The following is a 122,870-nucleotide window of genomic DNA, read 5'->3' as shown; positions in this document are numbered from 1 at the left end:
TTACAATCTGGGGATTGTGGTGGTTGGCACCTGATATGGAACTTGAACCCATCTGTGGAAGCAACTGAAAGTCAGCATCATTGTGGTTTATATGAGGCTTGGCATTGTCTTGTTGAATGAATATCTCTTTGATTATATTCTCTGGTATGATCTACACATATATGATCTGTTACTATGTGATTGAATAAATAAGGAAAAAAAGTGTACATTTTGAATTAGACATTCTCTCATCACTTCCTTGTTCACTGATTGAATGGGCTTTGTCTCCGTAGTCCCTCTTGGTCTGTTCTTTGATTTCCTCTTTGCTGGCTCCACAGTTGTGAATGGAAAAATGCCTATTTTTCCATAAAAAATTACTTCTCCATCTTCTGCAAAATGTGGTCTACACACAGCACACATAAACATCACATTTGTGATGAACCGCTTTGACTTACATGATCTATATGGCTCAATCTCATCTGGCAGCAGGTAGTATCTATCCGAAGTCTTAGTCATGTAAAACTATTTTTCGTCTATGTGCACTACATTGTGCATTGTGTGATATTTTAGCATACCATTGACTATGAGTGGTTGAATATGGCTGAGACCCCATCTCATTCTGGCCACTTTGTTTGAGGCAGTAAGTTAGGGCTTTATAGCATTTGTGTGTGGCCTGAGTTGATGTTCTTTCACAAACCTACCAACTGTGCTCTTGCTTACATCAAGTATAGAAGCAATCTTACGGATGTTAGATCTCCCAGGAACTGAAAGATCTCTTACCTTGCCAGTATCAAGCTGGAATTTGTCTTTGTGCTCGTAGCCCTTAACTCTGTCTCTTATGTTGATAGGTACTCCACTCTGAATTTGAAGTTTTGCTTTTGCCCATATTCTATGGATTGTCTTCCTGCATACTCCAAACTCCGTTGCTGCCTTTTGAATAGCTCCATATGGTACTTTTCCTTTTTTTTTGCCTGGCTCGATTGCAGCAGACTTTGAGCTTGCAGATTTTTTGTGTTGCTTGGTATTATACGTGAGTCTCTTCCAGCAGGCTCCTCCATAGCCCAGTGATGAAATTTTTTTGAGGGCACTAGTTCTAAAAATCTCATTTTGTAGTTATAGCTAGTCCTTTTTTAGATAGGTGTAGCTTGAATTTCTGTCCATTGTTGTGTGTATGAAATGGTGTTCCCTCCATTAGTTTGAATTAATTTCCCTCCTAAGTGTAGTAGGTTGTTGGGGAATTCCCTCTCAAAATGTATGGATTAGGGTGGCAGCCCCTAAATTTGGAAATGTTGAGGCCGATTTTAATTTGTGTGCTCATACATTGAGCATTTTTTTCCAGAATTGTCAACCAATGTATTTAATCAATTTTGCCGTCTTTTTCGTAAAAAAAAATTAATTACAGAAATTTGTTTAAGTATACATGTTAATCACACGAATAAAATGGATGTAAAAACTTACACCTCATTTAAAAGACAAGAATAAAATAATAAAATCAATGTGGGACCCGAACTCCACTACACACCTTCAATTAATACAAAGTCAAATCATTTCTTAAAACCCGTGTCCGGTCAAATCAGAAATTTTAGGGGACGGAGGTAGTAGTTAACAATCCAAAATTAAGACCAATTTTTAATCATTAGGAGATCTAAGTGGTTGATATAATGCCAAGTGGATTATATTTTAAATTTAAATAATTATTAAATAAAATTAAAGGGTATTAATGTCAATTCTCTCTTATTAAGATTATCCCAAAACTTTAAATTTACGTAACTCACTGGATTTAAATTATTTTTTTTGGCCAAAAATATATCAATTTAAAGGTAATTTTATAAGGATTCTAACGAGATCTCAATTGCATATGTTCCCAACGACGTTCGGATGATGGAATTTGATGATTTTTATTTCAATTTTCGTATATGCTGATAAGCAGATTTTATCAACATATACATCAAAAAATCTCAATATAATGTATGTAAAATATCAATATAATGCATGTAAAATCTCAACATAATGCATGTAAAATCTCAATAAAACTGTATTGATATTTTCGTATACTTATGTTGAAATATTCATGCCATCGTGTTGATATTTGTAATACACTATTTTGATATAAAAAAACACGAAAATTATGATATGATAATAGAATAACGATCTTACCCTTTTGTTGATATTTTGTCTACTATTTATTGAAATTCGTAAAATTTAATCTCATCCACTCATTTTGAAATCTAATGGTGAAGATTTGGTCTTGATTTTGGATTATGATGCTATAAGCAATAGAAGATGACCCCTATATATATATACAGGGATGTATTCATATCCTTTTTCTAATTATTGTTCTTTTTCCTTCTAAATCCTAGCCCCGCGATTTTGATGATCTTATGGATGAAAATTAAGCAGATTATGATTATTTAAATTATTAAAATAATAGGAAAAGGTTAATTTTGGTATAGGAATAATTTTCAGTTATGGTATCTTCCATGATCTCCTCCATCAATCTTTTTCCAAAATCCGTTGAAACTTTTCTGCACATTCTTCAAAGATTACACGCCAATATTAATGTCTCTCTCCCACAATGATCATCGTTTTTTACATTTTATACGTCTGCACTATTATTTTTCTTGTCCCATAACCATTTGTTGAGAGATATAGCAGTCAGTAGTTGTACACGACAATCTTGATCTCTCTCTCCTACGGTGATCATCGCCTTCTACAGTTTATGGTAAGTTGCTTGATTTTCTCCCTCAAAAGATCTCAGCGGTTTTTCTACTGGAATTAATCGAATCTTTCTTCCCTCTCCAAAACATTAATTCTTTCTTCTTCGTTGAAAACATTCTCTGTTGAAGACATTAGAAAGAAAATTCTTACGATTTTTTCTCGTAAAAAAGCGTTATTCTTGTAGCATTCGTGTTTTGTTTTCATTTTTATTTGTTCCTGTATTGATTATTAAAAAAACGTTGTTCCTGTATTGATTATTCAACAATGGAAATCGTCGTGGATTATCTGATTGTCGTTTTTGCCGGCGAGGAGGCTGGTGAAACGGAGTCCTCGAGTGACGGGAGGAGGTGAGGTAGAGCGAAACGCGACGGTAGAAGAGGTTGCGCTGGTGAGTTTAATGTCTCAACTCGGAGACTTTGAAGTGCTGGTGAACGTGAACTCGGTCGTCGATCCACATAATTTACACATAATGTACATATTGTATAGTATAATGCGTAGTTTAGTTTCTGTAATGCATTATTTGTGATATGTAATGAACATTTATACTGACGTGTTTAATTTAAGTTGTGTCGTGTTTCGAAGTTTGGCGCACGTTTCTTGTTTTCCCTAAGGGTTTAACAAGCCTAGGGGCTAGGGTGTAGTATGTTCTAAGTCTAAAAAATATTGTCCAAATACACGAGCTGCAGCAATTCGTCTGGGGTTGCACATAATGTATATTTTGTATAGTATAATGCGTAGTTTAGATTCTATAATGCATTATTTGTGATAACTTTTATCCTGACCCGTTTAATTTAAGTTGTGCCGTCTGTCGTTGTTTGGCGAACGTTTCTTGTTTTCCCTAAGGGTTTGACAAGCCTAGGGGCTAGGGTGTAGTATGTTCTAAGTCTAAAAAACGTTGTCCAAATACACGAGCTGGAGTAATTCGTCTGGGGTTGCACATGCATAACGCGTAGGTATATTTTAAAACAGATATACATAATGTACATATTGTGTAGTGTAATGTTTAGTTTAGTTTCATTAATGCATTATTTGTGGTATGTAATGAACTTTTATCCGTACCCGTTTAATTTAGGTTGTGCCGTGTTTCGATGTTTTACGCACGTTTCTTGTTTTCCCTAAGGGTTTAACAAGCCTAGGGGCTAGGGTGTAGTATGTTCTAAGTCTAAAAAACGTTGTCCTAATACACGAGCTGCAGTAATTCATCTCGGGTTGCACATGCATAGCGCATAGGTATTTTTTAAAACAGACATACATAATGTACATTTTAGTATAGTATAATGCGTAGTTTAGTTTCTGTAATGCATTATTTGTAATATGGAATGAATATTTATCCTGACCCGTTTAATTTAAGTTGTGCCATGTTTCGAAGTTTGGCGCACGTTTCTTATTTTCCCTAAGGGTTTAACAAGCCTAGGGGCTAGGGTCTAGTATGTACAACAGCAACCACGTGATGCATAAAAAGAGGTAAATAATGCATTCAAATAGCCAAATAATGTACAGAACCACTCAATTAATGAACATACAAATATTTCATTCATTCTTAGACTCATGTACAACAGCAATCTAATGATGCATAAAACATGATAAATAATGCATAGAAATAGCTAAATAATGTACAAATATTGCATTCACTCTTAGACTCATGTACAAGTTCCGTGACGGCTTCTTTCTGCCGTGGAGTTAAACTCTTTATACAATTCAGAAACTCGGTAGGGGTTCGTCGACAATACAGATGGTCGACGTTCCTACCCCTTGGTTTCCTATCCTCCGTCTCTTCCGGAGCTGTACTAGTCTCGGCCTCTAATAATCGCTCTCGGAATTTCTGGGCAATTCCTACTGGCAGTATATCATCGACCGCCTCGTCGATGTCCAATCTTTGCTGCTTTGATGTTGTACAACGTACAGAATAATAACATACAATTAGTTACATAATGTACAAACTGAATAAAATAATGTGGACAGTTATACTGCATTCACTTATACACTCTTGTACAGAAGCATCAAAATAATGCCTGAAAACTGATACATAATGCATTTGAATAATCAAATAATGTTCTGAATAAATCAACAAATGCACCATGAATATTGCAATCACCCATTGTCCCATGTCCAACAACAGTCACATAAAGCATAAACCATGATAAATAATGCACTAAAATAACTAAATAATGTACAGATCCGGTCAAGTAATAAACATACAAATATTTCATTCACTCTTTGACCCATGTAAACCAGCAGTCACATGATGCATAAAACAAGATAAATAATGCATTCAAATAGCCAAATAATGAACAGAATCACTCAAGTAATGAACATATAAAAATATTCCATTCACTCTTAGACTCATGCACTACAGCAGTCAAATGATGCATAAAACATGATAAATAATGCATAGAAATAGCTACATAATGTACAGATTCAGGCTAGTTATGAACATAAAAATATTCCATTCACTCTTTAACTCATGTACAACAGTAGACACTTGATGCATGACACAGGTATATAATGCATAGAAATAGTTAAATAATGCACAACATCAACCTAATAATGCATAACAGTAACCCAGTAATGTACATTTAGAAAATAAACATTCATCCTTCACTCATACTACAATAATGTACCACACCAACCAAATAATGCAACAATACAACAGAAATAATGGACTCAGATTGCAAGAACAATACCTCAATCATCAAACAGTAGTCACTTGATGTTATATACAGATACTTTCAATTAATGAACATAAAACTTGAATTCACTATTTTACCAATGTGCAACAACAGTCACTTGATGTTTCTACCAGTGAACATAATGCATTCATATAGGCAAATAATGCAGAGATTATATCAGGTAATGAACAAACAAATATTTCATGTACTCTTTGACAATATAAAACAGCAGTGACATGATGCATAATACAGGATATGTAATGCATAAAAATAGTGACATAATGTGCAGATTCATTCAAGTAATGAACATAAAACTATTGCATTTACTGTTTTTCCAATGTCCAACGGCAGTTGCTTGAAGGTTGTACCAGTGAGTATAATGCATTCATATAGGCATATAATGCAGAGAAATGTCAGAACAAACAATAAAACCCAGTCAGATACCACAATCCATGCATTTATACCTAAAACAATAAAAACCCGGCTGAATTTCATGAGCCGCGACAATTATCGATGTTCCAATTTATAGTTTTCGTGCCTACAAAATCATTAAAGCGAAGTCACGTACATTGTCCCCGGTTGCGGTTCGGTGTTAGCAACGGTGGAGGGTGGGTGTCATAATTTTGGACGATTGCTATCGATTATTTCGCTGACTACCGAACGGCGAACGGGATCTAGGGTTTAGAGAGTGAAGAGAGTGGAGAGTGATTTTACAGCGTTTAATGAGAGAGAATGAAGAGACGGAAGTTTCAAATCCCAATAATTTCGGCCATTCCAAATTCTGGCGGTTCAATTTTTGCCGGATTACAATTTTACCCTTATAATGCATACACACAGGTTCAATAATGCAACACGGATAGAAATTGGTAGCATCAATCTGGACCGTTGCTGCATAAGATCTAACGCCTAATAATAAGAAGAACAAAGGATGTTAATGTTGAATAGGAGAATAATGCTCCCCTATATATATATATATATATATATATATATATATATATAGTAGTGATATGGGGCAACTATCCCTTAAATGTATAACTAGAGAACAAATCTCAGCCACAAGATTAAAAAATCAAGGGCTAAGATTCAACATAGGATTTCAAAATTAATCCAGATTTTACTTCACTATAAGAAAGAATTAGTTCACTACAACATTGTGGGGGTATAATAAATATTTAACAATTGAGTTAAGGTTAAAATCAATTACTATATCATATTCATTTTCAGAATTCGTCTTAGCTTCTTCTTTTAATCTTCTTTACTCTCTGGAATTTAACCTTAACCCAACGTTGTTTCCTTAACCTCCATTCATCGTTTCCTCCGCCTCCAACTACCGTTCTTCCATCTCCAACCGCTGAAGTGAATATTATCTACCGATTTACTCATTTTCATTGATTAATCTTCTAGCTATTTTTCTCAATAGTGTTTCTTAGCTGTTTATATACGTTTAACTTCATCGTCTCACGATTGTTGCGATTGTGTTTTCTTCTAATCCAGATTGTAAAATTAAAATCTCTTATAAGTTTCTGACTTTTTTTTCTTTGAGCAATAGTTGGAGAATTGGAAAAAAGTATCAATACCTGTTTTTTTCTTATTGAAATATGAGGTTTGAAAATTCATTTAGTGTGATCTTGTGCAACATTTCGAAGAGCTTGACGCGGAGAAAGATCACTATATGCATAATATACTTCACTATATGCTCAATATACTTAACTATACGCGGAGCAATTACATCACTATATGCCCAATATACTACGCTGAAATTTAAAATAATACACTAAAAGAGGCATGCAGGATATACTTCACTTTATGAACAATATACATCACTATATGCTCAATATACTTCACTGAAATAAAAAAAAACAGTACACTATAAGATATGCATAATATACTTCACTATATGCACAATATACATCACTATATGCTCAATATACTTCACTAAAATGGAAAAACAATACACTATAAGGCATGCAAAACATACTTCACTATATACACAACATACATCACTATATGCTCAATATACTTCATTGAAATGAAAAAACAGTACCTACAAGGCATGCGGATATACTTCACTATATGCACAATATACATCACTATATGCTCAATATATTTCACTGAAATGAAAAAATAGTACACTACAAGGCATGCAGAGTATACTTCACTATATGCACAACATACATCACTATATGCACAATATACTTCATTGAAATGAAAAAACAGTACCTACAAGGCATGCGGATATACTTCACTATATGCTCAATATATTTCACTGAAATGAAAAAATAGTACACTACAAGGCATGCAGAGTATACTTCACTATATGCACAATATACAACACTATATGCTCAATATACTTCACAAAAATGAAAAAACAATACACTATAAGACATGCAGAACATACTTTACTATATGCACAACATACATCACTATATGCTCAATATACTTCACTGAAATGAAAAAACAGTACCTACAAGGCATGCAGATATACTTCACTATATGCACAATATACATCACTATATGCTCAATATATTTCACTGAAATGAAAAAACAGTACACTACAAGGCATGCAGAATATACTTCACTATATGCACAATATACATCACTATATGCTCAATATACTTCACAAAAATGGAAAAACAATACACTATAAGACATGCAGAACATACGTCACTATATGCTCGATATACTTCACTGAATAGACAATATACTTCACTGAAATTAAAAAACAGTACACTATATGACACGTATAATATACTTCACTATATGCTCAATATAGTTCATTATATCCTCAATATACTTCACTATAACTCTAATTTGATTCACATGTAAAGGTAAAGTACTTCCACTCTAATCAGTTGATGAAGAAGGCAGAGCAACTTCCACCGTCGAAATTCATAGAGAAATTGAAATTGTAGTAGAAGGTGTATATTGTGTTTATAGTGAATTGTATTCCCTATATAGTGAAGTATATTGTGTGTACAATATTGTATGGGTTTTATAGTGAAGTATACTACCTTTATAGTGTAGTATATTGTGATTACATGTTTAAGCATTCAAAACATATTTGATTATATACTAACATCAACATATGCTTCATATGCATTTTTTACGAGTGAGCCAATTTTGTCTTACACTGTACAATCTTCAATCATCTCATAAATTCATGAGATAGAAAAATCAACTTTTGCGATGAAATATTGAATTAACATATCATGAAATCGACTATTAGCGATGGAAAAATCAGCTTTTGCGATGAAAATTGATATAGCAGATCGTGAAATTAACAATTGACGATGGAGAAATCAGCTCTTGCAATGAAAAGTGATATAGCGGTTCGTGAAATCGACAATTAAGATGAGGAAATCAGATCTTGAGACGAAGATTTTTGCAAGATGAGATTGTTGAACATGAGCGTGAGCGATGGAGATTGTAGCAAATATGCATAAGTCTTGTTGCGGTGATGGACTCCGTCGAGGAAGAAGAGGATTATTCTCTTGTTGTTGCGCAAGACGTTGGTGATGGCGTAGATGGAGATAAAGTTGTATGAGGTGGAAGAGGAGCAGGAGAAGGTGAGGGCGCGAGCATGGAGGTTTATCGGTGGCGAAGCGGAGGAGGTCCTCGCCGAAATGTAAGTGTTTTGATTTTGTGTGAGCAAATCTGGATGAAGCGTGAATCTCCCATAGAATATGGTTTCCAAAAATGCCCTTGTTAATTACTTTTTATTTAAAACATGTAAAAATAGCTAAGCCATATGATTAATTTGGAGTATTAAGATGTGTGGCTGAGATTTGTTCTCTAGTTATACACTTAAAATTAGTTAAACATTGATCACTCCTCAATATATATATGGAAGAGTGATCAAGGTCTAACTAATTTTAAGTGCATAACAAGAGAATAAATCACAACCATACAATATGTCAATCCAAAGGCTAAAAATAAAGGCAACAAATCTTTCATATTTAATTAACAAAAACAGAATAAGGGCATTATTGAAAACCAAATTTTATAGTAGAAGCATTCAATCTCATCCAGAATTGCTCACACAAAATCAAACTCGGCGACACCGTCCTCCGCTCCGCCACCGCTCGCAGCACCGGCAGACCTCCATGCTCGTGCCCTCGCCTCCTCTTCCTCCTCTTCCGCCTCCTGCAACTTCATATCCGTCCCATCCATCACCACCAGCCACTAAGAGGTCTCCGACGTCATCGATGTGGAGCAGCGTCGCAACAATAGTAGAATCGCTCTCTTCCTAGACAAATTCCATCGCGTCAACAAGACGTAGCAAGACTCATGCTGATTTGCTGCAATCTTCATCGTTTATGCTCAGGCTCAGCAATCTCCATTGTTAATTGCAAAATCTTCATTTCAAGAGTTGATTTCTCCTTCTCACTTACGGATTCCGCGATCTACTATATCTGTATATCATCTCAAAAGATGATTTCTCCATCATCAATTGTCGATTTCAAGATCTGCTAATTATTTCATCACAAGAGTTGAATTTACCATCTCATGAATTGAATTATGAGATGATCGAAGATGGTGCACTTTAAGATAAAATTAGTTCACTTTACTTCACTAAAATATCAAACATCATATTTAATTCACTATAAACAGCATTTCACTAAATATTATATGCATCACTAGATGCTCAATATACTTCACAGAAATGAAAAAATACTACACTATAAGACATGCAGAATTTATTCACTATATGCACAACATACATCACTATATACTCAATATACATTATAAGGCATGTATAATATGCATCACTATATGCTAAATATACTTCACTGAAATGAAAAAACTATACACTATAAAAATATTCTTCACTGAAATATCAAATATCATATTTACTTCACTATAAACGACATTTACTTCACTATATACACAATATACATCACTATATGCTCATTATACTTCACTGAAATAAAAATCAGTGCACTAAAGTGATGTACATTGTTCATAAATTGAAGTATATTCTCCATGTCTTATAGTGTACTGTTTTTTCATTTCAGTGAAGTATATTGAGCATATAGTGATGTATAATATACATATATAGAAGTATATTGTGCATATAGTGATGTATATTGTGCATATAGTGAAGTATGTTCTGCATGCCTTATAGTGTACTATTTTTCCATTTTAGTGATGTATATTGAGCATATAGTGATGTATAATGTGGATATAGTGATATATATTGTGCATATAGTGAAGTATGTTCTGCATGCCTTATAGTGTACTGGTTTTCCATTTTAGTGAAGTATATTGAGCATATAGTGAAGTATATTGTGCATATAGTGAAGTATATTCTACATGTCTTATAGTGTACAGTTTTTTTTTATTTCAGTGAAGTATATTGAGCATATAGTGATGTATATTGTTCATAAAGTGAAGTATGTTCTGCATGCCTTATAGTGTACTGTTTTTCCATTTTAGTGAAGTATATTGATCATAGAGTGATATATATTGTGCATATAGTGAAGTATATTCTGCATGTCTTATAGTGTACTGTTTTTTTTATTTCAGTGATGTATATTGTTCATAAAGTGAAATATATTCTGCGTGCCTCTTTTAGTGTACTTTTTTAAAATTTTAGCGAAGTATATTATGCGTATAGTGATTTATATGCTCTGCGTCTAGTGAAGTATATTGAGCATGAAGTGATCTTTCTCCGCGTCAAGCTCTTTGAAACGTTGTCAACAAAAATACACTGCACAAGATCACACCAAATGAATTTTCAAACCTCACATTTCAATAAGAAAAAAACAAGCAGTGTTACTTTTTTCCGATTCTCCAACTATTGCTCAAAGAAACAAAAAATCAGAAACTTATAAGAGATTTAAATTTTACAAACTAGATTAGAAGAAAACGCAATCGCAGCGATCGTGAGGCGGTGAGGATTGGAGGACACAACGCCGGAAATTGACGGAGGAAAGCACGGTGATGAGCCCTAACTATGCGACGACGAGGAATGGAGGAAATGGCGGCTGGAATGGAGGAAACATGACGAAGAATGGAGGTCACGGTGGTGGAACCCTATGTATTCGACAAAGAGAAAATGAGGTTTAGAGAAGAGACAGACGGAAGTGGAATGTTCAAATTAGGGAAAGAGAAGACCCACCTCATTTTAGTTCAGCAAAATGACCAATATACCCCCGAGTGAACTAAATTATTCATATAGTGAATCAAAACCTGAATATAATACTAGAATTCTAAAAGTAATCTTAGCCCTTAATTTTTTGATCTTGTGGCTGAAATTTGTTCTCTAGTTGTATACTTAAGGTACCTGCCCCATATCACTACTATATATATATATATATATATATAGTAGTGATCTAGGGCAAGTGCTCATTAACTACATAACTAGATAACAAATCACAGCCACAAGATCAAGAAAATCAAGGGCTAGTATTAATACATGTAATTTTGGAATTTAAAGGAGAAATTAATTCCATCTATCACAAATTTATTTCACAATAACAAGGCGGGGTATAATGGTCATTGCACTGAAAAAATTAGGTTATGTAAATTTTTACTTCATTTGAAAGTTAACCTCGCCACCACACTGCAAATTCCCACTATTCAACCTTCTTTCTCTCTTCTGCAATTTGAGCGATCCAACCGTCTCCGTCTCCATCGCCGTCGCCTCTGCCACTGTTAATCCAAGATCATCCACAATTCTTGGCTGCCCAGGCGACGAAAATCCCACCTGCAAAAGTGTCAAAGAGGAACAATTTAATTCGAGTAAAACGGAAGATAAGTAAAGAGATGCGATCAAAAACTCACAGCAGAGCCAAAAACATATGAACCTGCGACGCCCACAACGGTGCTTAGTACAAGAATAGCGGTGGCGGAGTCTGAATCGGAATTGTTAGCACCGGCAGCGACCTCCGGGCTTATCTCTGGAAGCAGAGAGGTTGTGGTGCTTACCGAGTCCATTACACGTTGGTAGGGGAAATGAATTGATCAAAAATGAGGGAAATTATAGGTAGTGAATGGTTGTTGAGAAGGATAGTTGAAATATTTGTATATTACTCCCCTTCTTTCCTTTTTTTTCCTGTGTCACTATTCAACATATTATCTCTACTTGTGTACCTTTTAACCATTTTTGAGTTTTCTGTTCAACATGGTTATAGTGATGTGTTCCAGGGTTATAGTAATGTTTCTTTGATTTTTTGTTATAGTGATCTATTTTGTAAACGTCAGTGAAATAAAAACATGGTTATATTGATGTGTTCCAGGGTTAGAGTGATGTCTCTTTGATCTTTTGCTATAGTGATCTATTTTGTTAATATCAGTGAAGTAAAAACATGGTTATAGTGATGTTTCTGTGATATTTTGTTATAGTGATGTATTTTGTTAACATCAGTGAAGTAAAAACATAGTTATAGTGATGTGTTTCAGGGTTAGAGTGATGTTTCTGTGATATTTTACTATAGTGATGTATTTTGTTAACATCAGTAAAGTAAAAACATGGTTATAGTGATGTTCCACTATTTTTTGGGAAACATGTAGATATTCCACTATTTTTTCTCTCCTATTTTCTTTTTATATTTTAAAATATTTCAAAATGTATTTCTCTTGATTGCACAGTAACTACGAATTTTAGAATCAGTGAAAAACACAAATTTGATCAAAGTTTATAATTTTAGAAATGAATATCCATTATTCTATTTAGAGACGAATATCCATACAAATATATAAATAATAAATAACATATTAAAATCACTATAAGGCATGCAGAATGAAAAACAATTCACTATAAGCATACAGAAATATACATCACTGTAATGCACAATATACATCACTATATGCTCAATATAGTCCATGTCAAGGCATGCTCAATACACTTCACTGTAAGCATATTGTAGTTCACTAATTGCTCAATATACTTCCCTAAAATGAAAAACAATTCACTGTAATGCACAATATACATCACTGTAATGTACAATATACATCACTCTTAGCATGTTTTTACTTCACTGTGTTTAAAAATTAGATCACTCTAAGCAAGGATAACACATACATCACTCTAACTATAGAACACATCACTCTAATCATGTTTTTACTTCACTGTTTTTTAAAAAATAGATCACTCGAAGCAAGGATAACACATACATCACTCTAACCACGGAACATATCACTCTAAGCATGTTTTTACTCCACTGATTTTTAAAAAATAGATCACTCGAAGCAAGGATAACACATACATCACTCTAACCATGGAACACATCACTCTTAGCATGTTTTTATTTCACTGTTTTTTTAAAAAATAGATCACTCTAAGCAAGGATAACACATACATCACTCTAACCATGGAACACATCACTCTAAGCATGTTTTTACTTCACTGTTTTTTAAAAAATAGATCACTCGAAGCAAGGATAACACATACATCACTCTAACCACGGAACATATCACTCTAAGCATGTTTTTACTTCACTGATTTTTAAAAAATAGATCACTCGAAGCAAGGATAACACATACATCACTCTAACCATGAAACACTTCACTGTTATCATGTTTTTACTTCACTATTTTTAAAAAAAAATAGACCACTCCAAGCTAGGATAACACATACATCTCGTGCATATTCTAGAAAACCACATTATCAAAGCCATACTCAAAGTAATTTTATATCACTCTCGTGCATATTCTAGAAAACACTAAGCTTTGGTTGGAGTAATTTTGAAATTAGTTTATCCAGATAACGTAATTATCAAGTGTTAGCCGACCAGAAAAGTGGTAAATCTAGGATAGTAGTAAGTGATTTTGACTTTTCACTTCCAAATCCAGCAAGTAATTATATAAAATAAAAAAATTGAAAATAAATTACACACAAATTACGTTATAAATCTAGTATAACGTAATCCCACACACATCACCTTCTCCACAGCACCACTCTCCAATTCCCTTCACTTGTATCATCTAATCTCTCTCTCTCTCTAAATCACACACACTCTCACTACATTGAAAGCTATGGGGGCGATAAACAGCTGGATGTCGATGAGGATGATTCTCATATCAGCTGGAGTTTTATCCGCAGCTATGGTGCTGAAGCTGTCGATTCCGATCGCCGTGGAAAATGTTCCGGCGTTGTGGTCGGTCGTTATATCCTGGATGAAACCTCCGTATCTGTACATAATCATCAACGGAATCATCATCACCATCGTCGCGTCGTCGTGCTTCCACCAGAGCCACACTGAGCCTGCGGCGATTCGATCTGAGCGCTTGATTTCAGTCATAAAGCCTACTTTAGAGAGTTTTGTTCCGCTTCCGGCTCAGGCGAATTTCAAGACCGTCGTCGCGCCAGAACCTCAGGCAGAGGTTTTGGTGCCGGCGGTTGAAGACAGAGTTATCGATTTGAAACCTGTGGTGGTGAACGGTTTGAAGGTTGATTTCCCAAAATAGTGACTGAGATTTATTCTCTAGTTATACACTTAAAATTAGTTATACTTTAATCAGCTCCCTATATATATATATATATATATATATATATATATATATATATATATATATATATATATATATATATATATAGAGTAGTGATCTATGACAAACACCCCTTAACCAAATAACTAGAGAACAAATAATAGCCACAAGATCAAAACAATCAAGGGCTAATATTAATTTTTGAATTTATTGAGATTTTAGCTCTCTCAATCACAAATTTACTCCATAATAACAAGTCAGGGGTATTATTATCATTGCACATCGAATTAAATTCAAAATCTGTTAGGTGCGAAAATTGATTTGAAAACCGCGTCTCGTCATCTTTCACACAGCGTCTTCATCTCTCTTCTCCTCTCTGTTTAGCATCGTAAAATCGCCGATTAAACCGCATTCGCCGTCGCCGACTAAACCGCATTCATGTCGTCAACATCATCTACTTTGTCGAACAAATGGATACAACTCAAAAGGATTTTTCGAAAAGTAAATTTCCTGTTGATTAACAATCATTTCTAGGTTTTATTTTAGGTCTGATTTAGATTTGTATTTTTTGTAGCTTTTGAACGAGCGAAGAAAAATACAACTGGAAGTTCCGGTTCTATTCACTCAGGTTCGAACCGTGAGTCATTCCTTCTATTTATTGTGATTATGAAAACCGTAGTTTCTGTGTTTAGATTTATAGTTGTTTCACTGATGTTAACTGATTATGAAAATCGTATGGCCTTTGTATTATGTTTACTTGGTTAGATTTATAGTTGTTTTGCAAATAAGAGTGAAGTGAAATCATAATAAGAGTGATGTGGTTTGTGAACAAGAGTGAAGTGTTTTCTGAACAAGAGTGATGTGTTTTGTGAAAAAGAGTGAAGTGTTTTCTGAACAAGAGTGATGTGTTTTGTGAACAAGAGTGAAGTGTTTTCTGAACAAGAGTGATGTGTTTTCTGAACAAGAGTAAAGTAAAATCAGAATAAGAGTGATGTGTTTTCTGAACAAGAGTGAAGTAAAATCAGAATAAGAGTGATGTGTTTTGTGAACAAAAGTGAAGTGTTTTCTGAACAAGAGTGATGTGTCTTTGATTTTTTGCTATATTGATTTTTTTTTTCTCATATCCATGAAGCTGTTGCAGCCGAAATAAGGTCTAAGATGCATGAGGATAGAACGCAACAAATTGCTGCACCTACAACTGAAATAAGGACAAAAAATCAACAAGATGTCCTTCGAACAACAACTTCTCCCGAAATAAGGTCCAAAAAGAAACATGATATGCAGAAACCAGAGAGTGAGTAATTTAATTATTTATGTATTGGGCATAGTCATTAATGTATAATTTTGAGCTATATTAAGTGTGTATTCATGAATTTGATCACTTTTCTTGTATGTCTTCCAGCCTCAAAGCGTGGGAGGTCACAATGCATCGACGAACCAGAAATGCCTGGCAGAAAGAAACTGGCTAAAGCAAAGAGTGTTAAATCTATTACATGTAAAATCAGACGACCTAAATTGGTCGTAAAGATAGGGGTGAAAGTTCTGGTTGATGCCATTGAGAAAATGAACTCCAAATAGATAGTTGCTCTGGAAGAGATGGGTTTTGGACAGCTTGTGCATTTGAAGATACGATGTATTCCTGCTGACATGGAATTTTCACTACTTGAAAATTTTAATCATGACAACTGCTCCAGAATAAAACTTGTTGATGATCAACCATTACACATCACTGAGGAGGATGTGTATGCTACGCTGGGACGGCCAAGAGGAGAGTTGATGATTAAAAGAGAAAAGAACCATGAAATGAATGATGTGATGAAGACCATTGCCAAGGCTAAGAAGAACAAAGCAATAACCGCAGCTGATTTGCAAGAGCAGCTTGATAGTGATCTAGAAGGTGGTGAGTGGTTTAAGAAAATATTTCTTATTCTGTTGGACAATGTTCTGATCTCACTAACTGCCAACGGAAAATGTCTTGGCCGTATCTTTGACGATATTGGCAACATTTCAAATGTGAGGCAGTACAATTGGTGCAGCTACGTGTTGGATACGCTAATCACAGCACATGATAGCTGGAAACTCAAGAACAAATCCACCACATTCACTGGACCAATCACTTTCCTCTTTGTGAGTTTTCTATTTTAACCACTCCTTTATAGTGAAGTAAAAACATGCTTAGAGTGAAGTAAAATCATATTTAGAGTGATGTTTTACACGGTTAAGTAGTAAATGCATGGTTAGAGTGACGTGTTTTTTATACATGAGAGAAGTAAAATCAGAATAAGAGTGATGTGTTTTGTGAACAAGAGTGAAGTAAAATGTGAATAAGAGTGAAGTATTTTGTGAACAAGAGTGGAGTAAAATCAGAACAAGAGTGAAGTGTTTTGTGAACATGAGTGAAGTAAAATCAGAACAAGAGTGATGTGTTTTGTGAACAAGAGTGAAGTAAAATGAGAATAAGAGTGAAGTGTTTTGTGAACAAGAGTGAAGTAAAATCATAACAAGAATGATGTGTTTTATGAACAAGAGTGAAGTAAAATCAGAATAAGAGTGAAGTCCTTGTAATGCATTTTATTATTGATCTGTTTTTGCAGGCATGCTATGTAGATAGGGTTGTCTACAGAACAAGACTGATGGTTAGAAGATTCCCAACTGTCCGTAACTGGACAGAATCCATTCTTAAGGAGAGAGGACAGATGGAATTCAATAATAGAGGCACCATTGGAAGAGGAAGCATAGAAAGTATCATTGATCATGTCTCCATTGAATCTTTATATGCCAACAAGGATTCAATAACTATCACCACCTCTGTCCCTTCAACTGATGAAGCTCCTTTACCTGATGAAGTCCCCCCCTTCAACTGATGAAGACCCTCCTTCAAGTGATCAAGTTCCTTCGTCTGATGAAATTAAAAGTTCAATTGGGGAGGCTGTAGATGCTATTAGTAAAATGATGAGGTATATAAAGGATGCTCCAACAAATACCAATGACACCAATTGCTTCAAAGTTGCAGCTATAAATGCACTAAAGATGGTTGGTGTGGAGGTTGATCAAGGGGACCAAGCTGTGTCTAAGTCAATCGAAACATGACACAAGCTATGGAAGAGGATCAAGAAGATGATCCAGAATGGATTCAGCTTATGGAAAAAATGATGGAAGCCCATGATGAAAAATGCAAATTAGTGAATGAAGGCACATCAATTTTGCCTGATATTAACTTGGGAAAGAAACTAGTAAGTTGAAGATTTGGAACAGAAACCATGGATATTTTAAATAATATGATTGTGGTCTGTTGTATTTTAACACTTGACATTTGATTCAGAGTGAACTAAAAACAATTTGTATTATGTTCTGTACTAATGCATAATGTTTATTTACTTTTTTGAGTTTTTATTCTTATGTTATATCACATTTCACTATTTGCAGGAGACAAATGAATTTTATGAAGATGTCGCTAAAGCAACATCACAAAACACACAGATGAAGGTATAAAAAAGTGCTTCGAGTGATGTGTTCCATTGTTAAGTGAGGTTTTTGTGTTGCATGTGTATAGTGATGTGTTTTGTTAACAAGAGTGAAGTGAAATCAGAATAAGAGTGATGTGTTTTGTGAACAAGAGTGAAGTGTTTTCTGAACAAGAGTGATGTGTTTGTTACAAGAGTGAACTGAAATCAGAATAAAAGTGATGTGTTTTGTGAACAAGAGTGAAGTGTTTTCTGAACAAGAGTGATGTATTTTGTGAACAAGAGTGAAGTGAAATCAAAATAAGAGTGATGCGTTTTGTGAACAAGAGTGAAGTAAAATCGAAGTAAGAATGATATGTGTTATGAACAAGAGTGAAGTGTTTTCTGAACAAGAGTGATGTGTTTTGTGAACAAGAGTGGAGCGAAATCTGAATAAGAGTGATGTGTTTTGTAAACAACAGTGAAGTAAAAATCGTGTTAATAGTGGTGTGTTTTCATTTCTTATTATGAAAATAGGAAGACATTGTGGATGCCCAAATTGCATCTGCAATAGAAGCATGCATGGAGATATATGCTGATGATGATTGTGTTCAATCAGAGTTGAATGTATCTGGCAAAAATCCTTCAACCGAAATAGTAGTTTACAATCCAGACATGGTAAGTGTTAAACAATGATATATCGCATTCATTCACCAACACTTTTAACAAACATCAAGTGAACTATATGTCTTATATAGTGAAGTTTTCATATCATTCTTGCCCTGACAGACAACTGCTAGGATTGAACAAATGGAGATACGTTCAAAAGCTGAGAAGAGAATATCAGCTGTATTGAAATCTCCATTCCATGAAAGGGTGGTTCAGGCCAAAACCAAGTTTACCTTGAAGGAGTCACAAATCTTTTTGTGGATTATGACAACATATAAATCAAATGAGTAAGATTTATATTATAGTTCTGATTTAGAAGAAAAATATACAAAAGATGTGCTAACACACACACATATTTGAACAGGGACGCCATAGTGTATGATGATAATGTCATAATGGTAACAAAAAGAGAATTATGTTCACTATTGCCACATACGCTAATAGAAGTGGGTGTGATCAGTGCATGGGCTTCTTATTTAAATAATATGGAAGAATACAGGGCTCTATCTTCATCAAGGCGCCTCTTTTTCACAACATACCCATCCGTAAGAATAATATAAATTTTGAAAAATTAATTGCATGGTATATGTTCATTATAAAGCATGTTTACTTCACTACTAATCATATTCATTTCACTATATGATATTTAAACTTCATAAGTATATATGCACTATATTCTGATTTCACTTCACTCTTGTTCAGAAAACACATCACTCTTGTTCAGAAAACACTTCACTCTTGTTCACAGAACACATCACTCTTACTTTGATTTCGCTTCATTCTTATTCACAAAACACATCACTCTTACTTCGATTTTACTTCACTCTTGTTTCAAAACACTTCACTCTTATTCTTATTTCACTTCACTATTGTACATAATACACAGTTTATTAGTTCTATAAAACAGGTCACAAAGTGAATTATTTCCATCCAGATTTGACTTGTCTCATCTTTCAGCTGTATACAGTTGTTCACCGGCTTGATGGGGTCGACCTCATGACTCTAATTGATAGATTCTGTGACAATTTACAAACTGAGGTTGAACAAATTCCGTATTTCAAATGGGGCGATGTAGATTTGGTAAATACTTAACACAATTGATTCTTTGTTATATTCACTAATTGTTTTTATTCTGAAATTATTATTATTATATATGTAGGTGTTCTTTCTAATATGTGCTGCAGAACATTACTATACCATATGCTTCAGATTTAGTACTAAAAGTATAGTGGTGATTGACAATTCGAAGAATGCTGACGATGAGGATGTATTAATCAAATATGGTAGCATACCTGCAAATGTGGTAAGTATACATGATATATAGTGAAGTATTTTTGTGATTACAGTGAAGTATAGTACTCTTTATAGTGAACTACATCTGATATTTATAATGATATATTGCAGAGATTGTATTTTTGTCATTATTTGATAAAAATGAGGTATCAAAACCAAAGCAAATCAATAAAGGATGTGAGCATAGTAAGGCTCAAACTGCCTTGGAGAACAACATCAAATGTAGAAGATTGTGGAGTTTTTTTTATGTGACATTTGGAATGTTATTATGGTGAGCGTGAACAAGATTGGAAGTATGGATTAACTGCAAGAAGCAAGGGAATACTCCAAAGACTAAGAGCAAAGTATTACAGCGCATTATTATTGTTGGAAAAAAATAATGAGGCATTGAATATCTTGTCACTAGCATCAAAGCATTATGAAGAATATGGGAAATAAAATAAAATAGATGTGGAAAAAATAATTGTAAACTTCAATCGTTCATGAACTATTGTAGAAAACTTCATTTAAATTCAATAGCAAGTACTTATTGTACATTAATATCTTGTTGACTATTTAATTCACTGTTGTGTTGTATCTATTTACTTCACTGAATAAGGAACTAGTGTTTTGTGAACAAGAGTGAAGTAAAATCCGAATAAGAGTGATGTATTTTGTGAACAAGAGTGAAGTGAAATCAGAATAAGAGTGATGTATTTTGTGAACAAGAGTGAAGTGAAATCAGAATAAGAGTGATGCGTTTTGTGAACAAGAGTGAAGTGAAATGAGAATAAGAGTGATGTGTTTTGTGAACGAGAGTGAAGTAAATCGAAGTAAGAGTGATGTGTTTTGTTAACAAGAGTGAAGTAAAATTACAGTAAGAATGATGTTTTGTAAACAAGAGTGAAGTAAAATCATAACAAGAGTGAAGTGTCTTCTGAACAAGAGTGAAGTAAAATCAAAACAAGAGTGATGTATTTTCTGAACAAGAGTGATGTAAAATTAGAATAAGAGTGAAGTGTTTTCTGAACAAGAGTGATGTGTTTTCTGAACAAGAGTGATGTAAAATCAGAATAAGAGTGAAGTGTTTTCTGAACAAGAGTGATGTAAAATCAGAATAAGAGTGAAGTGTTTTGTAAACAAGAGTGAAGTAAAATCAGAATAAGAGTGATGTGTTTTTTGAATAAGAGTGAAGTTATATCAGAATAAGAGTGAAGTAAAATCAGAATAAGAGTGATGTGTTTTGTGAACAAGAGTGATGTAAAATCGAAGTAAGAGTGATTTGTTTTGTGAATGTATATGTTGTGATGAACTTACTGACACTTGAGCTTAACACAAAAACCAAGTTTGCATTGAGATAAAATTCACTCAAAAGTGTAATAAAATGAATCATTAGTGTTCTAAAAATGCTACAAAGTGAACTATTACTATTCAAATCCTCATTGCCTCTGATTTGCCTTCTCATTAACTTTTTTGCAGTTCCTAGAATCATGGTGTCCAATCTCATGACAGTTTCCACACTTTCGGCCTGGTTTCATTGCTAACTTTATTGCTGACTCCCTCTTCGATTTCTTCCTACTTCCACTTCCCTTTGTACTAACAACCTCAGGAGGATGAACTTCAATATTGTTCGAAACATGTGAGCCATAGAAGTTCTCAATCATTGCTCTATTCTGTGTGGAAGACAGAACAACATCTTCTCCAAGAAGCTGCTTCTTACCTTCTTCAATAATTGCAGCGAATGCATTGATTTGATCAATGTTCCCTTCAATGGTTTGTGTTGTTTCAATGAATAATGCATACAAGTTTTTAAATGCAATCTTCTTCTTGTCCACAACAAGGTGTATTTCTTGATCATCACAAAAACCTCCATGTATTGGCTTCACAAACTGTGACTTCAACCATCTTCCTCCACGCAACTTCTCGGGTATCAACTTAACAAAATTATGTTTCAACACATAAAATATCTGGCTGCACAATAGACCAAGTCTTTCAATTTTTTTGCATCCACACAAATAGGTGTCATCACCAATGGAGTAAGTCACTGTCCATGAGTTTGAATCCTTGTCCTTTATGTCATATACTTCAATATCTATATTGGTAGACACTCCTACAGTTGCACAAGACAAAGAGAAACATGCAAATACTATCTCTTCTTGAATTTCATTATAAGCACTACCACTATATATCGTCGATGCATGTTTCTCGATTTCCAATCCTGTTCGCAAAATAGGCACTTTTGTTGAATCATAGTATTCAAGCTTTGCACTATTACTTCTTTGAGTCTCCAGAGCATGATTATAGTTCATATAAAATTGCATAAGGTTAGCCCGAGACTTTGAGTACCTTTTGAAGAAGCTATTCTGTGATTCAGATATAGAAGTTGTCTTTATCAACGAACTCATCGGAAAATCATGGAAAAAGGCTTGAACCAAAAATTTTCTGGATGCAAACATTGATGAAAACCAGACATTATTGGTCAGCCCATATCTTTCCATTATAACATGCCAAGTTTCCTCAAATGCATCAGGTTCTATCAACTCTGACCATACACATGCATTCAGTTCCTTCTTTAATTGTTCACTACCAAGCATGTTCTTTAGCAATTTGTCAGCAACTTTATTCATAACGTGTCACATACACCACCGGTGTCTTGTATTGACAACTTTATTCAACACATCACTCTTATTCTGATTTCACTTCACTCTTATTTGCAAAACAACTATAAATCTAACCATGTAAACATAATACAAAGGCCATATGATTTTCATAATCACTTAACATCAGTGAAACAACTATAAATCTAACTACATAAATTATGTTTTCATAATCACAATACACGAAAATATTGTATATTAAAATTAAGAAATAGTAGGAATTGTTATAGAATTGAAGAAGAGTGAAGTAATTGTTATAGAATTGAACGAATAATGATTACCTTTAGAAGTCTCAGCTTCCTCGCCCGAAGATGATGAATCGGAATCGAAATAATCTTCGTCTGACCTCATAATTGAATCCATTGATTTGAATCACGATGATTGATTTGAATCGTGATGAACGGATTGAATAACGAATTGAATCACGTCGAATTGAATTCAATCGCGATTTGAATGAAGTAATAAGATTTGTAACGAAATTTGGAAAGAAATCGGATCGCAGATTTGGAAGGAAAGAAAAGATCGCAGATTATGGAATAATTTGATCGCAGATTTGCATGTTTTGATCGCAGATTTAAATTCAGAAAGCAATTTCCAAAATTACCCTCAGCATATTTTCTATAATTAAAATAAATAATACTTATTTGTTCCATTAAGATGTTTGGCTGAGATTTGTTCTCTAGTTATACACTTAAGATTAGTTATATCTTGATCACTAACCTCTATATATATATATATATATATATATATATATAGAGAGAGAGTTGTGATCATATGATAACCCTAAATCACGTAATAACCGTATAACCAAATCTGAACCACACATATTTTCTAATCTTGTGGTTGAGATTCAAACTTAGATTTACTTCATAAAAAAAAGCGCGGGGGTAAATATGTCATTTCCCTGATTTAATTTCTGAATTTCGCTAAATATTAGGTTTACTGCATACAATGATAGTTTGTCGGATAGAATGATAATCTGAGTTGATAAAATGATACTTTTGGCTTATATATGTTAGGTTTACTACTTAGAATGATAGTTTTGCCGGATAGAATGATACTCTGAGTTAATAAAATGATACTTTTGACTGATAAAATGATAAAATGATATATGTTAGGTTTATCGCATAGAATGATAGTTTTGTCAGATAGAATAATACTCTGAGTTGATAAATTATAATTTTGACTGATAAAATGATATATGTTAGGTTTATTGCATAGAATGATAGTTTTGTCGGATAGAATGATACTCTGAGTTGATAAAATTATACTTTTGACTGATAAAATGATAAAATGATATATGTTAGGTTTATTGCATAGAATGATAGTTTTGCCGGATAGAATGATACTCTGAGTTGATAAAATGATACTTTTGACTGATAAAATGATAAAATGATATATGTTAGGTTTATTGCATAGAATGATAGCTTTGCCGGAATCTATCATTTTATCGCATAGAATGATATATATTAGGTTTATTGCATAGAATGATACTCTGAGTTGATAAAATGATACTTTTGACTGAGTTGATAAAATGATACTTTTGACTGATAAAATGATACTCCCTCCGTCCCACATAATTTGGGACACTTTGACCGGGCACGGGTTTTAATAAATGTAATGAAAAGTGAGTTGAAAAAGTTAGTGGAATGTGGGTCCTACTTTTATATATTAGTTTTATAATTAAATGTGAGTAGGAATGAGTTAGTGGAATGTGGGGTCCACTACCAAAAATGGTAAAAGTGAAATGGGTCAAATTATGTGGGACGGCTCAAAATGGAAATCTGGGTCAAATTATGTGGGACGGAGGGAGTATATGTTAGGTTTATTGCATAGAATGATAGTTTTTCCGAATAGAATGATACTCTGAGTTGATAAAATGATACTTTTGACTAATAAAATGATATATGTTAGGTTTATTGCATAGAATGATAGTTTTGCCGGATAGAATGATACTTTGAGTTGATAAAATGATACTTTTGACTGATAAAATGATAAAATGATACTTAAATAAGATTTTACGTATTTAAATGAGCAAAATTTGTATATCATGGGAAATAAGATTTTACGTATGACTGAACCTCATACATACGTGTAACTGAACCTCTTACATCTGTATAACATGGGAAATAAGATTTTACGTATTTAAATGAGCGAAATTTGGATACGTAAATTTTATCATGAGCGAAATTCAGAAATTAAATAAGCGAAATGACATATTTACCCTCTGCGCCTTTTTTATGAAGGAAAGTTAAGTTTGAATCTAGACCACATGATTTTAAAAATGTGTGGTCCTGATTTAGTTATATGGTTATTACGGAAATTGGGGTCATCATTATAATGCACCCCTATATATATATATATATATATATATAGGGTCATGATCTATGGCAAGTGCCCCTTAAACCTATAACTAGAGAACAAATCATAGCCACAAGATAAAAAAAATCAAGGGCTAGTATTAATTTTTGAATTTAAGGAGATATTAACTCCCTCAATCACAAATTTACTCCATAATAACAAGGCGAGGGTATTATGGTCATTGCACGTCCAAAATTAGGTAACGTCATTTGCAAATTCAATTCATTTGAAAAAGAAACTGCGTTCTTCTCCTCTTCTCCTCTTCCTTCTTCTGCAAAATTAAACCGCAATTCAACCTCATTCAAAATTGAGTAGTACCTCCGACATGTTTGCTCAACTCAGATACAAAAACCGTTGGATGCTCTGCTTTAGAGATTGGTATATTGTGCATGAAAGGGGGAAAATGAGGTTTTGAGGAGAGAGAGGAAATTGGAATACGCAAAGATTAAGAAGACAGAGTATTGGTGCAGCTCAATCCTCAACGCCCATACCAGATTAATGGTTGGATTTTGTTTTCTTGTGAATTTGTAAATTGATTATCAATTTGGATAATGATTCATCGCGTGTAATCTTGGCAATAGACGAGAAAAAATGTTAATATTACTATTAGATGAGAATGAAATAAAAAAATTATCAAAAATAAAAAGTGAGTAAATTGGTCAATTTTTTATTAACTCCATAATTTAAAAAATTATTAGTATTACAGTACTACTAATAATTATCATTCTCCAGTATCAAAATGATTAGCGTATTTGGATTATTTATGCAATTTTAATCTATAATAATTGGTGTAAGAGTGATGTGTTTTGTAAAGAAGAGTGAAGTAAAGTCATGATAAGAGTGATGTGCTTTGTAAACAAGAGAGAAGTAAAATCGTAATAAGAGTGATGTGTTTTGTAAACAAGAGTGAAGTAAAATCAAAATAAGAGTGATGTGTTTTGTGAACAAGAGTGAAGTAAAATCGGAATAAGAGTGATGTGTTTTGTGAACAAGAGTGAAGTAAAATCCGAATAAGAGTGATGTGATTTGTGAACAAGAGTGAAGTAAAATCCGAATAAGAGTAAAGTGCTTTGTGAACAAGAGTGAAGTAAAATCCGAATAAGAGTGAAGTGTTTTGTGAGTAAGAGTTAAGTAAAATCCGAATAAGAGTGATGTGTTTTGTGAACAAGAGTGAAGTAAAATCAGAATAAGAGTGATGTGTTTTGTGAACAAGAGTGAAGTAAAATCAGAATAAGAGTGATGTGTGTTTGTGAACAAGAGTGAAGTAAAATCCGAACAAGAGTGATGTGTTTTGTGAACAAGAGTGAAGAAAAATCATGCTAAGAGTGATGTGTTTTGTAAACAAGAGTGAAGTAAAATCTTAATAAGGGTGATGTGTTTTGTAAACAAGAGTGAAGTAAAATCATGCTAAGAGTGTTGTATTTTGTAAAGAAGAGTGAAGTAAAATCGTAATAATAGTGATGTGTTTTGTAAACAAGAGTGAAGTAAAATCGCAATAAGAGTGATGTGTTTTGTAAACAAGAGTGAAGTAAAATCATAATAAAAGTGATGTGTTTTGTAAACAAGAGTGAAGTAAAATCATGCTAAGAGTGATGTGTTTTATAAACAAGAGTGAAGTAAAATCATAATAAGAGTGATGTGTTTTGTAAACAAGAGTGAAGTAAATAGCAGTATTGATATGTTGAGCAACAAATAATGAACTCACTGTGACATTTCATCAAACACATACTGTGCTCATATTAATATACATCTATTCTTCTTTATCTTACAATGAATCTAACCAAAAGATTTATAGGAAAAAAAAACAATAACAAAATCCACTTATATTTACAAAGTCTTCTTCTCTAATCGATTCTCATTTCCTCAACTTTAGTGGCAGCAACACACCGCTACCTCGGCGGCTCAGCCAGACTCTCCATGTCGGAGTTCGCCGATCAATTCGAATAGATGCTATTTAGATTAGATGAATAAACGTGGTACCCAACGACGGCAAGCAAGCAAAGAATAGCTGCACCAGATGAAAATCCAACCTAAAAACCATTAAACAAACTCAAAATCAGCTCAATCAATAAATAAAATAGTCATGAAAGAGATCGGCGGTGAAAGCGTCTAGAATTGTCTGATTCGCCGTGAAATACAGAATTTGTTAGAAATCGCGCTTTGAATTTGGGAGAGATCAGCGTTGAATTCCGAAAATGCCCTTGGGCTATTATTTTTTATAAAAATCTGCAAGATTATGTAAGCCATAAGATTAATTTGGAGTATTAAGATGTGTGGCGTTGATTTATTCTCTAGTTATACACTTAAGATTAGTTATATCTTGATCACTACCCTCTATATATATATATATATATATATATATATATATATATATATATATATAGGAAAATGATCAATACAAAACTTGATCTCAATACAAAATCCAGACCAAATCCTGACCATGAGATTTGACAATCCAATGGTCAATAATTAAACAAAACACGGAGGGTTATTGTAAAGCAGTTTTAGGTCATATTATAAACTTTGGATTTGAGTTCATGTTAAGACCATTTCATGACATCCTTACTATAATGACGTAAAAATAAGCTTACAATGACCTAAAAATGACTTTTGTATGCTTGGTTCTGCATTTTTGTATTAAGAATGCTTTTGCATGGATCAAAACCATATATATATATATATATATATATATATATATATATATATATATATATATATATATATATATATATAATTAATGTTAATAGATAGTATGACGTAAATAATTTTATAAAAATTTACTATTAGTAGACATTCTGTAGACATCCTCATCGACATCCCAAATTCATATGATAACATCACTATTTACAAAGTTCAACTATTCAAACTCATTCAGATTCTATATACCCACGTTCGTCTAAATCTCGATTAGTAGTCATTATTATTTATTGGTAGTATTTTTTTATTGTTAACTGAGAAACCGTTTGTAATTTTAGGAACAATAGCTCTAACTTAAACGATAAGTATATCGATAATCGAATCATATTCGGCTTGAGCAACCATAATACATTTACAAATATGGAAAAAGCCCCAACCATAGGGTGTTTACATTAAAAAAAACAAATATTGAAAAAGCTAAATTAATAATAAAAGGACAAGAACGTATTAAACTGAAAAAAGAAGTTCAAAGATTTAGTAAAAACAAAAAGTATAATAACTAGGAGTTTTTCGCCTTTTTGTACTACATCTCCAAGTTTTGAATAAATGTACCAAGTGTTTTTTAATCTCTCAAATAAAAGCAAATCCAAAACTATTTTACGTGTTTAGAAAATATCAAGCAACAGGTTAAACATAGCTATCAAAGTATTACCATAGTTTTATCTAATCTTGTGGGTTTCCATCTCAGGTAGCCATGGTCTGAATTAATAAACTATAGTAATTTACAATGACGATCACAAAAGATTATTCTTCCAACGTGACTCAGCACACAGAACAAATCCCATTAATGAAGAAGATCAAATTGATTTTTTATGAGCATCCATGGTGGGGCGGACGATAGCGCGCCCGATGCATAAGGCGTCCTATCGTCCGTCACTGTGGGTGCGCGGACGACGGACGATGCGTCGTCCGCGCCCTAACACATTCTATTGCTTGGAAGGGTAGTATTCCTAACCATTGGACTACAAGCATTAGTTGAGATATTTTGAAAACTAATTATTAAAAATGCTTAGTGCCTTACTAATTATTTGTTAACTTCGTTAAAGTAGGCCCCTAAATAGTTTTAGATTTACACGAATTTATTCGCAATAAGGTTATATTTAATTAGTATGATAGAGAAAATGAATAAATAAAATTATGATTAAAAAGTAGAATTCGGTGAAACGAGAATTTGCTTCTTCGAGTTATTAAGATGATTAATTTTATAAATGAAATGAATGTTTTTCTCAATTTTTGTAGTTATTTAAATATTCAAATAAAAGAAAATGCTTAGGGCGCCCTTTAGGGCGTGCCTTAGGGCGCCTCACTGCAGGTGGAAAGGTATGAGGATAAAATGCTGATATGGCGTTGCATAGGGCGGGCTTTAGGGCGCCCCATGGTGGATGACCTAAGAAAATGTTCGATCCGAAATAATCAATTTGTCATGTGTCTTGGAACATTTATGTTATAATAATAATCTCTTCTTAAAAGAAAATTGAGGAATACAATTGTCACATTTTTACTCAATACTAGTGAGAATTGTTATTTTTAAGAACATTTATATATCATAATAGAAATTATAGTCACTTGAATTCGAATTAACTGCGCTTTTTTTCGGAACAACGGTCACTTTTTATTTGGAATAATATTAATTGTCACTTTATCTATAAGAACTTTAATATACATATTGGGTATAGGGAGTGTGATCAATTGCTAAGAGCATCCACAATGGAGGCTAGCGGATAGGCTAGCCGATCGCAGGCGCTAGCCGATCCGCTAGCCTCCATTGCGACAATTTAGGCTAGCCGATCGGCGAGCTCTAGCCGATTCGCAGGCGCTAGGCGATCCGCTAGCCGCCATTGCGGGCTCGGAATCGGCTAGCCGATTTTTTTTTATTATGTAATTTTTTTTATAATTTACTTTTTTTAATTTAAATAAAATTATTGCATTTTCCCGTATCTGTGTCGTAAATTTAATTCCGTATTTGCGTGATTGTAATTTTTAATTATGTAATTCCGTAATTCGTGTGTGGAAGAGGAGTTTTTTTTAAATTAATGTAATTTTTTTAATTAATGTACTTTTTTTTAATTTTAATATTATTATTGAATTTTCGCGTATCTGTGTCGTAAATTTAATTCCGTATTTTGTGTGATTGTCAATTATTTTTTTTATATAATTAGGAGTGATGTGATTAGGCTATTGCTGGGCTATTTGCTTGTCTTGATGATGTGGCAGGAGGATTTTTAGTGTTGATGATGTGGCAGGAGGAGTTTGTGGCTGGGTTATGGCTGGGCTATTGCTGGGCGAAAGCCATTGTGAATGCTCTAACTCACCCCTTAATTGCTAACTACAACTAATTTAACATCATAAGATTTGAAAGATCTAATGGTCTATAAATTGCTACATGTAAATTCATTTTTTTTATTTTTTTAATATTAAAAACTCTAAATTTAAGGTTTCTGATCAAAATGTCAACACAATGAATTGAATATGTCAACGCAGTTTCATATTAACATTTTACATGTATTAAGTTGACATATTTTGTTAGTTATATTGATATTATCTGCTTGACAAAAAATACAAAAATTCATAAAAAAATTCAGATTTTGATTTCGAAACATATGCAATTAAGATCTCGTTGGAATCCTTATTAAATTATCTTTAATTTGATATATGTTGTGTGAAAAAAATAATTTAAATTGAGATAGTTATAATCATTTAAAGTTTAAAGATATTTTTCAAAAGTTAGTTATTAGAATATCTAATAATTATTAGTATTTAATTATAGTTAGTAATTAAATATTGAGTATAGCAATATAACACTCCCCTCTTTCCATAGAGTGTAAAATGTAAATTATGATCTTACTAGGTCAAAGAGACGGCTGCCCCTCCAACTTGCTTCGGATTTTTCAAAACATCAATTATACTTAGTTTATTGAATTCGAGAATCATTCCGTTTAAACAATCGTAATTGATAATTTTCAACTCGAGCAATAAATTATTGAGGTCTGATGGAATCGAAAAATCGAGACTTCATTTATTAATTATTACTAGATCATAAATTTATAATTGTGGCCGTGTATATATACTAATATATACGAGAAAGTGAAATGAAGGGAAGAGTTTCAAGAATTAAAAGCAACCTATATATAATAGGAATATCATATTAAAAATACCATACATACATTATTATACATAGAAAGTATATATGAATAATTTATATTAGTGCATTGATATAGCTAAGATTATATGTCATTGCATAAACTAATCAAAAGGTGAGAAAGAAGAAACTTACTAAATGACAAAGACGGGGAAGACTTATGTACAACTGGAATATAAATAAATAAATAAATTGGGCAAACTAATCCTTTTTGGCATGATAAACACTAGAAACTAGTCTTGACTTAAATCCGGAGGGTTAATATAATTATATTTATTTTAATGCAAATAGAAGAATAATGCGGAAGTTATACTTTTCTATAAATAAAAATGTTTCAAATAATGAGTTATTAATACTCCCTCCGTCCCACAAGAATATGCATTCTTTCTTTTTTAGTCATTCCATAAGAATATTTTCTAATTTTGAAAAGTCATTTCTCTCTAACGAGGTGGTCCTCATTTTCCATTAACAATACTTTAATTACTTTTTCTCTATACCTTTCTCTTACTTTACTAATTCTACATTAAAATCCGTGTCAACCCCAAAACGTATATTCTTTGAGGACGGAGGGAGTAACAAAGTTTTGGCTTCACTACAAGATGGGGAGAGCCTCAAATACTTTATCCCAAGGTTATGTTTAGTATCCACTTAGAAAATTGATGTTATTAAGAAAATGAGGGTGGATTATGTTGGGGTTTTGCAGTAGAAGACTAGCAAATCAATTTGATTTTTCAAATAATTGAAGATTGATCGCTACGTCGTACTCTACTGCAGATCTTCTGATTTGTTTCCATAACTATTTATTTGAATTTTATATGGGCAAAACTTATCAAGTTAAGAACGGAAGTGTTGAATAAAAAATTTTACTACTCCCTCCGTCCCAACTAAAATGACACATTTTCCTTTTTAGTTTGTACCAACCAAAATATAATACATTTTTACTTTTGGTTACTTTCTCTTTTTAATTTATACACTTAACCATTTTTTTTCTCTCTTCAGTTAAATATTCAACTTTTTTCCCTCCATTTAATACTTACACTCACTCTTTCTCTCTCCAATTAATCACATTAATCAACGGCTCCTAAAATCTCGTGCCGATAAGAAATGTGTCATTGTAGCTGAGACGAAAGGAGTACTATGGTTTCTTCAAATTATCAAATTGTATTAAAAAAACCAGTCTTAAAGTTTTTTCTACATATGTTGTATTTTTAATCAAGTCAAGCAAACGATTACGTGTGGTGTGCTTCCAACTCTTATACATCAATATAAAAAGTATGAAGAAAATTGAAAAAAGACAATCATAATCAAACTCCTACCAAACCCATATAGTTAACCTACAAAATTCTTCAAGTAATCTAACTAGCTACCAAAAGGGAAGAAAACCCTTGAAAACCTGCCAAAAAAATAGTCAGCAGCAGAAAATGGAAGGGTTGATTCCATTGGTGTACAAGTCCCTGAAGAAGAGCCAGACTCGCCGGAAATACGAATGCCTCTCTTCCGGCGCAGCAGCACAGCCATACAACATCGCCGACTTCTACATGAAGGACGACAGCCTTGATCGAGAATTCATCGGCAGGAGAGGGTCCGTCGCCGGTCCCCATGACACGCAGTCGGGCCACCACCGGCGCTGCAGCTCGGTGGTGATCGAAGGTGGCCGTGGTTTTGCGTCGGATGGCAGTGCTCATCCTCCCCCTAAGAAGCAAATTGTGAGGTTTAGGAGCCACAGGATGCTGTCATGCATAACTGGTGCATGAATTTTATTTTTAAAGCTTTTTTTTTGCATTTTTCTTTTTTTTTTTGTCTTGGGTGTTCTGTTGTGTGCATGTAAATACTAGGAAGCTTGTACTTGGAAATGAGTGAAAAGGGTTCTTGCAAAAGCAAGTTTCAAGAATTTATTTTGTTTGCTTGTTGCTTTCTTCCCCATTCCTTGTTCTCAATACAAGAAGGATGGGGAATTTAAGAAGAAAAGGTCAAAACATAAAACAAATTATTTGAATGCAACAAAAACATGTTTGATTATTCTTAAATGTAGTTACCTCCAATGTAATGAATAAAAACCAAGCTGCCAACTGCAAATCTTAGCAGTTGATCGCGACACAGGGGATGCTTATCATGCCGATTTACAAACAGCAATGTTTGTCTCATTCGACAAAGGCAGGCCATAGGTTGATGCAAACAAGAATCAGATATGAAGTATATATATAACCTCAGAACACGGAACAAAATGGAAGTCTGGTTCAGAGAAACGAGGTTATGGGAAGCTACTGTGTTTCTCTAGCTATAGTCCTAGCTGTCGTTCAAGCATCCATTGTTGCTGATGCTGTGCGTATGAAGAGTGGTCTTCTCTGCAGCCAATGTAAAGCATGTGACACGGATAAGTGTCCTCCTAGCAATGCATATCCTCATATGACTGCTTTTGATGACTCCTTAATCGCTGGCGCATTGCAGTCTGACTATGTCAAGTATGAAGATAGAGGTGTTTACTAGGTGCCTAATGTTAAAGGTGGGGTGTCGACAAACAACAACTCCTATTTTGGCTGGGAATCTACCTCTGGTTCAGCTTCTGGCTATCAAAGGTAATGCCTAGTTTCATAAACCATGGGTTTGCAAATGCACTACATAAACGGATGCTAAGTTTTGTTCCAGTTTTCGTATAAAAGGTACGTAAACAGCATTCATGCACACAGCATAGCATCTATATATTGATTATACAGCCTAATCTAATTTAATTTAAAGTATGGAAGATCAGATTTAGAAACTACATGGATAAATGCTCTGATGAGAGCTATCTTTCAGTAGACAGGCACGGTAGAGTGAAGCTACGAGCATTAAAGAAGCTGAGTAATATATCAGAGGCAGACTGGAAATCAGTCAATCCACCCAAGAAACTGAACCACCGCGCATTCAGATTCTGGGTTTCTCATAGTACAGGAAAATGCCTTACGGTTTTTGAGGAGAAGAAAAAGAAACGTACCTTAGGAGTTGCTGATTGTGAATTTGATGGCTCTAACCCGTTTCAGCTGTTTGCGTTCCGCTTCCATTACCATAAGGCTTTCTGCTGCTGAGGAAAGTACAATGAGTGATTGATTCATGCAGTGGCAATTGCCATTCAAGCACGGAATCCGAGCAATCAGTGGATATCTGTAATGATCTGGTTGCTGAACATGTAATGATGAAATTTTACTACTTTGTTGTTTGTTCAACAAAATAAATTTGAGAGAGGAATGAAGATCAACTCTAACAGCATCACCTTTTCTTGTTTTGTAAAACAGTAGTACATTTCAATTCACTAATTCTAGGTGGGAAACAAGGATTGTGAATACTAACAAAGAAATAACTAAGCAATATGAGCAAGTAAGCTACCTATAGACCTAGTTACAATGGGATGATGCACCCTTAGTAATACCAAGCCTGTATTTACTGTTTAGGCATAGGCTGCATTAAACTCATGCCCGAGATAATCTACGAGCTATGACATATGCAGGTGTTAAAGTGTTCTACTAATGACATTATACACACAGGGACTAGCTGGCATATCAAATCTGCATCCCAACTCATCGGGCTCCCAATTGTCATAACGATAATCTTCACAAACCCCAGTTTGCAGATTTCAAGGCAGTATGATTTCTATTGACTGGCCAGATGGAGCTGGCTACATCCAAAAGTGCAAGAATATTCTACATGACACATTCTACAGATGTTGACTTCTGATTTCAACTGTAGGAATCGCTTCTTCCGTGCTCTTAATCCCGCTTAAGCATGGGGGCTTGGCTGCTCCGAAGTAAAAGAAAGCCATTATCTTTGACAACTCATCAGCTGTTCGAATTGCTGGAAATGAATAATGCAAAAAGTTAAGCTTTTAGCAAGGTAGAGTATCTCAAGTACAGTACAGTATGTAACTGCACCTTTCTCGCGGTATAAAATTTTTCCGGCTTTAGTGAAAATGATCTCTGGGAAAACAGATACTTTCAGAGCAGATACCAAATCAAAATCGGTGTTAGCATCTATTGCAACACACTGTCAACCACAGATGAGCAAGGCATCAACTTCAATATGAAAATATACATGCACAAACACACACACACCCAAAATAATTAAGCCTGCTTACTCTTGGTGATGGCAGCCTGCAATTCCATATGATCTGCACAGCTTTATCTATTTCCTCCCGGATCTTTTCGTTCTCCTTTGGTCTGAATATATATTTAAACACTGTCTATAAGGCTATAAGCACAACAACATTTAAACGGAAAAATGTGCTTTAAAGATAAAGAGCAGACAATTACAATAATCAAATTTAGTTAATCTAACCTCAATATCCATAAGCACATGTAGGTCCTATCTATAAGCACATGTAGGTCCTATCTATGAATGACTCATTTGAAGCACTTAAAAAATGAAAAAGTACAAGGGTTCTTAGGATTCTCATATCAAATGCACCACAAAAATGCATATCAAATGCACCACAAAAATGCATATCAAATGCACCACAAAAATGCTATCAGTTACCTATAAATAACTGTTGGTGAAGAGTTTGGTCCATATAAACAATTGGAACTCAAAAAGTACCTTTTGTAACGGTTGTGAACAAGAACAACTAAAGGGCTGATGTCCTTATAGATAGCCTCTCCCCAATCTGCAGTTGTTATATCTTTGATCGGACGAATATAATCATCATCCTTCCACACTATTTCATTTTCACTGTCATAATTCTCATCGTCTTCCTTTTTGACATTTTTTATGCTGATCTTGTTGAAGAATTGACCCAAGCTGAAACCCCAGCCATCAGCATCCTCGGGCCAATCTGGATCCTCCTCCTCAACGACAAGAGGGTATTCTGCTAGAAGCTTCTGCATCCTTTTCCTTTTCTCTAGCATATCAGTCTCCTCATCTGCATCATCAGGAATCCTACTCATGACTTCTCTTATCTTCTGCCGCCACTCCTTTCTCTCATCTTCATCCATTACAAATGAATCCTTATCTTCATCCTTCACCCCCGATTCTTCTTCGTCGTCGTCTCCATCCCCCTCACCCATCCGTAGCAGTTCCTCCACTTTGGAAACATTTACTCGACTGCCTCGGTTGCTAATATCCTGCTTCGTATTTCTGAACTATATAAGCCACATAAATGCTCAGACAGGATTAAGAAAATAATTGAACTTTAAAAATTAATCATCAGATAAAAAAAAGTACCATCGGCAGTGGCCTAGTGAATTTCTTTACATGCCTCTTATTAGAGGAACCCATAATGCAGCAACGACTGCTTTTCTGTGTGAGAGAAGTCCCAGAATAAGAAGGAAACCTAATCAAACATCTCTCATGAGCAGGCAAATACGGAACTTGCAGACGCCATGTGTGGTGGTGAATTGGCTCTATTGCAGGTAGAGCCATTGAAGAATCTGACTAACACAACTAATCAGACAAGACAAACAAATCTGCAACTGAATCGAGATTTTAAAATTGGTTCATTTCTAGCTATAATATTATTTCACCAGACAATACAATACAGTAATTACACCAGAAAACCCTCTGCAAAAGAATACATAAGCAAATAAGTGGTCCTTCAACATATATGTAGTCAAATACCTAGCTTCAATAGTCCTTCACAATATGAAAAATCAATCTTTACCTGAAAATGGGTGAAATGCAAGATATAAACAACAAAAAATAAGACGGAGATAAATTGCAGAATTATCACAAAGGCGATTATAATAACTATAGGACTGGCATCGAAGAATACTAAATTTAATCCCAATTAAAATTGAAATGGCAAGAATTAGAAACAAAATATAGAAAACAATTGCGAGTACGTACAAGTTGAGAATAATTCAGTGAAGTATGAGTTATATGTTGGGCGTTGCTCGATACCTTCTTCCCAGTTGAGCTTCAGAAATGTGGTGATGAATTTCAGTAAAACCCCTTGCACCGGAAATGGATAATGTGAGGTTTCTTTTTCTTTTTCTTTTTCTTTTTCTTTATTTTCCCCTGCTTAGAGAAATTCAATTTATAACGGTTATTAACTCAAAATAGACTAAATTGAATTTTTAATGTTTGGTTTCTTTTATGCAGGCCCTAGTTTTGGGCTTGGCCCAAGCAACGGAGCAAGTAATGCGCCGCATACCGATAATTTTCCTCTTTAGTTAGCCCAGTTAAAAATGAAATAACAATTGTAACCTTCCTATTGAAACACCTCGTCTTTTTTAACTCTGAAAGTTTTGTTGGATGTTTAGGTAGCGTTAATGACAACTTTTCATTTAACAAAGACCCTTAGATTAGGAGCATATTCACCTTTAGTATGCTATGTAGCATGATTGTTGTGCATGTGCTATTCACAATCTAGTTTATTTTAGGGTGTCCACAATAGTCCGGCCGAAGCCAATCCCAAGCCACAAAAACTTAGCCAGACCAAAAAAAACTTGTCCACTCTAATAATGGACAAGCTCAAGCCACAAATTAATTATTTTTTTCATTTTTGGTATATTTTAATTTAACTAGAATTAAAAAATATCAGACTATAATAATTTTAAAAAAAATTGCATAATTTAATTAAAAAAATTAAAACCAAATCTTCATTGTATTATAGATAGAGGAAAATTATACAACGAAAATTTTATAAAAACACTAAAAAAACACCACCACCGTCGCCTACTCGGTGGCGTCATCAGAATCTGTCGCTTCTTCTTCACCAGCTTCATCGCCGTCGCCGCCGCAGCCCACCACTCCTGCCTCCGCCGCTTCGCTGAACCCCTACTTCGACCTCAGCCTCAGTATGAGCTCGTAGTGCATCCCCTTGGTGACTGGGTTGGTTGACTTCTCGTACAAGGACAAGTTCTCCTGAAGTTGCTTCATCATCTGCACCTCCAGGGTATTGCTCAACGCCACCGCTGCCGGTGTTGGGCGCGATGCAGACACGCCCGCAGCAGAGAGTTGGGAGGCGGATCTAGCTTCTCGGATTGCGGACTGCTGGCCATGTGGATGTGGGCGCCTGGAGAGTGTCGAGGGGGGCTCCTCCGAAACATCGTCGTTGAGGTCGAAGGTACGTGAGCCGCTACTACTGCTGTAGTTGTCGGCGACGCCGAGTCTTGTCCTCTTCGCACCAGGAGCACGCTCTTCCTCGCAGATGGCTCTGAATTTTGGGAAGTCCCGCAGAATGAGGAATTCATCCCAGTAGCTGAACTTGGGCCACCCTTTAGTATTGAAGGGTTGAAACGACAACGCTTTTATGTCGGCTTCGCTACGGCCGCTCTCAACAGAGCGGAGTTGGTTGTCGTATATGCCAGTGAACCTCTAGAGGGCTCTAGTGATCCTGCCGAACTTCTTCCGAATCTGGTCGTGTGAACGCTCGGCGCTGCCTGGCGGTTTGAATCCGTTGTACACCGCCAGGACGCGCTTCCAGAAGCATACGTCGGTCTGATCCGTACCAACTACAGCATCCGTCGTGACCGCGTCCCAGGCCCGGCCCTGGCAATAGCAATGGACTATGTCGTTTTGTAGTACGACCCCCGTCGACCGCCACTGCTACCATCACCGCCGCCACCACCGCCTTGCTGCTCTCCGTCGCGGCCGGCGCCTCGCCCTCTGCCGCTGCTTCGCCTCCCCCCGCCCCCGCCTCCTCTCCCCGTCTCCACACGTCCGGACGTCGGGGTCTCCGGTGTCCCCATCAACTGCCTCCATGTGAATCTATCAGATTCAGACAGAAGAGATTGGGTGGATTGGAATTGGGTGGACTGGAATTTGCTAAGAAGGGGGTGTCAGGACGCGGATAGTTGATCGCGTCCATGTTGAGCCGGTAGTCGCCGAACCCCGATTGGGGACAACCCAAGTTCCTCTGCTGATGAGAGGAAGACTGACCCCGATATTGGGCTGTATGTTGCCACGGCGGCGGCAATTGCGGACTCCACATCTGGGATGGAGGAGGGGTGGGATTCGATCTTCAGGGTTGGGAAGGTGGAAAGTTGTCGTATCCCGATTCTCTATAGCCGGGGGAATCATCATCTCTACCTTGCATTTTGAGACTATAAAAATTGTAGACAATGAAAATTAGGGTGTAAAATGTGTGTGATGTGAAAATGTGTGGAATGAGGTATTTATAAAAATTTTTCGAAAATATAAAGAAAATAAATAATAAATAAATATCGAACATGGGCAGGCCGCGGACGCCCCCCCCCCCCCCCCCCCCGGCGGCTCTCCTTGTCCTCGGTAATAGGGAGCCGCGACCCAGCCACCCCCTGCGCCGCGGCTCCCCTATTGTGGATACTCTTACCGGACGGAGGCAGTAATATACTCTCACCGTTCATCAAAAATACTCTCATGGGTGGATGGCACAAGATATAATGAAAAGATGCTACCATTTTTCGTGGAGAGAGTATCAATCTTTGTAATGTAGGAGTTATATCTTATTTGACGTAGGAACTAAGGATTTTTCAAAATCCAACATAATTCATAGAGTTTGACAAACGCACTACAGAAATAATAAGGTGGAGTTCAGTTAGTAGAATAGTTTCTTCGTCAATTTTAACTACTGGAGAATCAAGACAACAAAGTGGAGTTCAATTGGTACAACGTTTCTTCCTCAACTCTAACTATTAGATTGGAGATTTGAGTCCAATAAAAAAGTTTATAATCCTCATCCACGAAAAAAAATGTAACCATCCACACATATCCATTGATATAGAATCAAATACCTACTATTGCAAACACTGAATTCATATGTTCAAAGATTATAAAATCTGCTACAACAAGACTAAGTTCTCATAACAAACTACATTCTGCAGCTCTTCAACTTTCTAAGTTTTATAGATACAAAGGTACATAATTATTTTCACATGGTACCAAGCACATCCAGATCAATTGGATCGTCAGCGTGTAATGATGGAAGAAGCCATTTGAAGAAGCCAACTCTGGCTTTGCCACTCACTCTCTGAGCCGAGTACTCAACCAAAATGCTCCATAGCTCGCCTACGCTCCATTCGTGGGCAAGAATCCATTGGACTACATGCTCAAGCTTCTGCAACGGCTCTAAACTGAATGTGTAGTACAAGATGAACGGTCTAAGAGCTTGAGACACTGCCAGCCATTGGATGACAGCTTTTATTTCGGGGTCTCCTCCAAATGCACCACAACCCCAATTGCCTGTTGCAACGCCAATTTTTTCTTCGTGATTCGGGCATTGATCTGACTGGCTATTGATGTTCTGTGTTTCCAGATGATGCCGCCTGCTTTGATCGTCTTCTTGAGAAGAAGCTGATAGATCTTCTGTAGTGGAAATGCCATTTTTGGATTCATCAAATAGGTTTTGATGCAGCTGGTGCTTCTGTTGATCGAGAAAGCCACAAAATGCTTTATTTGATTCATCAAAATGCTTTATTCATCAATTGGATCGTCAGCGTGTAATGATGGAAGAAGCCATTTGAAGAAGCCAACTCTGGCTTTGCCACTCACTCTCTGAGCCGAGTACTCAACCAAAATGCTCCATAGCTCGCCTACGCTCCATTCGTGGGCAAGAATCCATTGGACTACGTGCTCAAGCTTCTGCAACGGCTCTAAACTGAATGTGTAGTACAAGATGAACGGTCTAAGAGCTTGAGACACTGCCAGCCATTGGATGACAGCTTTTATTTCGGGGTCTCCTCCAAATGCACCACAACCCCAATTGCCTGTTGCGACGCCAATTTTTTCTTCGTGATTCGGGCATTGATCTGACTGGCTATTGATGTTCTGTGTTTCCAGATGATGCCGCCTGCTTTGATCGTCTTCTTGAGAAGAAGCTGATAGATCTTCTGTAGTGGAAATGCCATTTTTGGATTCATCAAATAGGTTTTGATGCAGCTGGTGCTTCTGTTGATCGAGAAAGCCACAAAATGCTTTATTTGTTTCACGTAGGAGACAGTCAAGTTTGTACTGCCTTTTTCCAGGACTGCAGAGAGCATCAATTGCAATTATCCTCGTCTTGCGCCTTCCCATGGTATCAACGCTGCTATTATCTTCGTGGTGACCAAAAAAAAGGAACGATTTAGCATAGCCGCTGTAATTTGAGAATCTTTGTGCACCAACGATCTCAATAGCTTCATTATCTGCCATTGAAGGTAAGAAAAGCATGCTGACGATCAATTCTGGATTGATCATGAAGCGGATCTCTTCTTGTACACAGCCACGACTTAGAGCACCACCTCCAATATATTTATTTGCAAAATCTACCTCAAGAGCTTCAACTGATTGGTCTTCAATTAAACCAGAACTGAGTACCTACAGTTGATATAAATAAAAAATATCACTGGAAATAGCAGAAATTGAGGTATCAACTATTCCCATAAAAAGAGGCGTTGCAAGCAAATTGTAATGTCTTGGGAGGATTGGATTTAGTTTTATGTGAAGAAAATCTGGTGAATGTTTATATAAAATTGGCTATTTATGTCATAAGAAAGTAGACACCTGCATTTCTATTTCATGATATACTATACTGAGTGTGAATTATCTGATATCAATAAACTAGCATGACTGATAAGGATAAAAGTGTCTGTCTTAACCTTGGTTTTATATTAGGTAGTTGCGGATCATTACCTTGAATTGGCAGAGAGAAACAGTTGACTTGCTCCAGAAATCAGGCTCTGGGTAAGCAATGTGAGATTGGCTGTTCTTCAGAGGGAGAACTTTTCGCTCAAAAGATACATTACCAGAAGGCATATCCAAGCATATCTTCTCAAAATAGTGAACAAGACACTTTATTTTATGCTCCTGGTTCAAATTGTAGCACTCATATAGACACCTAAAGAAACGAAAAAAGATACTGATCAACGTTCCTTCCTCAAGAAAAACCTAATAAACGGCAACATTACTGAAAGGAAAATAATGGAAACTTCAGAACGGAGAAACACAAGATGCTAAGAGTTTCCTTCTAACCATCATAACAATAAAATTATATACTAGCCTCAGAACAGAAAACTCACTGATGTAAAATAGGTAAGCCTATAAATATATTCAAACACTGGGGAAAACTAGGACAGGACCAAGCACAAGATCCATCAATGAGGAAAGGGCATCTAGATAGATGAAGAAGTTCAAAGGCTTCAGCAATTAAGACCATATATTATACAGTACAAGTATATCCAGTGATCCGCCAATCAAAAGTTATTTTTTATTTGGATATCTATAGATCTGTCAATATCCATGTTGTATAACTCAAGATCTTAATGTTTAATGGTCTTCTTTTAGCTGTGCTTTTCCACTGAAGGCTCTATAGAGCTGAGGTGAGGCATGCCATAGGTTTTCTTATTTCTTTGCCACATGTGCAATCATGTAAATACAAATCATAAAAAATACCATACAAGACTATACATATAAAGGACAGGCAAAACCATACACAAATAAAGAATCAAAGTTGATGGGTGGAAGACGTTCTGCGCCTCTATTAGTGGTTGGAAACAAGCAAAAAAGAGCACAGACCAGAAGAGCAGCAATCAATTCCTGAAAGTAAACATAAATTCAGAAATCACAGATTAATACAGCCATACTGCTTAAGTAAACAGAAGTTAAGCTCATTTCACTATTTTAGAAGATGGATTCCTAGTGCAAGAAAGAAAACATGGTTATATATACTGCGACTTTAACACTCCTTCCCTTTCTGGGGGATATGTTGTCTATCTGATTCAATAGATTATAGTCAATTACTTGATTATAACAGTCATTCATATACTCGTAACAGCATACATAAGTATGGGTCAGCAAAATCATTCAGTTCAGTGCAGCCTCAGATAATTAAGTCTGCAGCAGTAGCAGTAAGTTCAAACTAGTAAGAACAATTCTTGTGTCAACAGTTTCATGATAGATATACTTAATCAGGAAATTGGTAAAATATTTGGATTACAAAAGAAATGAAAATTTTCATAATGTGAAACTGAAAAGGTAATGAGATGTTCACTAGCATTTGTACACTCTCTCTCTCACACACACACACAGAGTCAGTCACCTGACTAAGCAGTACAATGCCTGGTTGTTGTGATCCCAACAATCTAAGACCTGTTTCCATTCCACAGAAGCTAGCTGCATTGTGATAGTGGGTCTCCAACAACTCTGGCAACCTCAATAGCAAATCAGCAAGTCGCGGAACCACTTCCTTAAACCACTTCCCAGCCTCATCCTCACTCATCAACTATAGAAACAAAAAAGATTTTATTTTAGAAAAAAGGTAACAATTCTGGAGATGTTTTTAAGCAAATATATAGTAACAGATGCATAAATAGACAAAAATGCTTTGCCACTAGTTCAGTTAAAAGAGTGTCAGATTAATTACACAACATCCCACATCATATAACAAGTACATAGAAGTACAAATTTCTATTTAATCCCGGATACCTAAAAATAAAGAAACCTGAATGAAGCTATACATCAAAAAAGATGTACTGTAGATGTATTACCTCTGAGTATGTCACATTCAGTCACCATTTTCTCCAAATTAACAACTAATAACATAATCATAGTAGTATAAAATTTGCAAGGTCACAGAATGAAAACAAAATGCGCCTACAACACACATCCATCCTTCCAAACTCACACCAGTTAGTTCATCTGAACCAATATACAAATAAAAACAATATAGCTTAAAAGAAAAAAAAATTAGGCAGTAAAATTCTCTGACTTACATCGTCGAAGAAGACAGAAAATCCGAGAGAGGCAGACGGGGAGAGAGTATACTCCCCGAGTGAACTGCGGAGGTCAGAAACAGCAATGGAAAAGAGATGGCCGGAGTTGACATTACTATGACTCGGTCCCTTGGATAGGGATTTGAGAGCTTCCACCACCGTTGGCGGCCAGAAGACAGCGGATGATCGAAGGATTAAAGGCAAAAAACGGCAAAATTGACAGGAATTCATCACGATTCTCCATGGATTGCACTGCAGGTACACTTAAGACTAGTTAAGTTGTGTGAAAATTCGACACTGCTAGTGGTTATTTACTTAATTAGCGATGAGTACATTTTCTATCAATAGCATTTTCATCATCAATTTTGACATTTTAATTATTTGCGTATAACGAATTAGTCAATAATACTACTCTACACGCCAAAGCTCAAATTCGGGGAACAAGCACTTCAAATTCGTAAAGGAAAACTATATCTCGTGCTTAGCTTCGGGAATCAAACTTTACTCTGATTGTATGAGCTTAACAAATTAACAAAACAAGAAACAGTAAATTGATCGACTTACATCGTCGAAGACGTAGTACGCGGAGAATCCGGGACAGGCGAAGGAAATACAATAGAATTGTGTGGCTCAGCAACGGAGACTTGGTCTCCAGTAAAGCGAGTCGAGCTTCCGCTTCCGCCACCGCCAGCGGCCGAATTATTTGAGTTTAACGGCGAAAATGATGGGATTTGAACGGAAATCGGTAGTGTATTTTACAAGGATCGCAATGTATGAATTCAATTTGGAAAACTAACTGATGATCTTCAATTAGATAAAAAAAAAATTAAATCGTGAAGATTAATAATGGGAGACAACAATGTCTATATATTTCCTTTCAGTCCCTCAACTTTGACCATTTATGCATTTCACTCTGTGAAAATAATTACTGAGTTATCATCCCAACATTTAATTAAGTAGGGAAACTTGACATATGTGTTCAACAAGGCAACAAAAAATATTTGAACACCAAAATGACAACGTGGCACGTCAAATCTCACATGCATAATTTATTTCGTGTCGACAGTATACAACGTGAGTTCATTTGACTTTAATTATTGGTATAATTTGGCTCATGTTCATCTATATGTCTTAAAAAATGGTAATTGAGAGATAGAAAATTGGGAGCTTAACCATGTTCTTGTATTTCTTGTGTATTGGCTTGGTGATTTTATTCAATGATATGGCACTCTTTATATAGGTCATTACAAAGTAAGTTACATGGAAGAAGACTTGTGCTGCAAGTATTCTTGGCCTCCAAGATTTTCCTATTCTAACTCTTTTCTAACAATATGTACATCTGCATTGATTGAAATTTAACTTTGCTTGATTGAAGTTGACTTAATTAAACATCATCTAAGCCTAACAAGTTTATTCAACTTAGTAAGTATGGGTTTAATGGCACTTTGTATGAGGTAATTTGATATGTTTTTCCTTGATCCATTCCCCTGGTAACTTATACTAACATCAAGCTTCAATGTCATTTTCCTTATATAAGACCTTCAATAACTGATTGAGTTTTTACATTTTTTAAATCAAGCTTCATTTTGTCTTTTTGCTTATATGCTTTAATCTTTACTATCATTACAGGTCCATCCCTCAACATTTTCTCTCCTGTTGTCTTCCACAATCTAGAAGTGGTCCTACTGATGGCCTCTTTTGTGGTAGTGTTGAAGAAGAAATTGAACTTAGGGGTGTGCATTCGGGTTTCGGTTCAGTTTTTTGTCAAAACCGAATCAAAACCTAAAAACCAAATTTAGTTCAAAATCCAAACCGAACCGAACCCGAAAAACCGAAAAATCGAAACCGAAAAATCGAAAACCGAACTTAAAAAACCGAAACCCGAACAAAACCGAAAAACCCGAAAAAATAAATATAATATTAATATATATGTGTGTGTAATTTATTTTATTTTATATATACTAATAAAATATTTATATATAATATAAAATTAATAATACATATAATATATATAATATAGTAGAATTTATTAAAAGAATATACTATATATTATATATAATATAATATATTAAATTAATAGAATATATATATAATTCGTTTTTTGTATTTTTGCTCACCCCTAATTGAACCCGAACCGAACCGAAAAACCGAAATTTTTGTATTTTCAAAACCGAACCGAACCGAAAAACCGAAATAACCGAACCGAATTTCAAAATTTCGATTTGGTTCGGTTCGGATATTCGGTTTCTGATTTTTTTTGCTCACCCCTAATTGAACCATATTGTTCTTCAAATTCCTTTTAAGATTAAATATTTCTCTATGACTCTAGTCACTCATTGTCCCATGATGAAATTTTGTCTATGGCCTCTTTTGATTCCTCTTTAGTTTTTCAGAGTTGATTGTCTTTTAATTACAAATAGTGTCATATGATTATAAATATCACATAAACAAAATGTAAAAAAAAAACTACTATATTTAACCTTTTAAAATACACATAAAGGTACGTTTGTTCAATTTTATTTATTGTCATCATCCATTATGTAATTAATTAAGTAATAAGAGCATCAATAACTCATATCCCTCTTATGCTTGAGAACTCAAATGTCCAACTAATTTTAGAGATCAAATTAGGCACATTAGATCTAGTTTTTTTGATGAAATTCGTTGATGTGTAAATTATTTCGGTCTTCATTACAAGCTCATTTTACTTCATTGTAGTAAGTTTATTACTTCATTCAAGTACATAGTACCTTGAAACTACAATATGTGTTTTTATTTACTTCCAGTAAATTTTAAAATGATTCAAGATATACTTCATTCGAATTCATTGAACTAAGTTTTTACTTTATTCACTTTAAAAAATACAATATATTCTAGTATGTTTATTACTTCATTTAAAAACATTATTACTTCATTGGACAAGGTTTTTACTTCATTCCAGTAGGACATCAAATGCTTCTACACATACTTCATTCAAATAGTTTATTACATCATTCCATGTGCTTATTACACCATTCAATTAGCCTATCATTCTATTTTGTTGTCAGCGTCGTGGCGGCAGTGATAGACATTGAAGAGATAAAGAACGGTACGCAGCGGCGAAACCGCATGTACGTACTGGAATGAAGTAATAATCATATTGGAATGAAGTAAAAACCTACTGTAATAAGTAATATATATTCTAGAATAAAGTTAAATCCTCCTAATATGTTAGGACTTATTTGCCCTGGGGTGAAGTAAAATAGGTTTGTGATGAAGATGAAAATAATTTATACATTTGCACATCTCATCAATAAAAAAACTAGATCTAAAAACTCTAATTTAGTGTAGTTCTACGATTCAGCAATAAGGAATTGATTTGCATATAATGGGACTCCTCTCCCACATTATCAAATCTCTCAAATTTTGCACAAACAACAATTCCAACAATCACGTACTTTGAATTATACCCAAACTTCATTTTTCAATTTCATATTTTAAATTATCATCCTATTATTTATTTATTAATTCATTCTATGTAAAATTAAAACAAATAACTCATAATAACATTAAATAAATATTGACAATTTTATAATTCTTCTTTCCTAAAGTTACATTAGTTGAATAGCAAATTTACACATTTTAAATTTTTAGATGGATGTAAAAATATATATGAATTATGATTGTTTGTTGAATTTATAGATTAAAAATATTAATATAAGTAATAAAAGATTACTTTTTGAAAAATAAAATAAAATATCGAACTGCACACTAACGGCTGAGGCTAAATTACAAATCAGATTGGCGTGCGGGCTTTTGGAGGATTATTGATTCAAGTTATATGGAAGAGATAACTGAACCAGATGGATCAGTTAGCAAATATCGTTGCCACTTGATCAAGTTGCTCTCGCTCTCGCGCACCACCAATGTAATTTATAAACTCCCAATTTTGCACTACTTTAACAGTAAAGCGGCAAGTTCAGGGTCGATCCCACAGATAAGCTAGTGTATCAAGTGTGTGAGTAATGAACAAGGGGTTGGCTGCTGCCACGCTTTAACTTTGGGTGTTTTTAACTACTGACTTTACCTTAGACAGAAAAGTAACTAACTACTTGCTCAAGGGAATTTTAACTACTGGGTCAAGTGAATTTCAGACTGAAATGAAAATTTACTACTTAGAATAGTAAACACGATGACGAAAACAGAACAACTTCGATTTTATACTCAGTATCCAAACGAGTACAGTGAATATGCGGAGTGTAAAAAGCTCGAAACTTTAACTACAAAGCAACTTGAAATTAGACTAAGCTAACACTTCGGAAAATACGAAAGCAAGTAAAACCGAGAAGATCCTCGGCGGGAAACTTGAGATAACGCCGACAGATATCGAGTATTCTATAGCGCTCACTTCGGTCGCCCTTTAACTAAACGTTTCTCTATCTAAGCTATCTAGAGAACTGAGCTAAACTAAAAACTAAAGACGGAAAGGTAAAAGATCCGATCCTTTTGCGTGGTGGCACATCCTCTATTTATAAGCTCGGCAACGACCTCCAGTTAGATAACGATCTTGGCAGGGAATATTCGCTCACGCTGAGAGCGAGCGACTCATCGATTGCTATGTGCTCTTCTTCTAGAATGATGACGCTTTTCAGTAACAAATTCATGACTCAGCTCCGTCCTTGCGTCTCATATATCAGCATGTGTCCCCTTCTAGAACGTTGTCCTTGATAACAGAATGATGCGCACCATCCAGCTCATTATCCTCACGTGTCCTTCTTCTGGAAGCCAGTGGTCCCCTCCTTGACTACTTGATTACTCTCCTTGATCAACTCCCCCGATTTCTGGCCTTTTTCGCCTATTGCACTCGCTTGATCAGTTTGGCTTATTGCCTTGGTCAAACGGCATTCCTGCACGTTTAACATTTGCTTTGCGCGATAAACTGATCAAATAGCGTACATTTTACCCCAAACCGATGCATGAAATGAACCTTATCACAGACCTAACTCATATCTTTGGAAGTTCAAGGCCTAATCTCAACCCTTCACCCTCCCTGTAACGCACGAGACCTTCCATATACCTCTAGAAGGGTCTGGACTAGGACTGACAAATCGTGCGAGTTATATCATTATCTAGTTAACTTGATAACGACCCAACCGAATAAGGCATAACCCGATCCAATATGTTAATTCTACGCGAGCGCAAACACGGCAAGATTTCATATTGGTTGAGACAACATATATATTAACGACCTGAACTTGGTTTACATGATTAAAATTTGAAAAGCCAATTTACACGAACCTAGAGAATAAAACTATATCTTTAAGAAATAAAGTACTCACTCAGTTTCATAGTAATAGAGTCATTTTGCCATTTTGGTACGTTTCATAGTAATAGAGTCATTTCTCTTTTTAGTAAAAGTCAACACATTTTTCCACACCTACTTTACTCTCTCTTACTTTATTCTCTCTTCATCTCTCTACCTTTTTCGTTTTCTACTTTATTCTCCTTTTACTTAACTCACCTAACACAATTTTCTTAATATCCGTGCCGAAAAGAAACGGCTTCATTACTATGGAACGGAGGGAGTATTAAAGAAAGTGGAGTAATATTTTTGCCAAAAAAAAAGAAAATAGAACAAGTAGTTTGAGACAACTCAAAATAGAAAACAGTGCAAGTAACTTGTGACATATGTAGTAATAATTGAAATAATAATATTAATAGTTTTTAATAAGTTATCCGAAATCAACCCAACCTAATATAAACCCAATCTGAAATTATTGAATTTCTAACGTGTCAACCCAACAAGGACACATGCCTAAAAATGTTCATCTCAAACTTATTGACTTTATACGTGCTTATTTTAAATTTTCGTATCGTGTTAAAAATTATCAGCCACACTATAGAGGACAGCGGAGGGAAAATGTTAGTATGCTTAAACTATTGGGTGCGGAAGGCAAAATTTTTATTTCTCAAATATTTAAAATATTCACCTTTTGAGGGACTGAATTGTGAATAAAAAAATATCTTTTGACATTCCCTAATTTATATGGAGTATTTAACAAATGAATCCAAACGCAGCCTCCAACTTTTTAAAATTGTTGGTATTTGCCACCAGTTTTGCAACTGGCGCGGCGCTCCACTTCTGGTAATTGACGGCATCGCTGCCTCTCTCGGCGTCGCCGCCCCTCCAAAATTTCAAATTTCGCTCGATTTTAATCCTTATAATTGAGTGCGAATATATTCCCAGCCTTTTACTCGGTTGGTTTTAACTGGCAATATTCTCTGCGTTGTTTGAATTGGGTTTTGCAGATAATTGCGAGAGGTCGCTTCGGTGAAGATAAAATATGGAAATAAACGGGAAAGATGATCTGAATTCGCCGCTTTTACAAAATCGAGACGATGTCGTCGTTGCTATCAGCGAGAAGACGAGGACGCTGGTCTTCAAAGTTGTAGGCATAACATGTGCGTCTTGTGTGGCTTCGATTGAAGCTGCGCTTGGAGGAATTGAAGGCGTGCAGAGCGTGATGGTGTCCGTGCTTCAAGGTCGGGCTGTCGTGAAGTATGTGCCGGAAATTATCTCTGTAAGTCAAATCCAATCCTATTGAGCTGCGAAATTAACGCCTGTTGCTATTCTGCGTTATCCTGGTTTCATAAAATTTGGAGAAGAAAGTGATAGGTTATAGACATGGCAAGGGTGGTGCTCTTTTGTTGAAAATGCAAATTTTTTTGGCAGTGATTGTATTTTGCTAAGTACAATTAATGAGGACAAGTTGCTTTGTTTTGGAGGAGCTAAAAAGAGAGGTGAAGCATTATTGCTACAAGCATGCTCTATAACAAGATTGCCATGTCAGCTATTGTAGTCGCCTTATAAATACCAGGAAATGAAGTTACAACTGAACTTTTTTTCATCTTGAAGCAGCATCTTATCTGTTCAATTTGTCGTATTAGTTAGTTGGAATTTTTGTATGGTTTGACTTCTTTGTGAGATTCGTGCAAAGTTTTTCAATTTTGGTACTAATTTCATTAGTTTCCTCCATTTCAGGCAAAAAGGATAAAAGAAGCAGTGGAAGACACAGGTTTTGAAGTTGCAGATTTTCCTGAGCAAGATAATGCAATGTGCAGGGTTAAGATTAAGGGAATGGCATGCACGAGCTGCTCAGAGTCAGTAGAGCGCGCTCTACGAATGGTTAATGGAATTAAAAAAGCAGTTGTTGGCTTAGCTCTTGGTGAAGCTAAAATCCATTTTGACCCAAATATTACTGGCACTAATCATATCATTCAAGCAATTGAAGAAGATGCTGGCTTTGGGGCTGAGCTCATTAGCTCCGGCAATGATTTGAGTAAATTATACTTAAAATTGGGAGGAATTACTTCTTCAGACGATTTTATCATCATTCAGAGGTCACTTGAGTCCCTGGAAGGTGTAAATCATGTTGAAGTGGACCCGGGACAGCAGATTGTGATCATTAGTTATGAGCCAAATGTTGTTGGTCCAAGATCTCTGATACAGTGCATTCAGGAAGCTGGTGATGGATCCAGTACATATCAAGCAACTTTGTACACTCCACCAAGAGACGGAGAAATGCAAAGGCAGCAAGAAATCTTGATGTACCGGAATCAATTCTTATGGAGTTGCCTATTTTCAGTCCCTATATTTGTGTCCTCTATGGTACTCCCTATGCTTCCTCCTTCTGGAGATTGGCTTGAGTACAAGGTTTTTAATATGCTTAACATAGGCATGCTGTTAAGATGGATCCTTTGTACACCTGTGCAGTTTGTCATTGGCAAAAGGTATTTGTGACTGCCTTCTTGTCTCTCAATCAATTTTCTCAAATTCTCTAGTTATCTGGTTGGCACACATTATCTGATTAATAGACTATGTGTTTTTATCACCTTATCAGGTTTTATGCTGGATCATATAATGCTCTCAAACGAAAATCTGCAAATATGGATGTTCTTGTTGCATTGGGTACCAATGCTGCATACTTTTACTCTATATATGTAATGGTAAAAGCATTGTCTTCAGACTCATTTGAGGGCCAGGATTTCTTTGAGACTAGCTCCATGTTGATATCTTTCATTCTCTTGGGGAAATACCTTGAGGTTTTGGCGAAGGGGAAGACTTCAGATGCTTTAGCAAAGTTGACAGAGCTAGCCCCTGAAACGGCTTGCCTTTTAACTCTTGATTCTGCTGGAAATATCATTTCGGAAACTGAAATCGATACAAAACTTATAGAAAAGAATGACATACTAAAGATTGTTCCTGGTGCAAAAATTCCCGTAGATGGACTTGTCATTGATGGTCAATGTCATGTGAATGAAAGCATGATCACAGGCGAGGCTCTCCCAGTTTCTAAAGGACCTGGTGATAAGGTAATATAAATCATGTTCTCAAAATGTCTTGACACTGTCTTACAACATGAACCATTCCATCTACAGGTAATTGGTGGAACAGTTAATGAAAATGGGTATATACGTGTTAAGGCCACTCATGTTGGTTCAGAAACAACACTGTCACAAATCGTAGAGCTGGTTGAAGCTGCTCAACTGGCAAAGGCACCTGTTCAGAAATTGGCTGATCAGATAGCTAAGGTTTTTGTTCCGATTGTAAGTGCTACAATTTATTCCTACAAGTTTTTTTTAATCTTTCAAATATTCTAAAATATAGAGTTTATCATTAAGGACAGAATGTGTTTGGTCTTTATGCATGCTGAATATCTGGCTTAGGAAATGTCATGAATAATCTTAATCTGTTTACATTTCCTAGCTGGCTAGCTCTAGAAATTTCTTAAAACATATCATGATTTAACCAAATGAGAATGGGATGTAAATGGCTTTATGCGATAAAAAACTATGTACACAAATATTCCTTTTGTATATTGTGAGTACATTATGAAATAACATCGTGCCTCTTTTGATTAGGTTGTCTTGGCTGCATTTTTAACATGGCTGGGATGGTTTATTCCTGGAGAAACTGGGTTATACCCTAGAAGCTGGATACCCACTTCTATGGATGCCTTTGAGTTTGCATTAGAGTTTGCTATTTCAGTGTTGGTGATAGCCTGCCCTTGTGCCCTGGGATTAGCAACTCCTACTGCAGTGATGGTTGCCACGGGCAAAGGTGCTTCTCTTGGTGTCCTAATTAAAGGGGGCAATGCCCTTCAAAATGCACACAAGGCAGGTTCTCTTCTATATTTTTGATGTGCTGAAGCTTGTATACCTTGAGACTTGAATTGAATAGAGAAATATTTGCATTCTCATACTATAATTCCATTGAGGCTCCGTTCGGTATCATGGAATTAGGCCAGCAGAATTGGAATTGGAGCCTTCAATTCTAAATCCATTGTTTGGTACTGCAAAATATTTGGATTTCAAATTTAATTATAATTCTAATTCCCCATAATTCCACAATTTGAATACCATATCAAATGTAGACATTGAAATTCCAAATAGTTATCAAATTGGACACACTGCACACACTACATACACACTGTGCACACACACTGTGTGAATTATGGGTGAGTTCAGTTTTTTGGCCGAACCGAACTGAACCAAAAAACCAAAATTTTGTGAATATGAAAACCGAACTCATTATTCAAAAAACCGAATCCGAAAAACTGAAATCCAAGTTATAAATTGTGTGTTGCGTGTGTGAACATTTCATTTTACCGAACAAAGGATAAGAGTCCCAATCATAGTAGGCCACTGATCCACAGCCCATTTCCTATGTACAACACTATTTAGGCTTCAGTTTGCTATCAGTAATAAATAGACGGTACTTGTGTCACTTTCATCATCAAGGATAATGTTCCCCCTTTTAGCAACACTGTATATTGTTTCTGAATTCTCAAGCGTACTTTTATATTGCAGATCAAGACTATTGTCTTCGACAAAACCGGGACGCTGACAGTTGGAAAACCAGCAGTAGTTAGTTTTCAGCTCTTCTCTGTAATTTCTGAGGAAGAATTTTGTGGCATGACTATTGCTGCAGAGGTCAGTTCTTACTTGCTTGTACTAGTACTTTTTTTACTTCCATTTGTATTTGTTATATTAGAAGCGGACCTAATTCTTAAATTAGCCCAAAGATGCTTTGAAAAGAGTTAAGCTCCAGAAAGAATGATTTATGGTGAATGATTATTGACCAATAACTTTAAAATATCTCATCAAAACATCACTTTAATGACTCAGTTAATTTTAACATATGTGATTCCGATTCTTTTCAGATAAACAGTGAGCATCCAATAGCAAAAGCCGTGGTGGAACATGCTAAGTTGTTACGTCAGAAGCATGGAGTCGAGAATGATCAATTAACTGAGGTGAAGGATTTCAAGGTGCACCCGGGAGCTGGTGTGAGTGGGAAAATTGGAGAAAAAGCAATCCTAGTAGGAAACAGGAGGCTTATGCAAATGTTTAACGTACCAATTGGTGTTGAAGTGGATACTTATGTTTCAGAAAATGAGCATCTTGCTCGGACTTGCGTTCTCATTGCTGTTGAAGAAATAATTGCTGGAGGTTTTGCTGTAACTGACCCCGTTAAACCTGAAGCTTCCCTCGTCATATCTTATCTGCGGTCCATGCATATATCGAGTGTGATGGTTACAGGTGATAACTGGGCTACAGCTACCGCAATAGGCAGTCAGGTAGGCATCGACAAGGTGTTTGCAGAGACAGATCCTCTTGGAAAAGCAGACAAGATAAAGGAGTTGCAGGTACTTACTAGCTTTAAACTTTTATCTTATTAAATAGTTGTTGAAAGTACTAAAACTGGTATAATAGCTGCAAGGTGCAAGTGTGGCAATGGTGGGAGATGGGATCAACGACTCACCAGCATTGGTAGCAGCTGATGTTGGTATGGCGATTGGGGCGGGGACTGATGTGGCCATAGAAGCGGCGGACATTGTTCTGATGAAGAGCAACTTGGAGGACGTGGTAACTGCTATAGATCTGTCGAGGAAGACAATGTCTAGAATCCGTCTGAACTACATCTGGGCGCTGGGATACAACATTCTTGGTGTGCCGGTTGCAGCTGGTGTTCTGTACCCTCTAATTGGTATCCGTCTCCCTCCATGGCTTGCTAGTGCATGTATGGCAGCTTCTTCCGTGAGCGTTGTTTGTTCGTCGCTCTTGCTGCAGTACTACAATAAACCTCTACATGCTAAAGTTGGTTGAGAGACTTTACATATCTCGGGGTATTGAGGAAAGATGATACACAACATTCCTGCTACAAAATGTAACTGGATTTGATATATTGGTAAATGTAGCTTTGAAATTGATAGATGTAATTCAAGCATTTGATAAGTAATAATCTGTTCATTTTGAATTCAAACTTAGGTGACATCCTTAACAAACCAAGTTACATTAAATTGCTATTGAATTTGTTAACAAACTAAGCTTGAGCTTCATTACAAAATCAATCAATTTTAAAGTTCGTGGGAAATTCTAAAAGCTCAAGTTCGTGATTTTAAAGTCGATTTGCCCATATATATTATCAACCTAAAGCAATAGCACTGAAATTCCCGCTAAAGCAGTAGCAAGGCATATTAAATGCAGAATTCCTAAGATATACACATAAACTTCACAAAGATACAAGCCTTAATCAAAACAAGCAATTGAACAGCAGATTCTTCAGACATGATATATCATGCCAACTTCGATCAAGCTGATGTGAGGAATGTGCAGCGCCACTGAAGGACCCCTGCAGTTCTTACGCAGAAACGAATACCCAAAATCCACGACTAGTTTCTTCAAAAACGAAGACGACCGCCTCGCCTTCACGTACGAGTGCCCCATTATGTATGCAATGCCAGCCTCCTTTGCCTCGACCAAGTCTTTAAGCTCCTCCCTGACTGCCGGATACATAGCCAGGCTATCAGGCACCTGAAATCGCACGTGCCGCCTCCTGATCTGCGGATTCTCCTCGTCGCAAGCTGACCTTAAGCTCTGCAGGGTTAAAGATTTGCTGCTCTGCATGGTACTTAAAGTATCAAAGTCATCTTCATTGGATACAAGGAGATTCGAGGAAGAACATGCTTCGGAACTTATGACGGCCATCCTCCCGTCATACGACACGGAGTCAGGTGTCGCGAACTGAGGCTCTACAGCTTCCATTTGGATAAACTCTGCTATGCTCTGAATCAGGAGGTTCTCAAAGTTGCCATCATCTCCCTGCAAGTCCTTGTATCCATACCTGACGATGCAACGGTACATCCGGTATGGTCTGGGGCAGATGCGACCGATAAGAAATCGCTCCTCAGGTGCCACGTAAGGCACCGGAACAGATTTGACACAGACAAATACCAGAACATTGTGAAAAGCAGGGAGATTTGTTACAAAGTGTGAGAAGATTGCAGGCACTCCTGTTGCCAGCTCTGAGTACACAAGGCCTATACCGGGCACGCGCACAATACCAAGGCTGGGGCCGAGACCGAGGATCCATTTCAAGGAAACCTTGTTGTGTAAATCAAAGTTGTACTTTTTGCGAGTTCCATAGTGCCAGACGAACATGAGGAACATAAAGAAGAGAGCGAGTAAAAGGGAAACCCACCCGCCCTGAGGAACTTTTGTCAATGCTGCACCCAGGTATGCACCTTCAACGATCCAAAAGGAAATGAGAAACAAAGCAGCAACCATTATACTCCTTTGCCACACGAAGATCATGACAAGTGCCATCAGAAAAGTCGTAATAAACATCACTGACATCACAGCTAGGCCTGGCACACAGAAATTGAAGTATATAAGCAACAGCATTGATCAGAATAATCTAATCAAGTGAGTTACAGCAAACAATTGGTGCTGAAATTAGCAACATTTCATCTATTTACAGAAAAGCTTTCAGCAATATCTTGTATTTCCATTTGCATTTTGTCATAGTTCATGAAAGAGTATAGAGTCGCAGACAAACATATGTTACAATATTCGTTCAATGACAACATGACAAAAAACATAAGTTTGACATTGATTATCATACCATACGCATTCCCGAGAGTGTCTGTGTCTTTGAAGCCAATGGCCACAGCAAGAGTAAGAATCATGAGGATCCAGTTGATTTCTGGTATATAAATCTGCCCCTCAATTTGTTTTGAGGTGTGAACAACCTTCACACGCGGGAAGCAACTGAGTGCATTGCATTGCTTAATAATAGAGAATGTTGCTGAAATAATAGCCTGACTAGCAACAATAGCAGCAAGGGTGGCGATAATAAGTACGGGCCACAAAAAACCATCTGCAGCAAAAAACAGTACTTCAAAAACAATAGCAGCCAAAAAATCAAATAAATTATAATGTAGTTTTGCACAAGCATACCAGGAACTGAATCATAGAAGCTATTTGAAATGGAATCCATGTTCTTTGAAAGAAAAGCAGCTTGACCCATATATTGTACTACCAAGCAAGGGTACACTAGTAAAATGAATGCCATCTGCAGATATAAAATATCCAAATTAAAAGAAATACACCAACAGTTAGCATAATAAGGTTACAAAGATATGTGATTGATAAAACTAAACGGAACAGCATAAGAGGACATTATTGATTGCATATCAAACGAATTATGCATTCCTTTACATCCTTTCTGGCGAGTAGTATCTGAGGATTAAAAATACCATGCCAATAAGACATTGTCAAACTATAGGTGTGGTATTTGTACTAGCCTACACAGCTACACTGACATATGGGCCTCGGCATTTGACAATATCCATTTCAAATGTCTTTCAAATTCTTAGAAATGGATAAGAAATATCAGTCCATTTTCAACTAAGAAAAAGTAGATTTAGTGATTTACCCTTATTGAGGTTGCAGAGAAATGACCAAGATCTGCAAACATAGCTTCAGTACCTGTTACACAAACGACACCAATTACAAATGAATTTACCATCCTTACTAAAAACACAAGCCATAAAAAAACCACTTCAATATAGGAATGACACCAAAATTCAAGAAGGAACAACAGGTAGAATCTATTACCCGTAATAGACAAGAGAACCCCTCCAAGTGAAAACCATCCATCTGTACCAGTTTGAGCAAAGTATTTGAAGATATAATGTGGAGAAAGAGCAATCACGACTTTTGGGTTCCACCATATGATATTATACAGGCCAATGGCGAAAATTGATATTAACCAGATGACAACTACCGGGGCAAACAAGATGCCAACCTTATGTGTGCCACTGTGCTGCAAAGCAAATAGTCCAACCAATATGACGCAACAGATTAACCGCACACCACCTATGGATGACAGATTTTACCATGATCACGAAGAGAATATAACCAAGGAAATAGGATTATATATTATATACATATATATCAGAAAGATTCCAGGCCAACAAATTTACATATCTAGACATACCCGAGGGCAACTTTGTGTGAGCAGCTTGAAGCCCTGATACTGCTGACAGTACTACAAACAGAAACAAGATAATGATAATTATTAATACAAATACAAAGCATAATATGACATATCTAGAGAACATGCGGTTGGAGGGTCATGCAACCTTAAAATAAAGGTATTAGTGTTATGCATGATGGACATACATGGCCAAATATTATACCAGAATAACTACCGACCGTGAACCTTGGTGAGTTTGATGTTCATTTACAATGGAGAACGACCATTTACAACTGCATAGATACTTTAGTAACTAGTAGTACTCATCCAAGATAAAATCTTCATATTGCTCTCACAAAATAGACAAAGTTATTGCTCAAGTGAAAGTTGGCCCCCTTATTCATTATTCACCATCTAAGTAACAAAATGTATGATGCCAAACGGAAAAGGAAAAGGCAGTTCAATAGACACGGTTTCTCCACCATTTGTGTAGTCATTGCTAAATACTAGACTAACGTCAATAATATATATTTGACTCAACATACCTGACATTGCAGGAGTAACTACACCATCACCTATTACCATGCCAGCACCCAATAAGACTACGAGCAACAAAACAGTTCGCAAATTTTTGCGCTTCTCTATAGACCTCTTCAATGCTAAAGATGGAGTACACTGTCCTGATGAACCATATTTGTATGCTGAAAGCTCCTCATCAGCTGCTTGTTGATTAGGAAGAAGACTGAACTTTCCGTGTCGACAAAGCAGGGAGTATAGAGCAAATGTCCCACCTGAGGTGATTGAACATGTTCTCAAGACTGATAATGGAGTAAAAAATTAGATAAAATTCTTAATATTGCCAATTTAGCAGACCTTCACCGTTATCGTCAGCGCTGAGAATAATAATGATATATTTCAGCAATGGAATCAGAGTTAAGGTCCAAAAGATTAATGAAAATGCCCCAAATATTGTATCAGTATCCTGATGATGATGTGACATCCCAGAAAATATACTTCTGTATACATATAGTGGTGAAGTGCTCAGATCTCCGTATACCACCCCAAAGCTCTGATATGCTAGCGCTATAGGGACCGGAATACACTGCAAAACAGAAAACAGAGGCATTGAAAATATTGGTTTATTACTTGTACCTTAAAAGCAGAAATATATTACTTGTTCTGACCCGCTCTAGGAGTATACTAGAAGCACTATTAAATGTAAGACTATGAAATCTTTAAAAACCGATCAAGTGGAAACTACGAATCATTAATGCTTGACTCAGCTGAGATCAGTTATGTTATAATGGAAAAAGGAATTGTCGTTAGATAATAATCCTAATCAATAACTTGTCGAAGAAATTACAAATACACTCAATAGCAAGAGGACAAGTAAGTTAGCTTTTACTAGCACAAAATCACTGCATTTGTGTATAACAGAGTACTAGTATATGAGAGATTACGAGTTGATAGCAGTGACTGTCACGACAAATGTAGAGAACAATAAAATTTGGTTTATTTTTTCTTCCTTTTGAAACAAAGATATTAAGAATCATAGATGCAATCATCACTAACTGAGTTCCCTTTTAACACCTAAATTGACATGTGATTATAATGTAAATAGTAATATGTACCTTCCATGGCAACTCTCTCTTGTTCCTACCCATCCAGGAAGTTTGATCACCCCTGTCTTGTCCACGAAGATGGCTCGGTTCCTGAGCCTCACCCGCTGCCATTCGCGGTGGCAAATCATTGCTGTCTTCCTCAGGTTCAATATCTATTCGGCTCATTTACTCGCCTATCACGATTATTAGAGCACCAAGAGCGAAGCTTAGGTATCTAATCCTCAAAGGAATAAAATATGCATCAAATAACGCTCAATGTCCACAGAAAAAGTTCAATTAGAAGCTATACCTAAGGCTTCTATTAACATCCAGTTCAACTCAGTACCTTTTATAAATCAAAATATTCGAAATCCCCAATATCAACTTAAAAACGATAAAATCCCCAAATATCAATCCAAAACGGAAATGAATGCACATTGACGAGCCTGAAAAACAATTTCCCCCTAGAAAATTGAATCGAACCCGATTCCGTGCGGATAAACTTCAATGAGTGGATCAGTAGAGCATATACAAACACGTATATACGTAAACACACGCGTGCAATCCGTGAATCAAACAAATACAGTATGATAGCAATTAGAAGAAATTGAAAACTCACGAGAAAGAGAGGTGCTCAGATGCGGAAAACGCGAACTTTTTTAATTTCACATGCGGTAGTGAGATCTGCAGAAATGAGAGAAGGGGATGGGATATAAACACACCCAAATTTTGTTATGCAATCACACACATAGCACACACAGTCCAATAAGGATGGCTCACACACAATAATGCAACATAAAAATACTCACTACAGAATTATCCATTTTATTAATACTATACGCCCCATTTAAATATTTATTAAATATTAATACTCCCTCCTTCCACTGTTTAAAGAATCATTTTGCCATTTTAGTTTGTCCACGATTTATAGAATCATTTACTTTATTCTATTTTTAGTATGTGGATCCCATCTCCCACCAACTTTTTACACTCAAAATCTAACATAAAACTAATACTTTAAATGAGTCTCACATTCCATTCACTTTCTCCTTTTACTTTTTTTCACAAAATCAAATAATTTCTTAAAACCCATGTTGAGCGAGTCAAAATGGCTCTTTAAATGGTGGACGGAGGGAGTATTACCCTTCAAATGGATCATTGCGCTATTAACAACACATCAATTACTAGTATAAATTTTTTATGAATAAATAAGTAAAAATATGTAGGTCATGCAAAAAGCTTTGGTTACTTTAGTATGCGACAATTCATTAATACAAATAATAGTAATATCTCCGTTCAAGTTGAGATAAAAGTTTAGAGTATGAAAATAAAAAAATTGTATTGAAAAGTAAGAGAGAAAAATAAAATATGAAAGATAAAGAGAGAGTAAATTAGATGATAGAATAAAGAAATAGTGATAGGATGTTTAGATTTTTTCAAAAAAGAAAATGATCCAAATTATTTGGAACATGTCAAATAGAAATATATGACTCAACTTAGTTAAAACGAAGGGAATGGAGTATACTATACTTTGCCCAAGTTACTTCACTATTTTCATTTTCATTTTGAGTTATTCTAATTATATAAGTATTTTATTTAATAAAAACTTTATTTTCCTTCTACCTTTATTTACTCTCATCTCTCTCGTTTTATTCACTTCACTTAAATTCTAAATATGCAACAAACATGATTTAGTAGTTGGTTCATCTTCTAAGAATCTAGTTTTAGTTTTTATTGACAATATAACGATCAAAATAATTATTTAACAAAATTATAATCCTTTCGTCTCATTAAATACAAAATTATTTAACAAAATCTAGTAGTTGGTTCACTATTTTTGGCACGAGATTTTATGTTGTGTTATATTGTGAGTTAATGAAGAGATAGTAAAGTAAAAGAGAAAAAAAGTAGAGAAAGTCTGTTTCCATTTTTAGAAACGTTTCATTTTTAATAGAACAACTCAAAAAGGAAAACATTTCATTTCTAATGGGACAGAGAGAATATATTTTAGTTGTACGAGTAACGATGATTTTTGCTCTGGGAGTAATTTATATGAAAATAGTCATCATAATGCAATTAATTACTCCATCCGTCCCACAAGAATATGCACTCTTTCCTTTTTAGTCCGTCCCACAAGAATCTGCACTTTTCAATTTTGGAAACTCATTTCACTCTAATGAGGTGTGACTCATTCTCCACTAACAATACTTTAATTACTTTTCCTCTCTATCTCTCTTACTTTTTCAATTTTGCATTAGAATCCATGTCAAATCCAAAGTGTATATTCTTTAAGGACGGAGGAGGTATGATTTATGCATATTTTATTAAAATAGAGAGTGTGTGTGTACTATATAGTACGAGCCTAATTCAACTTGACTTTCTTATCGGTTCAAAATTAATTTGTAGTTTTTTCTTATTTGAAATTTTATATTTGTGTTGATTGAACTTGATAGCATAAGCTTTTATATTTTGTACTACAACTGACTTTTTTAAATTACAAGAGACATTGTTAATGACATGTATCTATTAGACGAGTTGAATAATAAACACTACGTGCTACGTAAGATTTTGGGATAAGATATAGTCTTGAAATATTAAAAACATTTTATGTTTGGTAACGATGCAAGTACATAATTAAAATCAAATAATTGTCTTAAACATCATTAGTTGACCTTAACTAAATTAAAAGGCCAGTGACCCTGTTAGTAATTCTTGTGTTCATCTAATGAGCGCAGCGGAAATTGCAGACAAGAATAACAGATCTAGATTCATAATCATATTGCAAGTTGAGCATGTAACACACAACGGAACTAAATCTTACTTGTTGTGTTGTTCTTCTTCGATTGAATCCTGCAAGTTGAATCCACTACTATCGAGGTCCACGTGCAATCCAATCCGATGCAGGAACTATCCCGGTACAATTGCTCCGTAGAAGAAAGCTAGGAATTCTCTCTACATAGCTTTACGTATTTTCTCTCTAATGTTACGCTATTTCCCATCACCCACAATGGAGAATAAATAACCATATATATAGACAAAGAGTCATTAGGGTTTCATGATTGTTGGGCTTATGGACTAATTATAATTGTAGCCCAACTATAATTATTTAATCCATATTAATCTAATCTAGCCCATATCCTTTCAATCTCCCACTTGGACTAGCATTAGATATAATACGCAGTTTCAACTTTGTACCCTTGAGCGGATCAAAATACACTTATAGTGTGACCCTTTAGGCCCCCATTATCGACGACGATCTAATCGAAGTCTGCACAAAACTCCTAGACTGCGTTGGCAGCGTAGCTCGATATATGACGGACGTTTACGTGAATTCGGTAAACAAGCCTTTACACAAAGTTTATAGTAATATCCTTTCATTCACGAACCACCCGATTGAGCCTAAGATTTGTCATGTGTCATCCAAATAGCTCAATCACTTTATCTCATCTTTATTAAATGACCCATTCGATCATATTCAATTACTTTAATCGAATATATCTTTGCATTGGCCAATGACTTAATGGTCAAGTAATATAGAGAATTTGAGTGTTCTCTCGAAATTCTAATCGAGGAATGAATCTCATTCTTGGCTCAACTACCATTTCCATTTATCTTATGATGTACCCAACACAAGCCCGTGTCTCAATCCTCCTTTGGCAGGCAAAGCGTTGGACAAGATCAAAGCACACCACTCAACAAACAAAATGTGTAATGACCTCAGATCCAAGGACTATTACATACTTCATGTACTAATAAACTGTAGACACTCAACAAAACAGTTTAATAGTAGGGTATACCAATACTCTCCAAAGTATACCATGTGTCCATCACGAGTATCTAATATCTCATAGTTGTGAGAACAACTACATTCTCGAAGAATGTGATGCAAACCCCATGCTAACCTATAACATATCATCAATATCCCATTCTTGATGATCATTGGTTATGGCTATTTTAGAATTATACTATATCATTAATGTCTCACACCATTAACGACAGTCATAATTCAAGGGAACAAATATTTAGAATAAAATCAAACATTTAACACAATTATTCCAATAAGTGCACAAAACCCATAGAAAATGAAATTTTCATATAATGTGATCAAGTAATATTGTCTCAACACAAAATATTTCTAAGACATATAAAACTGTAACTCCTACTGATTCAAAGCCATCTACCAAGATGCTTAACACCTAAGCTCTCAAAGTGCTTGTTGTGTTTTGCTATACATAACGGTTTGGTGAAAGGATCAGCCAAATTATCATCAGTGGGTACTCTTTCTAATTTTATGTCGCCTCTTTCAATTATTTCTCTGATCAGATGATATCTTCTGGGAACATGCTTGTTCCTGTTCGTAGCTCTGGGTTCTTTTGCTTGCGCAACAGCACCAGTGTTGTCACAATACAAAGGTATTGCACTATTGGCACTCGGAATGACACCCAGTTCTTTAACGAACTCTAACAAAGCAACAGCTTCTTTGGCAGCTTCAGATGCAGCAATATACTCGGCTTCGGTGGTGGAATCGGCAGTTGTACCTTGTTTGGAACTATTCCAACTCACTGCTCCACCATTGAGGACAAAAACATATCCAGACTGAGACTTATAGTCGTCATGGTCTGTTTGGAAACTAGAATCAGTGTACCTAGTAACTGATAACTCTGGTTGTCTACCATAGACTAAGAAATATTCTTTAGTCCTTCTAAGGTACTTAAGAATAGTCTTAACAATTTTCCAATGTTCCTCACCGGGATTTTGCTGAAATCTGTCTGTCATGCTAAGCGCATAGGCCACATCTGGCCTAGTAGAGATCATGACATACATAATAGATCCTATAGCCGAAGCATACGGGATCCTTTTCATGTTGTCTCTTTCTTTGTCATTAGAAGGACAATCCTTCTTTGACAATACAATGTCATGTCCCATAGTAAGAAAAGCTTTCTTAGAATTCTCCATTGAGAAGCGCCTTAGCAACTTGTCTATGTAAGTGGATTGTGATAATCCTAACATCCTATTTGGTCTATCTCAATAGATCTTAATTCCAAGGATATAGGAAGCATCACCTAGATCCTTCGTCATAAAAGAACTAGATAACCACTCTTTCACGGATTGCATCATGGAACGATCGCTTCCCATATTCAAGCTGTCATCAACATATATGATGAGGAAGACAACGTTTACATTCTCGCGTTTACTATAAACACATCTCAACCATTAGATGCATTCCACCTCTCAGGTGCACGACGAATCCTTCTAGGCCTATTGAGTTGGTTTTGCTCTGGTTTAAGCTGTTCATTCTGTATGTGAGAAGGTTCAGGAATATCACTATGATCTTCTTGAGGTAGAGGTGATGCAACTATTGTATCATCTTGTCTTTGATGCATCTCATTGTCTTGAGGTGGTCCTTCGAGAGTCTCTCTAAGGTCCTCTCTAAGAGTAATTTCCCCTCCCAATAGATCATCAAAAACTCCCACTGAGTTATTGTCCAATCTAGTGGATAATCCCTCATCCTCATTGTTAACTTGTGGTTCTTGAATTTCTTCAAGATCTACTGTATTTTGACCTTGTTCCTTGCAGACATAATTGTCTTCAAGGAACGTCACATTCCTTGATGTTATCACCTTGTGATTTTCAAGACAGTAGAAATCGTACCCTTTAGTTTCTTTAGGATATCCCACAAAATAACATTTCTCACTTTTAGTTTCCAATTTATCAGTCATCATTTTCTTAACAAAAGCTGGACAACCCCAGGTCCGGATATGGTTAAGACTTGCTTTCTTGCCACACCATAACTCATATGGTGTTTTCTCGACTGATTTAGAAGGAACCCTATTTAGAATGTAAATAGCCGTTAGTAAGGCATGACCCCATAGGAATAAAGGAAGACTAGCTAAACTCATCATGGATCGAACCATATCTAATAATGTTCGGTTTCTCCTTTCAGATACTTCATTCATTTGTGGTGTACCAGGAGGTGTCCAGTCTGACTGAATTCCATGTGATTTCAAGTAATCAAGAAATTCCCGGCTCAAGTATTCCCCTCCTCGATCTGATCGGAGAGTCTTGATACTTTTCCCAAGTTGTTTCTCAACTTCACACTTAAACTCTTTAAATTTCTCAAAGGCCTCAGATTTGTGTTTCATAAGATACACATATCCATACCTTGTCAAATCATCAGTGAAAGTAATGAAGTACGAATAACCACCTTTTGCTTGAGTTGGAAACGGTCCACACACATCTGTGTGGATCAACTCTAGCAAATCTTTGGCACGCACCCCTTTCCCAGAAAATGGTCTACTTGTCATTTTTCTTTTGAGACAGAATTTACAAGCTCCATAGGATTCTAAATCAAATGAAGTGAGATAGTCTAACTTTCTCAATCTTGCTATTCTTTTCTCATTAATATGACCAAGTCTGCAATGTCAAAGATAAGTTGCATTATCCGTATTACTTAGCTTAGGTCTTTTGTTTTGCACATTGAGAATATTTTGTTCGTATTCAAGCGTATATAATCATTTTCAAAAGTGGCATTTCCATAAAACAATCCATTAAAAGAAAACAAGCAGCTGCTGTTTGCAAAATGGAAGGAAAAACCTTCAATGTCTAACATCGGAATGAAAATAATATTCTTTGAAATAACTGAAACAAAATAACAATTAAGTAAATCTAGTCTATGTCCTGAGGGAAGATCTAATCTATAAGTTCCCACGCGTTTGACAGCAACTCTTGCTCCATTTCCAATACGCAAATCAACTTCCCCAGGTCTCACTTTCTTGCAGTCACTTAGCCCCTGCACATTATTACAAATGTGTGAGCCACAAGCTGTATCTAATAGCCAAGATTGTGAATTATTCATAGACATATTTATCTCAATGACAAACATACCTGAGCTCCCACTTTCTGCACCTTGTGCCTTGAATTTTGGGCAGTCTCTCTTCCAGTGTCCCTTCTCATGACAGAAAAGACACTCATCCTTTGATAATTTCGACTTCTTATTGGCCCCTCCACTCTTAGGCTTTAGAACAGCATCCTTAGATGCTTTCTTCTTCTGTTGCTGCTTATTCTTCCATTTCGAAGACTTCGCAGAAGAGCTCACCATGAGCACAGATTTTACCTTAGCAGTGGAAGACTCATAAGTCTTAAGCTTATTGTGCAGTTCTGGCAGCCCAACCTTCGTGTTGTTCATGTTGAAATTCACAATGAAATTCTCAAAACTACTAGGAAGAGACTGCAAAATTAGATTTGTTGAGACATTTGCGGGGAGCACCGTTCCAATCGATGCTAACCTCTCAATCAAACCAATCATTTTCAGCACATGCTCAGAAACCTTGCTTCCATCATGAAGCTTGCAGTTGAAGAGATCGCGAAGTATCTCATACTCCATAGTTTGAGCTTGTGAAGCATACAAACTCTTCAAGTGCTTTAGCATTTCATATGGAAGCATGTGTTCATGTTGTCTTTGCAGTTCCAAACTCATAGATGACAACATGACACACTGAGCATCAGAAGCATTATCAATGTGTTTCTGATGAGCTTCAACGTCAAACGTAGCAAACTCAAGAGATTCCTTATCGGGGATGACACCGATTGGTTTGTCCAGGACATACTCAACCTTGTCATGCCTTAGCACCAAGCGCAAACAACGGAGCCAATCCGTGAAATTTGACCCAGTCAACTTGTTTGTTTCCATCAAACATTTGTAAGCCAAGTTTGACATTTTATCTGAACAGAAATTAAAATGAAAGCAAATCAGAAAAGCATACAAAGATCACATTCGCATCACTAATCAAACAAGGGTTTATTGTATTGATTAGCTCCCACTAATTTTAACATATATTATGTCCCCCAAACATAAAATACGAATTTATATCAAATATAAATTTTAGTGGTCCAAGATCCAAGTCTATATTATTGCAGCCCCTGCTTTGGCTGATCACTACAATAATATCACAAGGTAGGCCTCCAAGCCAATTGCAACAACTATTTTGCAATTCTTGGTTTATTAATCCAATTAATATGCATCCATAAACTATTTAGGTCGCTTTGGCGTCACTAAACAATTTAAGCAAGTCAACCCCATCACACGATGCCAACCATGCATCTATGAATGAGCCTAGGCCATGTAGATTTAGAGTAAACACTTTGGCGTAAAACTCGTGGTCGAAAAGGCTAGGAACATCAAACAATTATAATGGACGATGCGTTTGTTTCAAAACAAGACTTATATTTTGTGGGGAAAAGTGTGATACTAGTTCTGTGAATATAATATCCAATATTAAATTTCAAACAATTACTGGGCGCCGCCTACCCAGACATAGTATAACACGGACTACAAATACTGGGTGCCGCCTACCCAGACATAGTATAACACGGACTACACATACTGGGCGCCGCCTACCCAGACAATAAAACGGTCTCTAACTACTATAGTTAAATTAATGAGCATAAATCAAATAGCATGCTTATCACATAGGATATCAAATAATGCTCAACGAATAAAATCAAATTTTATTCTTTAATTAAATGTGGATTTAATTATTTATATTAATTCTAAATTAATATAAAATTATAAAATACTAATCCAATTAATATTTATTTACGTAATTGGGATATACTATTATTTTAAAATGAAATCTAATTACATTACGTAAATCTAATTAGATTACGTAAATTTTGAAAGGAAATCTTCCTTATTATTTTAAAAGGAAATCTCATTACATTACGTAAATCTAATTTAGATTACGTAAATTTGAAATCCAATTGCATTATTTAAATGGAAATCCAATTACATTACGTAAATCGAAATCCAATTATAAATTTTGATTGAAATCTAATTTCAATTTTCAAACTTGAAATCTAATTTCTCATGTGACTGTACATTCTCAGAATTTAAAATTTATTCCAATTACATTACCACGGTTAATCCACAAATAATTCGTAAACAAAATAATTATGAATCGAGCCCTGTGCTCTGATACCACTGTTAGTAATTCTTGTGTTCATCTAATGAGCGCAGCGGAAATTGCAGACAAGAATAACAGATCTAGATTCATAATCATATTGCAAGTTGAGCATGTAACACACAACGGAACTAAATCTTACTTGTTGTGTTGTTCTTCTTCGATTGAATCCTGCAAGTTGAATCCACTACTATCGAGGTCCACGTGCAATCCAATCCGATGCAGGAACTATCCCGGTACAATTGCTCCGTAGAAGAAAGCTAGGAATTCTCTCTACATAGCTTTACGTATTTTCTCTCTAATGTTACGCTATTTCCCATCACCCACAATGGAGAATAAATAACCATATATATAGACAAAGAGTCATTAGGGTTTCATGATTGTTGGGCTTATGGACTAATTATAATTGTAGCCCAACTATAATTATTTAATCCATATTAATCTAATCTAGCCCATATCCTTTCAGACCCAACTAAAAATTTCCAGTCGTTTAATAAGAGCATATTCCAAAATTCAATATTTCGTCACAGTTTGGATCTAAACTATAGTGCTTATAAACATCATTTTCATCGGTTATTAAAGAACAAAACAATGAATCATCATAAGCAACTTCTCATTCCTAACTCCACAATAATTGAGAGTAAAATAGATGATAAATATGAGAAATTTCTGTGTTATATACGTGTTTGGGTAAACTTCATTCTCATCATGTTAAAATGCTAGTCTTTTACAATAGCCTCGACGGTGATGGAAACTCCCATATAGGGAAGTCGATTGCTCGAAATTTTATTTGGCTTGAGATTATTCGAAATTGAAATAAATAAAAAAAGTTAACTATCTAGCCAAGTTCACTCAACTGAGCAATATATCACGAGTTTAAATTTTTGTCCAATCTTTGAAATTTAACTAACCTCATAATATATACTACTAAGATTGCAAGATACAATGTGTAGTTAGAAGATATGGGAACAGAGGGCAGAAATGATAAAATGTTATACTCTATTTGTCAAAAATCAATAGTTTTATTTTTTTCATATTAGTCTATGTCCATAAAAATTAGTCAACTTCCATATTTGGTAAATTTAACTCTATAATGAGGAATGATCAATCTCCATTAAAAATACTTCAACTATTTTTTCTTTCTATAATGTGAATTTTGGTGCTCAACATTGAGAACCGAAGCTCGAGTGGGTCCGATGAGAGGCTTTAAACCAGCCAATCTGAAGGACCCTGTCGGGTGCAATGACACTTCACCAAACCACCCAATCGAATGGAGCGGGGATGGCACACCCTACACCAGTCAGGTGATGCATGTCGAATGGCCAGAGACCTCTATTCGAGCTAGTAGCTTAGGACCGAAACCTACCCGATCAAGTGACTTGTTGGGATATATCAAAGATCTCCGATTTATGAGGATTTTAAAGATGCCATTTGAAAATTTATAAGTTGATTCATGAAACTAAATTTATTTTAAAATACAATTTGACAGACAATAGATTGAGATAATTAGATTTCTATGCATGTTCCTACGCATCAAAATATACCTTATTGCATATTTTCCTTTTGTTGAAAAGTGCTTATTGAATAGAAATGGGCTACAATTAGATTCATACGATTAAATAGTTATAGTTGAACTACACTCATATTAATTCATGACTACAACAATCATGGAGTCCAAGTTACTTTTCAATTACTTGGTTATTCATCTACTTATTCTTTATTTATATTCTTCAATTGTGAACTACGTGAAAGACTGAGAACAGAGAAAAGTCATGGAAAGAGATTACGTAAACTTTTAGAGAAGATTTCCTAGCTTTCATCTGTAGAGAAGTTGTACTGAGAATAGTTCCTCTGTTAGATTGGAATACACGTGGACTTTGATAGTGGTGGATTCAACCTCCAGATTCGATCAATAGTACAAATAAACTACACAACAAGTGAGATTTATTTTTTTATGTGTTTTACATTCTCAACTTACAACTTGATTATGAATCTAGGTCTTATATTCGTGTATGCTTTTTCGCTGCCCTCATAACTTGAAATCGATCCCCAAGGACTAATTGCCGGATCAGTACCGTGTTGAAAATATGTTTTGGGTTTTAACTAATCAACTATTGAAAGCGAGTAACTAAAGCAAATAAACAAGTATCAATTGTTTAACAAGATAGAAAGGCATAGGATTTCAGATCCAATTACAACGGGAGAGGTGAACTCACTCGATACATAAGTCTACCTATGATCACCTTTAGGGCCTGTTCAAGCACCCTGGAATGCCCATATATGGGCCTAAATCATGGAGTTGTGGTGTGTTCAAGATGCTTGGGTAAAGGTGCTAAGGCCCGGTGCTATTTAACGGGCCGGCACTGTTCCAGGCTGTTATTTTCTGAAATGAATTCATATGAAGGAGATGCTAATTCATTTCCGGACTCGATTTTCGGACCAGGTTATGAGTGTAAATAGACTAATATGCCCCTGAAATGTTTGAAATAATCATCTAGCGTCTACCCCTTCCCCCCCCCCCCCAATTTCTTCCGCAGCAACCCTAGCTCTTCACACCACGTTTCTGCATATATTTTGTGTCTTTGTCTGCCTGCAATTACAACCAATTGCTAATTATTTGTTTACAATATAAGGACCATGTACTTAGATATCACAATACCTGCACAATCTGTTCCCATTGCTCATCACTACAATCAAACTTGTGATCACCGTGATGGTTCCACCCTACCCCAGTTCGGCTAAGTATAGAACGGAGAAGGCCGTAGCTCTTCTTCCATGACCCGATCTTGGAGTTGATGTGCGGATTGCCTTTCAAGTCCGTGGTGGGAAACTCGGCACGGAGGCTGTCTTCAATCTTACTTAGGTACCCTGCTCTGAAACCGTTGTCCGATTTCCAACCTGTAGCAGTGAGCTCAAGCAATGTCGCTGCTAGTATGTCTTCCTCCTTTGGAGTCCACATTCGTCTCGATCTTTCCCCCTTGAGAAACTTGTTCCGCGGCGTCCCAATCACAACTTCAATACACCAAAACACACCACATTCGGTAGGTAGTTCATGTAAACGCAACGTAAAAACTATATGTTGTTAACTGAGGCAGATGGCTTTACATACCATCGCAATCGCAATCGCCCCTGCTGCTAGGGCTACCACCCCATGGACGTTTTCCGGTGTTGGGGATACATACATTCGGTGTACCAGATAAAGGAGACAGACCTTAAGCAGAAGCCCATACGCAATAATCAATTCACACAATAACTTAATCACAATTGCAAGTGGCAATGTCAGTACAGAACTCCAAGAATTATAAAACCTCTGCGTCAATTTACCCAGAAATCGTCAACAATTGAATCGAAAATTAAATACAACACCACGATGTTGGGGGCAACCGCCTGACGGTTAGACTTGCATACCGTAAACAATCGAAATTAATAGCATTGCGCCTCACACGCCTCGCGCAAAACATGGATGTAACTGCACAAATGTAAATACGAAAGCGTGCAAAATTGGAGAGCATAGTACATACCTTGGCCGTGCTGGAGACCGGACTGCATCGTGCTGGTTGTCTTCCTGAGTCTGACAAAGGTAGCTTCCTGTTGGTTCACCAAATGAGCCTTGAAATGGTTGAGGTTACCGCCAAGTTTATTTGGCTGGCGGGCTTCCTCAAATGCCAAGGGTAGAGTAGGAATTATCCATGGTGGGAATTATTAAAGAAAAATTAAAAACAAATTATACTCCCTATTTCCGGAAGCATCCCAAGTTGCTTGAACATAATAAACACCCCTATTACAAATGTGATTGAACAGTAAATAGACCAGATCAGATTTAAATTGGCATATATAATGCCTGCCAACTTGAACATGCCCTTAATATTACTATGGAAAAACTTTAATTAGACTAGGCCCCTTCTCGAGTGGGCCCAATCTGTAGATTAGCTTCAATTACCGAAGTGTCCCCGAATACATCCAAGCTAACTCCATAGTCACAGAGATTTATACACTCTCATTAACCATCTCTTTTCTCGAATGTGAATTGGTACGGGTTGTTGGTCAATTCATCTCACTCAAATGTGTATCTCTCGATTACAACGAATAAGCAAAGAAATTCAAATGTTGGCTAGACACTTGAATTGAAATAGCACAATTGAACCAACCAAATAAAACATAGCAGTAGGCAAACATCCAAACATAGAAACTCATTCTAATCATCACCAAAATCCTACATAATGTTTAGCTACACATAATCCCATCAACAAACAAGGGAAAATCCATGGAAATTGAGGAAAACATGATAAAACTAAACAAAGGTACTCCACGGATGAATTGAATGGTGGAGAGTCTTCCTCTTCAAGAATGTACTCATCGTCCGGCATTAAATATCTTATTTTTCCTTGCCGTCTATCCGTCAATAAATGTCTCATTGCTCTTTTACTACTATTTTGGGTAAGTGGACCTTACATTCCTCTAACTTATTCTAATCATATTTTATTATAAAACTATCGTACTCCCTCCATCCATGAAATATTTTCCAAATTTGACCCGGCACGAGTTTTAAGAATGTGAAGAAAAGGAAGTTGAAAAAGTTTGTGGAATTAAGATCCCACATTTATATATTAGTTTTATACTATAATGTGAGTGTAAAGAGTTAGTGGAAAGTAGAGTCCATTTACCAAAAATAGAAAAAACAAAGTGGACAACTTTTCACGGATGGACCAAAATGACAAAACTGGACAACATTTCACGGGCAAAGGGAGTATAAAACTATGTGATTAACATTCCAATAACTTTTTCTCTCCACTTTCTTTTACAATGTTAAACAATTTATTAACACCCGAGCTGATCAACTATGAGACATTTATTCGTGGATGGAGGGAGCAGATGATTGGGAACCTTAGAGCATCCACATCCGTGCTCTTTGGCAAGAGCACGGATATGGGCACGGACCCACTTTTATTAATTTTTTACTCCCTGCTCTGCCCCAAGAGCACAACACCAACATCCATGCTCTTCCGCAAGGACATGCTCAAGGGTCCCACCGTTCTATTATTCAATTTAAATAAAAACATTTCCACAATATTAAAATGCATTAAAAATACCCGGAATACTATTACAAATTACAAAAAAATAAAAAATTTCATAATTAAGGTCTTAAAATTAAAAATTACATATTTAAATCCTAAAAATTAAAAATTACATAATTAAATTCATAAAATTTTAAAAAAACCACTACTCGTGGCCGAATTTTGCCCAAATGGATGATGAATGTGTGTATTTATAAATGATTTTGGGATTAATTTTTTTAAAAAAATTCAAAAAAATGGTAATAAAACGGCTATAATTTTGGAAATCCGAAAATATATATTTTTTAATTTTTAGTATTATTTTCTATTTAAAAAAAAAGAAAAAAAATGCCAACGGCCAATAGAAACGCGCCACGTCGCCTTGCTCAGCGGCACGGACGTGCTCTATGTATCGAGCAGAGCCGTGCCGTTGGCAAGAGCACAATAGTGGACGCCGTTCTCCGCAGCGAGCACCGCTGCGGATGCTCTTAGCACTTCAATTCCTCCTCCAAAATGTGTGAAACGAGTTTTGGGGTCCGTAAGAATTCATATCTTCGAGCCCTATGCATGGTATTTATACGAAGTATAAGACCATAGAGGATTTGGATCTCAAATTATTATTTCATACTCTATTCGTTCCATAAGAGGAGTATGCATGTTTAGTTGGACACAAAAAAGAAAAAGAATTTTTAAAATTAAAAATATTATATTTTATTTAAAAAAAAGTAAAAAGAAAAAAGTGCGATTGTTAAAGAAGTCAGCAAAAAAATTAGACTTGAATTTCCAAACCCATCCTAAATCCCAAATCCTTCACCGCCTGCCCTCTTCGGCATAAATCTGGGTTGCGTCTTTTAATTTTTTCCGTCACGAGGCCATTATTCTCATTCCAAGTGAGCAACCCCAATATTGGAAGATGTGTTTGTATACTTGTGTGTCTTGATTAGGAGTACCGATATTCGATGTTGAAATTTTGGTTTTTGATCTTATGTTCATGAGTTCTTTTTGCTATTGCTCATGTTTGATTTTTTTACTACATGACAGAATGGGGGAGCTCGTGGTTGAAAAGCATATCAAATATATCATATCAATTGAAAAGGTAGGCCTCATTGTTAGTTTGTAGATTGTATCAATTTATGTTTTTCTCATACAATGAAACTTTATGATTCTAAAAGAACAGAAAGAAGAAACGATAAGTCACTCCCCCTGTTTTTGTTAACAATATTAGGCCTCTGCATTCGTTTTTTTCCTTTTTTTGTCTTTCTTTTGTTATATAGTACTAATTCGGTCCTTGAAAAATAGAAACTTTTAAAACGGCATAGATTTTAATGCACAATCAGTATAGTAATAGAGATAAATTGGTAAAGCAAGAGAGATGAAGAGAAAAATGGAGAAAGTAAGAAAGAGGAAGAGAAAAGTACTAGAAGTAGAGGAAGTGGATTATTGGGTCCAATTCCTAAAAGTTTCTACTTTTAAGGGATGGACTAAAATGGAAATATTTTTTTATTTTTAAAGGACGGAGGTAGTAGTACTAATTATGAAGAAGATTCAGGGTTTCTAGGTCTCTTGATGCTTCAAGTGGAGATGTATTCTTTTAGTAATAATCAGCGCCCTTTTGTAACAGAAACAGGATGATTTCGCGTCTGTGGTGATGGAGCATCTGAGATTGAATGGCGCTTATTGGGGATTGACTACTTTGGATGTTTTAGGAAAGCTTGATGCAGTGGATCAGAATGAGGTTATTCCGTGGATCATGCAATGTCAGCATGAATCCGGTGTGCACGCAGGCTTTAATTTTTACATTAATTATATGCTCTTATATTGATATTAGTCAAAATTGTAGTTGTGTATTTCTTCACTTTGTTCTGGTTGCAGCAAGTCCTTTATAACATTGTTACTTATTCAAGATGTTAAATAATGTTGTTCTGATAAACTCGCGTCATCTTATTTTGCATTCATTCATGCAGGTGGTTTTGGTGGTAATATAGGGCATGATCCTCACCTGCTCTACACATTAAGTGCTATTCAGGTTTTAGCACTATTTGACAAGATAGATGTTCTTGATATTGAGAAGGTTGCCAATTGTATCTTTCAATAATAGATAACAATTATATATTTATTCAGATTAGTATAGTTCTTGAAGTTTGGCTGGGCTCTGTCAGTAAATCTTTAAAACTCGCTAACTCGCTATCATCTATTAGCACCCAGTGTTACATGCATGATCTTTTCCATTGCTTTTCATTTATGTCCTTTGCTTCCTTAGTATAGTTGAACACAAAATAAGAATTGAATGCCAAGTAAGCACTTAACCTACTGGCTAGATATTGCAAGCCTACAGAATGAAGATGGCTCATTTTCTGGTGACATTTGGGGTGAAATAGATACCAGGTAGGATTTCTTATTCATCCAATATTTTTGCAGGTTGGAAAATTGTCACATATTTAGCTTGTTAATTTTCCAGAAAATTATCTATTTTATCGGAGTAACAAGTATTACAATGTTTTCAGGTTTTCTTATATTGCAATATGCTCTCTCGCATTACTACAGCATTTGGGTAAAATAAATGTAGAAAAAGCTGTAGAGTACATTGTTAGTTGCAAGAATTTAGATGGTGGATTTGGATGCACACCTGGAGCAGAATCTCATGCCGGGCAAAGTATGCTTCATGCCTTTAGGTGTTTCACATACTTGCAAAGTTAATAAGTATATGAATACAAAAGCTATTGCATATTGTGGTGCAGTTGTACATCTTTAGTTAGCTTGCTAAGTGATTAAATATTTATATAACTGGATCAAACGAGAACATTAATTCCTGCAGATTTGTAAACCTGGCGACTTGATTCTGTGCATTTTATAAAAGTCATGCCCCCTTTTATTTACAAGTCTAAAGCATGATGGTGGAGAGGTCATACTATCGGACTTGACTCTTGATTAGCTGACCATGCATTTTTTTTCCTGACCTTATTGGGAGAATTTGTGCTTCCATTTGTCCACCTTTATTATAGTTGTAACTTATTCCACATTTTCAGCCTACCAAAGATCATTGGTTTGTGTGACTGGATTTTTGCTGCTTCTAAAAAATAAAAAAAAGTCCAATCCTAGTGAAAAAACTAACAGATGTGGATGATGCCTGTTGTTATTACAGTTTTCTGTTGTGTGGGGGCTCTTGCTATTACTGGCTATTTAGATCATGTTGACAAGGACCTCCTTGGATGGTGGTTATGCGAACGACAAGTAAAATCTGGAGGTTTAAATGGGCGTCCTGAGAAGCTTCCTGATGTGAGCGATTCTTTTCTCGTGTATAACGTATTGTGCAACGAATTCTGAAAAGAATATTGTTCTCATCGAGTGTTCATTCCTAACTCCAGGTGTGCTACTCGTGGTGGGTTCTTAGTAGTTTGATTATGATCGATAGAGTTCACTGGATTGACAAGAAGAAGCTCATAAACTTCATCTTGGACTGCCAGGTTATTCTTTTGCATTGAAAACCGATGCTTATCACGTAAACTAAGAGATATCTGATGCCATCCATATTCTTGAATGATATAGGATAAACAGAATGGTGGAATCTCGGATAGGCCCGACGATGCTGTTGATGTATTCCACACCTATTTCGGTGTTGCTGGTAAGATTGAGCCGATTTATATATAGTTGCTGTAATATCTTATACTACTTGACGACGACCGTTGTTGTTTGGTGAAATCAGGTCTATCACTTCTTGAATATCCTGGACTCAAAGCTATAGATCCAGCTTATGCATTGCCTGTGGATGTTGTAAACAAAATTTTCCTCACCAAATAAGTGTAGCATCACACCCTTGATTAATCTAGTGCTGATATTTTTCTTTTTGCTATAAATTATTAAATGTGATGTAGTACAATTCATGTTTTCTCCAAATTACTGGAAAGGAATACTCAATTCTTACCATTTGATGGATCATTAACTAGTTTGGATTTGTATTTCTATCTAATTAAGACGATGATTATATATATAGTACTCCCTCTGTCCGTCATTAAATGTTCTATCTTTCCTTTTTCGCCTGTCTGCCAATAAATGTCTGATTTCACTTTTACTATATTTAGTAAGAGGACTCTGCATTCTGTTACCTCGTTCTATACTTTCACTCACATTTTATTATAAAACTAATAAATAAAAGTAGCATCACATTCTACTAACTTTTTTTACCCATTTTACTTTATAAAGTCAAATAGTTTTTTAAAATTTGTGCTGGTCAGATATTGGCGTTTAATGGTGGATAGAGGAGTAGTATGTTCTCATCTAGATCAGTTTCATATTTTTTCGTTATAAGCTTTTAACATTTGTTTAAATATTTTTCAAACTTCATTTGATAGTATTGATCTTTATATTTATAAATAAGATTGAAACTTGTAAACGTATATAAAGCATTGAAAATAAATGCTCCATCTTCTGTCTCGAAGAAGATGGCATGGCATCTATTCCATTGAGATTTCTGAAGATGTTAATGTGTAAAAATAGAGACAGAAAATGTAGTTTTATGAAGAGAAAAAAAGTAGAAAGTAATTAAGTGACATAATGAAAAGAGAGTAAAAGATAATTGTACTACCTCCGTCCTACTTAAGATGTCCATCTTTCCGTATTTAGTTTGTCCAACTTAAGATGACGACTTTTTACATTTAGAAATAAATCCCCACTCCTCTTTTCTTATTAAAATATATAAATATCTTTTTCCTTCTACTTACTTCATCTAACAACTCCTCCTAAAATTTTGTGTCATTCAAGAATGTGAAAATCCTAAGTAGGACGAAGGGAATAGTATATTAGTGATGATTTAATATTCTAAAAATAGTAGAGGTGTGATAAATTGGGCTTAAAGGAAAAGAGGAACAAGAAATGTAGTAGAACTATTAGGTTTGGAAAGTTAGATATAAAATTTGAGTGTCAAGTGTAACTTGAAAGGAAAGCTGCTAAGAGCATTTGCAAAGGTCAGTCCGTTGAGGTGTTGTCCTGTCCCGTTGGGATGAGATGATGATTTGTGGAGCTCCCTTCCTATCGGGCCGCTCGATCTAAGGGGATGAGTAGAGGTGTCAAGTGGGCCGGCCCAACCCAATGACAACTAGGCCCAGGCCCATGTCTAGAGTGCCGGGCCGGGCCTGGGTTTTGGTATAAATAATGAGCCCAGGCCCAGTTGGTAAGTGGGCTGGGCTGGGCTGAGCCCAGTTTGCTAAATAATTTGTGATAGAATTATACTACATTTGCATGCATAGTCAATTATAGAACTATTAAAAAAACAATTACGGAACTATGATATGGTATGGAGTAATATAATTATGGAACCAATCAACTAATTATACGCATATAAATTAGTTTTACCTCTATAATCCAACTATTCCCACAAAAGTAGGACTTAGGAGTTATGATATACTAATATTATGGAACTATTTTAAATAGTAATAAATCAATTATAACTACTATCTATTATTATGCAAATCAACTAAGGATTAATATCAACAATTATGTAAATCAAATGTAATTAGAAATCAAATTTGTCATAAGTGTTGATTTAGGTTAAGTAATTGAATTAATTGATTGTTTTTGCATAATATTATTAATAAATCTATGATTATCTTTAAAATATACAAATATAAAATACAAAAATGCAATGGAGTAATAAATTAATATAAAAGATATGAATATGTAGAGATAGGGGAGCATTAGGGTGCCACCATAATTAGAGTGACACCCTACCACTAATTTGATCCGTCTGATCTGGTATATGGACGCTTGAGATCAATTTATTGAAATAGAGTCTGGATTGCTGAATAATGTAGAAGATATTGCCGTCTAGGGGTAATTTGGTCAATTACTTAATTTGAAACCTAAACTGATTTAGGTAATATGTAAACTGCAAATACTACTTAGCAATATTGCAATATTCATATGGTAACACTGCAATCTGGTAAGGTAAAAAACTATTATAAATTACGCAGACACGTAACACTGCAATATTCATAGATTAACACCGCAATCTGTTAAGGTAAAAAACTATTACAAATTATGCAGACACGTAACACTGCAATATTCATATAGTAACACTGTAATCTGGTAAGGTAAAAAACTATTACAAATTATGCAGACACGTAACACTGCAATATTCATAGAGTAACACTGCAATATTCATAGAGTAACACTGCAATCTGGTAAGGTAAAACTATTACGAATTATACAGATACGTAACACTGCAATATTCATAGAGTAAGACTGCAATCTGGTAAGGTAAAAACAAATACGGCTATAAACTTCAAGTACTTCAAAACAACTAAATGCTCTCTTATTCCTTTTGTCTGCCACAATTTCTAGAGGACTATAAACTTCAAGTACTTCAAAACAAACTAAATGCTCTCTTATTCCTTTTGTCTGCCACAATTTCTAGAGTCATTGGGACACATTTCTCCACATTTTTCACACGATGCAATGGTTTGGTCGTCAACTTCACAGACACCAATCGGCTTGCAGAACTTCCTGAACCTGCAATTGAATGCAATTAACCATATGGTGTACTGCAATATGCACCACATAATGCAACAATCTAGTAAAGAGCAGAGTATAGCCACACGAACTTAATAAAACACGAATCAAAACGACTTTGAACAGCAATCAGTAGGTTCATAAACGAATCAAAATGAATTTGAACAACAATCAGTAGGTTCATAAACGAATCAAAACGAATTTGAACAACAATATTCACCGATGCAATTGTAACACAAATATTCAATTGCAAGTTCAGAGAAATGCAATTCGTAAATTATGAAGCAATCTGGAATTAAAAGAACATGCTACACCAAAAATGAATCAAATAAACAAATAATAATCATAAATCAAATTCAGATCAACAAAGCTGGATAAAAACATGAAATTTACATATTATCAAACAATCATGAATTCAACAAACATGCAATAATCGACGAATTTGCAAATTATCTAATAATGACTAATAAAAAGCATGAAGTTTACCGATCCTAGGGCTGATAATCGATTCACCCATATTCGAACGAATTTGTGGTGTGATTGCAGAGAAAATCGCTGATTACAGAGAATTCAGTGATTGAATAGCTCGTTGCAGATTGAAATCGCTGATTGAATTGCAGAAAAATTGCTGAATGCAGATGAATTAAACCGATCGTGTGATTGAATAGCTCGAATTGGGGTTTTTTCTTTTTTTGTTCTAGAATAGAACTTAGATTCCGTGTTTGTACTGAACTTTTTTTTTGTTCCGGGTTTGGGAGAGACGCATGACCCTCATGCGTCTCCTTTTAATGAAACGCATGACGGAGATGCGTCTTTTATAGAGACGCATGAGGGACATGCGTCGTTAAATTTTATTTAATGAAACGCATGACCCTCATGCGTCACAGGCAAAGACGCATAAGCGTCATGCGTCTTTCATTTTTTATTTTATTTTTATTTTATTTTACTATTAAAAATAAAAAATAAAAAAAATAAAATAAATTAAAAAATGAAAGACGCATGACGCTTATGAGTCTTTGCCTGTGACGCATGACACTTATGCGTCTTTCAAAAAAAATAAAGAAAAAAAAATTTAACGACGCATGTCCCTCATGCGTCTCTATAAAAGACGCATCTCCGGCATGCGTTTCATTAAAAGGAGACGCATGAGGGTCATGCGTCTCTCCCAAAGGCGGAATAAAAAAAAGTTCAGTACACTCGAGGAATGTTATCTGTGGTCTAGAACAAAAAAAGAAAAAACCCCTCGAATTGAGATGAATTCAAACAGAATTGAGATGGATATTGCAGAATCGAGAATCAAAAATCAAGAATGGTTGTGTGATTTGCAGAATCTAGCGATGAAATTGGGTGGAGAATTGTATGAAAAGTGACATGAAATTGGGTGGAGAATTGTATGGAAAGTGGCGTGTAATTGGGTGGAGAATTCCATTGCTAAATTAGAAAAAAATTCCTAATTTGCCCTTAAGCATTTTAATTTGAATAAACAATAATAAAATGAGCTGCCATTAGCAACCGTCCGATTTTTAGATCCTAGGGCTGATATTGGTGGTATGGTGTTATATTAAAAGGTGTTGTCATTTTAACACATCCCTGTAGAGATAATATCTATTCTTTCTTACCCTATATACATATACACGTAAGATCATAAGGTATAATACGTATATATACATATTATTACATGGATGTATTAATATGACAACCCTTGCTATAGTGACACCATACCACCAATTTAACAGTATTAGATCTTCAAATCGGGTGGCTCTCAGCCTACCATGTGGCAAGCTATATTAATTATAAAAAAAGGAGGGTATAATTGGTAGTCATTTTTCTTTCTGTTATTCTCCACCATCTTTCACGCCATTTTCCTTTTTCTTCTCCAGCCTAATTTAACGCCAGATTTTATCAAAATCTTCCACCATCTTCACACGATTATGCAATTATCAATCAATTCTACTCAATCTTCACAAAATTGACTGATATCGACGAGAAAGCTTAATATCCTCTTCCGCAAAATCAATTCGATCTTCACAAAACCCACCAATTCAACTAGATCTTCACACAAATTGCACGCTTCATAGTTACGTTAGACTCGATTCGATTCCACGATTCATTTTCAATTCTCCACGATTCGATTATGTTTCAATTCATTCCACAAATTCATTTTCATCTCGACTCGATTTTCACACAAATTGCATGTGCCGTTCTTCAAATTTGTCTCTGAATTCCATATTCACACAATTATGCATCAATTCCAAATTGAGTGTGCTGATAGACATGTGTTCGTGTTCTAATATTCTAGGTCGAGCCACTAAATCCAATGAATCCACTAGATCACTTGGTCTAGGAACTCAAGAGAATATAGAAGGCTCAGTCGTTGGACACACACTTCTCGCGTTCAAAGATCCCTCAACCCGTTATACTATAGACTAGTATAGAGAAGTAGGGGTCGATCCCACGAAGATGGATACGTAGGAGAGCATCTGAGGAACTTTGGATTAGAAAACGGCTGCTGCCACGCAAATTTGGGTTGAGGTTTAACTACCACTAGACCTAGGCACAAAATTAACCTCTAGACCTAGGAAACTGTAAACATCATGCTGACATCGAACAACCTTGTGGTAACAAAATAACTAACTAGCTTACTAGACCGAGCAAACGACTTCCTAATATCTCTAAACAGAAAGCAGGTAAACAGTAGGGACCATATTCCAGAAACAAAAACGTACGAAATTAAAGGTGCAACTAACTAACAAAGTATTTAACTAACAACGACATGTATCTTAGGAGCTGAATCAAACTCGAACATGAAGAAAACAGAGCACATATCTAGATTCAAGCAGAATATAGAAATTCGGGCGTTGGAAACTTGCAAACAACCGAAAATAAAACAGATCTACATATACTAGACGGAATGAAATGAAAACACGAAAGCTAGGCATAAATCTCTATCACTCTGTTTCAGATCCAACGTCGGATGCTCAATCCACTCCGGATCCAAGCAGTCTGAACCCAACAACAACCAAAATCAGCTCCATAGTTCCCGATTTAACAAGATCTACTCCGATCAACACCGGATTCCAATGATTTCACCCAAACTCAGCAACCAATACTAAATTTAAACATCAAACTCAGCAATCACAACAAACTCAGAATAATAAACATCCATAATCGAAATCGACATAAGCAGAGAAATTACGGAAAAACAGAAATTTAATAACCAAAAGCAATTCAACCGCAAACAGGGACGAACTTCGAACGGCGAAGCTCGGTGAGATCCACGACAGGAAACAAAAAATGAAAGCGTTTAAATTGTATCCTCGCCCTCCTTGAGGACGGTGTTACCCAACTACTGTCTAGCAAACTATAACCCAGAACTACCCTACGATTCCCTCATGAATACCCAGGTGTGCAGAAGTGAGTGAGCTATGAGCTACGATCTGTTAATGAGGCCTCATCCGAGAAGGTCCCCCCAGATTGCATGTTTTCTCCTTTATATAGGTGCGGACATAATCTTCTAGAAGCCTTCGTAGAAATCTCCTTTCTACCATTCAGCATCTTGATTTCCTCCGTCTTGTAATTTTTCTTCAAATTGCTCACTTATCCGCTAGTTCCTTGGACCATGCAAATGTCCTTCTCTTTTCCTGGATCTGGCGAAAACCTTCTACATACCTGGCTTAAAACATGTGTTAGACCCCACAAACGTGTGAATTTAACCCCTTAACAATGCACGAAATTAGCCTTATCAAACTGCTCACACTTAATCCATACTTGTCCTCAAGTATGAAAACAAAAAGAAAAGAAAAGAAATAAGGCGAATTTCAATGCATGGTCATCCTTGACTGCCTCTATAGACACAAACAAAACAAAACTCCTAGACCTAGAAACACTAACAGACTCAAAGAGAAAAAACAAACTCTTAATGAAAACACAAAGAAAACACAAAGGCATGAACTAGCTTCAACTTTTAAGCAGCCGTCCCCACAAGCTTAAGGCCTATCCGATTTGTCTACAATCTCCAAATCCTCCCTTTTTCCTTCTTCTACCTTATCAGTCTGTCAGTTCGTCAAGATAGCCTATTGATTTCCCATTTGTTAGATTCATTCGATCACTCATTCCTCACCAGGGATGTTAGGATCGAATCACTCTTAAGTCAATGTTACACCACTGATGCGTCGGGTTATGAGAGTTTCTCCTTCTTATAATTCTCCTTTCTTTTTAACTTCCTGGGTCAGGTTACTGTTGCTTCCTGCCCTTAGGTAATTTTTCTCCTTTTTCTACTACCCCTTTTTATATTTTTCCCTGGACTTTGTCCAGCTTATACCTCCGAATTCTGTTTATTTTATTCCTTCTTTGGACTTCGTCCAGCTTATACCTCCATTTCCTGGACTTCGTCCAGCTTATACCTCCAGAACCCAATTTTTATTTCTCTCCTTACGACTCTTCTCCTTAAGCATCAAGTGGTGACCCCTTTTATACAAGTTAGCTCACAATGTATAGGCTTATAACTCACATTTATGGTGGGGCTTCACAACTAGGTCATCTAAGGCATCCTCTATCGTTCTTACTTCATTCAAACCGAATTCAGCTTATTAAGGAAAAAAGGCCTCAAAGTTGATATGCATCATATCTTCAATTGCTCTCACTAAGGGGATCTTGCCTTATTATGTTCACTAGCTCATGCGACACACATAAAGAAACTAAACCTAAATCTAAAGACACCTAATCACATAAGAACACAACTGTACGACTCCCTCCCCCTCCCACTTCACTCAAGCTTGTCCCCAAGCAATCCCAGTGAAAGGGGGAAACAGAGAAGTACAAACAAAACTCAACAAAACATAAAAAAAACTTCAGGAACAACAATCTTGAAAAAGCAAACAAACTTCTCACACTTAGACCGAGCAGCGGGCTAAGTGGGAGAAGGCACAACAGAAGAACAACAAAAACATGCCAGAAAAAACACAAACTTCTCACACATAGACCAAAAATTGGGCTAAGCGGGAGAAGACGTAATCACAGGCAAATATATACAGAATACGGCATGCTGGGAAAAAGAAAACACTGACACAAACAACAAATATATAAACATAAAACGAAAGAAAGAGAAAAAACTAAAAGTAAAGTTACTTGGTCAAGGGGGCTTCATTTCAGGGTTTGGCTCCCTCGGGAGCCAACCTGCGGTGGAACGTAAGGGCAGGTTACTTTTGCTTTCTTTCTTGTCGGCGAATCCGACTTCTCCTTCACTTCCTCACTCGGTTGCTTGGTCAATGTCTTCTTCACAGTCAGGGTCTTTGAAGCCGACGGGGCTAGCAGAGGTTTAGACGCGGGTGGGGGATGCTGTGGAGATGAACTTCCTGGCCCTGGCTGGGTGGACACTGTTAGGGTTTTGTATACTAGAAATCACCTTTCGAGTGATTGGATATTGTAAAACTCTAATGGTTATTTTCCAATAAATGCAACAGATTATTTTTGTCATAATGTTGTCATGTTTTACATTTAATGGTTGTTTATTGCATATTTAAATGTATGAGCAAACGTAACAAAGTCTAAGTCTTTGTTTTAGTAGACCGGTTGTGGGCGTCGTCCAATTTAAGGTAACACGGTCAGTTCTAAACAAAGAAAAATAAGAATTTCACAACCTAGATAGGCCTAGACTACCTATCGCGAAAGGTTGCAATGTCAGTCCGATTATTTCTAAGCCTTATTGAAATAAGATGACGTTGGTGTGGTATAGCGCTGAATGGATCTAACAGCAAGACGAGTCTTTATGCTATCTACTGAAAGACGAGGTCTTGAGAATTAATTTCTTAATCAATGTACGTTAGCATTGAGCATACGATATTGAGTATCTACTACTTTGACTTACCAAAGGTGCGGGTTTTTCGTAACCCAACGATCCAGGTATATTGGGTAGTGGTGATCATTATCTAGAGGTGCTAGGATTGCTATTATGTTGAATGCGCGATGAGAGTCTCGTTTGATGACATCCACAAGAGGAGCTCGAAACGAGGTTTTATTATTCGGAACCTAGCTAGTTGGAGTTTAATTACTCTATGAATAATAAATAAGAGTTTCGTGCTAAGTCCACTCTTGGAATTCGAAATATGTTAATTAATTAAGTCTATAGCAGACATTAATTAATGGATGTTTCTATCTTAAGCGCGAGAAATAAATCAAATACAATTAAAGGAAACCCGGAATACTTGTAATTTCGGATTTGGAAGGCAGTGCAATATTACTTCTGTAGTGACTGCTCGTAATATTCCAATATAAGCTTATATTAAATTGTGGGTTCAATTTAATTAATAAAAAGCTAATTGGGTGAGGCCTGTTCCAAATTCTTCATTAGATCCCTGACTGGGCCCAATATGTGACTTATATAAATAGGAGAATAAAGGAGACAGAAAACACAACAATTATTTGTATAAAATTTTCGTCCCCCCTCTTAAGAGAGTTTTCAAAAATTGTGCTCCCTCCGTGAGCTGAGTTCTGTCTTCCATTATTCGAGTCCTAGTACGTTGGTGAGATTTGCCCACACAAATATCAGTGTATAGTCCGGGACACCAGTCAGAAGATCCGAGGTCTTGTATTGAAGATCTTCACGTGGATACGGAGCAAGCCATCATCGATTCTTGATTGAATCAATGAGGTAAATTGGCTAATTCCGTAGTAAGCATGTTTTAGGAATTTTATGTGCTAAAGCATGTTTTAATTCAAGTTATGAGCATGATACATGTGATAATTACGCGAATAGATTTTGTCTAAATAATCTGCTAAATAGATCAAATTCATGTGATCCGTTTTAAACGCACGCTTCCGCTGCCAGCCCCTTCAGTTGGTATCAGAGCCAGTCTTTGGCTCTGATTATTTGGATTTTAATTTCGCGAAATTCATGTATGCATGTGTTATTTGATTGCGAAGCATGTTCTTGGTATTTTTGTTTAATTTTATGCATGATGAACTCAAGAACTATCGAATCAAAGAACTTGAATTGCTCGAACGCACCACGTGCGATCGAGGTAGGGATGTCGAGACAGTGGGAGCCGGGAGCCGTGATCACGGGGCGACGCGCAGACGAGTGGGGACTCGTGCGCGCCGCCGGCCGAGACCATGCGCACCAGACGGAACCCGGGTCGAGGCCGATACGGCGGTGACTGGCACGGAGTGGTGGCTCGTCCGAGAGCCACCGAGACACCGACAGACACCAGGCCGAACCCTAGGCGGAAGGCTCGAGCTGGCCGAGAGCGGCCGCGCCACTGCGCGCACCGCTGGCCGAGAGCTCGTGCAACCCGTCGGCTCGGAGGGTCGAGCCGGGCGCCGAGACGCTGGCCGAGAGGCGCACGCCGCCGCACGTGCGCCTGGCCGAGAAGCGTCGGCACCCGTCGAGCCGGGCGACGAGACGCTGGCCGAGAGGAGCCGCGGCACCGCGCAAGCTCCTGGCCGAGCACCGCGTCACCCGACGTGGTCGAGACGGGCGCTCGAGCTGGCTGAGAGCAGCCGCGCCACCGCGCGCACCGCTGGCCGAGAGCTCGCGCCACCCGTCGAGACGGCGGGCCGAGACGGGCGTCGAGCAGCTGGCCGAGAGGCGCGTGCCGCCATGTGCGCGCCTGGCCGAGAAGCTGCGATACCCGACGATGCAGGCGGCCGAGACGCTGGCGCGCCACCTGCGCGCTAGTGTCCGAGACACTGCGTGCGTCGTGATTCGACGACGAATTCGTCGGATCTTCGTCGTTCATCGTTCGTTCGAACCTCGTACGATGAGATAACGATGAAAGATTATTTTAATGATTATTTAATTATTTTATTAAAAGATATCATTAAATATTATTATTTAATGGAAATAAAATCTTTTTGGAAGATATACCTAGATTTTAGGAATATTTTTATTATTATCTATATCTATGGAAATAAATAATATTATTTTATTCCTAGATGATATAGAAGAGAATAATTTAATAGTTTCCTAATATTAATCTAGATTTAAGGAATATTTTATTATTTTCTATATCTATGGAAATAAATAATATTATTTTGATTCCTAGATGATATGGATAAGAATAATTTAATAGTTTCCTAATATTTATATATCTAAGATCCTAAAAAGGATAGATATGTATGAATACATTAAATAATGAAATATCTCTTCCTAATCTTGAACATGGAATTAATTTGAATTTAATTTTTCATGTCTTATTAAGAATTAAATAATTCACTTATTTTAGTAAATCTTATAGTAGACATGAATAAGAATAATATTCTAGAATAATTATTCCCTAAAGGAAGATACCGATTAATAAAAGATTTAATTATCCAGTAGATTAAATACCAACAGAATTTAATTAAGCCTTAAACTGCCTCAAGGCTAAGGATAATTAAAGTAAAACCATAACCCAAAATATCTAAGCTATAATTACGAACTCAACGTTTGTATATGGTTTCCATCAATGGGTCTGCAATTTATGAAGCCTTTTTCTAATATTATCGCCACCTGCTCTGTGGGGACAATAATCCTAAGAAAATAGCAAGTTCATGAGGGCGGACTTCTCAAATATAAATAGTATGAGCTAGAATGTAGTTTCCAATATTAGCGCCACCTGCTCTGTGGGGACAATAATCCTAAGAAACTGCGAGATTCAGAAGTTCACACAGGATTTATGAGATAGCTTGATCTTGTTAGCAGCACACAAGCATTGTTATGAGAGTGTGTTGTAGAAATGAGACTCTGTAATGCTAAATTCGGTGGTCTTGCTTAGGCAACATTAGGCGGCCATGCCACTCTGTGGTCTCTGGACTATTCGTCAGTGTTGTGACCAGTAAAATTGTAAGATTGTAATGCGTATTGACTTCCTCTGGAGGGTACAAAATTTTAATTTTACAGTTGTAAGATTTTGAAAAGTTGTATGGTTAATCTAATCAAACTTCTTACATAAGTTCATGACAATAGTAAAATACTCTGTTTTGCAGTGCAAATCAAATCGTCAATATGTCGTTTAATCCTCTTTCCGCAATTCTCAAAGAAAATAAACTCGAGGGCAAAAATTACATAGAATGGAAACAAAATTTGGACATCGTTCTCACAGTAGATGAGTACATCTTTGTGCTCACCACCCCGCGACCTCCAGTGCCGCCGGCTACCGCTGCGGCAGGAGTCAGAGATGCACACAGCCGGTGGCATAAGGCGAATGAGATGGCTAAGTGCTACATGTTGGCTTCTATGTCTTCAGTACTCAAGCATCAGCATTCAGCCATGGAAACAGCCGCCGAGATTATACAGAATCTCAAAAATCTTTTTGGTACTCAGAATCGAACGGCTAAGTCTCAAGCCTTTCAGAGTATCATGTCGAAGACAATGAAGGAAGGCTCGTCTGTGAGGGACCACGTCCTTGGGATGATGGGCCACCTCAACCAAATTGAGGTCTTGGGAGGGACGATCGATCCCGAGTCCCAGGTGACTATCATCCTTCAAAGTCTTCCCCCTAGCTTCCAACAGTTCAAGCTCAACTTCGAGATGAACAAAAGGAATTACACCTTGGCAGAGCTGTTGACTGAACTTCAGTCGGCAGAGGACCTTATGGTCCAGGCTAAGGCGGCCATGATGATTTCGGCGCCTCGTTCCTCTAGCTTAAAGCCTAGCAAAGGAAAAAGGCAGGCACCGAACTGTCACGACCGCATTTTCTAAGGATAGAAAACACGGTTGATCGCGACTAGGGGAGGGTTAAAGAAGCGGGGAAAGAAATAAGGGGAAAATAAAATCAAGCATTGGTTGCGAGACATGACTAATCAAGTGCTGATACACAGAAGAAAAGATACTCGATCATGAAAACTCGAGTAATTGTTTGTAAAAATTTCAATATATCAGAGTTTTGAACAAAATAGACCTGAGTCTTTTAAGATGCACAACGGAAACAAATGAGCGCGGTTCCATGTATGAAGACATGAACCTCCGAGAGTCAAAATCTGACTGAATTAAATGTCTTGTCTCAATAGCACTTCCTCCACCACTTCGCTGCTCAACCTGCACATTTAGAAATATATGCAGGGCTGAGTACAAAAGTACTCAGTGAACACATTGCCGAAAATTACACATATACATTTGAAAATATTGTCAAACCATCATCACAGTAACACTCGGGGATTTATTGAAAAAGACCCGAGCTTACTAAAAATATTCACATTGGACTGCAACCCCTTTTCCTGTACTTTAGCCATATCTGATCACATTGTGCCGCTGAGATGGTGTTCTCATACGGTCACCTTCCCTGCCCAACACGTCAGAGGTATCCTTGTACCTGGAAGGTGGCCACCTTCCACGGTCACCTTCTCTGCCGTTCACGGCCAGAGGTTCCAAGTAGGGACACCACCCTACCCGGACTAAAAATCGAATCGATTCACATATTTCATCATTTATAATTCCTTGGCCGTAGCCAACAGATAGGCATCATAACAAAACATTTGTGGCAAGACAACATCATTAAAATCACGAACATGTGTTCGTGTTTTCATAAAATTCGATTTGTATTTTAGTATAAGAAAGCTCACCTTGATCGCTTAGTTTTCTTATCTTGAATTCTTACTCCGACCTTACTTCCGGAGATAACCTTTTTGAAAACAAACAACGTACTAATAAGACTCGAGAAATTCACATACTTATAGGAATGCATGCCCCTACTTTATTTCTTTTATCATTTGCTCACCGTTAGAAAATTTTAGAAACTTGCATATTAATTAAATTGGGAAATTTAATTAATAGCACTTCTTTATTAATATTATTATTACTACTACTACGAAATTTCTAAACTTACATTATTTATTACTAGTTCGTTTGCTATTTCGGCTCCGATTAAGCGGCATTCCATTCACTACTACAATTTTACGCAAAACTCTAAAATAAGTCCCAAGCTCAATTATGTTGGCTTAGTTACATCATTAGAAGAAATCATAAAAGAAAAAAAATAATTAATATAATCATTAATTAAATCTTATTCTAAAACTTAGGCTAAAATTTAATATTAGATTTGCTCCCAAAGGATACCATTTTCGAAACTGGGCCGAGTTTCTCTCCCATTTTTAGCCCACAATAACTAAATCTGAAAATTTGGCCTCCCTTCAATTATTTACTGCAGCCCCAGTTGTTAAAGGAATTGGGCTCAAATTTAAATTCTTCCACTCCCTTAGCCCAAGTAACTAATTCATTAGTCCAACAATAAAAAATAAAACCCATATACTCCACCCCACTATCGATTTCTCTCTCTCAAACACTATTCACCCTTCTTCCCCAAATTGCACCAAATAGGGAAAATCGCTCTCTCATATCAGAATTTCCGTCGACAAGCCACCTACCAGCGCCGCCTCCGGCGGTGGTCCCTTCCTCCTCCTCATCTCTCCTTCTCCCTTCTCTCCCTCTCTCTCTTCTCTCTTCTCTCTTCTCTCCCTCTTCACCGCCGGCATGCAGGGGCAGCGGCTTCGCCGGCCTCCTCCCGGCAGTCCTACCGTTTCCGAACAGTGGCAGATCTGCGCACTCTCTCTCTCTGTCGGCTTCCTCCATCTATCTCTCTCTCCACTACACTCCGATTCCCGCCGTCACCGCGAATCCGCCTCCGCCATCCAGCTTCCCCTCTATCACTTCTTTCCTCTCCTATCTCTCGTCTCTCGGTTCTGCCGCCGCCTCTCCTCTGCGCCTCGCCATTCTCCGATAGGTAAGGTAGGCCAATTTTATTTTTATCATTTTTCCCCTTTGTTATACTTTCTAAAGATTAAATCTTGGATTTAAAAGTTTGGTGTTTTTTTAATTGTAGATTCGTCAAGGTTGTGATATTGGCAGTTGCTAGGGTGTCGGGCTGCCCTCATCGTCTCTGGGCTGTCGAGAATCTGTCTCCGGCAGATTCATACCCATGAGATAAGTTTTCCTAACTTGTGCTTACTTTAGTTTGTCTATTATATAGATTTGAAGACTTTGAGTAATTATCTTGCTACTTGGAAGATTTGATGGTGAAACACTACTTAATAAATGTGGTTTCTGATCTTACATGGGCAGATTCTACTTTCAAAATTATATATGCATATGCTTACATATATTGAAATTTGAAAGAAAATAAAGGACTTGGTGTTTACCTTATTGATATGAGAACAAAGTGTTGTTGGATTGTGGAGTCTGATCCTATAATCATCTGCCATACTCCCCCGTCTCTGATTCTTGTTCCCCCATTCGATTTGTTGGTGTGTGTGAAGAGAAGTTTGGGTTCGATAGTGGTGTGGGGGTGAAGAAGATGATTGTGATCTCTACGTAATGTGGAGGTTAAAAAATGATTGGGATATCTATATACATAAACAAATAATATGGAGGAGGGAGGAGGGAGGAGGTCAATGAAACTTATCCTTCAAGAAAAAATTTTGTCCCTCCTGACCTCCAATTAATGCAACATTAAATGTTGTGTGGAAAAATTCGATCCTATGAATCTGCACTATTTTTTTTATTATTATTTAATTATTCATTTAATTTGGTGTAGGTATAATCGGTTCAAGTTCGTGTTTGCCCACGCTAAAGTACCCGATTTTCTTAGAACGCATGATGTATAGATTAAATTTTGTTGGACTTTTGTTGGATGTATCGGACATTAAAATTTTGATTTTGGGATCTCATTTATTTATTATACATATATATTTTTTTATATACTTGGCTGACGTTAGAAACAAAAACGACACTCGATCGTGGCTCGGATTTAAATCACATAAAAGTCACTTATATAAATAATCAAGCTAATAATATAGTTTCTAATAATATCGGCTTAGCGGGTCGTTACATTCTACCCCTCTTAAAAGAAATTTCGTCCCGAAATTTAGGATGTATTTAGACAAAAAGCTCGGGACATTTCTCTTCTAGCTCCCATGTTGCTTCTACCTGTTCATGGTGTTTCCACAAAACCTTCATTGTAGTAATCGACTTATTCCGAAGTTGCTGTACCTTTCGATCTAGTATTCTTACCGGCTTTACTTCGTAACTCAGGCCGGACTCTAGAGCGATTTTTCGTGGCGCATCACTTTTTTTTTCAAACACGTACCTTCGAAGTTGGGAGACGTGGAATACGTTGTGTGCGTTCCCAAAGTTGGGTGGTAATGCCAAGCGATATGCTACTAGGCCCACTTCCTCTAGAATTTCATAAGGTCGCACGCGAGGAAATATATAGTTGATCTAACCGTTTTAACTTTGATAGGGACTGAATTTAGGATTCCAAGAGAAATATTCGAATCCTCCTTACTTTGTATAGGCTCCAAGGTAACCATAAAAATAAAATGATTATAATTATTTCAATTACGTGAGTGTTTGGTTCACCACAAACTCTCACCATTAGCTTGCAACAAAGGTTTTTTATGAAGTGCAAAGACTAGGATCAATTGGGCTCATTATGCTCACTCCCAGAAAAGAAAAGATACAACTTCAAAGGGTTTGAGCTATACCCATAGAGCTTGAGAATTTTGTTGTGGAAAAGAGCTTGTCAGATGAAATAAATTGCGAAAGTGAGGGTACGATGAATAGAATGCAGATGTTAATAATAGGTTGCCAATAATATAATCAAAATGAACAGTGAAGGAGAAAAAGTTTCCAGTATCTCCAGATGATAACAGGAAGACCTGAGATGGTGGGTTACAAATAGATTTGAAAAGAATAGGAAAAACAAACAATTGCAATTTGCTCAACAACACTGTGATAGAAGATAATATCAATGAAATGTTTAGAGTTTATAAGTAGTTCAGGGAAACTGACTAATAAAGAGGGCAACAAGAGGAAACTAGCCAAGGGAGAAGCAATATGCCAGCTTTAAATATGGAGCTGCAGAAAAACTCAAATCAAGAGACAATAGTGATATTTGAATTTAGAAGATGAGAGTCCTCATATAAAAGAAAGTGTTTGTCAATAAGTATGTCTGAAAACACAAAAGGTAAAAAAAAGTAAGGTCTCACTAGATGGCTGCTCAAATATAATGAGACTGAAAATGATTGGTCTCAAGTGGTTTTGAGAAGAGGAATAACAAGATATTTACCCTTTTGGGTCAACAACATCGTGATACTATATCACGTTAATGAATTCACAAAGTTTATAACCAAATCACGGAAATTAACTAGTAAAGAAGACAACCAGAGCAAACTAGTTCGGGAAGAGAGCAAATTACTTTAGACTTGGAGTTGCTGAAGAGCTCAAAGCATGATGGAATAATTGTAGTGGAATTAATAAGAGGGAACTACTCATATAAAATAAAGAGCTTGTCAAGAAGCACTTTTGAAAACAAAAAAAAGTCCACTAATGATCTTTGAGGAATATATCATTGAAAAGACAATTGTAAACATGTTCATTCTGAAGGCTATAAATAAAGCAGCTCCGAGTATAAGAGTTTGCTGGCAAGAATTCAGAGAGTCAAAGTATTGCTTTTATAAAGAATGAGTAAAGAATGATTGTAGTCACCGGAGGTTATCAGAAAACATGAGGGAGCAAGCTCAAAACTGAAAGTGATTCACAACCTTGACATAGAAGAGGGAAAGTAATGACACATTACCTTGCAAAAGGAGTCATTTAAGTTCTTAATTCAACAAAAGGTATTTTGATCAAGAGGGTGCGAGAAAAAAATGGAATTCATGGGAATCCAAGTAAGCGTTGCTGATGAATCTTCTTGGTTAACTACAATGGTGATACTCCCTTGTTTAATTCTTTATAGAGGATGGTAAATGAGTTAGGGGAAACTTTGGTCACAAGCTACTTTCACTTTACCATCACATCAGATGACCATATGTGGGGATTACGACTCTTTGGTACTCTCTATTCGTCATAAAGCTCATCCTCGTAACACGTCGTTTCTGTTTACTTATTATTTGCAAGACTGGATTCTTTGTCTACGTTGCAGTCAATTCTCTTGCTAAATATGTATATATCACTTAGTTGGATCGAAGGTACGACCCTTTGGAGTGATTGGATTGTCAAGAAAGACAATGGCTAACCCAGATTATTCATGTCATTGGGACGTAGAAAATGGCATTCAACCCCTACCATCTTTCTAGAAACATCGTTTTGTTCTATGTTGGATTACTTTTCTGGTGACGAAGTTTCTTTCTTATTCCGTCCTTTTCTTTTCGTCGCTCGGGAAAGCGAGAAATGTTCATACTGTACTTCTAAGTTCGAGTTCATATTGTATTCTAGAAGGAACGCATAACTAAGTATTCAAAGTTTTTGAAAATTTCGATTTCCCCATACTAGCAACATGATTCAATGACTACTCAAAAAGATATATCCTTTCACAAACTCAAAAAGAGACATCATTTCAACAATTGGTACCCGACTCGTATACTTTATACTTTCATATTTCAGTATTTTTTTCCATTTAGGAAAGTTACTTCTTTTATTCATACATTCACAGTCTTTAGCCTAGAAAAGATAACTCTTTCTTTAAGCATGCTACCAAATCAAGAAACATCAACTCTTTCTTTAAACCTAGTGTTTTCATCTGTTCACTCAAATTAAATGTATGAGTTATTTCTCCATTTCAAACTTTCAAACATCTTGACTTTCTTCTGAAAAAGAACAAGTTACCTTTTCCTCATTGAGCGCGATTGGTGGGAGTGCTAAGAGCATTTTCATCGATTAGACAGTCTAGTGGAACAAGGCTAGACCAAAGATTTTCAAAGAAAACTCTCGGGTTCAGAGCGAGAAAGAATGCTCTGATACCACTCTGTCACGACCGCATTTTCTAAGGATAGAAAACACGGTTGATCGCGACTAGGGGAGGGTTAAAGAAGCGGGGAAAGAAATAAGGGGAAAATAAAATCAAGCATTGGTTGCGAGACATGACTAATCAAGTGCTGATACACAGAAGAAAAGATACTCGATCATGAAAACTCGAGTAATTGTTTGTAAAAATTTCAATATATCAGAGTTTTGAACAAAATATACCTGAGTCTTTTAAGATGCACAACGGAAACAAATGAACGCGGTTCCATGTATGAAGACATGAACCTCCGAGAGTCAAAATCTGACTGAATTAAATGTCTTGTCTCAATAGCACTTCCTCCACCACTTCGCTGCTCAACCTGCACATTTAGAAATATATGCAGGGCTGAGTACAAAAGTACTCAGTGAACACATTGCCGAAAATTACACATATACATTTGAAAATATTGTCAAGCCATCATCACAGTAACACTCGGGGATTTATTGAAAAAGACCCGAGCTTACTAAAAATATTCACATTGGACTGCAACCTCTTTTCCTGTACTTTAGCCATATCTGATCACATTGTGCCGCTGAGATGGTGTTCTCATACGGTCACCTTCCCTGCCCAACACGTCAGAGGTATCCTTGTGCCTGGAAGGTGGCCACCTTCCACGGTCACCTTCTCTGCCGTTCACGGCCAGAGGTTCCAAGTAGGGACACCACCCTACCCGGACTAAAAATCGAATCGATTCACATATTTCATCATTTATAATTCCTTGGCCGTAGCCAACAGATAGGCATCATAACAAAACATTTGTGGCAAGACAACATCATTAAAATCACGAACATGTGTTCGTGTTTTCATAAAATACGATTTGTATTTTAGTATAAGAAAGCTCACCTTGATCGCTTAGTTTTCTTATCTTGAATTCTTACTCCGACCTTACTTGCGGAGATAACCTTTTTGAAAACAAACAACGTACTAATAAGACTCGAGAAATTCACATACTTATAGGAATGCATGCCCCTGCTTTATTTCTTTTATCATTTGCTCACCGTTAGAAAATTTTAGAAACTTGCATATTAATTAAATTAGGAAATTTAATTAATAGCACTTCTTTATTAATATTATTATTACTACTACTACGAAATTTCTAAACTTACATTATTTATTACTAGTTCGTTTGCTATTTCGGCTCCGATTAAGCGGTATTCCATTCACTACTACAATTTTATGCAAAACTCTAAAATAAGTCCCAAGCTCAATTATGTTGGCTTAGTTACATCATTAGAAGAAATCATAAAAGAAAAAAAAATAATTAATATAATCATTAATTAAATCTTATTCTAAAACTTAGGCTAAAATTTAATATTAGATTTGCTCCCAAAGGATACCATTTTCGAAACTGGGCCGAGTTTCTCTCCATTTTTTAGCCCACAATAACTAAATCCGAAAATTGGGCCTCCCTTCAATTATTTACTGCAGCCCCAGTTGTTAAAGGAATTGGGCTCAAATTTAAATTTATCCACTCCCTTAGCCCAAGTAACTAATTCATTAGTCCAACAATAAAAAATAAAACCCATATACTCCACCCCACTATCGATTTCTCTCTCTCAAACACTATTCACCCTTAGGGAAAATCTCTCTCTCATATCAGAATTTCCGTCGACAAGCCACCTACCAGCGCCGCCTCCGCCTCTGGTGCGGCCGTCACCCCACCACCACCTCCGGCGGTGGTCCCTTCCTCCTCCTCATGTCTCCTTCTCCCTTCTCTCCCTCTCTCTCTTCTCTCTTCTCTCCTTCTTCACCGCCGGCATGCAGGGGCAGCGGCTTCGCCGGCCTCCTCCCGGCAGTCCTACTGTTTCCGAACAGTGGCAGATCTGCGCACTCTCTCTCTCTGTCGGCTTCCTCCATCTATCTCTCTCTCCACTCCACTCCGATTCCCGCCGTCACCGCGAATCCGCCTCCGCCGTCCAGCTTCCCCTCTATCACTTCTTTCCTCTCCTATCTCTCGTCTCTCGGTTCTGCCGCCGCCTCTCCTCCGCGCCTCGCCATTCTCCGATAGGTAAGGTAGGCCAATTTTATTTTTACCATTTTTCCCCTTTGTTATACTTTCTAAAGATTAAATCTTGGATTTAAAAGTTTGGTGTTTTTTTAATTGTAGATTCGTCAAGGTTGTGATATTGGCAGTTGCTAGGGTGTCGGGCTGCCCTCATCGTCTCTGGGCTGTCGAGAATCTGTCTCCGGCAGATTCATACCCATGAGATAAGTTTTCCTAACTTGTGCTTACTTTAGTTTGTCTATTATATAGATTTGAAGACTTTGAGTAATTATCTTGCTACTTGGAAGATTTGATGGTGAAACACTACTTAATAAATGTGGTTTCTGATCTTACATGGGCAGATTCTACTTTCAAAATTATATATGCATATGCTTACATATATTGAAATTTGAAAGAAAATAAAGGACTTGGTGTTTACCTTATTGATATGAGAACAAAGTGTTGTTGGATTGTGGAGTCTGATCCTATAATCATCTGCCATACTCCCCCGTCTCTGATTCTTGTTCCCCCATTCGATTTGTTGGTGTGTGTGTGAAGAGAAGTTTGGGTTCGATAGTGGTGTGGGGGTGAAGATGATGATTGTGATCTCTACGTAATGTGGAGGTTAAAAAATGATTGGGATATCTATATACATATACAAATAATATGGAGGATGGAGGAGGTCAATGAAACTTATCCTTCAAGAAAAAATTTTGTCCCTCCTGACCTCCAATTAATGCAACATTAAATGTTGTGTGGAAAAATTCGATCCTATGAATCTGCACTATTTTTTTATTATTATTTAATTATTCATTTAATTTGGTGTAGGTATAATCGGTTCAAGTTCGTGGCTGCCCGCGCTAAAGTATCTGATTTTCTTAGAACGCATGATGTAATGATTAAATTTTGTTGGACTTTTGTTGGATGTATCGGACATTAAAATTTTGATTTTGAGATCTCATTTATTTATTATACATATATATATTTTTTATATACTTGGCTGACGTTAGAAACAAAAACGACACTCGATCGTGGCTCGGATTTAAATCACATAAAAGTCACTTATATAAATAATCAAGCTAATAATATAGTTTATAATAATATCGGCTTAGCGGGTCGTTACATTCTACCCCTCTTAAAAGAAATTTCGTCCCGAAATTTAGGATGTATTTAGACAAAAAGCTCGGGACATTTCTCTTCTAGCTCCCATGTTGCTTCTACCTGTTCATGGTGTTTCCACAAAACCTTCATTGTAGTAATCGACTTATTCCGAAGTTGCTGTACCTTTCGATCTAGTATTCTTACCGGCTTTACTTCGTAACTCAGGCCGGACTCTAGAGCGATTTTTCGTGGCGCATCACTTTTTTTTACAAACACGTACCTTCGAAGTTGGGAGACGTGGAATACGTTGTGTGCGTTCCCAAAGTTGGGTGGTAATGCCAAGCGATATGCTACTAGGCCAACTTCCTCTAGAATTTCATAAGGTCGCACGCGAGGAAATATATAGTTGATCTAACCGTTTTAACTTTGATAGGAACTGAATTTGGGATTCCAAGAGAAATATTCGAATCCTCCTTACTTTGTATAGGCTCCAAGGTAACCATAAAAATAAAATGATTATAATTATTTCAATTACGTGAGTGTTTGGTTCACCACAAACTCTCACCATTAGCTTGCAACAAAGGTTTTTTATGAAGTGCAAAGACTAGGCTCAATTGGGCTCATTATGCTCACTCCCAGAAAAGAAAAGATACAACTTCAAAGGGTTTGAGCTATACCCATAGAGCTTGAGAATTTTGTTGTGGAAAAGAGCTTGTCAGATGGAATAAATTGCGAAAGTGAGGGTACGATGAATAAAATGTAGATGTTAATAATAGGTTGCCAATAATATAATCAAAATGAACAGTGAAGTAGAAAAAGTTTCCAGTATCTCCAGATGATAACAGGAAGACCTGAGATGGTGGGTTACAAATAGATTTGAAAAGAATAGGAAAAACAAACAATTGCAATTTGCTCAACAACACTGTGATAGAAGATCATATCAACGAAATGTTTAGAGTTTATAAGTAGTTCAGGGAAACTGACTAATAAAGAGGGCAACAAGAGGAAACTAGCCAAGGGAGAAGCAATATGCCAGCTTTAAATATGTAGCTACAGAAAAACTCAAATCAAGAGACAATAGTGATATTTGAATTTAGAAGATGAGAGTCCTCATATAAAAGAAAGTGTTTGTCAATAAGTATGTCTGAAAACACAAAAGGTAAAAAAAAGTAAGGTCTCACTAGATGGCTGCTCAAATATAATGAGACTGAAAATGATTGGTCTCAAGTGGTTTTGAGAAGAGGAATAACAAGATATTTACCCTTTTGGGTCAACAACATCGTGATACTATATCACGTTAATGAATTCACAAAGTTTATAACCAAATCACGGAAATTAACTAGTAGAGAAGACAACCAGAGCAAACTAGTTCGGGAAGAGAGCAAATTACTTTAGACTTGGAGTTGCTGAAGAGCTCAAAGCATGATGGAATAATTGTAGTGGAATTAATAAGAGGGAACTACTCATATAAAATAAAGAGCTTGTCAAGAAGCACTTTTGAAAACAAAAAAAAAGTCCACTAATGATCTTTGAGGAATATATCATTGAAAAGACAATTGTAAACATGTTCATTCTGAAGGCTATAAATAAAGCAGCTCCGAGTATAAGAGTTTGCTGGCAAGAATTCAGAGAGTCAAAGTATTGCTTTTATAAAGAATGAGTAAAGAAGGATTGTAGTCACCGGAGGTTATCAGAAAACATGAGGGAGCAAGCTCAAAACTGAAAGTGATTCACAACCTTGACTTAGAAGAGGGAAAGTAATGACACATTACCTTGCAAAAGGAGTCATTTAAGTTCTTAATTCAACAAAAGGTATTTTGATCAAGAGGGTGCGAGAAAAAATGGAATTCATGGGAATCCAAGTAAGCGTTGCTGATGAATCTTCTTGGTTAACTACAATGGTGATACTCCCTTGTTAATTCTTTATAGAGGATGGTAAATGAGTTAGGGGAAACTTTGGTCACAAGCTACTTTAACTTTACCATCACGTCAGATGACCATATGTGGGGATTACGACTCTTTGGTACTCTCTATTCGTCATAAAGCTCATCCTCGTAACACGTCGTTTCTGTTTACTTATTATTTGCAAGACTGGATTCTTTGTCTACGTTGCAGTCAATTCTCTTGCTAAATATGTATATATCACTTAGTTGGATCGAAGGTACGACCCTTTGGAGTGATTGGATTGTCAAGAAAGACAATGGCTAACCCAGATTATTCATGTCATTGGGACGTAGAAAATGGCATTCAACCCCTACCATCTTTCTAGAAACATCGTTTTGTTCTATGTTGGATTACTTTTCTGGTGACGAAGTTTCTTTCTTATTCCGTCCTTTTCTTTTCGTCGCTCGGGAAAGCGAGAAATGTTCATACTGTACTTCTAAGTTCGAGTTCATATTGTATTCTAGAAGGAACACATAACTAAGTATTCAAAGTTTTTGAAAATTTCGATTTCCCCATACTAGCAACATGATTCAATGACTACTCAAAAAGATATATCCTTTCACAAACTCAAAAAGAGACATCATTTCAACAATTGGTACCCGACTCGTATACTTTATACTTTCATATTTCAGTATTTTTTTCCATTTAGGAAAGTTACTTCTTTTATTCATACATTCACAGTCTTTAGCCGAGAAAAGATAACTCTTTCTTTAAGCATGCTACCAAATCAAGAAACATCAACTCTTTCTTTAAACCTAGTGTTTTCATCTGTTCACTCAAATTAAATGTATGAGTTATTTCTCCATTTCAAACTTTCAAACATCTTGACTTTCTTCTAAAAAAGAACAAGTTACCTTTTCCTCATTGAGCGCGATTGGTGGGAGTGCTAAGAGCATTTTCATCGATTAGACAGTCTAGTGGAACAAGGCTAGACCAAAGATTTTCAAAGAAAACTCTCGAGTTCAGAGCGAGAAAGAATGCTCTGATACCACTCTGTCACGACCGCATTTTCTAAGGATAGAAAACACGGTTGATCGCGACTAGGGGAGGGTTAAAGAAGCGGGGAAAGAAATAAGGGGAAAATAAAATCAAGCATTGGTTGCGAGACATGACTAATCAAGTGCTGATACACAGAAGAAAAGATACTCGATCATGAAAACTCGAGTAATTGTTTGTAAAAATTTCAATATATCAGAGTTTTGAACAAAATAGACCTGAGTCTTTTAAGATGCACAACGGAAACAAATGAGCGCGGTTCCATGTATGAAGACATGAACCTCCGAGAGTCAAAATCTGACTGAATTAAATGTCTTGTCTCAATAGCACTTCCTCCACCACTTCGCTGCTCAACCTGCACATTTAGAAATATATGCAGGGCTGAGTACAAAAGTACTCAGTGAACACATTGCCGAAAATTACACATATACATTTGAAAATATTGTCAAGCCATCATCACAGTAACACTCGGGGATTTATTGAAAAAGACCCGAGCTTACTAAAAATATTCACATTGGACTGCAACCCCTTTTCCTGTACTTTAGCCATATCTGATCACATTGTGCCGCTGAGATGGTGTTCTCATACGGTCACCTTCCCTGCCCAACACGTCAGAGGTATCCTTGTGCCTGGAAGGTGGCCACCTTCCACGGTCACCTTCTCTGCCGTTCACGGCCAGAGGTTCCAAGTAGGGACACCACCCTACCCGGACTAAAAATCGAATCGATTCACATATTTCATCATTTATAATTCCTTGGCCGTAGCCAACAGATAGGCATCATAACAAAACATTTGTGGCAAGACAACATCATTAAAATCACGAACATGTGTTCGTGTTTTCATAAAATACGATTTGTATTTTAGTATAAGAAAGCTCACCTTGATCGCTTAGTTTTCTTATCTTGAATTCTTACTCCGACCTTACTTGCGGAGATAACCTTTTTGAAAACAAACAACGTACTAATAAGACTCGAGAAATTCACATACTTATAGGAATGCATGCCCCTACTTTATTTCTTTTATCATTTGCTCACCGTTAGAAAATTTTAGAAACTTGCACATTAATTAAATTAGGAAATTTAATTAATAGCACTTCTTTATTAATATTATTATTACTACTACTACGAAATTTCTAAACTTACATTATTTATTACTAGTTCGTTTGCTATTTCGGCTCTGATTAAGCGGCATTCCATTCACTACTACAATTTTACGCAAAACTCTAAAATAAGTCCCAAGCTCAATTATGTTGGCTTAGTTACATCATTAGAAGAAATCATAAAAGAAAAAAAAATAATTAATATAATCATTAATTAAATCTTATTCTAAAACTTAGGCTAAAATTTAATATTAGATTTGCTCCCAAAGGATACCATTTTCGAAACTGGGCCGAGTTTCTCTCCCTTTTTTAGCCCACAATAACTAAATCCGAAAATTGGGCCTCCCTTCAATTATTTACTGCAGCCCCAGTTGTTAATGGAATTGGGCTCAAATTTAAATTCTTCCACTCCCTTAGCCCAAGTAACTAATTCATTAGTCCAACAATAAAAAATAAAACCCATATACTCCACCCCACTATCGATTTCTCTCTCTCAAACACTATTCACCCTTAGGGAAAATCTCTCTCTCATATCAGAATTTCCGTCGACAAGCCACCTACCAGCGCCGCCTCCGCCTCTGGTGCGGCCGTCACCCCACCACCACCTCCGGCGGTGGTCCCTTCCTCCTCCTCATGTCTCCTTCTCCCTTCTCTCCCTCTCTCTCTTCTCTCTTCTCTCCCTCTTCACCGCCGGCATGCAGGGGCAGCGGCTTCGCCGGCCTCCTCCCGTTTCCGAACAGTGGCAGATCTGCGCACTCTCTCTCTCTGTCGGCTTCCTCCATCTATCTCTCTCTCCACTCCACTCCGATTCCCGCCGTCACCGCGAATCCGCCTCCGCCGTCCAGCTTCCCCTCTATCACTTCTTTCCTCTCCTATCTCTCGTCTCTCGGTTCTGCCGCCGCCTCTCCTCCGCGCCTCGCCATTCTCCGATAGGTAAGGTAGGCCAATTTTATTTTTATCATTTTTCCCCTTTGTTATACTTTCTAAAGATTAAATCTTGGATTTAAAAGTTTGGTGTTTTTTTAATTGTAGATTCGTCAAGGTTGTGATATTGGCAGTTGCTAGGGTGTCGGGTTGCCCTCATCGTCTCTGGGCTGTCGAGAATCTGTCTCCGGCAGATTCATACCCATGAGATAAGTTTTCCTAACTTGTGCTTACTTTAGTATGTCTATTATATAGATTTGAAGACTTTGAGTAATTATCTTGCTACTTGGAAGATTTGATGGTGAAACACTACTTAATAAATGTGGTTTCTGATCTTACATGGGCAGATTCTACTTTCAAAATTATATATGCATATGCTTACATATATTGAAATTTGAAAGAAAATAAAGGACTTGGTGTTTACCTTATTGATATGAGAACAAAGTGTTGTTGGATTGTGGAGTCTGATCCTATAATCATCTGCCATACTCCCCCGTCTCTGATTCTTGTTCCCCTATTCGATTTGTTGGTGTGTGTGTGAAGAGAAGTTTGGGTTCGATAGTGGTGTGGGGGTGAAGAAGATGATTGTGATCTCTACGTAATGTGGAGGTGAAAAAATGATTGGGATATCTATATACATATACAAATAATATGGAGGAGGGAGGAGGTCAATGAAACTTATCCTTCAAGAAAAAATTTTGTCCCTCCTGACCTCCAATTAATGCAACATTAAATGTTGTGTGGAAAAATTCGATCCTATGAATCTGCACTATTTTTTTTATTATTTAATTATTCATTTAATTTGGTGTAGGTATAATCGGTTCAAGTTCGTGGCTGCCCGCGCTAAAGTACCCGATTTTCTTAGAACGCATGATGTATAGATTAAATTTTGTTGGACTTTTGTTGGATGTATCGGACATTAAAATTTTAATTTTGGGATCTCATTTATTTATTATACATATATATATTTTTTATATACTTGGCTGACGTTAGAAACAAAAACGACACTCGATCGTGGCTCGGATTTAAATCACATAAAAGTCACTTATATAAATAATCAAGCTAATAATATAGTTTATAATAATATCGGCTTAGCGGGTCGTTACACGAACTCAGGACCGACCAAGATAGCTAAGGGAAAGAAGAAGAAGAGGGCTAACAAGAAGCCCACGGGGAAGTGTTTCAAGTGTGGAGAGAAGGGGCATTGGAAGCCAGACTGTCCTAAACGGGGCAAGGCTACAGGTATGCACCAAGCTCTAGTTGTCGAGTCTTGTTTGACTTCGACATCAATTTGCACATGAGTTATTGACACAGGAGCCACTGATCATATTTGTTTTGATCCTGACTTATTGCAGGTGACAAGACGGCTACATGATCGTGAGATCGAAGTCCAGCTGGGCGACGCTACCAAAGTGGCGGCCGTTGCAGTGGGAGACATTTATTTGCGTATTAGTAGTGATAGATTTTTGATTTTGAAGAATGTTTTGTTGATACCTTCTTTTAGAAGAAATTTAATTTCAGTTTCTAAATTGGTTTATGATGGATCTTCGATTTCTTTTAATGACAACTGCGTTATTAAGAAAGATGGTTCTTATATCTGTCGTGGTATCATGGAAAACAATCTGGACACAATCACTTCTACACAGTTTAATAATCACAAATCAGAACTCAATACAACATCGAAAATTTCAAAGAAACGAAAAGAACCTTCAAATTCAATGAACGAAACGTACTTGTGGCACCTTAGACTTGGTCATGCCAATGAAAGGAGGATCCATTCTCTTGTTCAACAAGATCTTATCAAAGGTCTAGAGGAGGAACCTTTTCATAAGTGTGAGTCATGCTTAGAAGGCAAGATGACCAAGAGGCCTTTTAAGGCTAAGGGCAATAGGTCCAAGGAAGTACTTGAGCTCGTTCATTCCGATGTATGTGGACCAATGTCAACTGAGGCAAGAGGTGGTTTTCGATACTTCATCACATTTATTGATGACTTCTCGAAAGTTGGATATGTCTACTTGATGCGTCACAAGTCAGAGTCTTTTGACAAGTTTAAAGACTTTAAGACTCTTGTGGAGAAGTATCATGGGAAGAATATCAAATGCCTACGATCTGATCGTGGAGGCGAATACCTCAGTGCTGAATTTTTAGACTACTTATCGGAAGTGGGAATTCAATCCCAACTGACTGCGCCGGGCACGCCCCAGCAGAACGGCGTGGCTGAAAGAAGGAACATGACCTTATTAAACATGGTTCGATCGATGATGAGTTATGCACGTCTGCCTATTTCATTTTGGGGACATGCCTTGCTTTCCGCAAGTCACATTTTAGACAATTTACCATCAAAATCCGTACCTAAAACTCCATATGAGTTGTGGACTGGGCGTAAGCCCAATCTTGCACATCTCAAGGTTTGGGGTTGCCCGGCTCATGTATTGGAAAAGGATCCAACTAAGCTAGGATCTAGGACGGAGGTATGTTTGTTTATAGGATACCCCAAAGGAACGAAAAGTTATGAATTCTTTAGTCTCCGAGATAAGAAAGTCATTGTGAGCACTCACGCGACATTCTTAGAGGAAGACTATGTAATGAATCATAAACCCAGCAGTGAAGTGGCTCTTGATGAGCTAACTTCAGTCACAAGTTCCATTAACCAAGAACAAGTACCAAGTGTACAAACAATTCCCGAAACTTCAACTTCTACTCAAAATATTGTAGTGCCGCGCCGCAGTGGGAGGGTCTCACATGAGCCCGAGAGATACTGATAAGTCGTATTCTGGGCCTTGGTTACGGGTCAGTATGATGTGCTTAATTGATTATATTTGCAAAACAGTTGTTTAAAGTGTGCAGGTTAAGCATTCTAGCCAGTAGGGAAGTTTCGGAATGTTCAGGTGAAGAAGGCGCCAGCATGATCTCATACTGATCAGTATTCGTGCTAAAACGGCTTGAGATGGAGAAGACGGATAGCTGGGACGGATTACCCACAATTAAGGGCAAAGAAGTCAAATTGCAACGAGGATTTACCCTAAAATCAAGGGTAGCCTCCCTATAAAAGGAAGCCAAATTGGAGAGGGGATACAACATTCACTCATTCAACACACCATCTTTAGGTAGAAAGTTTTCTCGGTAGTTTCAATCTTTCAGCCGTGTCCCGCTTCTTGCCTCGCCGTAGCCATGATCACTTGACGTTCAGATGTTCCCAGAATTCCAGTCATCGTCCATTCCAGCCAGCAAGATCGTAGTTTAGAGTCTCATCGTCCCGAGTGGCAAAACACTTTTACATTGCTTTTGTAGTTTTAAATTTCTCGCTTTCCTTACGTTGGATCTTGTTTACCTTTGGATATTTTCTGCTTTTGAAATACTTTGTTGAAGATCCGAACGTGTTTATGCTATGAAGTTGATTTCAGTTTTGTTTATTGTGGTGTTTCTTTATTCCCTTGCCTAGTTAGCTTAGATCTAAAGTTTCTTGGTGTTTAAAGTGCTGATTCTCTCAATTCCGTTCACGTAACAAATTTCTTTAGGATAGATAAACAAGTGCTGTTTGATCGGAAAGTAGGTCGTTGCATGCAAAGCTTAGTTTTAATTTCTGAATCGTTCTTTCATGTTGACCAGTATGCAGAAGTCCAGTTTCAGTGTTTGATTTCGGATTTGATTTCTTAGTTTTGGATCTGTGTTTGTAAGTTGTTAATCTGAGTTTTTCCGTGTTGAATCTGGAATTGTTATCTGAATTTTGGAAGTGTTTGTTGAAGAAGATGATGTCTATTCCAATTGGAGGGGACCACTTACTTTTCAAGATGCTTTTGCTTTTGTCCTTCACTTTTAGTTAAGCCCTGTCAGCCCAGTCACAAAACTTCCACTACACTCTGAATATTCTGTTTAGCCCGAAATAGAAACCCGTACCTTCCAAATATTTTCTGTTACAAAATTGTCCCCCCATTCCACGTACACAGTTACATTCCAAATGTTTTCCTTACCGTCTGACCAGTAGAACACCTCCTTTAAGTTCCAGCCTAGGTAGAAACTCAACCCAGCGTGGTAGCTAACCAAATCTTCCGATTGTCACCGCGGTAGTTTAAGAACGCACCATCTCTGTGGGATTCGACCCTTACCACCACTATACTGATCAGTAGAAGTGGGTTGAGGAATCTTTGAAACCAAGGTCTAGGTTAGTTAGGATTTCTATCCTGATCAGTAGGATATATCCTTGCTTGAACGACACTTACGCACCTTGGGTCCTTTCAGATACATTGGTTTGGGAGAATCTATGGATCACTCCACGGACAGCAATGTATTAGATCCCTGGAACTTTGCGGAGGCGCAGGCAGATATCGATCATTGCGAATGGGTAAAAGCAATGGATTCGGAACTACAATCTATGATAGACAAAGACGTCTACGATTTGTCCGTCCTACCCGAAGGTTGTACTTCCATTGGGAGCAAGTGGATATATAAACGTAAACGTGGACCCGATGGACGAGTTAAAGTCTTCAAAGCAAGACTAGTGGCCAAGGGGTATACCCAAAAGGAAGGCATCGATTATGATGAGACCTTCTCCCCAGTGGCCATGCTCAAATCGATCCGGATACTGTTGTCTATTGCAGCTTATATGGATTGGGATGTATGGCAGATGGACGTTAAGACTGCATTTCTAAACGGCAGTCTTGAGGAGACCATCTATATGGAACAACCCGAAGGATATGCCATAAAGGGCAAAGAACACATGGTTTGGAAGCTTAAGAAGGCCATTTATGGCCTCAAGCAAGCATCCAGATCGTGGAACCAATGAAAGCTGCGTGTTCGGATTAAGTGAAAGCTGCGTGTTTGGATTCGATCAAACTGTTTGCAAGTTTGGATTCGAAAAGTGCCCAAGTGAAAGCTGCGTGTATAAGAAAGTTGATAAGGGGAATGTGGTGTTCTTAGTTTTATATGTAGATGACATTCTTCTAATTGGAAACAATAAAAAGATGTTGTCATCAGTTCGAACATGGTTATCAAACCAGTTCGAGATGAAGGATATGGGAGACGCGGGACACATCCTCGGGATCAAGGTTCTTCGGAATCGAGAGAAGAAGATGTTGTGCTTATCTCAAGAATCTTACATCGAAACAGTACTTAGTCGTTTTAGCATGCAGGACGCCAAGAAAGGTTTCTTACCTTTTAGACATGGTATCCATTTATCTCAAGAGATGTGCCCTAAAACGCCGTTTGAGATACAAGCAATGAGAAGGATTCCATATGCTTCGGCAGTTGGAAGTCTCATGTATGCTATGCTTTGTACTAGACCAGATATTTGCTTTGCTGTTGGCATGGTGGCAAGATATCAGTCGAATCCGGGCCAAGGACATTGGACTGCCGTAAAGAACATACTCAAGTACCTTAAATGGACTAAGGATTATGCTCTAGTTTACAATGCAGCCGAGCTCTGTCCTTTGGGATATACTGACTCAGACTTTCAAGCTGATCAGGACTCGAGAAAATCTACTTCAGGATATGTGTTCACCTTAGGGGGTGGAGCCGTAATTTGGAAGAGTGTGAAGCAGAAATGCATCGCGGACTCGACCATGGAAGCCGAGTATGTGGCCGCTTCAGAGGCTGCAAAAGAGGCTGTATGGTTCAAGAACTTCCTTATGGATTTAGGTGTGGTTTCGAATCTGCCCAAGAGCATCACCATTTATTGTGACAATTCTGGTGCTGTGGCAAACTCGAAAGAACTAAGAGCTCACAAAGCGAGCAAACACATAGAACGGAAGTATTATATCATTAGAGATATAGTGCAGAGAGGAGACATAAAAGTGGTCAAGATTGCATCAGAGAACAACCTGGCAGATCCTTTTACAAAGGCTTTGGCGGTAAAACCGTTCGAGTGCCACGTTGAAGGGATGGGAGTTCGACTCATTCAAGACCTCAACTCGCTTTCAGTATAAGTGGGAGAAATTTAGACGTGTGCACTACTATTTGTATACTCGAAAGCTGTTTTGAGTATAAGTGGGAGATTGTTAGGGTTTTGTATACTAGAAATCAACTTTCGAGTGATTGGATACTGTAAAACTCTAATGGTTATTTTCCAATAAATGCAACAGATTATTTTTGTCATAATGTTGTTATGTTTTACATTTAATGGTTGTTTATTGCATATTTAAATGTATGAGCAAACGTAACAAAGTCTAAGTCTTTGTTTTAGTAGACCGGTTGTGGGCTTCGTCCAATTTAAGGTAACACGGTCAGTTCTAAACAAAGAAAAATAAGAATTTCACAACCTAGATAGGCCTAGACTACCTATCGCGAAAGGTTGCAATGTCAGTCCGATTATTTCTAAGCCTTATTGAAATAAGATGACGTTGGTGTGGTATAGCGCTGAATGGATCTAACAGCAAGACGAGTCTTTATGCTATCTACTGAAAGACGAGGTCTTGAGAATTAATTTCTTAATCAATGTACGTTAGCATTGAGCATACGATATTGAGTATCTATTACTTTGACTTACCAAAGGTGCGTGTTTTTCGTAAACCAACGATCCAGGTATATTGGGTAGTGGTGATCATTATCTAGAGGTGCTAGGGTTGCTATTTTGTTGAAACGTGCGCGATGAGAGTCTCGTTTGATGACATCCACAAGAGGAGCTCGAAACGAGGTTTTATTATTCGGAACCTAGCTAGTTGGAGTTTAATTACTCTATGAATAATAAATAAGAGTTTCGTGCTAAGTCCACTCTTGGAATTCGAAATATGTTAATTAATTAAGTCTATAGCAGACATTAATTAATTAATGGATGTTTCTATCTTAAGCGTGGGAAATAAATCAAATACAATTAAAGGAAACCCGGAATACTTGTAATTTCGGATTTGGAAGGCAGTGCAATATTACTTCTGTAGTGGCTGCTCGTAATATTCCAATATAAGCTTATATTAAATTGTGGGTTCAATTTAATTAGTAAAAAGCTAATTGGGCGAGGCCTGTTCCAAATTCTTCCTTAGATCCCTGACTGGGCCCAATATGTGACTTATATAAATAGGAGAATAAAGGAGACAGAAAACACAACAATTATTTGTATAAAATTTTCGTCCCCCCTCTTAAGAGAGTTTTCGAAAATTGTGCTCCCTCCGTGAGCTGAGTTCTATCTTTCATTATTCGAGTCCTAGTACGTTGGTGAGATTTGCCCACACAAATATCAGCGTATAGTCCGGGACACCAGTCAGAAGATCCGAGGTCTTGTATTGAAGATCTTCACGTGGAGACGGAGCAAGCCATCATCGATTCTTGATTGAATCAACGAGGTAAATTGGCTAATTCCGTAGTAAGCATGTTTTAGGAATTTTATGTGCTAAAGCATGTTTTAATTCAAGTTATGAGCATGATACATGTGATAATTACGCGAATAGATTTTGTCTAAATAATCTGCTAAATAGATCAAATTCATGTGATCCGTTTTAAACGCACGCTTCCGCTGCCAGCCCCTTCAGACACCATGCTGGGTCCAGTAGTCAGTTTTTCCTGGGGCTCGGAGAACTTCTCCTTCAGCCATTTGGTCATCATCATCATCATTAACTGGACAGCCTCCGCCATCCGATCGTTTTGCGTAGATGACTTCCCCACCAAGACTGTGACGCGCCCCTTGAGGGCCTGCGTCTCTTCTCTAACTCCCCCGAGTTCTGTCCGTATCCCGACCATTTCTTTCCTTGCGTCACCGAGTTCCTTGCTCATCATACCCATCACCTCTCTGAATTCACCCAATTCTTTGTGCATCGCACTCACTTCTGCTTTCATCTCCTCCACTTCCATGCTTGCCTTCGACTCACCAACATTCTGCTCTATCTTGACTTGGGGCTCCAACCTGCCGACTTCGTAGAAACAAACCTCCTTCCCATGCATGTACAACAACCCCTTTTTGAAAAAGTAGTCAACGTTAAAGATTTCTGGAGGCTCACACATAACCACCTCAGGGGCAGATTTGGCGATCTTCATTATCGTGTTTCGCTGAAGATAAGTCCCTAAGAGGTGACATGTGTACATGTGTCGGGAAGGGTTGGAGGTCATTTGATGGCATGCCTGGGCTAACCAGTAGCCTAAATGCACCCTTACTCCCGTGGCCATGCACCAAGTGAAGTATAAATCCGCCGTTGTCAAGGCCGAGTTGGCAGTTCCCATGAGATTGTAGCTGACAAATGTCTGAGCAAATCGAAGGATGCGATTCTCTATATGAAACCCCTTGGAAATACTTGTCTTAAACTGTCCCACCTTCGGGTGGGTGATGAACTCCCAGGCTGATTGTGGTTTGAATCCTGGCGTAAACTTCGGCGCTCCAACCACCCGATCATTCCATAGCCCCTCATCATCCTCCGTACGTGTAAACAGTCCCATTCGGAGGGACCATTCTCGGATACTCATTTCATGTTCCATGGTGAATAGGCGGAAAGTGATGGAATCGACATCCAAATCAGTGGTTGGTTTCAAACGGAATGTAGAAAAGAATTCACGTGCCAGCGCCGTTGGGACCTCCGCAGAGCTATGCTTTAGTAACCAATCGAAACAGATGGCATCGATGTACTGCCGGAATTCTTCATCGGAATCTATCTCCTTCAATTCTGCGGGATCATATCGCTTTCCAGACCTTGCAAGCTTACCTGGACCACTCCATTTCTTGTTGGTCGCCGCTCGTTTGGGGTCTTCAAACTTCCTCATTGCATCAAGCAATCCTTTGGTAATCCAGACTTCTGCAGGTTCGAAATTTAGTTTCTCTTCTGGCTCCTCTTCAGTTTCACTAGACCTAGCAGGGCTAACTGGCTCTCTAGCATATGGTACCTTCGCCGGGGGAGGGAGTGAGACTTCAATAGATTTACCCCCAGAAGGCTTTCTCGTCTTCTTGACCAAGGAAGGAGCTGCCTGTTTGCCCTTCTTTTTTCTTTCTGCTGTCAAGCGGCGCTCCTCCTCGTCTTCCTCTTCCTCCCCTCCAGACTTAGGGGTATCTTTCTCTAACTCACCCTCTGTTCCTAGGGCTTGTACTTCCTCTTTCGTGGACAAAGTGAGGTCCTCGATCTCATCTTTCAAATTTCATCGGGCCCGTCGTCGGGCCTTTCGTTTATCCATTGGCAAGTCTGCACCCACCGGCTGATCGTCCAGTTCTATTACCACTTCCAGCCCGCTCTCCTTGGGTTCCGAAGCTTCAGCAGTAATGAGGGTCTCTCCCTCCTCAGACAAAATAGGGGTTGCCCCCTCAATGTAGACAGGGGTTTCCCCCTCACCAACCATCGTATCAGAGATTAGGGCTTCACCGCCAGCTAATTTTTCTGGGGTTTCCCCCCAACAACTTCCTCTGAAATAACAGGGGTCGCCCCCTCCAAATCACCAACATGGGTTTCCCCCTCAACATCATCCACTGGAGTTGCCCCCTTTTTGACGCCTTCAACCACCATAGGGGTTTCCTCCTCTACGACACCAGCAATAGAAAAATCAGGGGTATCCCCCTCACCTACATCAACATCAGCAGAAATAACAAGGGTTTCCCCCTCGACAACACCAACCTCAGAGATAACAGGGGTTTCCCCCTCAACAGACGTCATCTGCTCCATCTCCACAACCAGATCCGCCCCTTGTTCCTGCTTGTCGCCTACCGCGGCTTCGTTCCCAGGTTCGCCAGTAGACGGTTCGGCTACTGTATGTACGGTAGCCGGATGTGAAATCGCATCCTCTGGAATTTGCACTGGTGTTGGTGTGGTGGTTGTGATGGACGTCGACGCGGCAGGTGTGGCCTTCCCCATCATTGACGTGAACAGAGCGAAGGCTTTCATCTCCTCTTCCGGCCCGCCAACCTTCTGCATCAACTCTGCCATGAACGTCGCCGCGTTGGAATCGGCAGATCTGGTGGGGTTTCCTGCATTTGATGTGTTCTCCATGGCCTGAATCTGAAAATTTCTCAAAGACTTTGAAAGAAAATACAGGTTAGGGTTAGTGAGGGATGGGTATCGCGAGAGAAAAGATTTGGGGATTTTTGTGAGAGAAGATTTGTTTGTTTTGAAAAAATAAAGCGTAAGGGACGAAAGAAGTAAAAATGGGTAAGGGCGCGTACGATTGTGCAGGCGGTTCCAAGCATGATGTAAGCAACCGTTCGCCTTCCCATAAAGTAATATTTGAATTTCAAAACTGTACCACTTCCCTCTCAAACAAAAATCTCTCTGCCCCATGTAAACGATACTCTCTGCGACACCATACTTATGCAAAAACAAAAGAAAATGAAACGCCAGACTCCTAGGTCGAGGATTCAAAAAGTGACAAAACATTTTCCCTGAAATGTCTGTGTTTCGAAAATATTTTTTGGAAGATTAAAATTTTTTCATTTGTTTGGGATTTTCAATTTAAAAAAATGATTAAACTATTTACACATTCAATTTAGCACTCTCGAGATTCCCTGGTTCAGTGAATAGATATAAAAAAACATTCCAATTTACCTGACCCATGAATTCATCGAGAGCACTGCTTGCTAAACTGATTAGGCGATAATAGAGAGTGCGCGTAGTGGCATTTCCTCCACTGCACACAACTCAGAATTATCCCTAAAAACCTTCACCCGATGACCATTAACAAGAAAGGGAGTAGAGTTTGAGGCACGTCCCTGGATCTCCACTGCTCCATTCGCTCGGAGGCCAACAATAGTGTACGGCCCAATACATTTGGATTTTAGCTTTCCTGGTAGCAGCTTGAGTCTGGATTGGAAAAGGAGAACTTTCTGACCAACATGAAGTTCCTTGACCCGATGGTTTTTGTCATGCCATAGCTTCATCTTCTCTTTGTACCACATCGCGGACTCATAAGAGTCAAGACTTAATTCCCCCAGTTCTTGAAGCTGCAGTTTCTTCTCTTCTTCACACGCCTGAGGGTTCATGTTAATTTTCTTGACCACCCAATATGCCCTGTGTTCCACACCTACAGGAGAATGACACATCTTGCCAAACACTAGCCTGTAGGGTGACATGCCAATAGGCGTTTTATAGGTTGTCCTGTAGGCCCATAGTGCGTCGTCAAGCCTCTTACTCCAGTCTTTCCTTGACGGATTCATCGTCTTCTCTAGTATTGCCTTGATTTCTCTATTTGATATTTCCTCCTGCCCATTTGACTGAGGATGATAAGGTGTAGACAACCTGTGATGGACTCCATATTTTTTCATTAGAGCTTCTATTATTCGGTTTCGGAAGTGTGTTCCTTGATCCGAAATAACAGCCTTAGGCACACCATACCTGTTAAAAATATTAGACTTAAGAAATTTTGCCACCTCACCGGCTTCACAAGAGGTGGTAGCCTTGGCCTCTATCCATTTCGACACATAATCTACCGCCACAAGGATATACGTGTTCCCATATGAGGATGGAAACGGTCCCATGAAATCCATTCCCCAGACGTCGAAGATTTCGCAGACGATTACTGGGACCTGTGGCATTTCGTCTCTTTTGGAAATTCCCCCTATCTGCTGACATCTCTCACAATTCTGGCAGAATTCGAAGGCATCCTTGTGTAACGTAGGCCAATAAAAACCACTATCTAACACCTTCCTCGCTGTCTTCCTTGGCCCAAAGTGACCTCCACAAGCTAGGGCATGGCAATGATTAAGCACATCCCTCTGTTCCCATTCTGGAATACACTTGGTCGACTCCCATTCTCCATAAATATAGGTCGTCCCAAAAATAATACTTGGCTTCGCTTTTCAGTTTCATCTTCTGGGCTCGGGTGATTGATTGAGAACTCGGCACCTCTCCCGTGACCAAGTAGTTTTCTAGGTCTGCGAACCACTGCTCATCGCTCAATTGACACTTCCCTTTTTCAGAATCTCCTGGACCTGTTAACGCCATCACCATTTCCCAACAGATGGGTCTAGGAAATGTTCCTATACAATACAGATGCTCCTCCGGGAATGCATCAAGTATAGCTTCATCCGTCTCTCCTTGGAAAATCCTGCTCAAGTGATCAGCCACTTTGTTTTCTGTCCCCTTTTTGTCTCGAACTTCCCAATCAAATTCCTGCAAAAGTAACACCCAACGGATTAATCTTGGCTTGGATTCTTTCTTCGCCAACAAGTACTTGATAGCCGCATGGTCAGTGAAGACTATCACCCTCGACCCCAACAAGTACGGGCGAAACTTCTCAAACGAGTATACTACCGCCAACATTTCCTTTTCCGTGGTGCCATAGTTCTTCTGGGCTTGATTGAGTGTTTTCGATGCATAAAAAATCACATAGCTTTTCCCATCGATTCTTTGGCCTAGTACTGCCCCCACTGAGTAAGCACTTCCGTCGCACATTATTTCAAACGGTAAACTCCAGTCTGGCGCTCTGATAATAGGGGCAGAGACTAGTTTATCCTTCAGTAGCTGAAAAGCTTCCTTGCACCCCTTATTGAAAATGAAATCAACTTCATTATGCAACAAATGGGTGAGTGGTTAGGCAATCCTCGCAAAATCCTTAATGAATCTTCTGTAGAAACCCGCATGTCCTAGGAATCCTCTAACTTCTTTCTGATTCGTAGGGTAAGGCAGTTTTGAGATCACATCAACCTTCACTTGGTCTACCTGTATACCCCTCTCTGAAACTACATGCCCTAGGACAATTCCTACAGGGACCATAAAGTGGCATTTCTCAAAATTTACGACCAAATGCTTTTCCTGGCACCTCCTCAATACTATATCCAAACTTGCTAGACAGGAGTCAAAAGAATTCCCAAACACAGTGAAATCATCCATGAAAATTTCGATACAATCCTCCAATAAATCCGAGAAGATACTCATCATACACCGTTGAAAAGTGCTTGGCGCATTGCATAGACCGAACGGCATTCTTCTATAAGCATACGTGCCAAAAGGACACGTAAATGTAGTCTTCTCTTGATCTTCAGGATCTACGTAGATTTGGAAGTATCCACTGTATCCGTCAAGAAAACAAAAATATTGCTTTCCCGTCAGCCTTTCTAACATCTGATCAATGAATGGGAGCGGGAAATGATCTTTCCTAGTTGCTTCGTTCAGCTTTCTATAATCGATGCATATCCTCCACCCAGTAATAAGTCGAGTGGGAACCGATTCATTCTTATCATTCTTGACTATCTGAATCCCTGCTTTTTTTGGTACCATGTGAACTGGGCCGACCCACTCACTATTGGGTATGGAATAGATGATGCCTAAGGATAGCAGCTTCAAAACTTCCTCCAGAACTTCCTCTCTCATGTTCGGATTAAGCTTACGATGTGGGTCCCTATAGGCTTTCGCTCCCTCTTCCACCGGATATGATGCATACAAAGATCTGGACTAATTCCTACCAAATCGGATAGAGTCCATCCTATGGATTTCTTGTTTCTTCTGATCACATTCAACAATTCTTCCTCCTGTTCCTTGGTCAAGTTGCTGTTGATGATAACGGGAAAAGTCTCATTCTCTTCTAGATAAGCATACTTGAGGCTTGGTGGGAGCACCTTCAGTTCTTTCTTCGGGGTACTCGCCTCCTGGGGCAAAGGATTTTTCTCTGTTCCATCAGATATCATTTCTTTCCTTGACCTAGAAGGAGCCTCCATGCTCGCTACATGGGGTGTCTTCCTTGACTTAGCTACTCCTGGGTTGTACAGAATTCCAAGATTGTTTTAGTTAGCTCCTCATCTGATAATTCACTTGTGTTCATTGCTTCACACCATCCAGCCACTTCTCTGTCGATAGAGTAACTCATCTCTGAATTTTCAATCTGTTCCTGCACTAATTCTGTCTCAAGATATTCCTGGACCAAGGGGTTAATAACATCGATAGCATGCAAATTTTCTACATCAAGAGGCTTCTTCATTGCTTCATCGATGCTAAAGTTATATTTTTCCCCATTGTAGTCAAGGCATATAGTTCCATCAAAAACATCAATTACGGTCATGGCTGTACGGAGAAAAGGTCTCCCCAGAAGTACACCACTAGACTCAGCCGACTCATTGTCACTCATTCTGATAACATGGAAATCGGCAAGATACACAAAATTATGCACCTTGACGATAACATTTTCTAAGACTCCATCTGGACAGATACACGACCTATCTGCCAATTGAATTACCACTTTTGTATCGACCATCCCTACTCCTACCAGCTTCTTGTAAATGGAAAGCGGTAAAACATTTATCGATGCCCCTAAATCACACATGGCATGCTCAATTCTGACATCACCGATTGAAATAGGCAAGGTAAACATACCTGGGTCAGTGCACTTGGAGGGCATTCTCCGCTTCTGAATCACTGCTGATACATTTTCTCCAATCAGAATCTTCCCGCTGGGCGTTGTCTTTCCAGCTATAAACTCCTTAATGAATTTGCTGAAGACTAGTAGCTTTAAAGCTTGTAAGAATGGTAAGTTGATCTCCAATTTTCCGAAGATATCCATAAAATCCACCGTTTCATCTTTCTTCCTCTTAACTTCTCCTCGGTGTGAAACGGTTTCACTTGTTTCTCTGCACTTGTAGATCCTCTAGCTGCAGGTCCGTCTGACTCCTTCCTCACTACTTCATTTTCCATTTCCGGCTCTGGGTCTAGGAAAAATGGTTCTGCCTTACTTGGTAATGGCCTCCCCAAATCTCCTTCCTGAAGGTCATCTTTTCTCCCGGATCTGCTTCCCTTTAAGTGCCCGGGTTTAGAGGTTGTACCCTTTCCCTCCATGCTTCCTGCGGGGCTTGTCTCCTCATTCGTCCTCATCTCTGGATCTTCATACCCCTTTCCGGATCTTAAAGTAATTAGACTGATGTTAGCTCTATCAGGCATCCTTACTGAGGCGGGAATCTTGCCTTCATTCCCTCGCATCTTGCTCAAGAAAGTTGCTATCTGAGACAGCTGCTTTGCCAACATATCCATTGCCGCCTTTTGCTCCTGCTGAGCATCCTGAAGCTTGTGGACTACGTCATTGTTCGATTGCAAGTTGTTCTGCATATGCTGTTGAGAACTGACGGGGTCATGCACCATTTCATCCAGATTCCTTGGTGTTTTTGAATTTGGCTGACTAGGCCCTGGGCCTGCACTTGGATTCGAACCACTCGCTCGATTCTGGCGAAGGTTTCCTTGACCTCCTGAACTAATGTTGTACTGATTTCCTGGCCCTTGGTAGTTGGTTTGGAAATTCCTTTGGTGCGGTGGTACATAAGAGTTCCCTTGATGGTTTTGGTTCCTGTTCCCCAAATTCGGATGATATCCCTGGTTCCGATTATTCCAGTTGCCCTGCCCCTCTTGACTCCTTCCAGACCAGTTACCCTGTCTCTCGGGCTGAGGTGCAAACTGGATACTCTGTTGTGGTGCTGGCTGGCTCTGTTCGTTGCCCGACCATCTAAAATTGGGATGGTTCCTCTAGGGTGCGTCTCTTTGTCTCCCCGGATTCCAACTTCCATCGGGATTCCAACTCCCCATCGCATTAGCTTGGGCCTGGTACTCTCCTTCCCGAGGTCCATAATATTGCTGAAGTTGACTATCTCCTAGACACGAAGGTTTTTCCTTCTCTTGTGAGGTTGGTAGTTTGGTCTTCTCGATTGCGTTCAACAGTGCTTTCTCAAGCCTGTCTATCCTTGCCTCTACCTTCTCATCATCTTGCTCCCTCATCGCATTCACTGATCCTCTCTTCACAAAATTCCTTGGGTTATCTATCAATTTTCCCAGGATTTCTCTTGCTTCGCTTCCCTTCTTCCTTGTAAAATTTCTCCCGCTCGAGGAGTTCATTAAATCCTTTGACTCAGGGTTTGCTCCTTCATAGAATAGATAATAGGTCTCTGCCTCTATCATCCTGTGATTTGGGCACGCATCCAACAACCCTTTGAACCTCGACCAATATTGACTCAACGACTCGTCGTAGTCCTGCTTGCACTCCACTATTTCTTTCTTCAGAGCATTTGTTTTGTTGGAAGGGAAAAAGTAATCAAGGAACTCCAGTTTGAAATCCCTCCATGTGCGGATAGAATCCGGGGGTAACCTTAATAACCACGTGTTGGCTTCCCCTTTCAAGGCAAAAGAAACCACACGCAGGCGATAGTCCTCCTCTGTTGCATCATTTGGCCTCTTCTGAATGCTACACAATTTGCTGAATTTGTTTAAGAACTCGTACGGGCACTCATTCCTACGTCCAGAGAATGTGGGTAGGATACCGAGCACGTTCGTCTTGATCTCAATGGACCTCTGTCGCGGATTCATCACTATGGCTTGAGCTGGCTCTCCATCTAGATGGGCAGTGAGCGAACCGATTTCCGGATCTGGATCGACTATGTTTGCCATGTCCCCTATTTCTTCCTCCTCTGTACTTGTTTCTGAAGACGATTTAGGATCCTCCCTTCCTGACGAGTTCCAATCCTCTTCACTTTCCGAACCAAACGGAAACGGATCTCCCGTAGATAATCCCGATCTGGTGGTGACCGTAGATGCTGTGTCCTTGACCTGCCAAATAAACTGATCGTTCTTCCACCCAGGCGAGTTACTATGTCCAAACCGTGAGCCTCTGCTCATAAACTGAAAATAAACGAAAAGAAAGAAAAATCAAAACTATGTACGCCAAAATCCTCTAAACACAATCACAAATTACGCCATCCATCCCCGGCAACGGCGCCATTTAAATCGCGTGAGTGTGCTGATAGACATGTATTCGTGTTCTATTGTTCTAGGTCGAGCCACTAAATCCAATGAATCCACTAGATCACTTGGTCTAGGAACTCAAGAGAATATAGAAGGTTCAGTCGTTGGACACACACTTCTCGCGTTCAAAGATCCCTCAACCCGTTATACTATAGACTAGTATAGAGAAGTAGGGGTCGATCCCACGAAGATGGATACGTAGGAGAGCATCTGAGGAACTTTGGATTAGAAAACGGCTGCTGCCACGCAAATTTGGGTTGAGGTTTAACTACCACTAGACCTAGGCACGAAATTAACCTCTAGACCTAGGAAACTGTAAACATCATGCTGACATCGAACAACCTTGTGGTAACAAAATAACTAACTAGCTTACTAGACCAAGCAAAGGACTTCCTAATATCTATAAACAGAAAGCAGGTAAACAGTGGGGACCATATTCCCGAAACAGAAACGTACGAAATTAAAGCTGCAACTAACTAACAAAGCATTTAACTAACAACGACATGTATCTTAGGAGCTGAATCACACTCGAACATGAAGAAAACAGAGCACATATCCAGATTCAAGCAGAATATAGAAATTCGGGCGTTGGAAACTTGCAAACAACCGGAAATAAAACAGATCTACATATACTAGACGGAATGAAATGAAAACACGAAAGCTAGGCATAAATCTCGATCACTCTGTTTCAGATCCAACGTCGGATGCTCAATCCACTCCGGATCCAAGCAGTCCGAACCCAACAACAACAACCAAAATCAGCTCCATAGTTCCCGATTCAACAAGATCTACTCCGATCAACACCAGATTCCAATGATTTCACCCAAACTCAGCAATCACAACAAACTCAGAATAATAAACATCCATAATCGAAATCGACATAAGCAGAGAAATTACGGAAAACGGAAATTTAATAACCAAAAGCAATTCAACCGCAAACAGGCCGAACTTCGAACGGCGAAGCTCGGCGAGATCCACGACAGGAAACAAAAAATGAAAGCGTTTAAATTGTATCTTCGCCCTCCTTGAGGACGGTGTTACTCAACTACTGTCTAGCAAACTATAACCCAGAACTACCCTACGATTCCCTCATGAATACCCAAGTGTGCAGAAGTGAGTGAGCTATGAGCTACGATCTGTTAATATGGCCTCCTCCGAGAAGGTCCCCCCAGATTGCATGATTTATCCCTTATATAGGTGCGGACATAATCTTCTAGAAGCCTTCGTAGAAATCCCCATTCTACCCTTCAGCATCTTGATTTCCTCCGTCTTGTAATTTTTCTTCAAATTGCTCACTTATCCGCCAATTCCTTGGACCATGCAAATGTCCTTCTCTTTTCCTGGATCTGGCGAAAACCTTCTACATACCTGGCTTAAAACATGTGTTAGACCCCGCAAACGTGTGAATTTAACCCCTTAACCAATGCACGAAATTAGCCTTATCGGCGACTCGATTATTTTGATATGGATATTTTCCCAGAAGGTGAGAAATGACATGTTGTCGAGTGTGACAATGTATTTAGCGTTTAGTTGAGAGCTTGTATAGTTGAGTATGTTTCTATTTCTTCTCGAACTACATGTTGTAGACTACGAATTTAGCGTTTTTATTGGTTTATGAACCTACTGACTGAGTCCATTCATCTTCTGATATTTTTTTCTGTACTCTGCTCCATACCGACGCATTGCTGCATTATGTATTACATATTGCAGTTTTGTTCTCACAATATTGCTTACTATTGCTCTGTGGTGTGCAGTCTTCGGTGAATTCAATTACATTATTACTTGCACAATATAATACAACTAATTGGTAATTTTATACTATTGGTCCGAGATTGCATTCGCATTAATTGGATATTGCTTCTTAATGAGTTAATTTTGCAAGCGCCATAATTGTAGTGCAATGCTTCACATATTGCAGTACAAAACAGAAAATATTGTTGTTTATTCTCTGACTACCTCCTTTCATCTTAAGCATAAAAAATGAAGAAAATACCCATGCCAGCAATTTCCAATACGTTAGACTGCAATTCGTAGTCTATTCTCGAAATTTAATCCAAGGCGTCCATATAAGAGATCTAACGGATCTCATTTAGTTTGTTTTGAAGTACGTGAAGTTTATAGTCGTATTTGTTTTTACCTTACCAGATTGTAGTATTACTCTATGAATATTGCAGTGTTATTCTATGAATATTACAGTGTTACGTGTCTGCATAATTCGTAATAGTTTTACCTTACCAGATTGCAGTCTTACTCTATGAACATTGCAGTGTTACGTGTCTGCATAATTTGTAATAGTTTTTTACCTTACCAGATTGCAGTGTTACTCTATGAATATTGCAGTATTACTAAGTAGTATTTGCAGTTTACATAT

The 122,870-nt window shown here is 37.3% G+C and overlaps 7 protein-coding genes, 3 long non-coding RNA genes and 1 pseudogene across 14 annotated transcripts; 3 read left to right on the top strand and 8 right to left on the bottom strand.

Annotated features, from left to right (window-relative positions):
* Window positions 1–11,096: 11,096 nt before the first annotated feature.
* On the bottom strand, window positions 11,097–12,414 carry LOC121743947 (sugar transporter ERD6-like 5). 3 transcript variants are annotated; one of them, XM_042137356.1, is made up of 3 exons: window positions 12,153–12,414; window positions 11,920–12,075; window positions 11,097–11,402 (listed from the first exon to the last, which is right to left on the bottom strand). In XM_042137356.1, the coding sequence occupies exons 1-3, from the start codon at window positions 12,303–12,305 to the stop codon at window positions 11,220–11,222; spliced, it is 492 nt and encodes a 163-aa protein (XP_041993290.1). In that variant the 5' UTR covers window positions 12,306–12,414; the 3' UTR covers window positions 11,097–11,219. The 3 variants fall into 3 exon arrangements, 2 of the variants coding, with proteins under 2 accessions (XP_041993290.1, XP_041993291.1); XM_042137357.1 differs by having other exon boundaries at window positions 11,954–12,075; XR_006038351.1 differs by having other exon boundaries at window positions 11,097–12,075; window positions 12,176–12,414.
* Window positions 12,415–21,621: 9,207 nt separating this feature from the next.
* Window positions 21,622–22,809, bottom strand: LOC121745799 (protein FAR1-RELATED SEQUENCE 5-like). Its single transcript, XM_042139750.1, has one exon. It carries the CDS (start codon window positions 22,807–22,809, stop codon window positions 21,622–21,624), a length of 1,188 nt encoding a protein of 395 aa, XP_041995684.1.
* Window positions 22,810–32,457: 9,648 nt separating this feature from the next.
* On the top strand, window positions 32,458–32,790 carry LOC121745798. The gene has a single exon (XM_042139749.1). It carries the CDS (start codon window positions 32,458–32,460, stop codon window positions 32,788–32,790), a length of 333 nt encoding a protein of 110 aa, XP_041995683.1.
* A 1,471-nt stretch (window positions 32,791–34,261) lies between these two features.
* LOC121745307 (thioredoxin-like fold domain-containing protein MRL7L, chloroplastic) lies at window positions 34,262–37,018 on the bottom strand. Its single transcript, XM_042139154.1, has 6 exons — window positions 36,848–37,018; window positions 36,227–36,432; window positions 35,603–36,144; window positions 35,145–35,226; window positions 34,942–35,053; window positions 34,262–34,864 (listed from the first exon to the last, which is right to left on the bottom strand). Exons 2-6 carry the CDS (start codon window positions 36,422–36,424, stop codon window positions 34,728–34,730), a joined length of 1,071 nt encoding a protein of 356 aa, XP_041995088.1. The 5' UTR covers window positions 36,425–36,432; window positions 36,848–37,018; the 3' UTR covers window positions 34,262–34,727.
* Window positions 37,019–39,698: 2,680 nt separating this feature from the next.
* On the bottom strand, window positions 39,699–43,915 carry LOC121742907 (annotated as a pseudogene).
* A 5,816-nt stretch (window positions 43,916–49,731) lies between these two features.
* On the top strand, window positions 49,732–54,976 carry LOC121743229 (copper-transporting ATPase HMA4-like). 2 transcript variants are annotated; one of them, XM_042136469.1, is made up of 9 exons: window positions 49,732–49,795; window positions 49,960–50,231; window positions 50,693–51,441; window positions 51,552–52,023; window positions 52,090–52,257; window positions 52,573–52,827; window positions 53,521–53,643; window positions 53,874–54,359; window positions 54,427–54,976. In XM_042136469.1, the coding sequence occupies exons 2-9, from the start codon at window positions 49,995–49,997 to the stop codon at window positions 54,817–54,819; spliced, it is 2,883 nt and encodes a 960-aa protein (XP_041992403.1). In that variant the 5' UTR covers window positions 49,732–49,795; window positions 49,960–49,994; the 3' UTR covers window positions 54,820–54,976. The 2 variants fall into 2 exon arrangements, with proteins under 2 accessions (XP_041992403.1, XP_041992402.1); XM_042136468.1 differs by having other exon boundaries at window positions 49,755–50,231.
* A 130-nt stretch (window positions 54,977–55,106) lies between these two features.
* On the bottom strand, window positions 55,107–60,354 carry LOC121743230 (potassium transporter 4-like). Its single transcript, XM_042136470.1, has 10 exons — window positions 60,194–60,354; window positions 59,605–59,768; window positions 58,847–59,075; window positions 58,519–58,764; window positions 57,995–58,045; window positions 57,613–57,873; window positions 57,431–57,483; window positions 56,953–57,067; window positions 56,618–56,872; window positions 55,107–56,360 (listed from the first exon to the last, which is right to left on the bottom strand). Exons 2-10 carry the CDS (start codon window positions 59,758–59,760, stop codon window positions 55,276–55,278), a joined length of 2,451 nt encoding a protein of 816 aa, XP_041992404.1. The 5' UTR covers window positions 59,761–59,768; window positions 60,194–60,354; the 3' UTR covers window positions 55,107–55,275.
* A 13,990-nt stretch (window positions 60,355–74,344) lies between these two features.
* On the top strand, window positions 74,345–77,576 carry LOC121745286 (geranylgeranyl transferase type-2 subunit beta 1-like). Of its 2 annotated transcripts, none has more exons than XM_042139129.1 (10): window positions 74,345–74,478; window positions 74,630–74,684; window positions 75,210–75,360; window positions 75,553–75,669; window positions 75,907–75,973; window positions 76,093–76,241; window positions 76,731–76,864; window positions 76,954–77,052; window positions 77,135–77,210; window positions 77,292–77,576. In XM_042139129.1, exons 2-10 carry the CDS (start codon window positions 74,631–74,633, stop codon window positions 77,384–77,386), a joined length of 942 nt encoding a protein of 313 aa, XP_041995063.1. In that variant the 5' UTR covers window positions 74,345–74,478; window position 74,630; the 3' UTR covers window positions 77,387–77,576. The 2 variants fall into 2 exon arrangements, with proteins under 2 accessions (XP_041995063.1, XP_041995064.1); XM_042139130.1 differs by having other exon boundaries at window positions 74,379–74,517.
* A 2,094-nt stretch (window positions 77,577–79,670) lies between these two features.
* Window positions 79,671–80,735, bottom strand: LOC121744384. The gene is made up of 2 exons (XR_006038591.1): window positions 80,579–80,735; window positions 79,671–80,092 (listed from the first exon to the last, which is right to left on the bottom strand). It is a non-coding gene; the product is annotated as an uncharacterized LOC121744384 (long non-coding RNA).
* A 15,377-nt stretch (window positions 80,736–96,112) lies between these two features.
* LOC121744437 lies at window positions 96,113–98,331 on the bottom strand. The gene is made up of 3 exons (XR_006038600.1): window positions 98,271–98,331; window positions 96,691–96,749; window positions 96,113–96,166 (listed from the first exon to the last, which is right to left on the bottom strand). It is a non-coding gene; the product is annotated as an uncharacterized LOC121744437 (long non-coding RNA).
* Window positions 98,332–102,173: 3,842 nt separating this feature from the next.
* LOC121744493 lies at window positions 102,174–104,448 on the bottom strand. Its single transcript, XR_006038632.1, has 3 exons — window positions 104,320–104,448; window positions 102,752–102,810; window positions 102,174–102,227 (listed from the first exon to the last, which is right to left on the bottom strand). It is a non-coding gene; the product is annotated as an uncharacterized LOC121744493 (long non-coding RNA).
* Between the last annotated feature and the right edge of the window lie 18,422 nt (window positions 104,449–122,870).

The sequence above is a fragment of the Salvia splendens genome, chromosome 8 (genome assembly GCF_004379255.2).
Source record: "Salvia splendens isolate huo1 chromosome 8, SspV2, whole genome shotgun sequence".
Lineage (NCBI taxonomy): Eukaryota > Viridiplantae > Streptophyta > Magnoliopsida > Lamiales > Lamiaceae > Salvia > Salvia splendens.
This window is presented reverse-complemented; position numbering and strand designations above follow the sequence as displayed.

Excerpts from the sequence above, each read along its gene's own strand:
- LOC121743947 (XM_042137356.1), bottom strand. The coding sequence starts at position 12,305 with ATGGACTCGGTAAGCACCACAACCTCTCTGCTTCCAGAGATAAGCCCG. Across the intron at positions 12,076-12,152 it reads CATATGTTTTTGGCTCTGCT|GTGGGATTTTCGTCGCCTGG; the intron begins GTGAGTTTTTGA and ends ACACTTTTGCAG. Across the intron at positions 11,403-11,919 it reads ATTTGCAGTGTGGTGGCGAG|GGTTCCACCACCGTGACCTC; the intron begins GTTAACTTTCAA and ends TCGAATACATAG.
- LOC121745799 (XM_042139750.1), bottom strand. The coding sequence starts at position 22,809 with ATGAATAAAGTTGCTGACAAATTGCTAAAGAACATGCTTGGTAGTGAA.
- LOC121745798 (XM_042139749.1), top strand. The coding sequence starts at position 32,458 with ATGGAAGGGTTGATTCCATTGGTGTACAAGTCCCTGAAGAAGAGCCAG.
- LOC121745286 (XM_042139129.1), top strand. The coding sequence starts at position 74,631 with ATGGGGGAGCTCGTGGTTGAAAAGCATATCAAATATATCATATCAATT. Across the intron at positions 75,974-76,092 it reads TGGGGTGAAATAGATACCAG|GTTTTCTTATATTGCAATAT; the intron begins GTAGGATTTCTT and ends CAATGTTTTCAG. Across the intron at positions 76,242-76,730 it reads AGAATCTCATGCCGGGCAAA|TTTTCTGTTGTGTGGGGGCT; the intron begins GTATGCTTCATG and ends TTGTTATTACAG.
- LOC121743230 (XM_042136470.1), bottom strand. The coding sequence starts at position 59,760 with ATGAGCCGAATAGATATTGAACCTGAGGAAGACAGCAATGATTTGCCA. Across the intron at positions 59,076-59,604 it reads AGAGAGAGTTGCCATGGAAG|TGTATTCCGGTCCCTATAGC; the intron begins GTACATATTACT and ends TCTGTTTTGCAG. Across the intron at positions 58,046-58,518 it reads AGTTACTCCTGCAATGTCAG|TACTGTCAGCAGTATCAGGG; the intron begins GTATGTTGAGTC and ends TTCTGTTTGTAG.
- LOC121743229 (XM_042136469.1), top strand. The coding sequence starts at position 49,995 with ATGGAAATAAACGGGAAAGATGATCTGAATTCGCCGCTTTTACAAAAT. Across the intron at positions 51,442-51,551 it reads CAGTTTGTCATTGGCAAAAG|GTTTTATGCTGGATCATATA; the intron begins GTATTTGTGACT and ends TCACCTTATCAG. Across the intron at positions 54,360-54,426 it reads ACAAGATAAAGGAGTTGCAG|CTGCAAGGTGCAAGTGTGGC; the intron begins GTACTTACTAGC and ends CTGGTATAATAG.
- LOC121745307 (XM_042139154.1), bottom strand. The coding sequence starts at position 36,424 with ATGGCTCTACCTGCAATAGAGCCAATTCACCACCACACATGGCGTCTG. Across the intron at positions 35,227-35,602 it reads GTTCACAACCGTTACAAAAG|ACCAAAGGAGAACGAAAAGA; the intron begins GTACTTTTTGAG and ends ATATATATTCAG. Across the intron at positions 35,054-35,144 it reads GCAGGCTGCCATCACCAAGA|TGTGTTGCAATAGATGCTAA; the intron begins GTAAGCAGGCTT and ends TGTGGTTGACAG.